This window comes from Schistocerca nitens, chromosome 5 (assembly GCF_023898315.1).
Source record: "Schistocerca nitens isolate TAMUIC-IGC-003100 chromosome 5, iqSchNite1.1, whole genome shotgun sequence".
In the NCBI taxonomy this organism is placed as follows: domain Eukaryota; kingdom Metazoa; phylum Arthropoda; class Insecta; order Orthoptera; family Acrididae; genus Schistocerca; species Schistocerca nitens.
The window spans coordinates 513,474,246-513,618,424 of record NC_064618.1 but is presented as its reverse complement, the minus strand read 5'-3'; the positions used below and the strand labels follow the sequence as shown (position 1 = coordinate 513,618,424).

General features: G+C 43.7%; 1 protein-coding gene and 1 non-coding gene across 2 annotated transcripts; one reads left to right on the top strand and one right to left on the bottom strand.

Annotated features, from left to right (window-relative positions):
* Positions 1-73,205: 73,205 nt before the first annotated feature.
* LOC126260560 (facilitated trehalose transporter Tret1-like) lies at positions 73,206-143,617 on the bottom strand. The gene is made up of 5 exons (XM_049957894.1): positions 143,578-143,617; positions 115,953-116,269; positions 107,596-108,000; positions 98,501-98,827; positions 73,206-73,538 (listed from the first exon to the last, which is right to left on the bottom strand). Exons 1-5 carry the CDS (start codon positions 143,615-143,617, stop codon positions 73,206-73,208), a joined length of 1,422 nt encoding a protein of 473 aa, XP_049813851.1.
* Trnas-cga (transfer RNA serine (anticodon CGA)) lies at positions 99,613-99,687 on the top strand. The gene has a single exon. It is a non-coding gene; the product is annotated as a tRNA-Ser (tRNA).
* Positions 143,618-144,179: the final 562 nt, after the last annotated feature.

The window sequence follows — 144,179 nt, the reverse complement described above, 5'->3', positions numbered from 1 at the left end:
TCCTTTAATACTATTACTATAATTTTCTTCCTCTTTTATTATTTCACAGAAATAACAGAAAAACCTTTAATCTTTTAGAGCAAAAGGAGCGTTGTACTTCATTGCCACGACACTTCTTCAAAATTTTCCACACTAGAATTAGTGCCATTCTGAAACATAACGGATGTCCGGCGACAGTGAGAAATAACTTGATAGACCAGCTTGGGACAAGTCTTGCGCACTGCACGTAAACACTTACCTTAAGCCACGACACGGCAACAGGGATATTATTGTCTCCACAATGCTGTACCAATTCTTATACCATGTATTTGTTGCTCGTTTCCGTCGGCATTGTCATTAATTTCAAATCAAGGCAAATTTTACGAATAAAAACTACTACTTTTTTAAAAAGTTTTATTTAAAAACAAAAAACCTTTGCACTGCTGCTTTGGCTATTTGATATTTTGGTTTTCTTACTCGGGTGTAAGTAAAACCGAGACTAAACAAATACCGAAAAATACCGGTTATTCAGAACAAAATTGCCGGTATCGGTTTTAACTGGGCGGTTTTTTCCTTCCCTATGTCGTATCCTATATTGCCTCGTTAACTGCGGAATCTTCTCATATAGCCCATTCGACTGTTTTAATTTCCTCCCTAACTTTCCTTGGTCAAAGCCACATCTTAACTACACATAGAACTACCCCGTCCACCAATTCTTTTCGTAGTTTTCTGCCTGATATTGTTATCCCATACTATCCCGTGTAAAGCTTTAGCTGTCTGTTCTCCCTTGTTGTTCTGAAACAACATCTCTGTCACAAGGAGCAGAGTTATCTATTCTTGTTCCCATATATTTGTAGTTCCTGGAGGATTTTATTAATGCGTCCTGTCCCACACACAGACGCACGGTCTCTGTACGGATTTATTCCCAAACAACGCTTGCTAAACTCCTCTTTAAGCTTTCTCCGAATGTATTCCGTATACTGCTCATCTTGGGAGAACATTACCTAGTGATCCGCAAATAAAAAGGGAGTGCGTAGTATCGTCAACAATATTGCCATGACAGTATTTTCTGTACCAATCATTCAGCGCTTGTTCCAAATAAACGCTAAACAGAATAAATGACATTCCGCAGTTTGTTTTAGACCTTTGCCAACGAAACTACTTCGGGTAAACTTGTTTTCCATTTTAATTATCACTTCTGTGTTCCTCTGTAACTTCCTGGCCAGGTTAATCCACTTTTACACTGCTGGCCACCGTAAATGCAACACCAAGAAAGACAAGAGGTAGCACAACAAAATTTATTTTGTAGATAACATGTTGACCAAGTATCAAATGATTGCGTTTACAGACGTCTGTGACATGTGGTTCCTGCCAGAATCAGTAGCCAGAGTAGCCGCCATTGTTGGAGATCACCGCTGCCACATGTCTCGGCATTGAGTCAAAGAGACGTTGGATGTGTTCCTGGGGCACAGCAGCCAAAGCAGCTTCCACACGTTGCCAAAGATCATCTGGTGTGGCAGCTGGGGATGTAATCTGGGTCACTCGTTGAGCAACCATGGACCACATGTTTCTTATCGGCGAAAGATCCGGAGAGCGAGCCGGCCAGGGAAGCACTTCAATCTGGTTATTGACGAAGAACCTTTCGACAATGCGTGCCACGTGTGGTCGCGCATTATCCTGTTGAAATATGGCTGTGGCCGAGCCCTGAAGGTAAGGAAGGACAACTGGCTCCAGCACCTGGGATATGTAGCGCCGGCTATTTAAAGTACCGGCAATGAGTACTAGAGGCGTGCGAGAGTAATATCCAATACCGCCCCATACCATAATACCCGGTGCAAGACCAGTGTGGCGGTGCATAATGCAGCTGTCCAGCATCCTCTCTCCACGTTGTCTCCACACTCGAATCCGACCATCGTGGTGCTGCAGACAGAAGCGTGCCTCGTCAGTAAAGACAACGTCATTCCATTCTGCCGTCCACATCCGTCTGTCATCACACCATTGGCGACCGAGACGTCTGTGGTTCTGCGTCAATGGTAGACGAAGCAATGGACGTCTTGCGGACAGACCACTCTGCTGTAAACGGCGTCGAATGGTACGCGCAGACACTGGATGATGCGTTACAAACGCAATGTGCTGTGCTATGGTTCGGGATGTCACTGAGCGATCCGTCACTGCCATGCGCACAATTTGCCTATCAGCACGTGCAGTGGTGCACCGAGGTGAATGCGATCGACCACGTCGGTCCGTCGTACCCTCCTACATCCAACGGTCACATATCCGCATTACAGTTGTTTGGTTTCGTCCAACACGACTAGCGATTTCTCTATATGATAATCCACAATCTCGGTAAGCCACTATCCTTCCTCTGTCGAACTCGGATACTTGATCAAACGATGTTCGCTGTTGTCTACGAGGCATAACTGATCGTCTTGTGAAACAACCACAAGGTAAACACACGTGCCGAACGTACACTCGTCGAAATCGCCAAGCCTTAAATGGCGCTATGAGGTGGCGCCACAGGCGCGCGTGATGTGCGTCTGCGCTGAAATTCTAATCAGTTGCATATCTCATCGCTGCAAACCCATGGTGTAAATTTCACTTGTTCGGATGCTTCCTTCAGGGTGTTGCATTTACGATGGCCAGCAGTGTATCTAGCATTAAACATTCTCACTGCTTCCCATAATTTTAGGGACATTGTCTCACGCTTTTGTAGGTCCACAATGGTTTTGTATACGCTTCCATTTTGATTTCTGCATTTCTCCAGTAACTATCGGATATAGTGACAGTTATTAAGAAGTGATAGTCCTTGCCTAAAATCTTTTGCTCTTCACTTAAAAACGACACGTTCTTTACTATTTCCTTACCCAAAGTAATGAAGAAAATTCGAGCTTCTACTAGGATAACACTTATTCATCTATAATTTGTGGAAACCCTCTTGACAAATTTTTTATAAATAGAGGAGATAGGAGATTCATGACAAATTCCAATCCACATGTGGATCTTCTCCTTATATATATATTATATAAACTTCCTCCATACTCCAGAAGTTCCATTCGCATATTTCGAAGTGCTGTGGCTGTATATACATTAGCTTTGAAAACCCCTTCTTTCACATCCTCCTCCGTTTTTTTGTATTGGTTTCTTCTAAAATGTTAGTTTCTTCTTCATCTTTGTAGTCCAACCTATTTTTCTGCAAGGACGTTCAGTAATGTCCTAGCCATCCTTAAGCAGGAACTTTTTTATAATGTCCTCATACTCGTCTTTATTTCTCATTTTTAATAACCTTCCATGCCTCAGGAGACTTATTACACCTTCATGGCCCACCTATTTTCCCGCACAGCGTATCCCAGTGTTCATACCTCTCCACACTGACATTTATTTTAACGAATTTTCAGGTTTTGATACATGTATCTTGATTCTGACGTCTTGTCATTTAACCATTTCACTTTTTTTCTTCCTGAATCATGTGTTCCAACTCACTGGAAAACTCTTCTACATATCTGTTCTTTTTATCCTATCTGAGGGCTTCTCTAGTTGCTTACAAAACACTTTTGTTCAGATGTTCCTACGTAATTGTGGAATCTTCCTTCCTTTCCATGTGAAGCTTATTCTGGAGCTTATTTTGATGTAGCATTTTGAAGCTATATTTTCTAAAATATTCTGTCTTAAAAAATCACTTCCTTATACTCCGTAAGTTCATCCTCCTTTGGCCGTACCTTGTTGTAGCATATTTTACTCACTACCATGTGGTGATTGCTGATCCACCCTGGTTGTCTACCTACTCTTACATCTGTCAGAAGTGTCTTCCTTTTCTTCCTCAACAACATCAAATCTGTAGTCGATTTATTTCTCGTAGGCTCTTCCCACGTGAGTTTATGAATATCTTTTCGCTGGAACACAGTGTTTGCTGCAGAACACTCTTCTTTCCGTTGCCGTTTGCTAATCTTTCTCCAAAAGGATCTAAAGTTGCTTCTCCAGATGTTTCCATTCTGTTGTTCAAGCGCCGGCCGAAGTGGCCGTGCGGTTAAAGGCGCTGCAGTCTGGAACCGCAGGACCGCTACGGTCGCAGGTTCGAATCCTGCCTCGGGCATGGATGTTTGTGATGTCCTTAGGTTAGTTAGGTTTAACTAGTTCTAAGTTCTAGGGGACTAATGACCTCAGCAGTTGAGTCCCATAGTGCTCAGAGCCATTTGTTGTTCAAGCCACAAAAAGCTATCATTTCTTCTCGCTCATTTACTACTCTCAAATTATCAAAAATGAATTCCATTTCTCCATTAAGCGAATTTTCGTTTAGTGCACGAATTTCAAGGATAGTTCTGATTATTTACATTTAATTCCACTTTTATTATCCTCTCGATGTTCTGTATTAATTATATATCTCATCCAGTTATTGTGTACTAGTTTTGATATTCCTACTCTATAATGTTGCGACTTTGGTACCCCACTTCAAATACGGTAATAGCTCCCCAGAACCTCTTCTCTGAAGTCCTTCTTCTTTGTTTCAGTTATAATTATGACATCCGGCTGTAACTGACTTACTTCAATTCGTCTGCATTGATCTTAGACCTTTAATATCCCAAGTACAGATGGAAACAATTGTCGTTTTGCATAGCGAAAGTCATCTTCTGTTAATCTTTCCTATCTGAAGCCTGTGCTTGGTACTGAAGGCAAGCATGTCTTTTTCCAAAAAATGGGGTGCACGTCAATCGCTCCATTCCCCATCCATGTGGCCCAGGTTATCTTTCAGTTTATTTATTTATTTATTTTTGTTTCAGTGGTTTCTTCTCTTAGACTGACTGTATTTTTGGACTTTGAAGTTCAACCTATTGACAGTTTTGATCCGCCACGAGTATTTGATTTCCTTGGTACCACTCTTACCTGAGAGGTATTCATGGTCAACCGGGAAGGAGCCCGATGGGAAACTAGCAAACCCATACAGCTTACAAAAGGTTTTTGTGGATTATTTGGGCCCCTTTCCTCGCACAAAAAATGTTAACGGATATATTTATATTTGTCGTTGAAGATGCATTTTCTTCTTTTTTGTGACATATAACCACTAAAGGGATGACAGCCTAACTAACGATTCAACATTTGGCTAATGTTTCTCTCTCTCTCTCTCTTTGAGCCTCCCAGGTTTTGTGTCTAGAAAGTTAAGATTTTGTGCTTTGGAAACACGATATATCACGTCACCACCATTCCCTGCTACCCACAGCCTCACTTCGCAGAACTGGTTAATTGCAATCTTAAATCCAAACCGGTTCTTTTACATGTTCACCATCAAAGTAAGTCCATAGAGTGGTTGAATTTCGGCCGTACGTCATCCAGCGACATTGGAGGCGTCCAAAACACAATACTCACCTTGCACATCAGAGAGAGGCTGGAAAGTATGTCCAGGTAGGTGTCCTACCGCGTGCATGTCGGAGAAATCGTCTTTATTAATAGTTTCTGGGCACAAAGTAAAAGTGATAAGAAAATCTTCGATAAATTACAGTTATGGTTTGTTGGATCTTGCAAGATTGCTAACGTTTTCACCCCATTTAGCCCCGTGGTTAGAAAACTGCTTATCAATAAAACAAATCATGTTCATGTAACTCAGTTTAAATCTGGTCATTGTAAAAAGCATTGTAAGACAATGGAGTTACCTTATCAAGTTTTCTCTCTCCCCATGTTTTTAAGTGGTGGGTGGGGCAGGGGTGTTGCGGGAACCATTGTATCTTTGCCTGTCGTAACCTATCAAAGAGTGCTAGAGTGCGTGGCAAACCCCGCCTGCACAACTTAAGAGTGTTTTGTGTAGGATATCAGTCTGTGTGTGTCCCTCAGTTAATGGCTTGAAGTGAAACCGGTAGCAAGACTGTTAGCACCGGTGACTCAGGCGCTTCGCTGGAGATTACACTGAAGAGCCAAAGAAACTGCCACACTTGCCTAATATCGTGTAGAGCTCCCGCGAGCTCGCAGAAGTGTCGCAACACGTCGTGGCATGGATTCGACTAATGTCTGAAGTAATACTGGAGGGAGCTGACACCATGAATCCTCCAGGGCTGTCCATAAATCCGTAAGAGTACGAGGGGGTGAAGATCTCTTCTGAACAGCACGTTGCAAGGCATCCCAGATATGCTCAATAATGTTAATGTCTGGAGAGTTTGGTGGCCAGCGGAAGTGTTGAAACTCAGAAGAGTGTCCCTGGAGCCATTTTTTAGAAATACTGGATGTGTGGCGTGTCGCATTGTCCTGCTGGAATTTCCCAAGTCCCTCGGAATGCACAATGGACATAAACGGTGCGGATGATCAGAAGGGATGCTTACGTACGTGTCACCTGTCAGAGTCGTACCTAGACGTATCAGTGGTCCCATGACACTCAAACTGCACACGCCCCACAGCATTACAGAGCCTCCACCAACTTGAACAGTCCACTACTGACATGCAGGATCCATGGATTCATGAGATTGTCTCTATACCCCTACACGTCCATCGACTCGACACAATTTGAAACGAGACTCGTCCGACCGGGCAACATGTTTCTAGTTAATAACAGTCCAATGTCAGTGTTGACAGGCCTAGGAGAGGCGTAAAACTTTGTGTCGTGCGGTCATCAAGTGTACACAAGTGGGCCTTCGGCTCCGAAAGCCCATATCGATGATGTTTCGTTGATAGTTCGCACGCTGACACTTATTGATGGCCCAGCATTGAAATCTGCTGCAATTTGCGGAAAGCTTGCACTTCTGTCGCGTTGAACGATTCTCTTCAGTCGTCGTTGGTCCCGTTCTTGTAGGATCTTTTTTCCGACCGCAGCGATGTCGGAGATGTGATGTTTCGCCGGATTCCTGAATTCACGGTACACTCGTGAAATGATCGTACGGGAAAATCCCCATTTCATCGCTACCTCGCAGTGTTGCGTCCCATCGCTCGTGCGCCAACTATAACATCACGTTCAAATTCACTTAAATCTTGATAATCTAGCATTGTAGCAGCAGTTACCGATCTAACAACTGCGCCAGACACTTGTTGTCATATATAGTCGTTGCCGATCGCATCGCCGTATTATGCATGTTTACATATCTCTGTATTTGAATACGCATTCCTGTACCAGTTTCTTTGGCGGGTCCGCAACTCGTGGTCGTGCGGTAGCGTTCTCGCTTCCCACGCCCGGGTTCCCGGTTTCGATTCCCGGCGGGGTCAGGGATTTTCTCTGCCTCGTGATGACTGGGTGTTGTGTGATGTCCTTAGGTTAGGTTTAAGCAGTTCTAAGTTCTAGGGGACTGATGACCATAGATGTTAGGTCCCATAGTGCTCAGAGCCATTTGAACCATTTTTTTTTTTTTTTCTTTGGCGGTTCAGTGTACTTCATCCTGTTGTACGTGATATCCTTGTCTGCCTTCGTTCAACTTGAAGCACAGAGGTTCGATGCTTCCAGCTTCCAGGCTGTTGGAGATGCACTGAGACGCACTGAGTACACTGCATATGAAGGGACTGATGCATGACCATTTTGTTCAGCGGTCGATTCGGACATGAAAAGATGTTGGCATGTGGCACCGGCACAGACGGTACTCACCTCGACCGTTGGCTGAGATTCTGACTTGAGTCCGCGCAGAGTGCTTCAGATGGCTTGGTTGTCAACGGAACATTCGCTGCAAGGGGCCAGCGTTGAGATCACGCGTTGCGTACACGCCGGCAGCTGCAGCAGAGCACGAGCGGAGATGTGTGGCCGTTGTCAAGGGAAGTGTATGTGGCAGATCGCTGAAGTCTGTTGGTGGTGGGCTTGTGACCGTGGCACTGGGTTTGATGCTGAGTCGTGATAGAGGGCATCATCCGGCTCCGATTACATCTTGCCTGTGGAACTACGGTGAGCATTTCCGAACTGTACAAAACAGTTCCTTGGTTTTCGCCCAGCATCCGTAACCTTGTTCTGTGTGTAAGACTTAAAGGTCTACTTTGAAGAGGGGGGGGGGGGAGAGGGAGGACAGCATGAAGGCTAGTAAGTGTCTGTCTACCCACGCTTCCTTTAACTGTTGTAATTCTGAAAGCGACTGTGTTGACTGGGACTTTATGTGTTAAACGCAGTTGTGCACAGATTGTCATTCGTTCAGATCGTCTTTTGGCAATCGTGTGACTTAATTTATGCTGTATCTAATTGCATTTCTCTGCCTGTTATAGTGTCCAATGTGATTTGGCCATGTGCTGATATTACCTTGTACAGTGTGCTGAGGCATTAGCAGCTGCGAAAATTACATCAAAACGGCGCCCTTCGCTGTGTGTAAGCTGATTGAAAGTATGGCGTGCCCTGAATGACCAAAGCTGGGTAACTGTATGAAAAGCGCATATGCCTTTTCTTCAGGTTGTTCGATATTATTAAGTCTGTTGTTCATTTTTCAAAGAGAATTCAGGGACTTGTGTTTAACCATGTTGCTATTTGTTTTCCCTTGCTTATTCACAGCCGTGTTCTTGAAGAAGTGTGACTTTAAATGTTTTTGGACTCCCTTGATTTACTACAGCCGTTCGTTTTGAAGAGAGTCTGAAAGTTTTAGTTTAACGTTAATAGCAATTATTCTTCCATCGGTTATCATGGTCTTTTCCTCATAACATAAATTGTACCTGAGCATTTCCTGATTTGTCCAACAGACAGTTTTTCCCGGACTTTGTTGCTTAAAGGAAACTTCAGTCTCAAGTCCCTTAAACTGTTGTGTGTTCGGCATTGGCCAGTCAGAGCCGTTTTACTTAAGTTTAATTCACTTAGCTGTTGGACAGTAACTGCAGCTTGCTTAGTACTATCTTACCTTTCCTTTTAACTGTTGTTATTGGTCAGTCACGGCCGTCCTTGTTTATTGAAAATTTTCAAATTCAAATGTTGATACGGCCAGTTGGACACGGTCGTGCTCTCAGTAGATTACGCTTTATATTGTTAAATTCATTTAGTATTGGCCGCTTGGTTAATACTATGTTATATTTCATTCTCAATTTTATGTTAGCTGCTTTTACTGGTCAGTCAGGTCTGTCCTTGCTTAATGAAAGCCCGTCCGGTTGGCCGTGCGGTCTAACCTCACTACTTTCCTGGCGGGAAGGAGCGCCTGGTCCCCGGCACGAATCCGACCGGCGCTTTGTGTCGAGGTCCGGTGAACCGGCCAGTCTGTGGATGGTTTTTAGGCGGTTTTCCATCTGCCTCTGCGAATGCAGGCTGGTTCCCCTTATTCCGCCTCAGTTACACTATGTTGGCGATTGCTGCGCAAACAAGTTCTCCACGTACGCGTACACCACCATTACTCTACCACGCAAACATAGGGGTAACACTCGTCTGGTGTGAAACGTTCCCTGGGGGTCCACTCACAATAACCCTGGGTTCGGTGTGGAGCGGAGGAGGGGTGAAGTGAACTGCGGTAGTCGTCGTGCGGTTGTGGACCACTGCGGCTGCGGCGGGGACGGAGCCTCTCCGTCGTTTCTAGGTCCCCCGTTAACATACAATACGATACAATACTTATTGAAAAATTTGCATATTTGTGTAGTGATACATCCAGCTAGTCACGGCCACTCTCTCAGAAAAAAATACGTCTTGTATTCTGCTGAAATTACGGCCCTGTTTAACATTATGTGCTCCGGCCGTATACCGAAGAAATTCGTGTCATTAATGATTCAGACTGTTGCTCTCATTAGGGTGAATGAGATTTTTGTGTTTTGTAACTAACTCAATTTGTTGAATCAGGTTTGGGTCGGCCGTGGTCATTCTGCCTAGTATAACTACCTTAAATTTGTCTTGTTCACTTTACTGTTGGCCAGCCATGGCCATTTGGACATAAGAAAAATTTTAATGAAAATAATTTGGAATTTCTGTGTGGAAATCCAGTTGAGATTGCTCTCTGAAATTAAGGGATTTAAATCCTTGTTAAGAAAAGTGTAATTGTTCTGAATCTGCTCAGACAAATTTAATGTAAGTAGAGATTCAATTGAAACTCTTTATATTTTCTAACAGTGATTATGCTTTCTTTTTTAAAAAAAAGAAGGGGAAATATTTTAATTATGTGTTTGTAATGCTCACGTAGCAATGTGTACTCTTTGCTGCCATGTTAAAATAAATTTTGAGAAGAGCTCAGTGGCTTACTTCTGAGGGACCAGAGTGTTCAACCAAACCAACTATGAAGTTAAGTGCGACCTCCCCCTCCTCGAAGCGTTTCACAGACCTCCGCTTGACTGTACCGTAGTCTAAAGTGTTGGGCTAGTGGCAGACCGATGGCAACTGTACAGAACGTCCATGGTGCGAGGTTGATTTGGTAACGTAGGACACTATTCTTTAGTTCTATTTGTCAGGTAATGCCCTACAGACAGAACAACCCTTCTGCTACTCCACTATTAAACTACGTGCAATGGAGATCTGACACTATGCAAGCAATATTTGACCTTAATGCTGAGAGTGAAGTGGACGTAATGTAATAGATTCTTAACTAATTTAAGTACCTCCCACATAAATTAATTTAAAAAAGATTACAAGTCTGATTTCTATTGATATTAAAGGTGTCCAGTAGCATTACACATATTTGTTGTCGGAAAGAGAAGGGTGAAGTTCGATGAGCAAACATAAACTCAAGGTATACAAAAAGTTCTGCGGTGTAGCTGACAAGGACGGGAATTGGTGGAGTCCCTACCATGGTTCACACTTAGAATGCGGATAACGACGCCACGTGACTGTAATTCACTACATACTAATGCGCCGTATATATGTGGAGCTACAACGGCTGCTGTTTGCAAAGGCGAGTGCTACACTCGGTGAGCAATTCACCTCCAATATTCCTATCAAGCTGGAACAGCGCAGTGCTTAGCATGCACCATCTGCAAAACGGTGAACAGCATGCCACAACAGTAACTAGACAGTCGTACTGCAGCCATCACTGCGTGATACAGGACCTGGAACTGTAACTCCAAACCAGACACGAAACTGGGGTGCCATGTGAACCAAGGCTCTTGGTCAGAAAATTTGCTCAAATCTGCCTAATAGCAACAAACCGAAATTCACCAGAGTTATCTCGAACCTAAGACCTGATGTATGGTGGGACCTTGCGGCTACCACATGACACTTAACACCGTCGTCTGATTATAAGCCTTACACCCAAATTCTGATCACGACTGTCCTCAGTGTCTGCCTTCCACCTACCCCTCTCTTCCATAGCCTGATGTCGACTGTCCACTTAGAACTCCACTGTTGCACGTGGATCTCCTTCAAAAAGCACAATCCTCAAGCGGCAGGACGTGTGCTTTTTTTTCCGCCAAAAGCATACGAGTGTTGGAACTTTAATGACGGCAACTATTTATTTACAGCTCGTACTAAATAGATACGTGTTTCAAAGTTTTACTTGCCTTCAAAGTAGTCACCAGCATAGTGTATAACCCGTTGCCAGCGATGTGGAAGTCCAAATTTACTCTCAGCAGTGCAAGTTGTGTTGACAGTTCGAGCGGCGCCGTCTATTGCCTGACGAATTTGTAGCAATTCTGAAGCGAATGCCGTGAAGTGCTTCCTTCAGTTTAGAAATCGAGTTGAGTTTACGAGGGCTTAAGTCAGGGGAGTGCAGTAGGTGGTATAGCACTCAGCAGCCCCATCATTCAAACAAATCAGTAACAGCTTGCACTGTACATGCTTGAGCATTCTTCAGCAAAATGATGGTCAGGTCCTGCAGAAAGTGTCATCACTTCTATCTCTATGCTGTTCATTTTGGGAACGCAACCTACGACCAGCCTAGAGACAGAAGTGATGACACTTTCTGCGGGACCTGGCCATCATTTTGCTGGACAATGCTCAAGTACGTACAGTGCAAGCTGTTACTGATGGGTCTGCTAAGTGCTGTACCACCTACTGCACTCCTCTGACTCAAGTCCTCGTGAGTTCAACTCGATTTCTAAACTGAAGGAAACACTTCACCACATTCGCTTCAGAACTGCTACAAATTCGTCGGGCAATAGCGCCGCTCAAATTGTCAACACAACTGGCACTGCTAAGAGTATCCTACCACTTCCACATAGCTGGTAACTGGTTATGCACAACGCTGGTGACTACTTCGAAGGTCAGCAAAACCTTGAAACACGTATCTATTTTGTACGAGCTGTAAACAAATAGTTGCCACTATTAAAGTTCCAACCCTCGTATTTTTAATATCTAACACATGCCTCGATGTCACATTCAGCTTACCAGTGACGACACAGATTCATCATTCACGTGGGACCACTGGCGTAGGATCTAATATTGTCCTTCAAACAAATGCAGTAGACCTTACAACGCGAGTATGGCAGACGTGAAGTTGCGCCGACACATAACGGCGTCTGTAGAGAAAATTTTTCTTTCACAAGCCAATATGGCGTTCTCAGAAAGGTCTGTGGAATAATCATTGTAAGGGCTACCTGCGAAAGCTGAGGCACGCCGTCTTCTCTGCAGTGACCAACTATGTACGCAATATGTCGATGTACTCCGGCGAAGGAGCCATAAAAAAACTGAGGTGGTAGCCTTTTCACAGAAAAGTCCAGTATCCCGATAAACGAATGTCCCTTGAGAACACTGGCGACCCCCCCCCCCCCCTGCCGCAGGGGGAAGCGTGACCACGACCCCTCGCCCGTCCTTCGCATCCTCTAAATTGCCAGCAACAATTTGGATGTTCTGCTGTCTACGCCGGTGGCAGCTGCTGCGCCCAACAGCAGCCGCAGACGTCCATGAGGAAGACCCGTTTCCAACACGCGCAATTCCTTCACCTCAAAATATTGCATGCAGAATTACATTACAACGAAAACCAAGCCTAATCACTCTCAGTCCTCTAAATAGTTCACTGAATTGCTCACTATAGCTCATTAACATGGATAATCTGCATATGAGTGCCCTAATCTGCATATGGTCTGCAATTGTGATCAATTAGATGAAAGAGAAGCAATCCCAAATGACTCGCTACCTTTCAGCTGCACGTGAAAAGCTGGCAATTGTATACTTCATTGACTGCACCATGAGTGGAATACCGACGAAAATTTAATCCAGTAAGAAACATTGTGTCGTTCCAGTTCTGTCAGCCGTCTGTCGTGTTTTCCATTATCATGGCTATGGCTCTCCTGCTAGAATGTTAAAAAATTTGTATGTTATATTACGAATGGTTTTGCGGGGATTATATTTACATATTATAAGCTGGGGTTCCGTCACTGTTTACTGCCATTGGGTTTAGAGAAGTATACGTATTTGGACCCATGTGCATTCACATAAGGTTGTTTGCTATAACGACTCTGTTTGAGGTATCAGCATTTATTATTATACTTAATCTCTTTGGAGAATACCGTTTTTCAAATAGAATATCTGTAACGTTAACAGTTCATTTCTTTAATATTATCAGCTTTTATGGATTCATAAATTGTTACTCAGAATTCTGATTGTCTGTTTTCATATCCTGTATTGTGTATGTTTTATCTCCTTCCGTGTTTTATGAGGGATTGTCAAACGTAGACAGTTTAATTCCAAAGGAAAATTGTTTTGTTTGATTTTATCATCTTACCGGGTATTGTCCACATCGAGGTTATTGTAAATTGGACGCATTAACGCACATTTTATAAATTCTTTTAAAGCCTGTGAAGCACATGATTCTTATTCTTATTTACTTGTATAAGGCCTGATGGCAATAAACTTGTGTGAATTCTTTTTTCTGTAAAGATTAAAGCACCGACCTCAAGTTAAATAAAATAATTTCGGTCTTTTGGGTAGATAAATTCTTACTGGCAGCTTCCATTCCCAGCTCCTTGTTCCCTACCTTACCTTCCTCCCCATCGCTACCTTCTCCCTCAGTCTCGCCTTGTAAGCTACTTCCATCTAACTCTGTCTCTTCTACTTCCTTAATTATTGTCTTTAACGTTCCTCTTCCTTTGTTTCGCCTTTTTATATCCAATAACCCTCTAATTTTTCCAAATATCTATTGATCCTTTAACCTCTTTTGGCGAAGAGATTATCTCTTCTGATTGCTTCCTCTAATATCCTCATTGATTTTCTACGCTCTCATCCTTCCATTATTTTCTCTGGGTATTTTTTAACATAGTAATTCTATTCCATTGAACAAGTTGATGCTACTCCATTACTCGTGCTCTAAATGACACTTTATTGTCGCAGTTTTTTCCCCTAACATTCTTTCCCTTTCCTTCTCATGAATCCTCCACCTCATGTTCCTCATACTCTAATACCTTGAATTAAGTTAAGGTTTTTTGACGTCATAGCAAATTCAGTGATTTCAAGGGTTTCTGCTGATTCCTCTTCTTCTACTAAACTCAGAAAATTCTATGTCAAGCGACCTACTTACCCCACTTTCCTGTACGCATCACATCTTGTTCCTCTCACATGTTTCATAAATTCCCACAGAATGTTTCTCTGTACAGATCATGCATGAGATCCACTTCCTCTATTGGCTGATTTTAATAGTAACTATTTTACATAAGTTCTTACAGTATTCTCCTATTTTTTCTGTCGTATTACTTCTTTATTCAGTATATTCTCTAAATTCTCTTCCCAATTACATGGCAATACTATTATTCCTAAAACGTCTCACGAACTCTTCAGAGGCTTTACATCCTTCTCACGCTTTGACGCTTCACCCTCTTGTGACTGCAATCGTCAGGCATCCATCTCTTACATTCGTCTATAAACATGACTGGGTGTACACTTCCCTCTAGATCAAACTTGCGAACTATACCTGCTATGTTATTGCACTATTCTTTCCAGTTCACTGGCACATTCCTTCTAGAAATATTTATTTTCAATTTTATCCATTTCATTCTTATCCCTTCCATTTCTGTTTCAGTTTTATTTTATACTGAATTGAAAACATGAGTTAGCTTTCCTAATCCTGCTCCTAACTCTCCAAAATCTTTCTCGCGTTCTTCCTTGATATTCCCTGTCTTCTTTCAGACTGCATATTTTCACTTCTCATGGCAAGTTTGAAGCTCATTGATAACTTGTTTCTCTTGAATACTGATTTTCTCTTTTGCTTTGTTAATTGTTGCAGTCAGGCAAGTCATTGCTGTATCTAGCTCCTTGGTCTGGCTCTCGTGTACAACTTTTGTCCCTCCACACATTACTCTTGATAAGCATCCAAAATTTGCATTCTTTAGTTAATTTCCTTTTTATGTCCCTTATTATATAGCCGTTAGTGACTTTTGCTGAGCATCCAGTTCTGAATTTATTTTTCCTCTCAGTAAATCATTGTTAGACTTTACTACTGACTTCACTATTTCATTATTCCACTTAATATCTTCTGTTGTAGGCTCCATATTGGTACCCACATCAATTACTATTTCTCTTAAGGGGCTCCGGAACGCCCTATACTTGCAATGTTAAAATAACGCTTATAAATTACATCTTTCCTCACAAAGAATTTGAGGTAGGAAGTTGAACTTTTTACAGATTATTTATTGGAATATGGGCTTCAACGTAACACAGGGATTTTACAAAATTTAAGTTCAGTTATTAAAGATGATTTTTTTTCAATTGTAATGAAAATTCACAACATTTTTTTGCAATTTTTTATTTATATATTCAAAAATATACAGTTTTTTGGAAAAAGGCTGTGTTAAATTATGCAGAAGGTACTGTGTAACATTTACTGAAAGTTTGAAACAAATATGTTTGGAAGATCCTTAGAAAACATGTAATTAGTATGAGAAAATAAAAGTTTTGGGAATCGAGCGACAAAGATTGGATTAACTTTTTAGTGCATTCCAGGTCCATAGGATGGATTATCTTCATCCTCTGCAAACTCCTCCTCCAGCTTCCTCTTGTTCCTCCTCCTGTTTACTCTTGCTTGTATTTCTAGACTCTTTACAGCCCTGTCTGCAGCCCGAAGGCGTTCCTTGTCTAAAGCAAGCATCACTCGTACCATGTTAGAACCTATCTTCATTCCCATATTTCTAAATACCTTGCACCTTACAATGTTGCCATCATTGAAAGTCGCAACAGCATCATACACACCAAAGTGAAGTGTTTCTATTCCAACAAATACAGTCTTGGGGATTCTCGACCATATAACACTATTTACACTTTCATTGGGGTTTTGAGTTTTTCCGTGAATACACTTTTTCAACAGTTCAGGTGCTGCTAAGTCTCTGAAAATAGGTTTTATCACCTCCATTATTGCATGAGGCAGACTATGCTTATGAGTGTACACTTCACCAGTTAGCAATCCTTTGTTATATTTACACCAACTGTCTTCTTCTTTGGGACACAAGCTATGTTGGGGATTTTCATCGGTTGAAGAAGTATGAAAAAAAAGAGCCCAAACAGCCTTCTTCATTTCGTCGACACTTTGTGTATTTTGCCTAATAGCCATTCCACTGTCAGTTAACCTTCCCTTCCCATCCAACCCTTTACCATCACTGAGTTTTTGTTTTTGTACGAAGCTTTCAGTCGCCAAAGTCTTGTTCCCATTCGCTTCTGTACGTGTCCAATACACTCAAATTTCTGCACTACAACATCATCACCATAGGGCTTCAGTCCTTGAACATGTTTGAAACTTTTAGAATCACCGTCACCAAGGTAATTAACATATAGCACTTTATCACACGCCTCAGAACGCTGGAATATACTGGCAACACCAGCCACTTCCATTCCTCCACTACTGCCACTATAGTTAGCATTGCAATTATTTTCATGTGTACCTTTATATTACTGCTACATCTAAAACTTTCCCTGTATAAATACTGGTGGCAGATACTACACCATGAAGAGATGTGTGTCCCCGTTTATGCCAGGTGCCATCGAACGCTGCAGTCAAATCTCTGTTACCATTATTTTCCATTACTGCCTCTTCCACAACGTTCTTCATAGATTCTATACAGACATCTTCTACTTTAGACCCTATTAATTTATTATAGGTCGTAAACTTGGTTGGGGGATTTGGAAGATTCATGAATTCATGATGCCACAGAAAATTGCACCTGCAGTAGCACCCTTACCAACTGAACGCAAGGAATAAACAAATCTAATGTTGTGTTCGTAGATTTTGCTACCATTTTCTTCAGTTGCAGTTACTGCAACACTGTTCCAAAAGGTGGTCATGTATGAACACTTATCACATTTCAGTTGTATTTCACTAGAAAGTCCTACGTGCTTTATTATGGAGAGTTCCAGACCAACTTCACTACAATGAATACATCTTACACAGTTTGAAAAAATTCCTTTGAGAACCGACATATCAAATATTTCATTCACATCCGATTCGCCCATAAAACATTCATAGTTTTCACTCATTGAACCAAGCTTCTTCTGTGAAGTATTTTCTTTCCCACTTTGACTGCAGGTGTACTTGAGAGGTTAGGTTCGCTCACTTGGTTATCGTCTTTATTGTTTACAGTAATAACACATACCTTTGGCTTTCCAACATTTCTCCTTTTCTTAAAAGCCTTCAGAGGATTTCTAATAACTTTACTTTTACTCATTATTATACTTCAACAAAACAGAGACTCAAGAAACAGAATTAATTACGAATATTTTCGAGATAACGACAGAGTAAATAAACATGAAACAATCGACAATCACACCAGCGATATATATTGAACCATCACAGGTTAGCCACAACACATACTTTATCTCACATCACTAAAATGTACCTGATGAACACGGATGTTAATAATAACACCATTTGACAGCAGTTTAACAGCGCCACAGTGGGTCACGCCCATGTAGAACACATTTCAAAAAATATTTAAAAATAGTTGTAGTCTTCGGAATTGAATAAATTATATATCTATTAAAAGGTAATAGTCTGAAGATTCAGAAAACGCAAAAAAGTAAAAATTGAACTTTTCATGATTTTGAGCCTTTCTGGAGCCCCTTAACAGCTTTAAAATATTATTGATTTTGGTTATTGTCCTTCTAATGAATGTACACATAATCCGTTTGAATCTTCACTGTCCCCTCATCCAGGTCATCCAACTGGTATTTTTTATTTTTCTCTTTCATCTTTCTCTTAAACACGTCTGTCTGACTCATATTCCTCATTTCCTCAACCTGTGTTTTTACCGGTGTTGGCCACTCACTGCCAGCGCCTGCTGATCGATCAGCAGTGTCTATATATTCATCCTGCTCTCTGTTTTCTTCCTAGTTGGTTCTCTGACATTTTGACTTCAATTTTTTTCATTTCGTTCACTATTTTTGAACAACAACTCTGCAGTTTCAAGCTACAAACGCTTGACTATTTTGTGACCCAATATTGAAAACATCGTCCCATTTGCGACACTTTGACTGGCTTGTTTGATTAAACTATCTTACTGTCGTTGCCGCTACTTGCAACAGTCTCATCTACTTACATATTCACTTTGCTGTTGTTTCAAAGACGCCACTAACACATTGAGGTTCCCTCGTAGTTGTTAATTCTAACAATTATTTCTACACTTCGTCGTTGGTTCTTCCCATTTACACTGATTACTTTATTACTGTTTCGTCACCAGCTACATGTGGAAAGTAAGTTGCAGCCTCTTCGTTTCACTGTGTAACGGATTCCGTGTGTCAGAATAACAGTCACCCTACCCACGTTGGGCTCGGTCTCGGCAAGTCCCTGGGAACCACTCTCGCTTTCAAAGAAAGCTGACAGCTAGCCGTCAACCGATCCCAAAATAAGTCTGCTTACCCACAGTAAAAAGATTTATTTTTTAAGTTTGTAAGTTTGAAATTTACTACTTTTATTAAAGGCGATTAACAGAACACATACACGTCCCAACACAGTCGCTCTGCCTTCAGATTGTAACCTCTTAAAAGCGTACACATACTTGGAATGCCATCAAGGCCCAAAAGTCAACTGACATTGCAGAAAATTACACAACACCACAATACTTGATCATTTTAAAACATCCAAAGAACTTAGAATTTCAGATTTTACTACTCATTTTTAAATTATGAAATATCAATAAACATTGTTACAAACTTCTCCTCACTCATGGACACAAGACAGTGACTGTTCTTCACAACATCGACTAACTCTAAACTCCGTCTGAACAAGTTAGAAGGCCCTACGGTACTGACCGACTGTCGTATCTTCCTCTGCCGATAGGCGTAACTGGATGCAGATATGGAGAGGCAAGTAGTCAGCACACCACTCTCCTGGCCATTGTCAGTTTTAATGACCATCATAAGAACTGAGTGCACCCAGTTTGTCAACAGCACTTGGCAGATTGAACAGTCACCCATTCAAGTTCTAGCCAAGCCCAACAGCGCTCAACTCTGGTGATCTGACGGAAACCAGTGTTACCACTGCGGCAAGCCTATTGATTCACAACATCGACAATATGTCGAAATTACACGAGTTCCTTACTTGATTTCTTCACTCTTAATTGTCGTAGAGATCCTTCCAAAGCGTTTCCTGGAAATGTAGTCTATGGAATAGTGGGGGGTACTGGGAACTGTCACGAGTCATTTGCATTTGAAATTTGCTTTTTTCATTTTCTATCTGCTCTCCCAAGAAAGTCACAAAATTACTGGCCAGAGCAATTACTGCTTATTCTATGTATAGTGTAAATAGATCCTTTGGTAGGCTTTAACCTTGCCGTATTCCCTCCTCAATTAGTGGCTCTTTCATATCCTTCGATTGTTCAAGGATTTTTCCTTTCTGTATTTTATCGTTTATAACTTAAGATTCCCAAGAGTGTATTCTATTATTCCAGTTGATTGGATAAGTGATGAAGAAATACTGAGTTGAACTGTAGAGAAAATCAATGTATGGCACAATTTGCACAAATGAAGGGGTCGATTCAAAGTATGCATCGTGAGGCGTTATAGACTAGTCAATTTGGAATTGGTGGGATGAACGTGTGGGGAGATGGTGAAAGGTAAAAATTATGGATGGAGTCTAAGGCTGCACTTTAATAAGCAAGTTCAGATGGATGTAGACCTGCAAGGCTGAAAAACAATGAATTCAATTTTTTTTAAAGCTCTTAAACCTACATTTTCAGTCTTCATGTCCACATATTTATTTCTCAACGTGATCACTCTGGAAACAAAATTTCTTCCATTGAGAGACCAAGCTGCTGATACTGTCACTGTTTGATTTCGGTGACAGAACCACGTCACCTCTGCATGGACTGCCTCACCATAATCAAAGTGAGGTCTCAAAGGTATTCTTTAAGTTTTGGAAACACTCCGTTCTCTGGGGTGTCACACACATCGAGGGTTTTGTTCCTTTATTGTAATTTCATGCCCCTTCCCCTTATGGTCAAGGGAGGGCTGGCAGCGGCACAGTCCGCCGCTCTTGAGCCGAGTGGCTTTACAAAAAATGTATAAAGGGAACTCATACACATAAAGGGGGATATAAAAACACAGTAAACGGAGATAATGGAAGTTAAAATATACACTAGCACGGAGACATTCACTAGGACAGTTAAAAAGTCGACATATAGTTAAAATAACACAGCTGGCAATTCGGGGGCACTTAAAATACACTGGAGTCAAATACAAGTTAAACGCTGGGCACAGCATACAAAACACGCAGAGTGAAAGACACTTAAAAAACCATTGTAAACACAGGAGCACACATGAAGAAGAATGAAAACCGCTGGTATGGACCTGCTGAGGGGCAGGAGGCCTGAGAGGGGGGAGAAATAAAGGAGGAAGGTGCAGTGAGGTGTGGGGGCTGGGGAGGGGGGGGGAGGAAGAGGAAAAAAGGGGACAGGGGGCGCACAAAGAGGCAGAAGACAGGCGAGGTGGGAGATGAAGAGGGAAGATAAGGCTGGAGGGAGCACAGAGACACAGAAGGGGGCACAGGAAAAGGAGGGGGAGTGTAGGAGGAAGGAAAACCGCTCAATGGAAGGGAATGGGTGGAGGAAAGCCCTGGGGAGTAGGAGAGGGGAAGGTGGGGCTAGAGTTGGTAGGAGGGGTATATGTCAGGTAAAAACTCATCATCTGGGAGGAGTAGGTGCTGGAAGTTGCGTTGGGAAAGGAGGTGGAGAGTGTAGAGATGGAGAGAGTGTGGGACACAACGGTAAAAGTGCAGCAACTGGCTGGGGGTGGAGAGGAAGGGGGACACAAGGGGGTGGAAGGGATCGAGTCGGCCGATGATGTACAGGATGCAGATGTGTTTGCGGAAAAGAAAAAGGTGGGGGAAGGGGATGAGGTCATAAAGGATGTGCATGGGGGATGGAAGGCGGATACTGAAGACGAGGCTGAGTGCATTGCGTTTGAGGATTTGGAGGGCATTATAGAATCTGAGAAAGGCAGAAATCCAAGTGACATTGGCATAACAAAGGATGAGGCAGATCAAGGATTTGTAGGTGTGAAGGATGGTGGAAGGTAGCAGTCCCTATGCCCAACCAGACTCCAGTTTCAGGTGGTGGATTCTATTGTGGGCTTTGTGTTGGATCGTAAGGAGATGGAGAGTCCACGTAAGGTGACAGTCAAGGGTGAGGTCAAGATATATTAGGGTATGAGTGAGGTGGATACGACGACCATAAATGGTTGGATATAAATCACGGAGACAGTAGAAGTGGGTGGTGTACATTGACATTAGCACTATCATTTCCTTCATTACAAGCATGAACAGCCCAAAGTCGCACATTACTGGTATCAACACAATCATCACCATGCACACCTTTCATTCGTCTATGGATTTCAATTGGAGGTGCGTTTAATGCAGTCAGGAACTTGATTTAAGCTTGTTGTTTCTCACGCATTGGCATAGATACGTTACACACCACCAGAGCCCTCTAGCGGCTGAGGATTGTAATTTTCGACAGCGAAGCGAGAATGTCGAACGAGTAATGTGCATGACATGTAATATCTCACCTGACATTGAGAACAGAATAAAAAATTCGGAGGCATTATTTTCCAGGACGCACACGTAGGCTGCAGTGTTTTTGCAGAGACGAAGAGACTTGCATAGGACAGACTAGTATAGACAGCTGCATCAAACCAGTCTTGGACTGGTCACGTACATACATACATTAATCCTCGTTCCATAGATCATGAATACGACATTTCCTAATGATGTGGAACGTGTCACTTTTAACAAAAGTTTTCATTAGATAATTTTTTTTTTTTACAGTTACTACTTCATATCTAAGAATTCATCTATTGAGCAGAAGGAGCTGACATTCAGAAATTCTTTTAATTTGCATTTAAATGTTGGTTGGGTATCTGTCAGACTTTTGATACTATTTGGCGAACGACCAAAGATTTTTGTGGCAGCATAGTTCACACCTTTCTGTGCCAAAGTGAGATTTAGGTTGAAGGGTCTCAGGTAACTACAGAGAGTGCACCTGTCTTCAAATGTGTAGGACAAACACAGGAATATAGATCTAGAAACAATTGGTACTGTAGTTGTAGACTGTCATGGCTGTGTCGTGAAAGAACCAGAGCTCCAAGCGCTAATAGAAAGTAAGGTAGCACATGTAGTTATAGGTACAGAAAGCTGGCTAAAACCGGAAATAAGTACAGCAGCATTTTTTTTACAGAGGACCTAACCATGTTTAGAAAAGACAGACGAAATACAGCTGGTGGTGGAGTGTTTATTGCTTTCAGAATAATTTACCTTGTTGTGAAGTTGAAGTAGTTCCTTTGAGTTAGTATGGGCAGAGGTTATGCTTGACGACCGAAATAAATTAATATTGGTTCCTTTTACCGACTCCTGACTCAGATGATACAGCTGCTGAAAATTTCAAAGAAAAGTTGATCTTATTTCGAATAGGTACCCCACTCATACGTTTATATTTGGTGATGATTTTAATCTACCTTCAATATGTTGGAAAAAATATTTGTTTAAAGCCGGCGCTCGGCATAAAACGACGTCCGAAATTGTACTTGAAGTGTAAATGGTTGCCAAAAATACCTGACCTCTTATCAACAAATAATCATGAGCAAATAGCATCATGACAGATACTGAGATTAGTGACCACCTGGTTGTTGTAGCAAGACTGAATACCTCAACATCCAAACGCACTAAAAATATCCGCAAAGTGCATCTGTTTGAAAATAGATAAAAATTCGCTTGATGCCTTCCTAAGAGACAGTCTCCACCACTTCCAATCTGACTACGTAAGCTTAGACAGATGTTGTTTGAATTCAAAGAAATAACAACGACGGCAGTTGAGAAATATATACCAAAAGAATTAATAAGAGATGGCAGTTAACTCCATTGTAAACAAAACAGGTCAGAACACTCTTGTAGAAGCAACAAAAAGAACATGTAAAATTTAAAAGAACGCACACTGAGCAAGATTGGTGAAGTTTTTCAGAAGTTCTAAATTTAGTACGAACTTCAAAGTGAGATGCTTTTAATAGTTTACGCAACGAAACTCTGTCTCGAAATCTGGTAGAAAACCCAAGGAGATTCTGCTCGTATTTAAAGTACACCAGTAATAAAACGCAATCAATTCCTTCACTCCACGATAACAATGGTGACGTCACTGTTGACAGTGTCACTAAAGCAGAGTTACCAAACACGTTTTTCCGAAACTTTTTCACCAACGAAGAAGAAGTAAACATTCCAGAATTTGAATCTAGAACAACTGCCAACATTAATAACTTGGAAGCAGATATCCTCGGTGTAGCTAAGCAACTTAAATCATTTAATAAAGGCACGGTCTGTAGTCTACATCGTACTCCAGTCCCGTTCCTTCCAGAGAATCCCGATACAAAAGATCCTTACTTCGCACTCATATGCAGTTGCTGGCTGATCGGAAGATCTATAGCTAAAGATTAGAAAGTTGCACAAGTCACACCAGTACCCAAGAAAGGAAATGCGAGTAGTTCGCCGAATTACAGACCCATATCACTAACGTCGATTTGAAGAAGAATTTTGGATCATGTACTGTATTCCAACATTTCGTATACTTCGAAGAAAACGATTTATTGAGAAATAGTCAGTACCGATTCAAAAAATATCGTTCTTGTGAAAAACAACTACGTCCTCATTCTCACTAAGTAATGAGTGCTATCAACAGAGGATGTCAAATTGATTCCATATTTTTAAATTTCCAGATTTTGACACGGTTCCTCACAAGCGACTTCTAATCAAATGCGTGTCTAGGCGCGCAGTCCGGAACCGTGCGACTGCTACGGTCGCAGGTTCGAATCCTGCCTCGGGCATGGATGTGTGGGCTGTCCTTAGGTTAGTTAGGTTTAAGTAGTTCTAAGTTCTAGGGGACTGATGACCACAGTAGTTAAGTCCCATAGTGCTCAGAGCCATTTGAACCAAATGCGTCTCTATGGAGTATCGCCTCAGTTGTGTGACTGGATTCGTGAGTTCCTGTCAGAAAGGTCACATTTCACAGTAATTGACGGAAAGAGATCGAGTAAAATAGAAGTAACATCTGGCGCTCCCCAAGGAAGTGTTATAGGCCCTCTGCTGTTCTTGAGCTACATGAACGACGTAGGAGACAATCTGAGCAGCCATCTCAGACTCTATGCAGATGACGCAGTCATTTACCGTCTTGTAAAGTCATCACATGATCGAAACCAATTTCACAAAGATTTAGACAAGGTATCTGTACAGCGCAATTGACTATTAATAATGAAAAGTGTGAAGTCATCCACATGAATACTAAAAGAAATGGGCTAAATTTCAGTTACAAGACAAATCACACAAATCTAGAGGCTGTAAATTGAACTACATACGTATGGGTTACAATTACGAATAACTTAAACGATCATATACATAATGTTGTGGATAAAGCAAATTAAAGACTACGATTTACTGGCAGAACACTTAGAAAGTACAACAGGTGTCCTAAAGAGACTGCTTGCACTATGGTTTTCCTACCTCTTCTAAAGTATAGCTGTGAGGTGTGGGATCCGAATCAGAATCAGAATGGACCGACGGCGGAAATCGAAAAAGTTGAAAGAAGGGCAGCAGTTTTGTACTATCGCGCAATATGGGAGAGAATGCTGTGAACATGATATGTGAACTGGGATGTGAATCATTAAAACAAAGACGTTTTCCGTTGCAGCAGGACCTTCTCGCGAAATTTCGATCACCAACTTTCCCCCCAACTGCGAAAATATTCTGGTTGGCGCCCACCTACATAGAGAGAAAATTATCATCATGATAAAGAGAAATCGGAACTCGCACAAAAAGATTTAAATGCTCGTTTTCCCGCTCGCGTTTCGAGTGTGGAACGGTAGAGAAATGACTTCAAAGGTGGTTCGATGATCCCTCTGCCAGGCACTTAATTGTGGATTGCAGAGTAATCATGTAGATGTAGACGTAGATGAAGTTGTACCAGTTCTTTTTACCCTTGTGTAGATCGAGTTAGAGTTCTACAATCATGACTTGTTAAACTGAAGGGTCGTTGATGCTCACAGCTATCATCACTTTCTCGTTTACGTATCGTATTATTTACTGCGAAAAAATAAATGTGCCACCCGTGTGGCTACATGCAGTGTTACAGTTTTTAATCTTCACTGGTTTATTAAACGGTCTTTTTCGCTAAAGTATCCTTTATGCTCTCTGAGGTGTTTACAACTAAGCGAGATCAAGTGCTCAAGGCAAGCGGCACTCATACGCTAATCTTCGCGACTGCTTGCACGGGCCCTGACCTGCCCTAGCTTGCGCCCCTCATCGCCAGAGTACGCTCTGGCTGACACCGGCGACGTGGTGTGACGTCACGCTGCACTGGTTACTCAGTCCCGCTCTGTCTGCGAGGCGTGACGCGGGGCGGCGGCGCCTTTGATCTGGGCGCCGTGTGGCGGCATGCAAGGGGAGGGATCCACGCTGAAAGCCTCTGCCTTCCCAAGTGAGCACGTGCACGCTCCGTGAATGCTACGCAGCGTCTTTGTGAAGAGCGAAATGTGGCAGAGAATGTTTAAGTTGAGTTACAACGCTAACCGGAACACTACCACAATAGTCGTGAGCCTTGTTTAGTTTAACTTAGTTTCATTTATCCTTTTGCGTGTTCCATAGAAACAAACAGTAGGAAAAGCAGATGCCAGACTGAAACCACTGGAAGAAACATAAGAAAATGTAATTTATCCTTGAAATAAATACACTACTGGCCATTAAAATTGCTACACCAAGAAGAAATGCAGATGATAAACGGGGATTTATTGGACAAATATATTATACTAGAACTGACATGAGATTACATTTTCACGCAATTTGGGTGCATAGATCCTGAGAAATCAGTAGAACAATTACCTCTGGCCGTAATAACGGCCCTGATACGCCTGGGCATTGAGTCGAACAGAGCTTGGATGGCGTGTACAGGTATACCTGGCCATGCAGCTTCAACACGATACCACAGTTCATCAAAAATAGTGACTGGCGTATTGTGACGAGCCAGTTGCTCAGCCACCATCGACCAGACCTTTTCAGTTGGTGAGAGTTCTTGAGAATGTGCTGGCCAGGGCAGCAGTCGAACATTTTCCACAAAGGCCCGTACACGACCTGTAATATGCGGTCGTGCATTTTCCTGCTGAAATGTAGGGTTTCGCAGGGATCGAATGAAGGGTAGATCCACAGGTCGTACCACATCTGAAATGTAACGTCCACTGTTCAAAGTGCCGTCAATGCGAGCATGAGGTGACCGAGACGTGTAACCAATGGCACCCCATACCATCACGTCGGGTGATACGCCAGTATAGCGATGACGAATACACGCTTCCAATGTGCGTTCACCACGATGTCGCCAAACACGGATGCGACCATCATGATGCTGTAAACAAAACCTGGATTCATCCGAAAAAATGACGTTTTGCCATTCGTGCACCCAGGTTCGTCGTTGAGTACACCATCGCAGGCGCTCCTGTCTGTGGTGCAGCGTCAAGGGTAACCGCAGCCATGGTCTCCGAGCTGATACTCTATGCTGCTGCAAACGTCGTCGAACTGTTCGTGCAGATGGTTGTTGTCTTGCAAACGTCCCAATCTGACTCAGGGATCGAGACGTGGCTGCACGATCCGTTACAGCCATGCGGTTAAGATGCCTGTCATTTGGACTGCTAGTGATACGAGGCCGTTGGGATCCAGCACGGCATTCCGTATTACCCTCCTGAACCCACTGACTCCATATTCTGCTAACAGTCATTGGATCTCGACCAACGCGAGCAGCAATGTCGCGATACGATAAACCGCAATCGCGATAGGCTACAATCCGACCTTTATCAAAGTCGGAAACGTGATGGTACGTATTTGTCCTCCTTACACGAGGTGTCACAACGTTTCACCAGGTAACGCTGGTAAACTGCTGTTTGTGTATGAGAAATCGGTTGGAAACTTTCCTAACGTCAGCACGTTGTAGGTGTCGCCACCGGCGCCAACCTTGTGTGAGTGCTGTGAAAAGCTAATCATTTGCATATAAGAGCATCTTCTTCCTGTCGTTTAAATGTCGCGTCTGTAGCACATCTTCTTGGTGTAGCAATTTTAATGGCAATTAGTGTAGCTTATTCGACCGATTCGTGAATATTGCTTATCTGTGTGGGACTCCTATCAGGTGAGATTAACAGAAGAGATCCAAAGAGGAGCGTCGCTTTTCGTCACGGAATCGTTTAAGCGGCACGAGGGAGTCACGGAGATGCTCAACACTTGCCAGTGGATTTTAAGCGGGACGTCCTGTATCACTGTGGAGTGTTGCAATTGTAATTCCCAGAGTGTAGATTCCAGGAAAAGCAGCGCAACGTATTGCTTCTTGCCACATATGATTCGTGAGGTGACCAAGACGAGAAAATCAGAGAAATCTGACCTAACGCGGAGGATTACAGACAATCTTTCTTCTCATGCGCCATTCTCGAACGAAACAGACAAGGGGGACAAGGGGAGGGAAGGAACGTAGTGGTGCCCATAAAGCGACTTTCGGAATGTAGATGTCATCAGCGCCCGTACATGTTCCCATTCTTTCCAGTTCTAAACTCGCCACTTCTCGAATGATAATGATGATGAGATAATGAGCACAACACAAACACCCAGTCCCCGAGCGGAGAAGATCCCCGAGCAAGACGGGAATCGAACCAGGGACCCCGCGATCCAGAGGTAGCAATGCTAGCCACAAGGCCACGAACGAGACATCTCGCTGCACTATTAACGTCCCAACACATTCCCAAATACAATACACATCTCAGTGAAAATATAACTATATGCTGACAGTTTATGTGATTGGTTTGTATGTTAATACGCGCTTAAGTTCAATAATTGAAATTCATTTTCCTTTTATCAACTGAGAAATTCGTGCACAGCACGAGCAGTCAAGCAGAAATGATTTCTATTTGTTCATAAGGCTGTTTTCACTACCTATAATTTCCTTTGTTTCACCATGGATGTAGTCAGATATTTCTCGGCTACATAAGCATGCCCCCGTTTGTCCCTGGCTTGGCTCCTTTAGTCATTTACTGTTTTCTATAACGCCAGTATTTCATAGTGTTCCGGGACAGAAGAGATGTTCCCCAAATAAATAAGAACTCATTTACGTAATTTTTTTATCCGAAATAGGAGATCGCACTGTGAGGCAATAATTTAAGCTTTTTGACTACCTCTCCTTCTCTGCACCATTCTGTACAAGACTAAAGTTGGACAAAAAAATTTTTTGTCCTATTATAAGCACGACCAGTGCTGAGTAAAAATATGCTTAAGAGATTTAGCGTATTGTGTTGCTGTTGTTGTTGGTAGGCCTACTGAACTTTTTTTGTTGTTGCTTACATGAAGAATCGTTAAAAAAGGTTCCCATGAACTGAATATCTTGTCTCAAAGTGCGCAGTTGACCCGCAATATTATTTCACGTGCCACTGATGAATTGAAGTATGATAAGCAAGTTAATGTTCTCGATGGTTTCAACACCAAAAACAGTAACACGCCCAGCGCAAACTATAAAATTTACGTCAAATAATGGGTACTTGTCATTTCGTAATGATGTGTAGCACGGTGCCACCATACTGCAAGGGACAGGGAGGGAAGATGGCGTTGGACGATGTTGCACTTCCAGTGTGGCAATTGGGTGACGTGGCTTGCCGTCAGCCATGTACGACAAGGCTATGGGCTGAGTTAGGCAGCAATATATGAAGTGAAACAGGATATCTTGGGAGCTGATTGGTCAAAAGGCAAGGCAACAGATGCCTTCCTTGTCTCACAGCTTGAAGAACAGAGCTGACAAGTTAGTCAAGGGGGGGAGTATAGTTAGCGTTTTGCATATTTGCAGTCTGTTACTGTGAGGTCACGTATATGCATATTACGTGTATTCTGTGTAATCTCCCCACAGCTGCAGAGTGGGATATTAATATGCAACGAATGAAGTGGAAAGTGACGGCATTACGGGATAATTAGATAACTATACGGCTTCCCTTCTTAAATCATTGTGAGCTCTTTTCTGACAAAATAAGTTGGGGATTCCCTCCACAATTCACCATTGGTGCTGTACTTCCGCGGCCAGATCTCACCAGCCCATGACCATCGCTTCCTCTGCAGCGAAAGGGACATCATCTGAAAGAAACAGGTTACTGAATTTTGATCAACAAACGCGAGATGTAACGGACGTACATATCTCCAACGACGACCTTACCGTGTGCACTTGTTCTAGTAGAAGTATAGGTTGACACCAGATTTGGTAGTAAACTTAGGTGCGTCAAAAAATCTACAATTTAAATTCATATCAACATTCACCCCCCCCCCCCCCCACCCCCCACCCCACCATGTTCCATGGACCTCGCCAAAGTAGTGTGGCTTACGTACCTCAACGGCTCAGATAGGCATAACATAGTTGCAACCCACTTTGGATGGATATCTGTGTGACGGTCAGACTAACCCGTGATTCCTGAAGAGGGGCAGCAGCCTTTTCAATAGTTGTAGGGGCAACAATCTGGGCAATTGACTGGTTTGACATCGTAGGATGAGCAAAGACAGCATTGCTGTAGTAAGAGGAAACTACAGCCGTTACATCTCCTGAGAACATGTAGGTCTACTAAATGGCTTAATGAAGATGGCATCCTCTTAGGTAAAATATACAAGAGGAAATAGTAACCCATTCGCATCTTTGGGTGGACCCTACTCAGGGGAATGTCTCCACAAAGGAAAACGAAATTGGCATTCTACAGATCAGTCCCTTAATCTGGTAGGTAGATTAGAGTATTTAAAAAGAGGAATGGACAGGTTGAAGTTAGATATAATGGAAATTAGTGAAGTGCAGTGGTAGGAAGAAGAGGACTTCTGGACAGATCAGTGCAGAGTTAACAACGCAAAGTCGGAGTAATGGAGGAGTAGGCCTAACAATGAATAAGAAAACATGAATGCAGTTAAGGTATTATTAACAGTGTAGTGAACGCTTTATTATAGCCAAAATGGATACGAAGCCAACATCCACTACAGTAGTGCAATTTATTTTATAACTATTTCTGCAGATAATGCAGACACGAAGCTAACATCCACTGAGGTAGACAGGTTTATTTGCAAGATATTTCTGCAGATAATGCAGATTAAAAGAATATATGATGAGTCAGAGAAAAATATTCATACAGTTAATGGAGACGAAAAATTAATTGCGAATGGGGACAGAAATTCGATAGCAGGAAAAGAAAGAAAAACATTAGGAGAATATGGACTGGCGAAATGTATGAATGTGGAAGTTGCCTGGCAGAATTTTGCACAGAGCATAATTTGCTTATCGCTAACTCTTGGTTTAAGAATCATGAAAGAAGGCTGTGTACGAAGAAGATACCTGAGCACTCTAGAAGGTTTCAGACAGATTATATAACGGTAAGACACCTTTCGAATCCATATTTTAAATTGTAAATCGTTACCAGGGACAAATACAGACTCTATAATTTATTCACATCAAATGAATTTTCAATTTAGAATGACTATCATCAGCTCTAGAATGGATCGACGCCAATGAAAATTTTTGCCCGACCGGGACTCGAACCCGGATTTCCAGCTTATCGCGAACGGTCGCCTTACCATTTGGCTATCCGTGCACGACTCACGGCCACGCCCAGACTTTCATATGTCGTCAACCATGAATGCATGCTCAAAGGAGCTTTGCATCTTAATCAGTATAACACAGGCACTGCAATATCGTACTGAACCGTACTATAAGTAATTGGCCATGAACTGCAGATTAAAACTGAAGAAGTGATAAAAAGGTGTTAATCTATGGAGACGGGACCTGGTTAAATTGAATGAACCAGACTATGATGAGATTACGTAACATCGCTCTGAAACAAAGAAAAGGAATACAATGTGTCATAAACTGACAGCTTTGAGAGCCGAAACCGTGATGGCAGCAGAGCGTCACATACGTTAAGAGACATGACCTACTACAAATGTATGGATAATGTAAGATACTGAATTTGATTGACGATAGGGAAAAATATGTAAACGCATCAAATAAGCAGGCGAAAAGGAGTACAGGTGTCTAAAAAATGAAGCTGACAGGAAATGCAAAATGGCTGAGCGGGAATGCCTAGAGGACAAATGCAAATGACTAGCCGGCCGCGGTGGTCTCGCGGTTCTAGGCGCACAGTCCGGAAGCGTGCGACTGCTACGGTCGCAGGTTCGAATCCTGCCTCGGGCATGGATGTGTGTGATGTCCTTAGGTTAGTTAGGTTTAAGTAGTTCTAAGTTCTAGGGGAGTGATGACCACAGCAGTTGAGTCCCATAGTGCTCAGAGCCATTTGAACCATTTTTGGCAAATGACGAGGAAAAAGAGGCATGCTACATACAGAAAAACTGAAGTTACCTTTGGCTGGCTCTGAGCACTATGGGACTCAACTGCTGAGGTCATTAGTCCCCTAGAACTTAGAACTAGTTAAACCTAACTAACCTAAGGACATCACAAACAACCATGCCCGAGGCAGGATTCGAACCTGCGACCGTAGCGGTAGTTACCTTTGAAGACAAGAGAAGCAGCGGTTAGATTATCACAAGCTCAGATGGCAAAGAGGGCGAACCAGTGCTAAGCAAAGAAAGCTGGAAGTTGGAAGGAATATATCGAGAGCCTGTTTAGTGGAATTGGACATGAAGATAAAGTTAAGAAAGAGAAAAAGAATCAGGCGAAGATGAGACAGCATGCTGCGAGAAGTATTTGACAAAACACTGCCTGACTCAAGTGGAAACAAGGTTCCTGGAGCTTACGATGTTCACACGGAATTATTGACATAATTGGAAGTTGTTAATTGCGCTCCGGCTAGGCATATCTGCTTAATAACTGGCACTGAACTTTCTTTTAGAGTTCTTTTTGATATCTGATGATAGCATCTACCGCAACAGTGTACTAAATAAAGAAATTTATTAATCATTCTAGAATGTTTTATTCATAAAAGGTCTTTGGGAGAGTGATTCATGACAGAACTGTTGCACCTGGTTGCAAGATATATGAGATAGGAGAAATATCACTAGACTTCAAGAAGGTTATCATAAAACCATTTCGAAAGAAGACGGAAGCGGACAAGTCTGAATACTGCCGAACCATCAGTTTAATAAGGCGTATGTATAGGATATTCGACAGCCTGCGAGTATTTTAGGACTGTTATACAAAATTTTATTCTGAATTTCTTCGTATGCGTTCCAACAAAGCTGTGAGTGTGAGTCCCCACCGTGTTTATGTGCCTACTCAAACCGTGGCATCAGCATCACCCCAACGTTTCTGGCACATTATTGACAAACACAGCGATACACATATGTAGGCCGCCAATAGGAGACGTGAGAAAGAAGTCACGTGTTGAATGCTAGCCGTGCCTAGAATGCAGAGCGCAGTATAGTATTTTTGTAGCACTTCCGCCTCCCGACAAAGCAGATGTTGTATGCTGTCTGGACCTGTCTCTCGCGGCCTTCAGCTAACTCAATCACCTTCTTTCCCTCTTCTTATTCCCTTACTAGCTGACAGACCAGGCATAGCCGGGTATTCATTTCGCCAATTTTGTCTTGGAAAAGAACTGCGAACTGTGTTTGAAGTGAAGTATCTAAAATACTACACAACTGGTCATTAAAATTGCTACACCAAGAAGAAATGCAGATGATATACGGGTATTCATTCGACAAATATATTATACTAGAACTGACATTTGATTACATTTTCACGCAGTTTGGGTGCATAGATCCTGAGAAATCAGTACCCAGAACAACCACCTCTGGCCGTTATAACGGCCTTGATACGCCTGGTCATTGAGTCAAACAGAGCTTGGAATGCATGTACAGATACAGCTACCCATGCAGCTTCAACACGATACCACAGTTCATCAAGAATAGTGACTGGCGTATTGTGATGAGCCAGTTGCTCAGCCACCATTGACCAGACCTTTTCAGTTGGTGCTAGGCTAGGGCAGCAGTCGAACATTTTCTGTATCCACAAAGGCCCGTACACGACCTGTAACATGCGGTCGTGCATTATCCTGCTGAAATGTAGGGTTTCGCAGGGATCGAATGAATGGTAGAGCCACGGGTCGTAACACATCTGAAATGTAACGTCCACTGCTCAATGTGCCGTCAATGCGAACAAGAGGTGACCGAGACGTGTAATCAATGGCACCCCATACCATCACGACGGGTGATACGCCAGTATGGCGATGACGAATACGCGCTTCCAACGTGCGTTCACCACGATGTCGCCATAAACGGATGCGACCATCTTGATGCTGTAAACAGAACCTAGATTCGGCCTTTATCACAGTCGGAAACGTGATGGTACCCAATTCTCCTTACACAAGTCATCACAACAACGGTTCACCAGGCAACGTCGGTCAACTGCTGTTTGTGTATGAGAAATCGGTTGGAAACTTTCCTCATGTCAGCACGTTGTAGGTGTCGTCACCGGCGCCAACCTTGTGTGAATGCTCTGAAAAGCTAATCATTTGCATATCAGAGCATCTCCTTCCTGTCGGCTAAATTTCGCGTCTGTAGCACGTCATCTTCGTGGTGTAGTAATTTTAATGGCCAGTAGTGTATTTCCATGTATTCGTGAAAATACCTCTGAAATAATCAAACAGTCGCAGGGAGGAATATGCATAACGTACAAATATGTAAGTATAATACCGAAATTAGAAGTATGATCCGGACAGTTTTTGTACGGTGGGGGCAGCTGCTTTGTGTGTCTACAACGGGATTTGTAACTGTCTCTATTTCAACGCCTCTCCATCGCTCTATAGACGGCAACTGACTTCGCCTACAGCTGTTTGCACTTCACAGTTGAAAGCTGTCAGAAGCGCTCATGAATTACCTTCATTTGATTCGACTATATGTGAGTCTTAGCAGTACAGAAGAAATGTATTAAAACTTCATGGAGGATGCGGCATTTTCTCGCGTATTTCGGAGTTTATAACGCCATATATCTTGAATTATGTGTCTTACAATGATGTATTTGTGTAGGTAGCGGCATAGGTGGTCACAGTCTGAGTTAAACGTCAAACATGATAATACAGTTTTCCATGACTCTCAGTGCTTATGACATCATACCTCCTGAACTGCGTGTGGCACCATGATATAATTTTGTATGTCCATTTAGTGACGTACGTAGATACTGTCTGCGAAATTTATTGCAGGTCCAATTGAGAGGGTTGTCCAGAAAGTAATGCACCGCATTTTTTTCTCAGCCGAAAGCAATGCTACGAATGCGAAACGTTACGTATGTATTATTTGAAGTCTCCTGAGTGAGCGCGCCAAATTTCCGTCACTTTCGACAGATAATGTATCTGCAGGACAGTTTCAAACGGCGTCTGTAGGTGATGTACATTACAAGCAACGTGCCGTCATTGAATTTCTCACTGCAGAGAAAAAAACTGAGGGGAATATTCACATATTCGCAAAGTCTGTGGAGCATCTGCTGTCGACAGAAGTTCAGTCGTTGGCCACGGAGGGTGAGGACGCAGAAGGCGGTTCGGCGGAGCTCCACGATTTGCAGCAGTCGGGGAGACCATCCACGGCTGTCAGACATGACATTTTGCAGCGAGCTGATGTTGAAACTCGCGAGGACAGATTAAAGGATGCCATTCGTGGAAGACATTTTGAGGACAATGAGGAGGTGATTCACAAAATGAAACACTGGATCCGCCACCAAAACAAGGATTGGTACCGACAGGGCATACACTCCCTTGTTTCGCGCTGGAGGAAGGCCATAGAACGGGATGGAGATTACACGAAAAAATAGGGTCTGTAGATAAAACACCATTATTTTATGTGTGTAATTCTCATTATGTTCAATAAGGAATTGTTGATGAAAAAAATGTGGTGCATTACTTTCTGGGCAATGCTCGTGGTAGCACAGGAGTAATGTATCTAAACGTCTTGCAGCTCATTGTCTATGACGTCATATCTCCTGAACTATAGGTAGGTGGTTCTTATACCCACAGTGCTTGCTGGATGACAGTAACGGATATGTGTTTGCTTGAAATGGCTCCAATGATTTAGGAGGAGATGTGGAACATATGCACACACATCCACACAAACACACACATACATATATTCTGCTATCTCCAAGACTGACATACAGCCTCGCAGTCCAGTCTGGACTAGCTCTTATATGCTTCCATGCCCAGACTGTAGCACAATTTATCTGTTCAGTCCACCTGTTCTTATTAGAAGCTCCTCTTATCGGATGCCCACTTTCTTATCCATCCCGCCACCTGTACAAAATCGTCCATAGGGATGCTGCAAAATTTTGGTGCTGTGTCATCGGTGAAAAGTACGTTGCCATGCCACTGTTATTGCCTCGCAACAGGTGCTGCAGTATGCCAGCCCTGCTGACTAGAGCCTGCCACGTTCGCACATTCCTTTACTGCAGTGGGGGCAAAGTCCAGCACCCAACACCGTAATGACAAGCCAGCCCATCGCAGGTACTGTCGACAATGCTCTTCACATTTCCCTGGTGTGCGATTCTCACTGTGAGTTCAAAACACTAGGGAGCGACACGGTGTGACATCCACATGTGCGTGGTGCGCGAGCCATTAACTGCCGTGATGGTCTGGGTGTATGAGCCCAGTGTATGTAGTCGGCGTGGACTGCTACCGCCGAACGGAGCCACCCCACTTGTCGAGCTGTAGCCTGGCCTTCCGGCCAAGCTGCGTGCCTACTGATTGCTGTGGCTCAGTCGCCATGACATGCTGCCAACCTGCTGCCCAGCTCTGATCACGGCACCGAGCTGCCCGCTGCCGGTCATACTATGGACCACCTGTCAGCCAACATCCTGACATCCTTGCTGCTGTGGTACTGCCTCACCACAACCTGCAGTCATCTGGCCCACCTGCAGTTGCCCTGCCTGAGGGTTCTGAGATCAACGCCAGGGTCAGGCCATAACTGACCGGCATTGGAGCCCCTCGTGGTATCTGTAACAAATAGCGTGTGTATGCGTAGTTGTCAAATGTCTCCATAATGGAATTCTCACTCCTAAAACTGATTAAAACAACCCTGCCACTGACTACGTAATCCTAGAAATGTCCATAAAACGAAGTGTCGTCTTGTGGTTTTACTTCAGTTTAGCACACCAAACCAATCATTCCTATCGGAATGTTACTAGAATTAATCACAATTTGGATGCCGTAAATGATATATTCTCAAAAAAATCATGTAGAGTTAAAATCTTTGTATAAATATGATGTGCACAATGTCGTATTCTATCCTAAATGTAAATTCGAGATTGGCAGAACATATGCCTGGCATTTTTTAGACTGTGCTCTCCTTTATTAGACGGACACAAAGTTGTCTGATATTGATTAGTGATGGCACTTTCAGAAAATGCTCAGTTGACAAGCAAATTGTTGTGAGTGTTTCCCTATCCATCGACCTGGAGTGCACATGTCGTCTATTGAAGTGTGGACAGCGATTCTACTGCACCAGTGAACTGCTCGTAGGGAATTGGCCGCTGTGCAGATGATGTCAGAGGTGTACCCGCAGTCCTCCGCCTACACAGTGTATGCAGTATGCCATCTGCAAACTCCTAGGGCTGAAATTATCTCAGCACAAGACACAACCTAAGTCAAGATTTATGTTTGCTCACTAGCCAGGAACCGAAATTTAACTTAAGTATTCTTCTATACAGAGGCACTTCATTGTGTGTCAGACTCCACAGAGAGGTGAACAACTCTCACTCGCGTAAACAGAATAACAACTCTGTTAACAGAGAAACGACTTCACGCTCTCCTTGTGTCGAAAGCAATGCTTCTCAAAATCTGCCAGATTCTCGGCTGTTCCTTTCGCCAGCGAAATCTCTAGGTCGATCCCCAGACACAAGTGTCTTCCATCGGTCACCACAGGGAAGTGCCTTCAATCGAACCCCGCAGGGAAGTCTCTTTGCACGCTATGCACCCGTTCCCTCCTGGACACGTGGTGTCTACATTTGTGCTCAGGAGATACATCCCAGCAGCAGGCGAAGAGTTCTCGGACTTCCAGCCGTGTGGAGGTGTCTTCAAACTGCGACGTTTCGACGACTGACATACTCATCATCTTCTGGCGAAGTGCCGAGACTTTGCGGATGCCGGTCCCTTTATACCTGCGGTGTGCCCCCCACCACCTGGCCGCGAGAGGCTGGGTCCAGAGGAGCCGGCGGGCGGGATGGAGGGGGAACCGGGTGCGCCGTTCGTGTCTCCGTCAGAGCATTCTGATCGCGTCTCGTGAGCTGGACGGTTCTTGTTGCGTTCCTGGCGTATTGCGGCTAATGCTGGATTCCAGGCCGCGCTCAGTTGATAGCCTTCGTCCCTGTTCACAAGATTCTCGTGGACCCGTATTTCTATTGATTCTTTAATGACGCTATCCCAATAGCTCCCGACTCGGCACAGCACTCTGGTGTTTTCGAAATCAAAGGTGTGGTTTTCTTTGATGCTATGTTCAGCTATAGCAGATTTCTCTATCTGTCCAAGTCAAGCATGCCTGATGTGTTCCTCGCACCTTGTAGAGATGCAGCGCTGCGTTTGACCAATGTACTGCACACCACATTCGCAGGCAATGCTGTATATACCAGGTGTGTTTAGTTTGAGTGGGTCTTTAGCTGAGCCCAGCAGCTCTTTCGTCTTCGGCGGTGGTCGGAAGACGGTATTTATGTTTGATTTTCTTAATAGCCTCCCGATTTTGGCTGATGTGGGCCCCAAATATGGAAGAAAGGCGAGTCTCTTGTTAACTTCCTCTTCCTCTTCCTGAAATTTGTCAGCCTGTCTCCTCTTGAAGGCCTTGCCAATCTGTGTTTCACTGTACCCGTTTTTCCGAAATACCTCTCTTAGATGGTGTAATTCGTCTGAGAGGCTTTCTTTGTCACAAATGACGTGCGCCCTATGTACCAAGGTGGTCAGTACTGAATGGCGTTGCGCCGGATGGTGGCAGCTGGTTGCATGGAGGTACAGGTCTGTGTGCGTCTTTTTCTATATACTGAATGGCCCAGCGTGCCATCCGCTTTCTTCCTGATCAGTATGTCCAGGCATGGAATACAGCCATTCTCTTCTACTTCCATCGTGAAGGTAATATTCTTATGTATGCCGTTTAGGTGGTCCATAAACTCCTCCAGTGCCTGCCTGTCACGCTGCCAAATCACGAAAGTGTCGTCCACATAGCGGAAGAAGTGCCTGGGTTTACGGTGAGCACTTCGAGCCTGAAACAGTGAAGCTCTTTGAATATGCACTTACGACCACCTACTTCCACTGCAATGGAGAGCATTATGAACAAGTGGATGGAGTGGCCATGGGATCTCCCCTTGCTCCAGGTATCGCGAATTTTTATATGGAGCACTTTGAGGAGGTGGCACTACAAACTGCTCACCGTAAACCCAGGCACTTCTTCCGCTATGTGGACGACACTTTCGTGATTTGGCAGCATGACAGGCAGGCACTGGAGGAGTTTATGGACCACCTAAACGGCATACATAAGAATATTACCTTCACGATGGAAGTAGAAGAGAATGGCTGTATTCCATTCCTGGACATACTGATCAGGAAGAAAGCGGATGGCACGCTGGGCCATTCAGTATATAGAAAAAAGACGCACACAGACCTGTACCTCCATGCAACCAGCTGCCACCATCCGGCGCAACGCCAGTCAGTACTGACCACCTTGGTACATAGGGCGCACGTCATTTGTGACAAAGAAAGCCTCTCAGACGAATTACACCACCTAAGAGAGGTATTTCGGAAAAACGGGTACAGTGAAACACAGATTGGCAAGGCCTTCAAGAGGAGACAGGCTGACAAATTTCAGGAAGAGGAAGAGGAAGTTAACAAGAGACTCGCCTTTCTTCCATATTTGGGGCCCACATCAGCCAAAATCGGGAGGCTATTAAGAAAATCAAACATAAATACCGTCTTCCGACCACCGCCGAAGACGAAAGAGCTGCTGGGCTCAGCTAAAGACCCACTCAAACTAAACACACCTGGTATATACAGCATTGCCTGCGAATGTGGTGTGCAGTACATTGGTCAAACGCAGCGCTGCATCTCTACAAGGTGCGAGGAACACATCAGGCATGCTTGACTTGGACAGATAGAGAAATCTGCTATAGCTGAACATAGCATCAAAGAAAACCACACCTTTGATTTCGAAAACACCAGAGTGCTGTGCCGAGCCGGGAGCTATTGGGATAGCGTCATTAAAGAATCAATAGAAATACGGGTCCACGAGAATCTTGTGAACAGGGACGAAGGCTATCAACTGAGCGCGGCCTGGAATCCAGCATTAGCCGCAATACGCCAGGAACGCAACAAGAACCGTCCAGCTCACGAGACGCGATCAGAATGCTCTGACGGAGACACGAACGGCGCACCCGCTTCCCCCTCCATCCCGCCCGCCGATTCCTCTGGACCCAGCCTCCCGCAGCCAGGTGGTGGGGGGCACACCGCAGCTATAAAGGGACTGGCATCCGCAAAGTCTCGGCACTTCGCCAGAAGATGATGAGTATGTCACTCGTCGAAACGTCGCAGTTTGAAGACACCGCCACACGGCTGGAAGCCCGAGAACTCTTCGCCAGCTGTATACGCCGGGAAAGCATACATTCACATCCCAGCAGCTGTTACAAAAACATTATCTCCCGGTACAAGGGTCATGAATATACGAGCCAATCACCTAAAGCTCATACTCCTTTCAAAAGACTTTCTAGGTTTCTATTTCCCCTCCTACATTCTTAAGCACTCCACCAACCAAATACTCGTCTCTGCTTTTCACTGGAAAGCGTGCCCCACTGATTCCTGGGAGAAGATTCCTTGGAAGTCAGCTCGCAACCATTGTTTGTGACCCCGCACATTCCTTCCCACTAAAAGGATGTCTTTTTGCCTTGTTCTCCCCCAGAAGCCCTATCGCCGGGTACACTATTCTGAATTTTTTTTCTTTCCACGAGAGTGCAGCCTCCTCCTGCATTGTTCGCGCTTTGGGCGTTCAGCGTCTTCCAGCCCTGTAAACCGCCGCCTCTGCTCTCTCTCATAGCAATAAATGTCTTCCACTGCAGAACACAACAGCTCTCTTCTCGGCCCCCCTATAGCCGATAGCAGCTTCTGAGGAACGCGTAGCGCACATCGTGCCCTCTATCTCTGCCTCATTTCTCTTTGAGAAGTTTACCTGGATCTACTTTCTATTAAATTTGTGTGTTCTGTCCCTACGTTGTTACGTTAACTATAGCGTTTCGTATCAAAATCTGTTTTGTCTTAGCGAATCTCTATTGCGTTATCAAGCCACATAATGGGTTCCAAAGTCAGAGGTTAACGGATTCTGAATTTTGTGTCTTATTGCAACTACACATGGTGTGGGTTCCTGTGGTCATGTCTTAGTTCATGAACCACGGGCAACGTATGAGTGGCCAAGTAAGTGGTCCCGACAGCCGGGATACCAGTTACTTTGGAATAAGGCTGGCCATCTCGGACATATTCTGAGTCGTGGTCGCCTTTGTGCTCATACGGCAAAGACTACCAAATCCACCGGTTAGTCCCTCAACCATTAGGGGTAAAACTCAGTGGGACTCTGTGCAAGTAAGGCTAGCAACCTGCTTCCCTTGTACTTTAAATACACTCCTGGAAATGGAAAAAAGAACACATTGACACCGGTGTGTCAGACCCACCATATTTGCTCCGGACACTGCGAGAGGGCTGTACAAGCAATGATCACACGCACGCCACAGCGGACACACCAGGAACCGCGGTGTTGGCCGTCGAATGGCGCTAGCTGCGCAGCATTTGTGCACCGCCGCCGTCAGTGTCAGCCAGTTTGCCGTGGCATACGGAGCTCCATCGCAGTCTTTAACGCTGGTAGCATGCCGCGACAGCGTGGACGTGAACCGTATGTGCAGTTGACGGACTTTGAGCGAGGGCGTATAGTGGGCATGCGGGAGGCCGGGTGGACGTACCGCCGAATTGCTCAACACGTGGGGCGTGAGGTCTCCACAGTACATCGATGTTGTCGCCAGTGGTCGGCGGAACGTGCACGTGCCCGTCGACCTGGGACCGGACCGCAGCGACGCACGGATGCACGCCAAGACCGTAGGATCCTACGCAGTGCCGTAGGGGACCGCACCGTCACTTCCCAGCAAATTAGGGACACTGTTGCTCCTGGGGTATCGGCGAGGACCATTCGCAACCGTCTCCATGAAGCTGGGCTACGGTCCCGCACACCGTTAGGCCGTCTTCCGCTCACGCCCCAACATCGTGCAGCCCGCCTCCAGTGGTGTCGCGACAGGCGTGAATGGAGGGACGAATGGAGACGTGTCGTCTTCAGCGATGAGAGTCGCTTCTGCCTTGGTGCCAATGATGGTCGTATGCGCTTTTGGCGCCGTGCAGGTGAGCGCCACAATCAGGACTGCATACGACCGAGGCACACAGGGCCAACACCCGGCATCATGGTGTGGGGAGCGATCTCCTACACTGGCCGTACACCACTGGTGATCGTCGAGGGGACACTGAATAGTGCACGGTACATCCAAACCGTCATCGAACCCATCGTTCTACCATTCCTAGACCGGCAAGGGAACTTGCTGTTCCAACAGGACAATGCACGTCCGCATGTATCCCGTGCCACCCAACGTGCTCTAGAAGGTGTAAGTCAACTACCCTGGCCAGCAAGATCTCCGGATCTGTCCCCCATTGAGCATGTTTCGGACTGGATGAAGCGTCGTCTCACGCGGTCTGCACGTCCAGCACGAACGCTGGTCCAACTGAGGCGCCAGGTGGAAATGGCATGGCAAGCCGTTCCACAGGACTACATCCAGCATCTCTACGATCGTCTCCATGGGAGAATAGCAGCCTGCATTGCTGCGAAAGGTGGATATACACTGTACTAGTGCCGACATTGTGCATGCTCTGTTGCCTGTGTATATGTGCCTGTGGTTCTGTCAGTGTGATCATGTATCTGACCCCAGGAATGTGTCAATAAAGTTTCCCCTTCCTGGGACAATGAATTCACGGTGTTCTTATTTCAATTTCCAGGAGTGTATGATGCTGGCAACAATCAGAGCAAAATGCCTCGGACCTTTGGAGGTGACGGAGTCCCACCTCTAACTGACAAACCAGGGACTCCTAAGATACGACTTGGCAAACAAATGGTAATGAGATGGGGAGCTATTAATATCAATGGGAGTTACTTTGGGAAGAAGGTAGAGCTGGCAGAGGCTGCAAGTAAGATGGGGCTGGACGTTTTAGCTGTTAGTGACATTCGGGTAAGGGGTGAGAAAGAAGAGGAAGTGGGAAAATACAAGGTCTACCTGTCAGGAGTCAAAGCAGGAATAGCACAATGGGGTGTAGGGCTTTACATCAGGAAAGAAATCGAACCCAGTGTAGTTGCAATAAGGTATGTAAACGAACGAATGATGTGGATAGATTTGACAGTGTCTAGCAAGAAAATTAGGATTGTGTCAGTATATTCGCATTGTGAAGGGACAGATCAAGATAAGATGGATAGTTTTTATGAGGCACTCAGTGATGTAGTTGTTAGAGTAAAGGACAAGGACAGTGTTCTGCTCATGGGTGATTTTAATGCCAGGATTGGAAATCGAACAGAAGGGTTTGAAAAGGTTATGGGTAAATTTGGAGAGGATATGGAGGCCAACAGTATCGGGAAACAACTCTTGGATTTCTGTGCCAGTATGGGCTTAGTAATCACAAACTCCTTTTTTAAACATAAGAACATTCACCGGTATACTTGGGAAGGGAGGGGAACCAGATCTGTTATTGACTATATAATAACAGATCAGGAATTCAGGAAGGCTGTGAGGGACACACGTGTATTCAGGGGATTCTTTGATGACACTGATCATTATTTAATCTGCAGTGAAATTGGGATTGTGAGGCCGAAAGTGCAGGTGGTCAGGTCCATATGTAGGAGGATAAGAGTGGAGAAACTTCAGGATAAGGAATTCAGGCACAATTACATAACAGTGATCTCAGAAAGGTACCAGTTAGTTGAATGTAGTCAATTACAGTCATTGGAAAAGGAATGGACAAGGTACAGGGACACAGTACTAGAAGTGGCTAAAGAATGTCTTGGAACAGTAGTGTGTAAAAGTAGGATGAAGCAAACAGCTTGGTGGAATGACACAGTCAAGGCAGCCTGTAAAAGGAAAAAGAAGGCGTATCAAAAATGGCTACATACTAGAACTCAGGTAGACAGAGAAAGTTATGTTGAAGAAAGAAACAAAGCCAAACAGATAATTGCAGCAGCCAAGAAGAAATCTTGGGAAGACTTTGGAAACAGGTTGGAGACTATGGGTCAAGCTGCTGGAAAACCATTCTGGAGTGTAATTAGCAGTCTTCGAAAGGGAGGTAAGAAGGAAATGAAAAGTATTTTGGACAGGTCAGGAAAACTGCTGGTGAATCCTGTGGATTCCTTGGGCAGATGGAGGGAATATTTTGAAGAGTTGCTCAATGTAGGTGAAAATACGATCAGTAATGTTTCAGATTTCGAGGTACAATGGGATAGGAATGACGATGGAAATAGGATCACATTTTAGAAAGTGGAGAAAATGGTCAATAGACTGCAGTGCAATAAAGCAGCTGGGGTGGATGAAATTAAGTCGGAACTCATCAAATACAGTGAAATGTCAGGTCTTAAATGGCAACTCAGGATAATTGAAATGGCCTGGGGGTCGAGACAGGTTCCATCAGACTGGACAAAAGCAGTAATCGCACCAATATTTAAACATGGAAATAGAAAAGATTGTAACAGCTACAGAGGTATCTCTTTAATCAGCGTTGTGGGTAAAATCTTCTCAGGTATTGTTGAAAGGAAAGTGCGAGTATTAGTTGAGGACCAATTGGATGAAATCAGTGTGGGTTTAGGCCTCTTAGAGGTTGTCACGACCAGATCTTTAGCTTACGGCAAATAATGGAGAAGTGTTATGAGTGGAAAAGGGCATTGTATCTATGCTTTATAGATCTAGAAAAGGCATATGACCGGGTTCCTACGAGATTATGGAATAGGAGGCAAACTTTTGCAAGCAATTAAAGGTCTTTACATGGATAGTCAGGCAGCAGTTAGATTTGACGGTAAATTGAGTTCATGGTTCAGAGTAGTTTCAGGGGTAAGACAAGGCTGCAACCTGTCTCCACTGTTGTTCATATTATTTATGGATCATATGCTGAAAACAATAGACTGGCTGGGTGAGATTAAGATATGTGAACACAAAATAAGCAGTCTTGCATATGCGGATGACTTAGTTGTGATGGCAGATTCGATTGAAAGTTTGCAAAGTAATATTTCAGAGCTAGATCAGAAATGTAAGGACTATCGTATGAAGATTAGCATCTCCAAAACGAAAGTAATGTCAGTGGGAAAGAAATATAAACGGATTGAATGCCAAATAGGAGGAACAAAGTTAGAACAGGTGGACGGTTTCAAGTACTTAGGATGCATATTCTCACAGGATGGCAACATAGTCAAAGAACTGGAAGCGAGGTGTCGCAAAGCTAATGCAGTGAGCGCTCAGCTACGATCTACTCTCTTCTGCAAGAAGGAAGTCAGTACCAAGACCAAGTTATATGTGCACCGTTCAATCTTTCGACCAACTTTGTTGTATGGGAGCGAAAGCTGGGTGGATTCAGGTTACCTTATCAACAAGGTTAAGGTTACGGATATGAAAGTAGCTAGGATGATTGCAGGTACTAGTAGATGGGAACAATGGCAGGAGGGTGTCCACAATGAGGAAATAAAAGAAAAACTGGGAATGAACTCTATAGATGTAGCAGTCAGGGCGAACAGGCTTAGATGGTGGGGTCATGTTACACGCATGGGAGAAGCAAGGTTACCCAAGAGACTCATGGGTTCAGCAGTAGAGGGTAGGAGGAGTCGGGGCAGACCAAGGAGAAGGTACCTGGATTCGGTTAAGAATGATTTTGAAGTAATAGGTTTAACATCAGAAGAGGCACCAATGTTAGCACTGAATAGGGGATCATGGAGGAATTTTATAAGGGGGCTATGCTCCAGACTGAACGCTGAAAGGCATAATCAGTCTTAAATGATGATGATGATGATGCAACTACACACGGAATCGTAAATTTTGTGCATTATGTTTCCTTATTTCTGTCATCTGCAGCCACAAATCGATGCAATATCTATGGTTCTCAGTCAGAATTAAGCTTTCTTATGGTTTGTTTTGCCTGTTAAGATAACTACTCTTAGTCATCTTGTAAACTGAACATTTTCCTGTGATGTTATTGTGCCTTAACTAATGATTATTATGGTTTTCGAGTACACTTGTACCAAATGCTGTCAGTGATTGGTTTTTTCTTGTCATATCACAGATCTTTCAATTCATATGCAAGATGACTATCGGAAAATAACCTTGTCTTACTTTTATCAAGTGTGGCTTGCATCACGCAGCTAATATGTGTTACTGACTTGAAGCAATCCACCTTGAAGGTCATTTTAGCTGCAGGATCGCCTCCCCAGCGAGAAGACCACCAGGCGTGCGCCACCTCCCCTCTCTCCCACCTCGCACATCTTTTCCTTACCTCACCTTACGAGCTAACATCCCATAAATGTTCGGGCACACATGCCGTTCCTCTTCGTCGAAATGTCTTGGCTCAAACTCGTCTAGAGGTTGAACCGCACGTGTCGCATTACACGCCCTAAATTAGACACTTGAGACCCTTTGGTTAAATTGTCTGGCTGATGACAAATTTGCGAAATACGCAGTTAATATAACATACAATAACCGTAATAATAATGTCGGGAACTAAATTAATGACCCATAAATGATGTAGGCCACATAATTCCGATTTGGTTAGAATAATGTTTACTCAGAAAGAAACTAATAGCGAAAGTGGTCGTATTTACAGTTTCTGTGAATATCCATCTGATAGAGTTCGATCATTCACGATCTCATAGCGAATTACAAGTCCACTACTCCACCTCGTTAACTATGCGAAAAGTTAGAGTTCACACCAGGCGCGAGGTTGCTCACCGCTCAATGTCCCGCGATACCACAATTTTCTAAGTCGTTTCACTTACTAGCTGCCTAAAGACCGACTGTGCGCTTTCGTCCCTATATCCGAACTGTCCCCTTTGTTGTCTCGAGCCGTACTGTCCACTTTGATGTCTCCAGCCAAACTGCTTGTCCCCGGCCGCGTTTTCCCCAGCGCCGAACCTCCTCGCTCAACTGACTAGTGCAGTTCCCTTTCCTGAAGCCGCCCATCTGATTGACTACAGCTTATTCTACATTATTTTACACTTTAACATATTTAAATAATCAAAGCGTGACCACTTTCACGTTCTAAATAAGGTAAAAATAATATCCATTACATAATAAACATTAAATTCTTAAACATAAAACCAATACAATGTCCTTCTTAGCTTTGAATGCCACGGCCAGTAGCCTTGCACCAATGTGCTTTCTGATAAATAAATAAAGAACAAAAGTAACTATTATGCACTAAACTTTACAACAAATATTCTATTACGTAATGATTCAATAAGGTGACATGCTGTCATCGTTCAATGTGTTTTTTGTGGAGGAAATGATCTGATGCTTAACTGAAAATACTGATAATTTAAATTTACTATATCTTTGAAACAAATAAAGTTAGAGAGTTGATATTTACATTTGTCATTTTAATGACACGCTTCTAAATGAAATGTCGATCGTTAAGATCGACTAAATCGTTCAGATTTTAGGATTAAGGTCTTTGTTACAAGACTTTTGAATTTCACTTTAGCTATAAATCCTGAACTATAATAGATATGATCAATATTCAAGTTTTATTAGGATCACCATGAAAATTTATGAAGGATGGCAGATTAAAATTACTGTGGCTTGATTCCCTGCATTACTACAGAATTAAATAGTTTTCATAAATGTTTCCCTTTATGGCCGATCTTAGGTCCACCATATTTCACACTGTTGCGTATCCCTGGCCACAAAAGGCTTCTACTGGGTTTCCCTATGACGTCGGTTCTCGTCTGTCGCACTCGCGCACTACAGCGCTTAGGCCGCAATAGACAATAGACGCCTATGAGTTTTCCCATCTCGTGGTGAATCTGGCCCTTTGTGGCACGCGGTTCTGGACGACAGGGTTCGCTTCACAATTCCAGAAGGGTGCTCTTTCGATTAAATGAAAGCGCTATGCTAGTTAACTCACAACCTTACACCTCCCCCTACCTTCCACACTAGTGCCTCACCACTCACTACTTCCTCACCCTTTTGAGGCTGCGTCTCGCACCTCCGCTCCTCCCCCCCCCCCCCCCCCATTTCCCACAGTTTGAACAGCCATCGCACTTTTTCTCTCTCTCTGATGCTCATCGCATGTGGCTGCCTGCTGTCGGTTTGACACCTTTCTAAATGCTGTACGAATATCCGCACCACACTTAGCCGTGTTCTCAACGTAACACTTTAATGCTGTGTGGAAAACTAGATACATTCTTTCTCTTCCTCTCCATGAAGCTTAGAAATTTAAGTAATGAATAATGTATTAGTGTATGGTACCACAGTACGTACGTACGTTTGTAAAGGACAGTTGCCACAGTTCCATGGAAAAACACATATAAAGCATTTTGAACTTGTATGCTGCTTATTGGTCCGCCTCCGTAGCTGCCAAGGGGACCATCAGACCAGTTCTTCACGGGTATGTTGTACAGGGATCTGTCCTGAGTATCTGGCTAGCGGGACTGGATGTGACGGTCCCCTAGCTTCCGAGAAAAGCGATGTCGAAGTTTTATGTGTACCTCTTATACCCGTAACATTAACACTGGAGTGATCAAAGCGAGTATACCGCAGGGGCTAGGGTTCAAGGCTACCATGCTGACGGTACGCATTCTAACCTTGCGCACATACTTCCTCTTTTATTTCCTTTTTCTTCAATTTCATCGTACAGAATATCATTAAACAGTATAAGCCACGCAAAATCAATCAAACATACGGCAGTCATTTTCGCCGCAGTAGATTCCTTAATAAACCAACAATCATTACAGCAAGCTTTCTTCAAATGGGTATTCCGTTTGTCACAGAATAGATAACACAATCGTATTATTCGCTGTGCTGGAATTGAATTCAGGATGCTGTTTTCCGTAGAAGCAATCGAAAGACAAATTCGCGTATCACAACGCACATTTAATAAAAGCTACTGCCTTGCAGGCAAACGGATTTTCCAGAAGCGATACCGAAAAACACAGTTATTTTAGTTTGAAAAAGATTGCTATTTCTTCTATCAACTTCGATACGAACCACACTTATTTGATTACTCTTGGGAAAACGGTGCACTACACTGATGCAGAATTAAAGAATGTATTTTTATGGAATCTTCTTTCGAAGCAATTTCTCTATTAGTCTTAAGCAAGTCGGCACCATTTTGAATTTTTTCGTGAAAATTTTAGCCGGGCCCTTAAAAGAAACACCACAAGGTTGGCAAAGTTGGATACATTTGCGTGGGATAATTCTTAAGGTTGCAGGTGCTTACTTTTCTGCCATCTACAAAGATTTGGCTGTAAAGTGTCTGATCAGTCTGCCTTCGCACAAATCAATAACCTAAAGAAATTTTTCTTGGCCCACGTACGGGAGAATGCCTGATTCTAAAACTCTACAAACAGTTTTGTAAATTTCCCTGATTCCGTACAGGACACAATTACATTATTCACTTTATTAGTCAGCTCTTATTTGATCAATCCCAAAAAATTTTCCTGGTGGTTCTTGCACGCATTAGAAAACTCAAGGAAATATCTTTCATGACACAGTTATAGTATATTGTGCTATGAAGGAATGATTAATCCTGTTCAGATCTGTTTTCGCTCCCTGTCCCACAAAGAATCTATTGTAACTCGACTCGTACAAACAGCCGGTTTGATTGCTATTAATTACAGAATTGAGGTCAAAATTGGGGATGAGTACTTTAGTCGGTATATGGAATCCATCCTCAGCTGCTACTACTTCATCCATCGTTGAGAACTCTTTGGAGCTGTACAAATTTGAAATGTTAACTACGAACCACAAACGAAATACACATTTAAAGGAAGTGCACTGTAATGACTGATTTATTAATGAAATAGCTACGGTGAAAATGGCTATTTTTAAATATATTTGCGTAACATATACTGTTTAATCCCCCCGCCCCCAATGAACCATGCACCTTGCCGTTGGCGGGGAGACCTGCGTGCTTCAGCGATACAGATAGCCGTACCGTAGGTGCAACCACAACGAAGGGGTATCTGTTGAGGGGCCAGACAAACGTGTGGTTCTTGAAGAGAGGCAGCAGTCTTTCCAGTAATTGCAGGGGCAACAGTCTCGCTGACTTACTGATTTGGCCTTGTAACATTAACCAAAACAGCCTTGCTGTGCTGGTACTACGAACGGCTGAAAGCAAGGAGAAACTAAAGCCGTAATTTTTCCCGAGGACATGCAGTTCTACTGTATCATTAAATGATGATGACATCCTCCTGGTTAAGGCATTCCGAAGGTAAAATAGTCCCCCATTGGGATCTCCGGGCGGAGACTACTCAAGAGGACGTCGGCATCAGTAGAAACAAAACTGGCGTTCTACAGATCGGAGCGTGGAATGTCAGAACCCTGAATCGGGCAGGTAGGTTAGAAAATTTTAAAAGGGAAATGGATAGGTTACAGCTAGATACAGCGGGAATTAGTGAAGTTCGGTGGCAGGAGGAACAGGGCTTATCGTCAGGTGAACACAGGATTATAAATACGTATATGCCCGCTCCCGATAGCTGAGTGGTCAGCGCGACAGGATGTCAATCCTAAGGGCCTGGGTTCGATTCCCGGCTGGGTCGGAGATTTTCTCCGCTTAGCGACTGGTTGTTGTCTTGTCCTAATCATCATCATTTCATCCCCATCGACGCCAAGTCGCCGAAGTGGCGTCAAATCGAAAGAATTGGACCCGGCGAACGGTATATCCGACAAGAGACCCTAGTCACACGACATAATACGTATATAAAATCAAATAGGGGTAATGCACGAGTAGGTTTAATAATGAATATAAAAGTAGGAATGCGGATAAGCGACTATAGTGAACGCATTACTGTAGCCAAGACAGACACGAAACCTACACCCACCACAGTAGTACAATTTCATATGCCAACTAGCACCGCAGATGAGGAGGAGATAGGGAGAGAGAGGAAATGTATGATGAGATGAAAGAAATTTGATAGTTAAGATAGACGAAAATTTAATATTCATGGAGGACTAGAATTCGATAGTAGGAAAAGGAAGAGAAGGAAAATTATAAGGTGAATACGGACTGGGAGAAAGCAATGAAAGAAGAAGCCACCTGGTAGAATTTTACACAGAGCATAATTTAATCATAGCCAGCCAGCACTTGGTTTAAGAAGTATGAAAGAAGGTTGTATACGTGGAAGAGATCTGGAGACACTGGAAGGTTTCAGACTTATATTGGTAAGACAGAGATTTAGGAGCCATTTTTTAAATTGTAAGACATATCCAGAGGCAGATGTGGAGTGTGAACACAATTTATTGGTTATGAACTGCAGATTAAAACTGAATAAACTGCAAAAAGGCAGGAATTTAAGAAGATAGGACTTAGCTAAACCGAAAGAACCAGAGGTTCTAGAGAGCTTCAGAGGGAGCATTAGGGAACGACTGACAAGAGCAGGGTAAAGGAATGCAGTAGAAGAAGAATGGGTAGCTTTGAGAGATGAAATAGTAAAGGCAGTAGAGGATTAAGTAGGTAAAAAGCCGAGGGCTAGTAGAAATCCTTGGGTAATACAATAGATATCGAATTTATTCGATAAAAGGAGAAAATATAAACATGCAATAAATGAAGCAGGCGAAAGGGAATAAAACGACTAAAAAATGAAATCGAGAAGCTGTGCGGCTGATCCCGGCGGAGGTTCGAGTCTTCCCTCGGGCATGGGTGGGTGTGTTTGTCCTTAGGATAATTTAGGTTAAGTAGTGTGTAAGCTTAGGGACTGATGACCTTTGCAGTTAAGTCCCGTAAGATTTCACACGCATTTGAACATTTTTTTGAAATCGAGAAGAAGTGCAAAATGGCTTAGAAGGAATTACTAGAAGACAAATGTAAGGATGTAGAAGCATACAGCACTAGGGGTAAGATAGATGCTGTCTACAGGAAAATTAAAGAGACCTTTGGAGAAAAGAGAACCACCTCTGTGAATGTCAAGAGCTCAGATGGAAAACCAGTCCTAAGCAAAGAAAAGAAAGCAGAAAGGTGGAAGAAGTGTATGGAGAGTCTATACAAGGGAGACGTACTTGAGGGTAATATTATGGAAATGGAAGAGGACGTAGATGAGGATGAGAAGGGAGATATAATACTGCGTGAAGAATTTGACAAATAACTGAAAGACTTAACTTAAAACAAGGCCCTAGGAGTAGACAACATTCCGTCAGGGATACCGAGAGACTTGGGAGAGCCAGCCATGTCAAATCTTTTTCGTCTGGTGAGCAAGATGTGTGACACACATAATTCCAGTTCCAAAGTAAGCAAGCGCTGACAGGTGTGAAAATTACCGAACTATCAGTTTCATAAGTCGCGGCTGCAAAATACTAGCACGAATCCTTTACAGAAGGTTGGAAAAACTGGTACAAGCCGACCTCGCGGAAGATCGGTTTGGATTCTGGAGAAATGTAGGAACACGCGATGCATACTGCCCTGCTGTTTCTCTTAGAAGATAGGTTAGGGAAAGGCAAACCTACGTTTATAGTGTTTGTAGACTTAGAGAAAGCTGTTGACAGCGTTGACTGGAAAACTCTCTTTAAAATTCTAAAGGGGGCACGGGTAAAACACAGGGAGCGAAAGGCTATTTACAATTTGTACAGAAACCAGATGGCAATAAAAAGAGTATAGGGGCATGAAAGGGAAGCAGTGGTTGGGAAGGGAGTACAACAGGTTTGTAGCCTATCCCTGTTGTTATTAAATCTGTATATTAAGCAGCCAGTAAAGAAAACAAAAGAAAAAATTAGAATAGGATTTAAAGTCCAGGTAGAAGAAATAAAAACTTTGAGGTTTGCCGATGACATTGTAATACTATGAGAGACAGCAAAGAACTTGGAAGAAAAGTTGAACAGAATGACCAGTGACATGAAAAAGGTATATAAGATTAACAGCAACAAAAGCAAAACTATGATAATGGAGTGTAGTCTAATTAAATCAGGCGATACTGAGGGAATTAGATGAGGAAATGAAACACTTAAAATTAGTAGATGAGTTTTGCTATTTGGGGAGCAAAATAACTGATGATGGTCGCAGTAGAGAGGATATAAAATGTAGATTGCCAACGGAAAGGAAAGTGTTTCTGAAGAAGAGGAATTTGTTAACATCGAGTATAGATAACTGTCAGGAAGTCCTTTCTGAAAGTATTTCTAAGGAGTGCAGCCATAAATGGAAGCGAAAAATGAACGATAAATAGTTTAAACAAGAAGAGAATAGAAGCATTTGAAATGTGGTGCTACAGAAGAATGCCGAAGATTAGATGGGTCACGTATGTAATGGGGAGGCATTGAATAGAATTGGGGAGAAGAGAAATTTGTGGTACAACCTGACTAGAAGAAGGGATCGGTTGGTAGGACACGTTCTGAGACATCAAGGGATCACCAGTTTAATACTGGACGGAAGCGTGGGAGTAAAAATCGTAGAAGGAGACCAAGGGATGAATGCACTAAGCTGATTCAGAAGGCTGTAGGTTGCAGTAGTTACTTGGAGATGAAGAGGTTTGCGCAGAGGGAGTAGCATGAAGAGTTGCATCAAACCAGTGTTTGGACTGAAGACCACAACAACAACATACTGTTTAATTACAATACGTACGATAAAATTAGAAATAATGGAAGTACAGGGGCTGGATTTGAACGCGTACCGTCAGTTTGGTAGCTGTGAACCTCAATCCCTGCGCTGCGCTCGCGTGGTGACCACATAGTTAATGTTTCGAATATGAGAGATACGCATAAACGTTCGACGTCGATACTCTCGGAAACCAGGGGCTGTCACATTAAATGGCGCTAGAGAGGCAGTCAGAGCAAGTCCATCTACAACATACCGATGACTTATCGAAATCCGTGAATAACACGTCTGATGGTCGCTTTGCGACTGGTGGTCGGCCTTTGGTGGCGGTGGTGAGCATGTGCTGTACGCTGCTGTCTGCCGCGCTCCCTCGGCAAGTCAGATCACCTGTTACAGCTGATTTATTTGAGGTTGTACACGTCAGGGTGGTAGTAGGTGGGCATCCGAGATTGTTTTTCCTAAACGTAAAATCATAAATGCCAGCATTCAGGGAAAAAGTTGGTTTTATTCCCAAGGACGACCACTAAGGGATGTAATGTTCATGGAAACTGGCGACGGACGCGATGTGAACCGCGTATGGTACGGAAAGAGCATTTCGTTCTCAATAGGAAGGACTGGTGGACACGCCCAGTGGGTAAGGAAGCTGGCAGGGAAGAGAGAGCTCCGTTGTTGCGACCGCTACTTGGCCGACTCTCTTGCGTACCTCGCGTGACGGCACCCGATCCTCCCATTGGCGGATTTGTGGCAACAAGTTGGCATCTCTCCCTCAGCAATACCGTGGTGGTGTCCTTATCTCAGCGTAGTAGCGCTGTATTGCGGAGTCGTTTACGCAAGTGCTCACGCCACTGCCAGAGGCTAAGTCAAAATGATGGAAGTAGAATACAAATCATTTTTACCCGTTATCATGTACAAGATCTTTCATGGATTTATATTAGAATAAAAGATGTGTCACCCTAACAGGAGACATTCACTGAAATTTGTGTTTCACCACACCGTTCAGAGACCGAATTCGTTTGAAATCGAGACATGGCTTGAGAAAACTGTGAAAATTTCTTTCGATGGTATTTTAGGTATCCATCTGTTGACTGTGAGCAGTATGGCGTACGTAAAGGTTAAAAACATCGAACTGTGTATGAAAGTTGCGGAATCCTGTGGTAGAGCATTTAAGTGTAAGTATCATAAAGGCAATATTAGTGAAATTTGTATCACGGTTGCAGGGCTTGCAATTAGAACTGCTCGTATCTTTTAGTTGCCTTTCAAAGTCACTACTGAACAGATAACTTCCGTGAGAGCTCCCTATGGGAGAGTAATCAGTTATTATGCAAAAAAGTGGTCTCCCGCTCACAAGTTCCCTGTTGGGAATGTAATTAGGTAACTGTGAGTTGATTTACACTAGCACATACCTTCACGTATCAGTGTTTACGGTTATCGTGCTACTGTAGTATATGATGGGCAGCCAAGAACCAGCACCTTACGGCGCTAGCAGTGTTTACAATGGCGAGCGGCCCAGCTACCGGCTGGCGAAGCTGTGAGGCCGGCGACTATGTCAACACTGCCTTTAACCCACGCAGTGGCAGCCACCGGACAAAGCCCTGTGCCTCAAGCCCCTAAAGTTGCCCGGAATGAACCTACTCTTGACACTCAGTTAATAGTGGAAGTCAGCAACCAGCGACTCGATAGTGACGACACAACCGAAGCGTCAAGAGAAAGAACCGAATACAATTGTCCATTCAGAGCGAACTCCATAACCAATAGTCGTTCGTCAGACTGAATAGACCGCAGAAGAAAAGAAGACATGCGATGCTACACCTAATGAAGAACAAGACAGCCCACAAGAGATAAATGTTGCAACCGGAAAGGCTGAAACACTTACTAGAGACACTCCTCCAAGATAACGTAAAAAAAGGAGATTGTCTCATAAGGGTCCTGAGCAACTAGCACCGATATTGCGAGAGAAAACAAAGAAAATCGGAAATAAGCTATCTGAGAAAATACTTGGAAATTTGGTTTTTAGTGTGCACGCATCTGATTCAGTGCAAGCAGAAACAAGTCTACCATGCCACATGTCCCTGGATCATTTGTCATACAAAAAATCACAGCCGGGAGCCACCCACGACACAGAGGAAGTTTTTCCTAAAAGGGGATAAGCAGAAAACTACCCATCCAAAATCAACCTTCACAATAATTGGGAGGATGACTCGGAGGAAATTCAGGAACAGCGCAGATCCCTGCTCGACAAGAAGATAATTGGAGCAAAATAGAAAAAAACTTTGCCGGAACAGATATGTGGACACCACTTCCTACGACGAATGTTAAAGATGACAATGACTAGAAAACCATGAACGCAGTACAAACATACAAATCGCCACGTTGAACGTTAATAGGACCCAGTCCTCATACCTAAAACATTTGCAAGAATTCCTGTGTGCTGCCGACGATGATATGCTACTGTCAGGACCTACGGGAGGTAACAGGCATTCGATTAGACAAAATAAGTGAGTATAACGCCATGAGCAACGCCGGAGGTGGAGTAGAGCTGGGAACCGCCTTTCTCACGAAAGAAGACACTAACGTCACACAAATAGGAGAGTAACTGCGGCGACGCCCGCATCATCAACGTTTTCGCCCATTAACAGGCGCACCAGAGCGGAATGTTTTAAAAGCGAGATCATTCTTTTTTCCCTCTTTTTTGGCAATCATCAAGACCACGTAATCTTAGCCGGTGACTTTAATGTTGTTCTCAGCCCAAACGATCAGAATATGAATTTCAATAAATCTAACTGGAATGTATTGTCCACCAATTAGAACTGACCGATAAGTGGGAAGATACCCACGGCGCAGCGCTCGGCTTTGCACGCTGTGCCACGCATGCACCCGGTAGGCTAGACAAGTTCTACTTATCAGTCGATTTAAAAGCCAAGTCCTCCAGTCTGAACTGTCGTCCACTAGTTCCTCTGATCATGCTGTCTACATCGCCACAGTCAATTTGAAAGAAATAAGAGACTTACCGAGCCAGGGGCATATGGAAACTGAACATCCCACATTTACAAAATGAGGATGTCGCGTGGCGTTTATTAATGTGGCAAAGAATTCGAAAGCAGATTGCCATTACACGATTCCATTACAGCTTGGTGGGTGCATTGTGCGAAACCCAAGATGCGAAAAATGTTAATTGAACATTCACGACGGAAAAGTTTTTGGTACTAAAAGACGACTGAGTTTAACGGCCTAAGAGATTTATATACCCAGGATGCTCGAGTAATAGAGAATTACCCAAGTATTCAGAAAATCAAAGTGAAAATCCTAGCTGGCTCTGAAGCGGCAGCAATCATAAAGTTGTAAAATATGGGCGAGAATGGAGTGTCATAAGGGGGAGAACCAACAATCCAGGATCTTCGTAAATCCCCGTTACAAAATTCTAGGACTTGTAGAGGGGATTGAGTACATAATATTTTGAATAGGAACCCATGTTTCCGTTCTATGACGGTTACAGCTCAGATGTTTTACTCATCCACTTCTGCTTCAGCAATTGAATTGGCGTGACTCGGTAAAATTATTTGGAAATAATTTCTTTGTATTATCACTTAAACATTATGTGTTTACATTATTCCAAAACAAAAAGATCCCAGCATACTGTACGTACAGAACTTAATTAAGCGTTTGATAGAGTAAATAAATGCAAAATGTGCTTAAGTGATAAATGAATGACTCGTTATGTTTGCTTTCAGTTGTTACCGTATAATTGTACTGCGTCACGCCTAATCCCGCTCCTCATGCAGAAGTGGATGAGTTAAACATCTGAGTTGAAACTGTTGTAAAACGTAAGTGGTACATTTCTGGACATGGATTCCTACTCAAAACATTATGTACTCAGTTCCATCAAAAAGACCTAGAAATTTGTAACCGGAATTTTCGAATACACTGTATATTATCATGACAGGCATGAGAGTAAGAGAGGGTACAGCAAAATACTGACAGAAATTAAGCTAACAGATGGAAAAATTCTTACAAAAGAAAACGAAATTAAGGACGCAGTTCAGAACTACATCTCAGAACTAATGTCCAACAAACCTACTGACGACTATGTGCGACAAGATCTTATGTGGAAAGTAGAAGGCAGAATTATCGTAGAGGAAACAAAAAACTTCGTAGATGCGATAGAGGAGACCGAGCTGAAAGGTGTTGTAGCACACAGTCCAAAAAACATATCGCCAGGATGTGATGGCATCCCAGTAGAATTCTACCAAGTGTTTCGGCCACATATGAAGAGCAAATTGCTATACGTGTTTAGTGAATTGCTGAACGGACACGTCGACGTTCCTAAAGAATTTCCAGAAAGGATAATAATTGTAATCCCAAAAAACTCAGTGAACTAAAAACCTACGGCCAGTCAGGCCACTCAACAGTGGTTACAAGATTATTGTCCAAGTTTTAGCAAGAATTATAAAAATGGGAATGAGTTCCATCAGTGCTTAGCACCATACACGTGTAAGCAAAGAGCTAAATGCCCTACGGACTACATGCAAGTATAGAGACATAATATCAGTTGTAGAAGTCTGTCGTATAAGAAGTGCACTAGTATCATTAGAAATCGAGAAGGCGTTTAATAGAGTAAATCATCAGTATCTTCTCAAAAACGTTGAAGACGTGGAATTCCCGCCAATAAACATGCGGATACTTCAGCAAATGTTAAGAAACAGTACGGCACGAATAATGATAAACGGACAGCCAAGTAAAGTTATTGAGATGCACATACGTACGAGAAGGTTTCCCCTTGTCAATGGCCCTACTCGCAAGAGCAATAGAGCCTCTGCTTCCGACACACACAACAGCTACAAGGACTGCAGATAAATGGCAGCATGCAACGCGTATGCAGACGACGTAGTCTTCCTAGTCATGAATGAAGACGAAGTGGCGCACGCACTCCATATTGCCAACAGATACGAAATTGTATCTGGTGCTCCGTTAAATAAAAGGAAATTCGGCATCTTGAAAGTAGGCAGAGGGATACGCTCACACGCTCGGAGACACCTAACAGAAGTATCCTATCAGCGATGTTCGGGTACTGAATTCAAGAGCAACATGCAGCTCACTATTACTGTTAACTACAAATAACTACTAACGAGTATACGACCATCTGTACAAGCAAACACTTTGAGTCAGCTTCACGAAATTCAAAAAAATCGCCCTTTTCAGTCTATGGTTAACCTCCAAACTACATTGCAGAAGCTTTACCTATACACTTAGAAACAGCCAAAATACTGATATCTGGGATAGGGAACTTTGTGAGCCAACGTAACATTTTCAAAGTTCGACACACTAATGCTCATTACAGGAAATGGAGGGTTCACTCTCACCAGTGTCAACATAAAGTTACGAAACTTATACGTCTGCAAAATGTACAGGTTGTGAAAACAATCGCCAAACAGCTCAACTGCCCAGTTGATGAATGAAATAGTTTCTGTTAGCGTACTACCATCGAGAGATGTACGGCACATCTCTAATGCTCTTAATCCTTTAAAAAAAATTTATTTGAATATAGTCACAGTTTATCGAGAATACCAGAGCAGAGGATGGCAACTGGTGAAGGACATCTACACCGAACTGACGGAAAACGAGGAAATAAATTTAGTCTAACAAAAACATCGCACTATGTCTGGCCAGCAAATAGGAAAAACATCCACGACCGCAACTTAACCTCCATCGTGAAACCACCATGATATTCATCAGTCAACAGAAAAATATCGACTAACTCTAAACTGCGTGCTATACATTGAGCAATTTTGACAGTGCGCAACTGAAGGGAATGTGGAACACAATCTTAGAAAAAGTAATTTACAGGCAGCTTCTCAGCCATCTGACCACAAATAACATATTATCAAGAACACAGTTTGGATTTCTGAAGGGTTCTGATATCGAGAAGGCTATTTACACCTACAGTGAAAATGTACTTAATTCATTAAATAACAGGTTACAAGCAGCAGGTATTTTCTGTGATTTGTCAAAGGCATTTGATTGTGTGAACCACAACATCCTTTTAAGTAAATTAGAATTCTATGGTGTCACGGGCAGTGCTGCAAAATGGTTCAAGTCATACCTCACTAACAGGAAACAAAGGGTGTCAGTGCAAGGGACTAGTGAATTAAGTCATCAGTCATCATCAGAATGGGAAGAAATTACATGTGGTGTCCCACAAGGATCCATCTTAGGGCCATTGCTTTTTCTTGTGTACATTAATGATCTCTCATCAGTTACACTGCCAGAAGCAGAGTACGTTTTGTTTGCAGATGACACAAGTATTGCAATAAATAGTATGTCGAGTGTAGTTCTAGAAAGATTTGCTAATGATATTTTCATGGATATTAATAAATGGTTTAAAGCCAACTCACTGACATTAAACTTCGAAAAGACTCACTATATGCAATGCAGAACCTGTAAGAGGTTTCCACCCAGCATATGCATAAAGTATGAAGAAGAGCAGATAGAAGAGGTTGACTGTCTTAAATTCCTGGGATTACAACTTGATAATAAATTCAGTTGGTAGGAGCACACCACAGAACTGCAGAAACGCCTTAACAAACCTGTATTTGCAATTCGAGTGTCAGCAGACATAGGCGACATAAAAATGAAAAATCTTGCATACTTTGCCTTCTTTCATTCCATAATGTCATATGGCATAATATTTTGGGGTAACTCTTCAAGTCAAACAAAAGTTTTCAGAGTCCAAAAGTGTGTAATACGTATTATTTGTGGAGTAAATTCATGGACGTCCTGTAGAAACCTCTTCAAAGAACTGGGTATAGTAACTACTGCCTCTCAGCATATTTACTCCTTAATGAAATTTGTCCTAAATAACATATCTCTTTTTCCAACAAACAGCTCAGTTCATACATACAATACCAGGAACAAATATGATCTGCACAAGGACTTAAAAGCACTTAGTTTAGTTAAAAAATGAGTACACTACTCAGGAACACTCATCTTCAATAATTTGCCAGCAAACATAAAAAATTTAGTTACAAATAAAGATCAGTTTAAAAGGAGCCTGAAAGACTTACTAGTGGCCAACTCCTCCTACTCCATTGACGAATTTTTTAATAGAAACAAATGATGTAATGTATATATTCATACTATTAGTATTGTTATGTCAGCTTTAAAAGAAATTGACATGTTCCACATCCACGAGGATCTCCTCAGCACGGATCTATGGAACGAAAAATTAAACTAATCTAATCAATTTCGAGACCCGAACATTGTAGAAAGAGACTGATATCGAGGAGGATGGCTGATGGTGTGGGCAGGGATTACGTTGACCACTCTAACACCTCTTCATGGAACTGTACGGCTGACTCGGAAAGGTTTAACTGCTGTCAGGTATTGTGACGAGGTCTTGGGACCTCTTGTACGGCGGTTGAGAGGCGCTGTGCGCCCAGACATAGTACTGGTGGACGATAGTGCTCGACATCATAGAGAACGAGTGGCTGGTGTTTTCTTGGAAATGGAAGATACCGCACACATGGCGTGACCTGCTCGTTCTCCCGATTTGAATCCCATAAGTCCTGCCTGGGATGCACGAGCGAGACGGGTTGCATCACGTTAACATTCACCAACTCCGCAGTAAGAAGGGGCATTATTGCCTCTACATGACAATTATGACGTTAGTCTCAGCATACTCCGTCATTCTCAGGCCTGTATAGCCGTAGTGCTGCTCACACCACATAGTGAGCACATTAACCAGTTGTTGCAATGTGTGTGAAAATCTGTTAAGTAGGAAAAAACGAAGGACATTTTTGTCTACTCTTATGCATGTTGTATTTGTTTACGTTCTGTATTCTTTACATAGTTTCTACTTTGCTATCACCTGTTTACACTGTTTGTGGTGAAATAAACGCAGCCGTGCAAAATTTCCGTTTGTTGCTTTAATTTGGACACCAGTGTATTATGGTTCATAGTTCCAGAAATGTTGCCGGCCGAAGTGGCCGTGCGGTTAAAGGCGCTGCAGTCTGGAACCGCAAGACCACTACGGTCGCAGGTTCGAATCCTGCCTCGGGCATGGATGTTTGTGATGTCCTTAGGTTAGTTAGGTTTAACTAGTTCTAAGTTCTAGGGGACTAATGACCTCAGCAGTTGAGTCCCATAGTGCTCAGAGCCATTTGAACCATTTGAATCCAGAAATGTTATAGTCTACTGCAGCTTTAATCGCTTCAAGAAACATGAGATTGAATGATGCTCGTTTAAATCATGTGGGTAACGTCTCTATGAGTAAAACTTATCATTTTTGTTATCAATGTGTTACAAATACGAGCGCTTTAGTTTACTTGCGGCTGTTAATAAACTGTACAGGAAGAGGGCGGCATGGCTTTTACTTCCGTTTATTTCATTTTTTCTTGAGGAAAGTCAAAATGACTTGGCAGTACAGATATATTTTGTTCAAATGAAAAATAATAAATGTATAGTGCTACTATACTCCATAAATCATAATGGCTTGCATTATGCGACAATTGGTGAATGTGTGTAAAATGACAGCGCCCACAGTTATTAAATGAGTCAATCACTTAATGCTTTATATACGGCTGTGGCTCAATTTCACATTAAGAACATTAAGTGTACCTGCGTTCTCTTTCCCTTTTCCATTTTATACGACAGTGCATTTACTTCTTCCACTTTAATGCAGCAAGACTAGTATCTTTACAGGAAAAACTACACACTCCCAAAATACGTTTACACTTTTGAATACTGATTACTATAAACTTCTCTAATGTACTTTTATACAATAATAATTATTTCGCTTTCTTACTGAAAGCAAAAATCCATTTACTAAAACTTCAATCACGTTTACAGATAGATCTAGATATTACTTAAGAAAATATTTTCGTGTTTCCATATATTCCATGAACTTTGCCATCATAGCAGGATGTGATTACATAAGCTATTTTTACTGGGACATAACGTAATTTTCACGTGGAAGTAAGTTTAACAGATCTCCAGTAGCTTGGTATATCGGCATTCGCCTCTGCCAGCTCCAAGGGAAACGTGACTTATGAAAGGTATTAATTCGTTCGTGTTTCGGTCTCTGATTAAAGACATAATTAAACAGATGTTTCATTCGTCTCTTCCTCTTTCTCATTGAATACTGAAAGAAAACAGCTGCCCAAAAAATACTGAAATGTGTGTACAGAATTTTCTACTTTTGTGTACTCTACTTACAGCGAAGTTATTGCTGATAAGGAGTAATGAGCGTAGACAAACAGCAATGCTCCATGTGGTATGAGAGAGACACATTAAAAAGAGAAAACATTACGGTCGAATAGAGTGAAATATTATAATGGTCTCGTAGATTGCATACATTGCAGAAGCAGTTTGCAAACTGCCAGGTATTATGAGCGATTAGCTGCTGGTACAAATCCGCTGATAGCCTCACGTTATTCGGCGCCACGCAGTAACGTCCCCGATCAAAGGAAAGCCACTTCATTTCCAGGAACTGGAGATGTCAAACAGGTACGATGGAGAGCGTTTGTGGAAACATGAAGTTTCTTTTCTGTTTCTTTGGTTACTAATGAGTAGAACTGTAAAAATTGTGATGTACTGGGTCACGCCTAATAAATTACCTGTAAATGTGGTCGTGTTACCAACTTGTTTCCATACGGTTACAGCATGGAAACGGTACGTTTCTGGATATGGGTTCCAATTCAAAATAGTATTTAGTCATCTCCTCTACAATTTCTAGAAGTTTGTAACGAGAATTTCAGAGCTCTCTGCATATCCATTGTACTTACCACTTGTAGGCTATCTATTTTAAGACAACAAGTCCTGCTTATTGTTTTATACTGCTAACTTCATCTGCTTCTTTTCCCTTGCCACGAAACGTTAAAAACACTACCTAACCTTCGTCCTAGTGTGTTTTATCCGGTTCAGACCTAGCACATTACCTTGTAGCGGCCGGAGGTGTAACCTCTACTGTGGCGGACTAAACGCCTATGCGAAGGTCAGGAAGCAACGCCGCCTACTTCGACGTGACGTGGACTGAGAGAAGTGGTGGTGAATGGAAGCGGACGGCGAACCAGTAGCAAGATATGCCTGGTTGACTTAAACTTTTATGCATGTTAGGTACAGATGTGTGGTCGTTGTTAGAGGGGAGGCCACCGACCCCGCGATGACGTAGTGAGCAGGGTTGTTTGCTGTCTAGGCTGCTGGACTATCCTGGACCATGAAATACAGGACAGGTAAAGAAAGCACATAAACCTTAGCCCCCAACATGGTCGACTTCGAAGGATACTGCCCGCTCTTGACGAAGATTAGCATCGATAGAAGCCTTCAGGACCATTTCACAGTGATAGAGACTAGACTGCCCCCAATCCCCGCTCGAACAGGTATCCCACAAGAGAAATAGCCCCCGTAGGAAGTAGTCACCCAGAAGAAGAGTCAGCGGTCCAAAGGCACCTCTATACGGTCATCTGTACACGCACCATAGCACAGGTGGTTGCCTGCTGCCAATAGAGATGAAGTCCATGGTTGATGACTGGATATTCATCAGATACCGCAACAGACTCTGCCTCGAAGTTCACAGATGGAGATGACAGTGGTTGGTATCACGTACACACCACGATACCATTCTGTACAGAGAAAGTCAGCGAGCATCTGAGAACAACTGAGTACATCCGAGAGTGATGGCCTGATTTTGAGGAATATTCATGAGAGTGTTGGCCAGTCCTTCAACAAAAGCGGCACCCCCATCCTGTAAAAGACAACAGATCGTAGCGCCCAGGTGTCGCCATTGGGTGGAAAGGACTTCATTCGTTCTGCTCTTCTTGTTTAGCATATCGTGAAGGGGTAATATTGCCCACCTTCGAGCTTCAGAGGTGCTGGGCTGGCTAGCTTCTTCCTCTTTGTCAGCTTTCTGGATGAAGGTGCTTGCGATCTGAAAACATTATCTTACTTCACAGTTCGTCGTCACCACGATAACATCGTTTTGCTACACTGGCGCCAGACGTTTCGAAGCCCCAGACCAGGAAGTGGCGCAACACCCTGCATTCTAAAACATGTGTGGCTTATTTGTCATGAACGTAATTATCTAAAAGCTTCTAGTGTACACCGCGCTTACAGGACTGTCGCTTGATAACAGACAATGCTACAGTACATGTTACAATGTAAAGTTATTTTTAATGACTGTTCAATTACGTGATAGACGTTCTAGGTAGTAAAGTTTAGTAAAAGGTGGTGAAAGCATAGTATCACATGGCCAGATAAAAATGTGTATTTTTTATGGAGTGATTGAAATGCAATTTCAGCCTCTTTATACATTACCATATGAACGTTCTCTGAACATTTCGCGTTTACAGATATGCTTGAAGTCATGTTCAAACCATAGTCTGCAAAACGCTATGGCGTTACTTTCTGCCTCTCAATCAGTTATTCACTGGGAAAGTTTTTCAAAGGGGCGACATTAATTAGTACTTACCAAGATATATGACGTTGCATAACTCAGCAGTTGCGGCGCGGACCTAACGCACATTGATGTCGGATAATGTCTATAGATAGCGCCATAAAGTGCAGCTCATTGAAACTTCTCTTGGTTTAATTGAAACATTACTTTATTACGATCCAGCATTAGAATGTTTCCTCATAACTGGGACTGCTTCAGGCCTTTGAGTAAGCTTGCAGGGGAATCATTGCTCGAAGCAGTAACCGATCAGACCCAAGCGATTCTAACAATAAAATGTCACGTTCAGCAAGGGAAATGATCGCATAAAATATCAATGAGGAGTTTCCCTATTGTCAGCAATTAACGAAGAACACAGATAGTGTTCGGCCATCCACTCCGAACGTTCCGATGCCAGCCTCTTCTGTTTTCCATTGAAACACATTTAAAATACAATATACTTGAAGCGCCAAAGAAACTGGTAGAGACACGCGTATTCAAATACAGAGATATGTAAACAGGCAGGAAACGGTGCTGCGGTCGGCAACGCCTACATAAGACAACAAGACCCTGGCGCAGTCGTTAGAGCTGTTGCTGCTGCTACAATGGCAGGTTATCAAGATTTAAGAGAGTTTTAAAGTGGTGTTATAGTCGGCGCACGAACGATGGGGCACAGCATCTCTGAGGTAGCAACGAAGTGGGTATTTTCCCGTACGACCTTCTCACGAGTGTACCGTGAATATCAGGAATCCGGTAAACACCAGAACTCCGACATCTCCGCATTCGGAAAAAGATCCTGCAAGAATGGGATCAACGGTGACTGAAGAGAATCGTTCAACTTGGTAAAAGTGCAACCCTCCCGCAAGTTGCTGCAGATTTCGATGCTGGGCCATCAACAAGTGTCAGCGTGAGAACCATTCAACGAAACATCATCGATATGGATTTTCGGAGCTGAAGGCACACTCGTGTACCCTTGATAACTGCACTACACAAAGCTTTACGCCTCGCCTGGGCCCGTCAATACCGACATTGGATTGTTGATGACTGGAAACATGTTGCCTGGTCGGACTATACTGTTTTCCAGACGTACATTCTCAGAAATTTCTTCCTCAAATTAAGGCCGATATTTGATATTAGTAGACTTCTCTTGGCTAGGAATGCTCTTTTTGCCATTGCTAGTCTGCTTTTGATGTCCTTCTTGCTCCGTTCGTCAATGGTTATTTTACTGCCTAGGTAGCAGAATTCCTTAACTTCATCTACTTCGTGACCATCAATCCTGATGTTAAATTTCTCGCTGTTCTCATTTGTGCTACTTCTCATTACCTTTGCCTTTCTTTGATTTACTCTCAATCCAGTGTACTCATTAGATTGTTCATTCCATTCAGGAGATCATGTAATTCTTCTTCACTTACCCTCAGGATATCAATGTCATTAGCCAATCGTATCATTGATATCATTCCACCTTGAATTTTAATTCCACTCCTGAACCTTTCTTTTATTTCCATCATTCCTTCGATGTACAGATTTAACAGTAGGGACGAAAGGCTACATTCTTGTCTTACACGGTTTTTAATGCGACCACTTCGTTCATGTTCGTCCACTCTTATTATCGTCACTGCCTGTTGTACAAATTGTATATGCCCCGTCTCTCCCCATAGCTTACCCCTATTTTTTTTCAGAATTTCGAACGTCTTGGACCATTTTACATTGTCGAACGCGCTTTCCAGGTATACAAATCCTATGAACGTGTCTTGATTTTTCACTAGTCTTGCTTCCATTATAACCGCAACGTCATAATTGCCTCTTTCGTGCCTTTACCTTTCCTAAAGCCAAACTGATCGTCATCTAACGCATCCAAAATTTTCTTTTCCATTTTTCTGTATATTATACTTGCCATCAACTTGGATGCATGAGCTGTTAAGCTAATTATGCAATAATTCTCGCACTTGTCAGCTCTTGCCGTCTTCGGAATTGTGTAAATGATGCTTTTCCGAAAGTCAGATGGTATGTCGCCAGACTCAAACATTCTACACGCCAACTTGATTTGTCGTTTTGTTGCTCTTTTAAATTCTGATTCTAATACTGGATCCCGTATCTCTTCCAAATCGACTCCTGTTTCTTCTTCTATCACATCAGACAAATATTCCCCCTCATAGAGGCTTTCAATGTATTCTTTCCACCTATCCCCTCTCTCCACCGCATTTAACAGTGGAATTCCCGTTGCACTCTTAATGTTATCACCCTTGATTTTAATGTCACCGAAGGGTGTTTTGACTTTCCTGTATGCTGAATCTGTCCTTCCGACAATTTCTTTTTCGATGTCTTCACATTTTTCCTGCAACCATTTCGTCTTAGCTTCCTTGCACTTCCTATTTATTTCATTCGTCAGAGACTTGTATTGCTCTATTCCTGAGTTTCCCGGAAAATTTTTGTACTTCCCCCTTTCACCGATCAAATGAAGTACTTCTTCTGTTACCCATGGTTTCTTAGGAGTTACCTTCTTGGTATCTATGTTTTCCTCCCCGACTTCTGTGATGGCCCTTTTTAGAGATATCCATTCCCCTTCAGCTGTACTGTCTACTGAGCTATTCCTTCCTGATGTACCTATAGTCTTAGAGAACTTCAACCGTATCTCGTCATTACTTAGTACTTCCGTATCCCACTTCTTTGCGTATTGATTCTTCCTGACTAATGTCTTAAGCTTCAGGCTACTCTTCATCACTACTATATTGTGATCTGAGTCTATGTCTGGTCCTGGGTACACCTTACAACCCAGTATTTGATTTCGGAATCTCTGTCTGACCGTGATGTAATCTAACTGAAATCTTCCCATATCACCCAGATTTTTCCAAGTACTTGTGATAATTGAACAGAGTATTCGCTATTACTAGCTGAAACTTGTTACGGAACTCAATTAGTCTTTCTCCTCTCTCATTCCTTTTCCCAAGCCCATATTCTCCTGTAACCTTTTCTTCTACTCCTTCCCCTACGACTGAATTCCAGTCTCCCACGACTATTAGATTTTCATATCCCTTTGCGTACTGTATTACCCTTTCGAAATCCTCATACACTTTCTCTATCTCTTCATCTTTAGCTTGCGACGTCAGCTTGTATACATGAAATATCGTTGTCGGTGTTGGTTTGCTTTCGATTCTGATAAGAACAACCCTATCACTGAACTCCTTTCCCGAAAGTCAGATGGTATGTCGCCAGACTCAAACATTGTACACACAGCTTGAACTGTCGTTTTGTTGCCACTTCCCCCAATGATTTTACAAATTATGATGAAGTGTTATATATCCCTCCGACCTCATTTGATCTTAAGTCCTCCAAAGCTATTTTAAATTCGATCCAAGCTTTAACTTCAAAAACAACTGACGACTTATTCCTTTCATAATACGTCGTTTCCAGTAAGAAAAACGTGGTCGATAAGAAACACACTCTCTGCCCTAGCTTCCTATTCATAACGAATCCTACTCCTGTTACACCATTTTCTGCTGCTGTTGATATTACCCTATACTCATCTGACCAGAAATCCTGGTCATCTTTCCACTTCACTTCACTGACCCCAACTATATCTAGATTGAGTCTTTGCATTTATCTTTCCAGATTTTCTAATTTCCCTACCACGTTCAAGCTTCTGACATTCCACGCCCCGACTCGTAGAACGTTATCCTTCCGTTGATTATTCAGTCTTTTCTCATCATAACCTCCCCCTTGCCAGTCCCCTCCCGGAGATCCGAATGGGGGACTATTCCGGAATATTTTGCCAATGGAGAGATCATCATGACACTTCTTCAATTACAGGCCACATGTCCTGTGGATACACGTTACGTGTCTTTAATGCAGTGGTTTCCATTGCCTTCTGCATCCTCAAGCCGTTGATCAGTGCTGATTCTTCCGCCCTTAGGGGAAATTTCCCACCCCTAGGACAAGAGAGTACCCTGACCCTCTGTCCTCTCCTCCGCTCTCTTTGACAAGGCAGTTGGCAGAATGAGGGTGACTTCTTAGGCCGGAAGTCTTCGGCCACCAATGCTTATTATTAATCAAAATTTAAGCAGCGGCGGGATTCGAACCCGGCACCGAAGACCATTCTGACGGCCTCGAGAAATTCCAACAGGACGATGCGACACCCCAAACGTTCAGAATTGCTACACAGTGGCTCCAGGAAAACACTTCTGAGTTTAAACACACCCGCTGCTCACCAAACTCCCCAGACATGAACATTACTGAGCATATCTGAGATGCCTTGCAACGAGCTATTCAAAAGTGATCTCCAATCCGTCTTACTCTTACAAATTTATGGACAGGTCTGCAGGATTCATGGTGTCAGCCCCCTCCAGAACTACTTTAGACATTACTCGAGGGTCATTGCCACGTCATGTTGCGGGACTTCGAATGGTTCAAATGGCTCTGAGCACTATGGGACTTAACATCCGAGGTCATCAGCCCCTAGAACTTAGAACTACTTAAACCTAACTAACTTAAGGACATCACACACATCCATGCCCGAGGCAGGATTCGAACCTGCGACCGTAGCAGTCGCGCGGTTCCGAACTGAAGCGCCTAGAACCGCTCGGCCACCGCTGCCAGCCTGCGGCACTTCTCACGTTCGTGGGGGCCCTACACCAGTTTCTTTGGCTCTTCAGTGTATGTCGAGTACATTATACGAAAACAGGATTGTTAAATAATGAACTCAACTAATTATACTGAAATAGATAATTATTAAGCCAGAAGAATTACAATCAATTCGACTTGCATCTATTCTGCACAAGTTACCATCTACGAAAGACAAAATGGGAGTGCAAAGATAAGTTAAGTCGTGTCTTTTCCTGGGCGACGTTGCTCTAACTTATGTAACAGTTCTGGAAGATTCTCCCGGTGTCAATGTTCATTGGATTTACAGAAGTGTACACTGGTTTATAGATAATGACACATTTTATCAGATATATTTAGTGTCACATTACCCACCTTTTCTAATGAATCATTACGGACTTCACTTACATAATAAGGATAAAAGAAAACACTTCATAACACCAAATCCAGGTTAGGACCTACCAATAAACCTTGAGCCACTTTGGTCAGTATCTAGCCACTATATTAACCCAGGAAACTGCAAAACTTTTTGGCGTTACTGTGTATTATTTTGCATTTTCTCATGAACGTTTTAATTTTTCAGTCAATGCTTTTGCTCTTGACATGATGTTATATCTAGACATCTACAGAATCAACGGATTATGTGATTAATTACCACTTTCCGAGCTTTAACCTCAAAAACAACTGACGACGTATTCCTTTTGTAATACGTCGTTTCCAATAAGAAAAGAATGTGGTCGATAAGCAATGTTTCTTTAAGCCATAAATGTTGGTTTTATTTCGTACAATAGAAATGTAGATTTACAGACTAGGGGAACTAAGACAAGCAGTGCTACAATTGCAATACGCTGACCTTTTTTGAAACATACAAATCTACAAAATGACAAATTTGTGTCAAGCAGATACGTGGAGTTGTAACAACAACTGTACATATGAAAATTTTTCTTCTGAATTTCGATAAATTACTGTAATCAATATTCTGAATCCATTTCTTTTCTTGTTATGTTATTATGTTAAAGAAACTGTAAACACATTTCGATGTAAAATTTAATATTTATGTTAAATTTCAAGTAATGTTATAATTGAAGTGAAGTTTAAATAATGTTGGGAATATTGTAAGATGTGAAAGTTGTAATTGTACGCCTGGTCCATACGTAGGCAATGTATTAGGATATGTGAACTGTAAAACCTGGGGTGAATACCCTATCTGTAGGGGAGCGGTAAAAGGTGGATGGCAGGCGAGCGCGGGAAAATGCACACGGGCGCGGCATGGCATAACGGGCTCAACAGTCAGTCGGAGTTGGGCACCGGTCTGAGGAACACGTTCCGGATCGAGGAGGCTATCCTGGAAAAAGTGGTTTCATTTGAGCCTCGGATGTGCCGTTTCCGACAACTATACAGCATGGCTATATCCAATAGGCACTGAATTGAAAAGGATTACAACGCCAAGAAGAAACAAAGTGCCGATACAGCAAGAGCCATAGCTGTGATTGTATGTGTGCTGTGCGCCTCGCCATCTCGCTGCCCGCCAACTGCCGCATCGACTTGCACAGGTCAATTCTTTACAAGTGTATCCGTATGGACCAGTGTTGGACCAGTGTTAAATTTGTTCCTAACTGTTCAATAATAACTTGACTTTTACCAGAATTGCCCTATCAATTAATGATCCTAATCACTAACCTGGACAGGGTCCTTCCCGCATGTTGTGCAATCCGAGTGTCCCGAAATGAAGATTCAAAATTCATGTTAATAAGAATTACGTGCAGAACTATCTATGCTAGAAAGATATTCAAAGAGCTTTGTTGTTAATGAGTATTTTGGTAAATAATAGACCTGACCAAATTTGAAGATGATGTTGAAAGTGGTTTAGTAATGAAGCTTAATTAATCAGAGACAAAAATAATGGTAGTTAAATGAGGAATTAATAAGACAAAAAGAATAGTAACTCATATTTTGTAAATCTTGAGTACTTAATGCTTTCAATAGTTAATAGTTTCAACACAGTGACCATAACAGTTTCAGGGTCCCCCCTCCCCCCTTCAATCTTTTCTTTTCTATTCATTTAAATGCTAAAGTGCACGGCACTGATTTGACCTGCAAAGTTAAAGTCAATAGAAAACCTAAATTTATCAGTGTTTTTTCCTTATTAAGATTGTATGTGTGTTTCAAAAGTGCTATTTCTAGGGCAACCTATGCCCGATTTCAGTTGGATCAATAGACAAAATGCAGTGTGTAGTAATCATTGTAGTGTAATGTTGTGTATTTGCAGCTTGTCCAAATCAGTACAGAAAGGGAAAATACTAGTTTAGTAGATTTTTCTGGTTCTAAAGTTTTCCATATAATGCAGTATTACTACGTGTGGTTATGTTTGTACGTACATCCACTTGTACAAGGAAAAAACTCACGTAATGCCTAATTAGGCTGGCGACCGTATTATTAATAATTGGTGGCATCTGCTGCGTAGGTTTCTTGTCCGTATTAACGTGTAGTTGCACTTTATACTAGCTTGACGTATCATTGTTGTTACTGACTGGGTATAAGTCCGATTTTGCTTCCATTCAGGTACACGCGGTCATCATATTTAATAAAATCCTTTCTTATAAGGTGAAGCCCGTCAACTTATCATAGTACAGGCTTTAGATAGTTAACGTACGCAAGAGCGGAGACGTTACAGAGTGTTTTTAGGTAAGTATCGTTTTTAAACATGGTCGCAGCAGCGCTGTACTCGTGAATAAGCGCAATCGTATAATGAATATTTGCTTCTATTGCCTGCCTACAGATGTCATTGCGGAAGCATTCGTTTTTGCGCTTTGAACCCTCAGAAGGCATCCGGTGTACCTTGGCGTAAATATACCAGAAGGAATAGGGTTAAATTTGTAACGTATTCTAAGCCGGAGCAAAGTGTAGATATAACGAAAGTTAAGTCTTGGACTGATGTTGAGAAAGAGTGTAAAGTTAAAAACAGGCTGTTTCAAGGGACAAATCCATTTTATATTGGTCTACAAATTGCTGGTGATGAGCCTGAAAGGAATGATAATGTACAGAGTGAAGTTAAAAATGTTACATTTATTGTAAGAAATAGAGTTTATATGACTTTTGTAAGAGGAAAGGTAATGTTCTGAATAAAAGTATTTGTTTACAGCTAATGTCTGCGTTGGAGTTTTTTTATGCCAACTGGGACCATATTCGTAATTACCCGGACGACCTACGCCTCGCCTAACTTGTTCCTAATAGTCAACAGTGGATTGATGAGCTTGCTATTACCTTTTATAGCAACAAGATTAATTATTCAGCAGCTGTTTCAGTGTTAGAATATCTGTGGTATTATAAGCCTAATTTGGAACAATTGGTGCATCAGTTTAGGGACGCTTATAGAGAGTATGTATTTATGCCAAATGGTATAAGGTGTGCAAACAGGTATTTTGATTTTATGCAGGACCGTTATATGCCCTTGTGGTACCTCAATAAAATAAAACCTCAAACGAATGCGTTTGTGTTTACATCTGTCTAGACTTGTTTAAAACATCTTAGTTGACTGCAAATTCCCCCCTGTGTGAAGAAATGCGCGCAATGAGTCGTTTTGTCTGTGCGAAAAATACGTTGAGGGAGCAGTTGAAATTCATCGACATTTTACTGGAGAAATCACTACGAACCCTGGAATATTAATAAAATGGCCTAGGGAATTTAAAGATGGCTGTGCCATATATTCTTCATGAAGTACGAAGTGGGTGAACGGGGTATTGACACGAAAGTTACAGAAAATAGGTGCTTTAGGATTTCGTTTTTACCTCAAGAGCTTGCTAACGTTTCAAGAAATTCTTTATGAAATTCCGTAACGGCGACTACTATGACGCCAAAAATGCAATTTATCCTGGGTTGGTCAATCAGGTGGCAGATTTCCATGAGAATAGAATTCATGAATTCGTTTTGATGAGTAGCTTAATATTTACGAAAATTGTTCTGTATATTCAGATACTGCTTTCGTGTAACAATAAAATCGTTTTTAAATATTCACTTCCGGTTTCTATAAAAAAAATACGAAACTTACGTCAGAAACACGCCCCATATAAAAGAGTCTTAATCTCGACGAAAGGTACACACACACGCATGTATTTTTTCGACGCATTAGTGTGTTCGAGCTTTCAGATTAATCAGATCACAGAGATATACGAGTACTTTTCAGAGTCGTCCGAGTTATGGAGGGACCGGTTTCTCGCAGGCTTTCGATTCAGTACCCACTAACTTGTCCCTCATTTCGGCACCGATGTCTTCCAGTGTACGGCCCTTTGTCTCAGGAATGAAAAAGAACGTGAACACGAAGTCCCCAAAGGCGCACGCGCCGAAGAACCAGAAGGGGATGTAGGTGCCGAGCGCCGTGGAGACCACCTGGAAGAGCTTGATGCAGGCGAAGGTGAGCAGCGACGTCCAGACGGCCACCACTGAGTTGGCGAGACCGCGGATCGGGGCAGGCACCACCTCGCTCACCACAGTCCACACCAGCGCGTTCGCCCCCACGTTGTAAGTCACCTGCACAAGAAAACAACCAGTCTCACTGCACTTACAGCCGCTCTAATATCGGCATTGCGTGCACGCTAGCCGAATACCACAATGTAACGCTTGACTGGCTACTAAATGTCTCGAGAGCACACGTTTTAGTATAAAAGGAGGCGGGGAGCACTGTGTTGTCAGTACAGAAACAGTAACAATGTAATGGATCGGTCAGGAGTATTTCGTGATTTCGAAAGTGGACTAGCCATTGGCACATGAGTAACAAATCCATCACACCTATTTCAGCAGTTTTAAAGCTGCCCAAATTGAAGGTTCTACATCTACATCTATATATATACTCCACTAGCCACCAAGCGGTGTGTGGCAGAGGGCACAATTCGCGCCAATGTCATATCCCCCCCCCCCACTGTTCCGCTTGCGGGTCGCGCGAGGGAAAAACGACTATCTGAACGCTTCAGTACGTACTCTAATTTCCCTTACCTTTGAATGGTGGTCATTGCGCGATTTGAAAGTTGGTGGTAATAATACATGTTCTACATCCTCGGTGAAGATCGGATTTCGGTATTTAGCTAGCAGCACCTTACGTTTAGCGCGCGGTCTATCAGCAAGTGTGTCCCACTTCAAGCTTTGTATGAGATTTGTAACGCTCCCGCGATGGCTAAATGTACAAGTCACGAATCTTGCCGCTCTTCTTTGGACCTTCTCAGTCTCTTGAATCAGACCCAACTGGGAAGGGTCCCAGTCCCAGACGAACAGTACTCTAAGACTGGACGAACTAACGTATTGTAAGCTATTTCCTTTGTTGAAGGACTGCATCGCTTCAGAATTCTACCAATAAACCGCAATCTAGAGTTTGCCTTACCCGTTGCTTGTGTAATCTGATCATTCCATTTGAGATCATTTCGAATAGTCACGCTCTGATATTTGACTGATGTTACCGCTTCCAAAGACTGGGCATTTATTTTGTACTCGTACATAATGGGGATTTTCGCCTTGTTATATACTGTAGGTTACACTTATTAATATTGAGAGATAACTGCCAGTCATTACACCACGCAATTATTTTCTGCAAATCCTCATTGATTTGTTCACAACGGTTGGCGATATTGTTGTGACGTGGGAATGCAAAGTAACAACTACAGGTAAACGAAGATTATGTAGACTTCATGTACTGACAGGGACCGTCGTGCATTGTGGAGGGCGGGGGTAAAATAACCGCTTGTTATCAGAGGAGGGAGTTCCAGCAATCCACCTAGTCCTGTGTGTAGGGAGTTAAAAATAATGAGGGCAGTGATCGAGCATCTCGTCATAAGTCACACGTTTAAGCAGTCAGTGTTAATCAAAGCTTGAGATGATGTAAAGAGAGACGCTACTGGACAGAGGATGACAGGAAACGAGTAATCTGGTGAATTACAGCATGCCCTTTGGCAGACCAATGGAAGGACTTGCGTTTGGTGAAAGCCTGGAACACTTTCCTGCCATCAGGATTGTATCAGTAATGAAGAACAGAGAAAGTGATGTTACTGTATGGAGGGGGTTTTCGGGGTCAGGGTGTGATCCCCTTATTACGCTTCAGAAAGTGCTAAATTCGGAATGATATGAATGCATTGAACGATAATGTGCACTGCGTACAATAGCGGAACAGTTCGGAGACGCTCACAGTTTGTACCAGCATCACTGTGCACCCTGATGTAAAGCAACATCTGTGGACAATAACATTCCTGAAATGAGCTGCTCCCGACATGAGCCCAGTTGACAACCTTACTACCACTGGGATGAGTTAGAACGTCAACTTCGCTCCAGACCCCAGCGTCCAACATCACTACCTTCTCTGTTTTCGGCCCTTGAGGAAGTACGGGCTGCCATTCCTCCACAGACATTCACAGACCTAATCGAAAGTCTCCCCAGCAAAGCTGAAACTATCACACAAGATAAGGGTGGACATAGCCCATATTAATGTCCACTAACAGCAATTCGGACAATTTGGATCACACTGTGTTTGAGCCAGGAAATGAAGAATAGGGAATGAGTTTACAGCAGACTGGAAGATTGCTCAAGTCACACCAATACCCAAAAAGGGAAGTAGGAGTAATGCGCTGACTTACAGGCCTATATCACTAACGTCGATTTGCAGTAGCATTTTAGAACATATACTGTATTCGAACATTATGAAGTATCTCGAAGAAAACGATTTATCGACATACAGTCAGCACGGATTCAGAAAATATCGTTCTTGTGAAACACAACTAGCTCTTTATACTCATGAAGTAATAAGTGCTATCGGCAGGGGATGTCAAATTGATTCCATATTTTTAGATTTCGAGAAGACTTTCGACACCGTTCCTCAATCAAACTGCGTGCCTACGGAGTATCGCCTCAGTTGTGCAACTGGATTCGTGATTTCCTGTTAGAAAGGTCACAGTTCGTAGTAATAGACGGAAAGTCATTGAGTAAAACAGAAGGAATATCCGGCGTTCCCCAAGGAAATGTTATAGGCACTCTATTGTTCCTTATCTATATTAACGACGTAGGAGACAAGTAGCAATCTTAGATTGTTTGCAGATGATGCTGTCATTTACCGTCTTGTAAAGTCATCAGATGATCAAAACGACTTGCCAAATTATTTAGATAAGATATCTGTATGGTGCGAAAAGTGGCAATTGACCCTGAATAAAGATAAGTGCGAAGTTATTCGTATGAGTAGAGGCAAAGATGGAAAAATGGGCCCCCGCTGATATTATGGGCCCCCTACATATTTGGAAGTACAGGCCACGAATTCTAGCGGAGAGCACATGAAATACTAGAACTAGTTGCCAAACTTCACTGTAGAGTGCGCAGACGTAGTAGCTGTCATGGTTTGTGAGTAGTTGTGCTATGAATTTTTTCACTGTCATCAAAAGTTTGAAAGGTTAGTGTTTACTTGAATAAAACTCAAATTTCTGACACGTTATTAGTAAAACTAAGGTAAGTTACGTATTTGGCTTGTTGTTGGGATGCCGTTGTACATAAACTATCGTCGGTTGCGAGCCAAACTAACGGTAGGCAAAATCGTTTTTCCCAAGATGGCGAGGGTGGATATATGAGCCCCTTTTGCTGCTGGTATTATGGGCCCCGTAAAATCAATCAGATTTTATGGGGCCATTTACAAATATTGCTACTCTTTATGTTTCAGATACCTCGAACACATCTTGTACCCCAAAAAAATCAAAAAAATGGCTCTGAGCACTATGGGACTCAACTGCTGTGGTTATCAGTCCCCTAGAACTTAGAACTACTTAAACCTAACTAACCTAAGGACATCACACACATCCATGCCCGAGGCAGGATTCGAACCTGCGACCGTAGCAGTCCCACGGTTCCGGACTGCGCGCCTAGAACCGCGAGACCACCGCGGCCGGCCCCAAAAAAATCAAAACGGCAATCGTGGGACAAAGGAAATATGGCAAATGCTATTGTAGCTATTAAAGAGAAAAAAAATGAAGTTGAAAAAAGCGGTTAAAGTGTACTCTGTCCCACGTTCTACGCTCCGAAGGCTTTCACGAATCGGTAAACCAGTAGAAGAAATAGTTATTAAATTGGGCCGTCCACCGCTTTTACTACAGGGACTTGAGGACGAACTGGTTAAATATCTTCTCATTATGGAATCCAAATTCTACGGCCTTACCAGGAATGACATCAGGCGCATGGCCTGCCAGCTTTGCACCAGAAATAAAATCCCTCATCCACTTGTAAAGGGCGAAGTTGCTGGTCGAGCTTGGTTTGATCATTTAATGTCACGGCACAAAAATATTCTGTCTATTTTGAAGCCATCCGCAACTTCGATTTCACGTGCTAATGGGTTTGATAAACAAGCTGTCGATAATTTCTTCAATTTACTTGAAGCTGCGTTCAGCAACTACAAATATCCTGCGGACAGAGTTTTTAATGTAGACGAGTCAGGCATTAGTGTCGTTCAAAGCAAAATTTCTTGTGCATCGGCCTGAGGGGAAAAAGGCAAGTTGGTGCATTATCTGCAGCTGAAAGGGGATCACTTGTAACGCGTGTTTTCTGCATGAGCGCGTCTGGTACTTTCGTCCCACCAATGCTAATTTTCCCCAGGAAAAATATGACGGATACACTGATGAAAAGGGCTCCGTCTGGCTCTATAGGAAGGTGTCATCCCTCTGGTTGGATTCAGAGCAACCTTTTCACTGATTGGTTAATCCATTTTATCTCTAAAACAAAGCCATCAAAAGATGATCCTATTTTACTTATTTTAGATGGCCACCATACCCACACAAAGAATATTGACGTAATTGACATAGCTCGTGAACACCACGTTACAATAGTTATCTTGTTCCGCACGCTACTCACAAATTGCAACCACTAGATAGGAGCTTCATGGGACCCCTTAAGAGTCATTATAGTGACTACATAAGGCAATGTTTGCTGCACAACAATAGGCCTCTTGGACCATACGATATTACTGAGCTACTTGGGAATGCATTCCTGAAATGCCAAACAGCTGAAATAGCCATTTCAGGGTTCAGAGTCACAGGAATTTTTCCTGTGAATCGCAAGTGTTTAATGATATTGACTTTGCTCCCGCTGAAGATATTGACGTTCAAAGTCTGACTGTAGATGCTCTGAAAGCCAGTAAGTGGCAAACTCCTAAGGACAAGCCTTCAAGTGAATCAGCTCAATGCATTCATCCTGGCCCATCATCGGCATTAACTACACTATCTACAAGAGACTCTGCAGAAGCTGGGCCATCAGGATGCTCTTCCCAAAAACGTTTTGGTCGTGTTTCTCCCCAAGACGTATTGCCGATACCAAGACCAAAAAGAAAATTGATAAACAAAGGCCCTAAACCCATTACTTGTGCTGTTGTAACTTCTTCTCCTTATAAACGTGCACTAGAAGAGGCAGAAGAAAAGAAAACTAAGAACACTAAGAAGAAACAAGACGGAAAAGAAAAGAGCAGTACAATGAAGAACGGTGCCAATGAAAAGCAACCAAATTCTAGAACAAGTAGGAGAAATAAGTTGGTGTATGAACATGAATCAGATGAAGAAGGTGAAGAGGCAAGTGTAGGTTTTGATTTGGGGGAATGCCTCCCAGACATGGAAGTTGGTGTTTCTGTCCCTGATGCTGACGACGCTGCATGTCTAATTTGTGAAGGGTTTTTTCCAAAGGTCACAAAAGGCGAACTTTGGGTCCAGTGTATAGCCTGTGAGATGTGGGCTCACAATGAATGCGCTGGATGCGAAAAAGATGCTTATGTGTGTGACTATTGTAAATACACTCCTGGAAATTGAAATAAGAACACCGTGAATTCATTGTCCCAGGAAGGGGAAACTTTTTTGACACATTCCTGGGGTCAGATACATCACATGATCACACTGACAGAACCACAGGCACATAGACACAGGCAACAGAGCATGCACAATGTCGGCACTAGTACAGTGTATATCCACCTTTCGCAGCAATGCAGGCTGCTATTCTCCCATGGAGACGATCGTAGAGATGCTGGATGTAGTCCTGTGGAACGGCTTGCCATGCCATTTCCACCTGGCGCCTCAGTTGGACCAGCGTTCGTGCTGGACGTGCAGACCGCGTGAGACGACGCTTCATCCAGTCCCAAACATGCTCAATGGGGGACAGAGCCGGAGATCTTGCTGGCCAGGGTAGTTGACTTACACCTTCTAGAGCACGTTGGGTGGCACGGGATACATGCGGACGTGCATTGTCCTGTTGGAACAGCAAGTTCCCTTGCCGGTCTAGGAATGGTAGAACGATGGGTTCGATGACGGTTTGGATGTACCGTGCACTATTCAGTGTCCCCTCGACGATCACCAGTGGTGTACGGCGAGTGTAGGAGATCGCTCCCCACACCATGATGCCGGGTGTTGGCCCTGTGTGCCTCGGTCGTATGCAGTCCTGATTGTGGCGCTCACCTGCACGGCGCCAAACACGCATACGACCATCATTGGCACCAAGGCAGAAGCGACTCTCATCGCTGAAGACGACACGTCTCCATTCGTCCCTCCATTCACGCCTGTCGCGACACCACTGGAGGCGGGCTGCACGATGTTGGGGCGTGAGAGGAAGACGGCCTAACGGTGTGCGGGACCGTAGCCCAGCTTCATGGAGACGGTTGCGAATGGTCCTCGCCGATACCCCAGGAGCAACAGTGTCCCTAATTTTCTGGGAAGTGGCGGTGCGGTCCCCTACGGCACTGCGTAGGATCCTACGGTCGTGGCGTGCATCCGTGCGTCGCTGCGGTCCGGTCCCAGGTCGACGGGCACGTGCACCTTCCGCCGACCACTGGCGACAACATCGATGTACTGTGGAGACCTCACGCCCCACGTGTTGAGCAATTCGGCGGTACGTCCACCCGGACTCCCGCATGCCCACTATACGCCCTCGCTCAAAGTCCGTCAACTGCACATACGGTTCACGTCCACGCTGTCGCGGCATGCTACCAGTGTTAAAGACTGCGATGGAGCTCCGTATGCCACGGCAAACTGGCTGACACTGACGGCGGCGGTGCACAAATGCTGCGCAGCTAGCGCCATTCGACGGCCAACACCGCGGGTCCTGGTGTGTCCGCTGTGCCGTGCGTGTGATCATTGCTTGTACAGCCCTCTCGCAGTGTCCGGAGCAAGTATGGTGGGTCTGACACACCGGTGTCAATGTGTTCTTTTTTCCATTTCCAGGAGTGTAGATTAGGCGTAGGCTGTGAAAATCATCCCACCAGTAGACTAATTAACAATGTTCAGAGTGAATCTTTCATTCATTATAGACAAAAATTAAATAAAATTATTTTTTTTTCAAATTCTTGTTTCTTTTTATGTCTGTAGTATACAGAGAAGTTGCAGCATTAGAAAATTGTAGCGAAATGCAGGAAGATCTGCAGCGGATAGGCACTTGGTGCAGGGAGTGGCAACTGTCCCTTAACATAGACAAATGTAATGTATTGCGAATACATAGAAAGAAGGATCCTTTATTGTATGATTATATGATAGCGGAACAAACACTGGTAGCAGTTACTTCTGTAAAATATCTGGGAGTATGCATGCGGAAGGATTGGAAGTGGAATGATCATATAAAATTAATTGTTGGTAAGGCGGGTACCAGGTTCAGATTCATTGGGAGAGTCCTTAGAAAATGTAGTCCATCAACAAAGGAGGTGGCTTACAAAACACACGTTCAACCTATACTTGAGTATTGCTCATCAGTGTGGGATCCGTACCAGATCGGGTTGACGGGAGAGATAGAGAAGATCCAAAGAAGAGCGGCGCGTTTCGTCACAGGGTTATTTGGTAACCGTGATAGCGTTACGGAAGTGTTTAATAAACTCAAGTGGCAGACTCTGCAAGAGAGGCGCTCTGCCTCACGGTGTAGCTTGCTCGCCAGGTTTCGAGAGGGTGCGTTTCTGGATGAGGTATCAAATATATTGCTTCCCCCTACTTATACCTCCCGAGGAGATCACGAATGTAAAATTAGAGAGATTAGAGCGCGCACGGAGGCTTTCAGACAGTCGTTCTTCCCGCGAACCATACGCGACTGGAACAGGAAAGAGAGGTAATGACAGTGGCACGTAAAGTGCCCTCCGCCACACACCGTTGGGTGACTTGCGGAGTATAAATGTAGATGTAGATGTAGGTGGGACTGACGGATGACATCGAAAAAGTACAAAGAAGGGCAGCTCGTTTTGTATTATCGCGAAATAGGGGAGATAGTGCCACAGACATGATACGTGAATTGGAGTGGTAATCATTAAAACAAAGGCGTTTTTCAAAGCGACGGGATCTTCTCATGAAATTTCAATCACCAGTTTTCTCCTCCGATTGTGAAAACATTCTGTTTGCACCCACCTACATAGGTAGAAATGATCATGCCAGGCGCTTTATTGAGAATAGCAGAGTAATTACGTAGATGTAGATGTTACTACATCTAAATATACCAATTTCCAAAACTGTATACGGTTGGTAAGTTCGTTACATCGTGAAAGTAGTTTGTATTAGGCGGTTCACTGAGCACTTCAAGAAAAATTTGTTTACCTCGGATCTTCATAAGCTGTTCCGTTGTCCGATTATATCTCCCAGCTGTAGGCTGCAACTTATAATCTGTATAAACTGAACACTGACAATAAGTGTGGTGACTGATACAGTTATTACTGTGCCAACATAAATTCTCACACGCCATTTACTTTGATAACCGTAGTTAGAGATCGCGAAGTCAGAGTAAATATTCACTATCTACTATGTGACTCTCATGTTATATTAACGTTATTTCAACTTCAATTGTATAGGTAAATTCCTTATTTTATACTAAAGGACCAATAAAACAAAATGGGTTACGAGTACCGCCCTATCGTAGCTAACATCAGACTCTTTCGGTATCGGAAGTCGTTTTTCTATAACAGTAACAGTTCTCCAGGCTGTTTTAACGGATTGTATAATTTCTTGAACGTATAATTCAAACATGTTCATACTATGATTATTCACATCCTTATTTCAGAGAATACAGACCTAGACTGACTAACGAATATTATTGCAAGTTTCGTAATTGCCCGGGCAAACCGTAATTCGTTGATGATCGGTAATCTTCTTCGACTTTCGTAGCTTTAACGTCATTCTGTTGCTTATTTTGTGGCTTTCTTAATAAAATTATACCGCGCATAAGAAAGTAACTTTTTGAACTCCCGGTTCAAGAAGGAATGCGCAAATGCCGAAAGGTAAAAGTTATTAGAGACTTGTGCGTCAGTGAAAACATCAATGCGCGAAGCATACAACTTCCACCACCATACCTTAGCAAAAAATCCTGCTGAGAACACGAGAAAATTCTGGTCCTAAGTGGATCTAAGGCTTCAATCCAGTCACTCGATCATTCTGGTGTAGCAATAGAAGACAGTAAAAGGAAAGCTGAACTTTTAAATTTCTCGTTTAAGATATCATTCACGCTTGAAGATAGTACAGACATACCGTTGTTTGACCGTCGCACAGACTCCCATATGGTGGACATAGTAATAAGCATACCTTGAGTAAGGAAGCAACTGAAAAAGCTGAAGTCGCCAGGTCCGGAAGGAATCCTATCTCGGTTTTACAGAGCGTACTCTAAGACATTGCCCCGTATTTAGCTTGATTTTTTCGTGTAACTCTCGCACAGCGCAAAGCCCCAAGCAACTGGAAAAAAGTTGGGTGTAAGTTAGGACCCGCAAAATTACAGACCATTATCCTCAACATCGGTTTCCTGCAGAATCGTTGAACGTATTGTCACTTCGAATAAAGCCAGTTTCCTTGAGAAAGAAAAGCTTCTGTCAACACATCACAACGGTTTTAGAAAGCATTGTTCGTGCGAATCTCAACTTGGCGTTTTCTCACATGATGTCCTGCGAACCACGGATGGCGGGCAACAGGCAGGTTCCACATTCCTAGATTTCCCTGATGCGCGAGTGGCTTGATGCCTTCTTAAGTAATAGAACCCAGTGCTTGCCCTCGACGGCGAGAGTCCTTCAGCGACATCAGGAGTACCCCAGCGAAGTATGATAGTACCAATTTTGTTCTCTATAAACATAAATGATCTGACGGACAGGGTGTCAGAAATCTGCTGCTGTTTGGTGACGATGCTGAAGTGTACCGGAAGATATCTTGGCTGAGTGAATACAGGAGGATACAAGATGACAATCCCGTAATGTTCAAATACAGTTTTAGCCGTGGGCCATTTGACACACTCACGATTAAATATATAGGCGTAACGTTGCAAATCGATACAAGATGGAACTAGCATGTAAGGATTGTAGTAGGGAGGGCGAATAATCGACTTCGGTTTATTGGGAGAATTTTAGAAAAGTTGGTTCATTTGTAAAGGAGGCTGCGCATAGGGCACTAGTGCGACCTATTTTTGAGTACTGCTGGACTGTTTTGGATCAGATCGGATTAAAGGAAGACATCGAAGCGATTCAGAGGCGGGCTGCTAGATTTATTACCTGGCGGTTCCATCAAGACGGAGATGCTTCGTGATATCAAATGGGACTCCCTGGATGTAAAATTTGTGTTCTCTTCACGGAACGCTACTTACAAAATTTAGGAAGCCAGTATTTGACCGACTGCAAAACGATTCTACTGCGGCCAACATACATTGCGTGCAAAGACCACAAAGATAATAGAAATTAAGGCTTGGACAGAGGCATATAGATAGTCGTTTCTCTCCCGCTCTGTTTACGAATGGAACAGGAAAGGAAATGGCTACCACCGTACTGAGTCTTGCCGAGTATATTTGTAGAATTAGATGCAGAATAAAGCTTCCAATATGGTCGGCATAGTTTTTTATTCATTTGTTTCATGAATAATTTATATTTTAAGTTGCCAATATTGTTGCCTATTTTTGTATGAGAATCTGCGTTGCCTGTTGTAACCTACGGATATCATCTCGCACTAGCTCAAGCTTTCCCACTCTCCTATAATACGTGTCATGTGACCTATCGTCATGGAGTGAGGAACTCTATCTATTGCTTCTTACTAGCACTGCCTTACACAAACTGAGAACTTGCAATATTGCATAAACAAGTTCTGGTTAGGAGATGTAATGTGAAGTATCCATACCTATCCACGATGTAACAAATAGTACCGACATACTTAAGTGGACTGTAGAAGGTGTGTTGAGGAACCTAGTGAGGATGGGAACTCATGGCTGGAGACGTCACCCTCGAAGCTAGAGAACATCCACTTTATAAGGTCTAATTCTTGCGGCTACGTCTCGCCTTCGATAACAGACATGTTTTCCCACTGTTTACAATGTTGTTGCGACGGGCGTGTTGAGTCCAACGTCATCCAACGTTCTCATTGTTGTCAGCTGGGTGGTCCGACAGCGAACAAACTACCGTCTGCTCCTGAAGAGACACTAATCCCGTAGCGTCGATGCTCTGAAGTGCTGTTGGGTGACGCTTCCTGTTTTCTGTTTGTTCCTGAAGACAGCCTCACTGGCCCTTGTATTTTTCGATATTATTTCGTTACACTATATACAGTCACACAACCTCCCCGAAATTGCCGCAATATTGCGAATCCTTGGGCACAACACAAACGAGCTGAGGAACATCTGCTTTCACGTTGGAGTAACCAAAAGTAACCGCTTTCGAGTAAGTATTATGAATTAATTTTGTTGAGTTACGGCTGAATAAAAATTAATGCAGAAGTTGACATGACACTTCACACTTTCCCGGTGGATGCGCTGAATATACAGTTCTATTGTGTGCCACGGATCATGTTAGATAAATCTCGCAAAATTTCATCTAGCCTGATGCCAGACATCTTCAAATGGTTACTGTTGGCGACTGCTGACAAATAGCAACACAGACTTCATCATTACATCATCTTGACATAGTCTGTATTTATAACGACTTTCCTTCTCTAGCAAAAAGCATATGGGCTACGGAGCACCAGATACTGGACGCACAATGTATGGAAGACATATTACTTGGAGACCTCGGATAGCTTTCAGGTGAGACTCCTTACTCCCATTGGCTTCTCTGACCTTCTGAAGTGTGCGGCTCGCAGCTGATGGTATGTATTGTCTATGTGTATGTATGTGTGTGTGTGGGGGGGGGGGGTGTTAGAGATAAAAGGAAAATGGGGTATTGTTCTCTTTCTTTACTCGTAAGAAGGACTGCATACTCTGGGTCATGACCCTTCTATGATGGTGGTTTCTACACGTTTTTGTTGGTCATTGAGGAGCCTCGATTATAGCCCGTGACACCCGAATCCGGTGTCGAGGTTGTTGGGTAACAGGTCTGCCGTAGTGTCAAGTTCTTGACGAAAATCCTTCGTCCGAGCCCACTGAGGGGCTATGAGAATGAGTCAGCGATTTTGCAACACCTGTAACTGTGTTGCTCGTGGTGCCCCAGGAGGAGCACCCATATAACAAGGAGGGCAGGACCGTTGCTTGGTGTAGCTTAAGTTTTCTACTAACAAACGTACGAGAGCTGCCAGGAAGAGGGCACAAATAGCATATCAGACGCCACATATCAGCCTTTTTAGCGTTGGCATGTTCCTTGAAGAATAATACTTTATCAATTATGACTTCCAAATAACAGTCGTGACCACTCCAAGGGAACGGAACGCTGTTTATAATCAAGTTGTCACGAAGGTCAGATCGTCGGCTGGTGAAGAGAATTGCCCTCGTCTTCTCTACATTAAGTTTTATACGATGTGCCGTTGCTCATTGTTCTGTGATGTTCAGTTGCCGCTGTAGGCGCCAAATTACCACGGTGACCGTCGACTACTTGTTAATAACGCGGTGTCATCCGCGAACTGCGCGAGGATAATCTGCGGGAGCACCGGCATTACATTCACGTTCAGTGCTAGCCACTGCGCCACCTCGCTCAGTGTTGGAGTAAATGAGAGTATTCGTCGTGGTGCCGAGAGTGAATTTCGGTCGTTGGCAATGGTCTTCTCAAGATAGTCAGGGGTAGATACCTCAGACACAGGGCAGCCATTATTGTTGAGAAATGCCTTGTAGTGGTATAATTGATGGTCGTTCTTGCTGGTGAACGTACCTGTTCCATTGCTTTGGTTTGTTCACCAATCACTGGGTGATGATCAGAAGTCAAATCATTTATGGTCTTCAGCTGGGCGTCGAGTCATACGTTTCTGAGTATAGCATGTCTAGGACGTCGGGCTACTAGTGTGAATTTTAGGGGTTATGTGTGGGGACGTCTGGACCGAATGTTATGGCATCCAGGCGTTCCTCCAGAACTTGTGGTCTGTTCACCCTCGGGTTGTTTCTCTGGGAGTTCCAAGAGAGATGCTTCAGTTTAGACATCCACATAATAGGGTCTTGTAATAGAGATCGAAAAGGGTAAGCAGATCCTTTTCTTAGAATGTTCGCTGCTGGCTAAGTTATGCTGCAAACAGGCTGATGTTGCCTCCAGTGATGTTAGTTGAGACAGGTCTGATGGAGTATGTGTGATGGGACGTCGGAGAAAGATAGCCGTTCCGCCCCCATGACCATTAGCCCGATCCGTCCGATGTCCAGTAATGTTCTTCAATCTGTGTTTTTGCGTAGGCAGAAGATTTGTTTCTCTGAGAAGAAGTATAGCGACCTTGAATCTCGTGATAAAACCCTCCAGTTCTGACTTTCTAGGCAACATTCCATTGGCGTTATGGATACAAGATGTGAGGTCATCTCTCCGTGATGGCCTAGGACCATTTGCACAGGTAAAGAGTTTCTTGGTGCCGTTGAAGAGAGCGAGTGGTTTGGGAAGAATATCTGGTATAGCTTTGAACTGCTGAAACGTTTCTTGAGTGATGTCGGAGATGATCTTCTGTTAGAGTGTTGCCAGGAAGCCCGTGATAGTTGAGAATATCTCCTTGAACTCTGAAAAGTCGCAGATGTAGAGCCGACGGTCAGTTGTTGGGTGCTAGTTGTGGCTGTCGAGCGTGAAGTGGATGTCGTCCTCGTCGGCAGTGCGGGGGATTCCCTGGCGCTGTTGACCTATGGTTGAGCAGGAGTAGTGGCTGGTTGTTGATTTCAGAGTTGTGCTGACTGGTTTTGTGCCGTGTATATCCATAGTGCTTGTGTGAAAGTGGGGCATCCTTTCCATGTGGCGGGATGTCCACCTTCACAATTGACGCAATTTAGTTCTAGGTCTTCATCCTTTGGCAGTTTTTCGAAGGCGGTGCTCTGTACATTTCACGCACCTCGCTGGCAAGTTGCATTAGTTAGCTGTATGAAAGCAACTCTGCCAGCTTTTACATTGTGATGGCCCTTCCTTTGTCCTATACGCTTTAGCCTTGGTGTCGATCCAGTGTTTGATATCATAAACGAATTCACTGGTTGGCCCAGCCAGCAGTGTGGAGCTATAAACTGTTTATGGAATTAGTTTAGCGGTGTTTTCGTCACGTGATTTGAATTGATGCAGTGATGCACTCTGAAATCCAATGGCATTGAGTTCTTTTTCCAGTTCCTCCCTTGGTATATCAGATGATAAGTATTTGACTACAACTTTAAGTGCCTTCTCCGTAGGTGGTTGGTGTCTATATAAGCGGATCATCGCTTCCCAGAAGAAACGAAGTCCTATTCGTTGATCAGTCAGCGTTTCAAAGTCGTATTTTATATTTTCGCCCTTATATGTGGCTTTAATTGGGCCGGGCACATGTTTCTCCAATTCAGCTTTCATTTATAGTTATTTTCCCGTAATTGGTGGTATTATAGCCGGTGGACTGTGACGTCCTGCGATGTGCTAGGTGCGATGGCAGAACATTCTTTTTCATATCCAGGTGCTGGTGTGACATCCATTTGTTCGCCCTCTTGTTGGAGGGGTCAACTGGTCTGAAGTCGGGAGTGATAGTTGTCTCTTTGCGGTGTCGGTAAGTTACTGAGAATTCTTTCGTTCCTTTTCGTCTCTATTGCGGCAGAAGAGTTGAAAGTCGCCTTCTCTTCGTGTTCTGGCTGCTGGTAAACATCCTAATCGGATTTTTACACCTATTCTTGTGCTTTTTTCTGTCATCAGTTGCTGTCTACGTCACGATCAGGTGTTATCTGACCGCGTCTGAAGGCTATTCTCGTGCAAATTGGTCCATACTTCGTCTATCTTCATTGGTGATTGTTTGGTCACAGTCCACTTCTCTGCGTGCGATGTTGACAGAGGGTGTAAGTTCCTAATGCAAAGATCCTGCCGGCGGAGCTGTTCCTCGTCCCTGACCTCGGCCTTTGCCTTGTAGGACGAGAGCGTAGCGGTCGGACCAGGGCCTGGGTCCTCCGTTGTTTCCGTCCTTAGGACCCCTGAATGTGCCGTCTCCGAAGCAGTGATCATCTACTCTGCTGTCCTTAAACCATATCCGATGTCGTCATACAAGACAGTCATGCCGCCGTTGCCTGGATCGTTATATTCGGATGTCCTTCCTCCATCGTCATACAAACCTGGCAAGACGCAATCAATACCTTCAATGGGTTATAACAGTGGTGATGTTATTGATGGCAGTGCCACTAAAGTAAAGTTACTAAATACACTTTTCCGAAATTCTTTCACAAAAGAGGACGAAGAAAATATCTAGAATTCGAATCAGGAACAACTGCCAACATAAGCAACTTAGATTCCCTCGATGTAGCAAAGCGGCGTAAAACACTTAAGAAAGGTAAGGATTTCGGTCCAGATTGTACACCAGTCAGGTTACGTTTGGAATATGCTGATACAGTAGCTCCATACTTAGCATCAAAATGGTTCAAATGGCTCTGAGCACTATGAGACTTAACATCTGCGGTCATCAATCCCCTAGAACTGAGAACTACTTAAACCTAACTAACCTAAGGACCTCACACACATCCATGCCCGAAGCAGGATTCGAACCTGCGACCGTAGCAGTCGTGCGGTTCCGGACTGAAGTGCCTAGAACCGCTCGGCCACCGCGGCCGGCTCTTAGCATCACATACATCCGCTCGCTAGAAGAATATCAGTACCCAGATACTGGAAAGTTGCACAAGTCACACCAATACCCAAGAAAGGAAATAGTAGTAATCCACTGAATTACAAACCCATATCACTAAAGTAGATTTTCGTAGGATTTTGGAAAATATACTGTGCTTAAACATCATGAATCACTTCGAAGTAAACGATTTACTGACAAATAGCCAACACAGATTCAGAAAATATCATTCTTGTGAAACACAAGTATCTCTTTATTCTTACGAAGTAATGAGTGCAATCGACAGTGGACGTCAAATTCGTTCCATATTTTTAGATTTCCAGAAGGTTTTTGACACCGTTCCTCACGAGTTACTTTTAATTATATTGCGTGCCTATGGAGTATCGTGTCAGTTGTGCTACTGAATTCGTGAGTTCCTTTCATAACGGTCACAGTTCGTAGTAACTGACGGAAAGTCATCGAGTAAAACAGAAGTAATATCTGGTGTTCCCAAGAAAGTGTTATAAGCCCTCTGTTGTTCCTGAACTACATAAACGATTTAGGAGATAATCTGATCAGTCCTCTTAGATTATTTGTAGTTGATGCTGTCATTTACGGTCCCGTAAAACCATCAGATGATCAAAAAAATGCAAAATGATTTAGCCAAAACAACTGTACGATGCGAAAAGTGAAAATTGATTCTAAATAATGGTTCAAATGGTTCAAATGGCTCTGAGCACTATGCGACTTAACTTCTGAGGTCATCAGTCGCCTAGAACTTAGAACTAATTAAACCTAACTAACCTAAGGACATCACACACATCCATGCCCGAGGCAGGATTCGAACCTGCGACCGTAGCGGTCGCTCGGCTCCAGACTGTAGCGCCTAGAACCGCACGGCCACTCCGACCGGCTCTAAATAATGAGAAGCGTGTAGTCATCCACATGCGCAGTGAAAAGAATCCGCTGATTTTCAGTTACATGGTAAATCACACAAATCTAAAGGCTGTAAGCTCAACTAAATAGAGATTACAGTTACGAATAACTTAAACTGGAGCGAAAACTTAAATAGTATTGTGGGGAAAGCAAAACGAAACCTGCTATATATTGGCAGAACACTTACAAAATGTAACAGTTTTACTAAAGAGACTGCCTGAACTACGCTCGTCCGCTCTCTTCTGAAGTATTGCTATGCTGTGTGGGATACGCAACAAATAGCGTTGACGGAGGACAAAGTTCAAGGAGGCGAGGGAGTCCCAAGGATGATCACAAGGTTGTGATAACAACTACGACAACTGGTCATACAAAGAATGTTAAGAAAGGTAGGAAGAAATGTTTGCTTATTAACAGTGACTGGATACAAATTTCAGAGATTCTGAGTAGTCAGCATCAAACTTCCAGTGATGAGGACGAAGATGTGCAGAAAAAATGAAAAAAAAATTCAAGGGTATCGTGCAGTATGTGCTATACAAGTACGTTCCGAGTAAGGTCTTCAGGGATGGGTTTAATAGCCGTTTTAGAAAGCTACTATATAAACAACGAGAACTCCATCTTAGATTCAAGAGAAGTAAAAAACAAACTGACAAACAAAAGCTGAACGAAGTGGAAACGAGCGTAAGGAGACCAATGAGTGAGGCGTTCAATGACTTTGAAAGTTAAACTTTGTCAAACGATCTGAGTAAAAACTCTATGATGTTTTGGTCACATGTAAAATCAGTAAGGGGGGTAAAATCATCTATTCATTCACTCAGTGACCATAGTGGCATCAAAACGGAAGATAACAGAGGGAAGGCCGAAATACCGAATTCGGTATTCTGAAACTGTTTCACCGCGAAAGATAGTAGCACGGTTACTCTTTTCAATCGTCGTACGAACGTCGAAATGACAGCTATTGAGATAACCGATCGCGAAATGGAAAAAACGATTGCAATCGCTAAGTAGTGGAAAGGCGTCAGAACCAGATGAGATATATATAACATTTTACAATTTTTATGCGAAAAAACTTAGTCCCCTTGTAGCAGCAATTTATCGTAGATCGCTTGAGCAACATAGGTACCTAGCGACTGGAAGAAAGCGCAGGTCATCCCTTTTTTAAGAAGGGTCGAAGAACAGATGCACATAATTATAGATCTACGTTGTTGACGATAATATGTTGCAGAATTATGGAACATGTTTTATGCTCGATAATTATGACGTTTTTGGAGAATGAAAATCTCCTTTATGAAAACAACATGGATCCCGCAAACAGAGATCCTGCGTAACTCAGCTCGCTCTGTTCCTCCATGAGATCCACAGCGCAGTGGACAACGGCGCTCAGGTTGATGCCGTGTTCCTTGGCTTCAGGGAGGCATCTGACACCGTCCCGCACTGCCATAGTGAAAAAATATGAGCTTATCAATAATCGGAGGAGATTTGCTACTCAATTCAGGACATCCTTGCAGATAGAAGTCAACAAGTCGCTCTTAACAGACCAAATCGATAGATGCAAAAGTAATTTCACGGATACCTCAAGGAAGGAGACCGTTACCGCTTACAATATGCATAAATGATCTAGTAGAAAGCGTCGGATGCTCTTTAAGGCTGCTCGCAGATGATGGGGTTGTTTGTGAAAAAATAGCAACGCCAGAAGACAGTAACGATTTGCAGAATCACCTCCAGAGAACTGATGAATGGTGCAGGCTATGGCAGTTGATCCTGAATGCAAATAAATCTAACATATTGCGCATACCCAGGAAAAGAAATACACTAATGTACAGATACACAATTGATGACAAACCGCTGGAAACCGTATCTACCGTAAAATACCTAGGAGTAGCTATGGAATGACCACATAAGACAAGTAGTGGGAAAAGCAGATGCCAGACTCAGATTCATGGGAAGAATCTTTACAAAATGTAGCTCATCCACGAAGGAACTGGCGTATACGGCACTCGTCCGACCAATTCTTGAGGATTGTTCATCTATCTGGGTTCTACCAAGTAGGACTGATAGAAGAGAGAGAGAGAGAGAGAGAAGATCGGACGAAGCGCGGCGCGTTTCGTCACGGGATCGTTTAGCCAACACGAAACGCGCTGTGCATCACAGAGAGATTCACCATTGAAATTTTGGCAGAGCACTTTTCGGGAAGAGTCGAAACATATTACCTCCCCTCACGTACGTTTCGCACAATGACCTCGACGACAAAATTCGAAAAATTAGAGTCAATACAGAAGCTTACCGACAATCATTATTCCCACGCACTATTCGCGAGTTGAAGAGGGTTGGAGGACTCATTTCTTCAAAAGCATCCTCCGTCACACGCCATTAGGAGGCTGGTGGAGTACGATGTAGATGTAAATATGATACACGAATTGGGGTGTCAGTCATTAAAGTTCAAATGTCTCTGAGCATTATGGGACTTAACATCCGAGGTCATCAGTCCCTTAGAACTAGTTAAACCTAAGTGACCTAAGGACATCACAATCATCCATGCCCGAGGCAGGATTCGAACCTGCGATCGTAGCGAGTCATTAAAGCAAAGGCGCTTTTCGCTGCGGCAGGACCTTCTCATGAAATTTCAAACTTTCTCCTCGTAGTGTGAACATATTTCGTTGGCGACCAACTACGTATGGAGAAATGACCCTCATAATAAAATAAGAGAAGTCAGCGTTAGCACGGAAAGAATTAAGCGCTCGTTTTTTCTTCGTGAAGTTCCAGAGTGGAACAGTAGAGAAGTAGATTAAAGATGGTCCGATGAAACCCCTGACAGGTACTTAATTGTGAACTGCAGAGTGTTATGATGACGACGAACGAACCGTCGCCAATGTGAATGACTGGTGGCCAGTGCTAAATAGAAACATACAAATCTCTTCTTTTCATATACAACAGGTTTGTCAGTGAATTCGATAAGGATGTGGCTGCATGGTTTGGGTCTTCAACGACTAAAATAATTAGAAGTCGTTGATAAAAAATAATATATTGCACTTAACTGGTGGTACAGAAGTCTTCGTAGTCAGGAGGAATATAATTACAAACAGAGAGCAATGCAGGCATCACATAGGCCATACTTTATCTAAACGCCTTGTTAGAGGTTGCTTCTTATCAGCTGAAGGCCATACTACTTTCCTACTTGACATCCCGAGCAAAAGTGGCCGAGCGCACGCTAGAAACTTGTTGCAAGCCGAGGAGTGGCGCTAGTCTCGACTCGCGGGTCCAGTGGTACTAAATAGTACGGACCGCGGTAGATATCTGCAACCCCTAACCAGTGTGGTATCTAACGTTGATACCACACAGAGTACTCATGTAGATGTGGACACAGATGAAGAGGTAGAAACGGAGTGGCCGACGGGGCCGCCGAAGGAGCAATCACCGCCGGACGGCGATCGCCTCACGCCTGCGCTGCCGAGGCGGCTGCCTCGCGGAACACCTCTTTCATGCCGCGCATTCGTGCCCGCTGTGATAGTTACTTGTTAGATTAGATTAGATTAGATTAGATTTTCGTTCCATAAATCCGTGCTGAGGAGATCCTCGTGGATGTGGAACATGTCAATTTTTTTAAGCTGAAATAACAATACTAATAGTATAAATACGATACAATACATCATTTGTTTCTATTAAAAAATTCGTCAATGGAGTGGAAGGAGTTGGCCACTAGTAAGTCTTTCAGGCTCCTTTTAAACTGATCTTTATTTGTAACTAAATTTTTTATGTTTGCTAGCAAATTATTGAAGATGAGTGTTCCTGAATAGTGGACCCCTTTTTGAACTAAAGTAAGTACTTTTAAGTCCTTGTGCAGATCATTTTTGTTCCTGGTGTTGTATGTATGAACTGAGCTATTTGTTGGAAAAAGAAATATATTATTTAGGACAAATTTCATTAAGGAGTAAATATACTGAGAGGCAGTAGTTACTATACCCAGTTCTTTGAAGAGGTTTCTACAGGACGTCCGTGAATTTACTCCACAAATAATACGTATTACACGCTTTTGGACTCTGAAAACTTTTGTTTGACTTGAAGAGTTACCGCAAAATATTATACCATACGACATTATGGAATGAAAGTAGGCAAAGTATGCAAGCTTTTTCATTTTTATCTCGCCTATGTCTGCTAACACTCGAATTGCAAATAGAGATATGTTAAGGCGTTTCTGCAGTTCTGTGGTGTGCTCCTCCCAACTGAATTTATTATCAGGTTGTAATCCCAGGAATTTAAGACAACCTCTTCTATCTGCTCTTCTTCATACTTAATGCATATGCTGGGTGGAAACCTCTTACAGGTTCTCAATTGCATATAGTGAGTCTTTTCGAAGTTTAATGTCAGTGAGTTGGCTTTAAACCATTTATTAATATCCATGAAAATATCATTAGCAGATCTTTCTAGAACTACACTCGACATACTATTTATTGCAATACTTCTGTCATCTGCAATCAATGACCTGTAACCACTCAATCTGTCTGCCACAGCAGTACATTTCTGAATGGAAGCAACAAGGTATGTCTGGATGTCTCGTGCAAACTCTAAGTGCAGTGGGAGAATAGGAATGCTAGGCTACTAAAGTCGTTTTCAGAGACCTCGTGGCCAGCTCACAAAGGCACTATGCATAATTTGCATCTGTTGCAACGACTGGGCGTGTCGATTTTCCTCGTAGTATAGACACTGTCTTATGATAGAGAAATGGGCGCAATGAAGCGACTTCGTTCTGGATTATGTTGCTAGCTTGCACATTTACACTGCATTTACGCTAAAGTAAATCACGTGACCCTTCAGCCAATGGAGGATTAGGTTTTCGTGTATTACACGATACATTTTGCAGGCGTATTTGGAGAGGGGAATCTTAAAGTCGTTCCAACTTTCAAACTGTTTGAAACACGTGGTAATCAAAATCCATTTATAATTTGTCAGCCGCGGTATTGATACCGCGGCTGACTAATTAGAGATACGTGACTTATCTCACTAGTCTTTGTTTCATGCATCTTTCCTCGTTCCATCCCTCCACAGGTGTTCAAGCAAGAGCAACATCATCGAACCGTACCCAAAAATGGCTCTGAGCACTACGGGACTTAACTTCTGAGGTCATCAGTCCCCTAGAACTTAAACTACTTAAACCTAACCAACCTATGGACATCACACACATCCATGCCCGAGGCAGGATTAGAACCTGCGCCGCAGCGCTCGCAAGGTTCCGGAATCTAGCGCCTAGAACCACTCGGCCACTCCGGCCGGCGACCGCACCCATTTTATGGTATTCAAATCTGGGGTGAAGTAGCCTGCCTTAAGCAGTGATTACAAATAGCAAGAATTTAAGCTATACAGTTGTTTGTGTCGACATATGACAGCGGAGACGGAGTTATCGAGATGACTTCTGCTACCACACAATTTCAGGAGTCTTCAGGTTATTAGGCAGACTGCAGCACAGATGGCAAAAACGTTTGCAATGCATAAACTGTATATTCGAGGTACAATTTCGTTACGTATACCGTTAGTAGATGCATGAGGGCGACTGTTACGATTCTAATTTCAATTTTGTCTTGTTTAACTTGATTAACCCTCTCTACTTTTTTAAAATTTTGTTCCGCTTTTCGATAGGCCTCGCCACTCCGAAACTTTAATCGTCTTAGGGAGAAACGATGAAATCTTATGAGACTTAACTGATAAGGTCATGAGTCCCTAAGCTTACACACTACTTAACCCAAATTATCCTAAGGACAAACACACACATCCATGCCCGAGGGAGGACTCGAACCTCCGCCGGGACCAGCCGCACAGCCCATGACTGTAGCGCCTTAGAACGCTCGGATAATCCCGCGCGGCTTAAGGAGAAACGTTTACTTACGAGGGGCATTCATTAAGTAAAGTAAGATATTTTTTACTCGACCAGTTTCGGTTGAAAAATATGGAATTTTTTGTGTAACAGCATGGAATATTCCTGCTTCAGCACCCGTACATTCATAAATTTCCGATACACATACGCTTCATCTTGTGGCCTGTAACGGAGGTGTGTTCCAAGCACAGAGATGTCATTAAGATTCCTTTGACGAAAAACCACACATCGCAGATATTCATAGGTGCTTGCAGAATGTCTACAGATAACTGGCAGTAAACAAAATCACGGCGAGTCGTTGGGCAAGGCATCTATCATCATCGTAACAAAGTCGCGCAAACGTGTCCGATCTCTCGTGTGCCGGCCATCCGCACATAGCTGTGACTCCGACAATGGTGGAACGTGCGGACACTCATTTGAGATGATAGACGGATCACAATCAAACATCTCGCTGCTCAACTGGACGTCTCTGTAAAAAGTTTGTAGCGCTGACACACTCGTCCACCACTTAGGGTAATCGAAGGTGTATGGCCACTGGGTTCCTCGTCGCCAGACAAAACACCTTAAAGAGCAACGAAGGACCATCTTAGTGAAATTTCTTGCGCGTTACGAGGAAATTTTTTGTCCAACCTTGTCAAGGCGATGGGTTCATCCCTTCGAACCGGAACCAGAATAGTAATCCATGGAGTGGCGCCACACCACCTCTCCTCCGAGGGAAAAGTTCAGAGCCACACCCCCAGTCACCTACAGTCATGGCGACTATCCTCTGGGATTCTGAAGGGGTTATTCTGTTCGATGTCCTCCCTCGGGGTGCACCGTTCAACTCTGAAGTGTATTCTGCTGTCCTCAGGAAACTGAAGAAACGACTTCAGTGTGTTCGTCGTCACAAAAATGCAAACGAACTTCTTCATGACAACCCAAAGCCTCACACAAGTCTATGCGTCAGATAGGAGCTCGCAAATCTTCAAAGAATTTTTCTTCCACATCGACCCTACAGGCAGCATTTCGCACGTTCCGAGTTCCATATGGCTCAATGAAGGATGTACTCTGCTGGAAGCATTACGTGGGTGATGAGGACGTTATTGACGCCGCGAGACGTTGGCTCCGACGTCGACCAGTAAAGTGGTACCAAGTTTCGTAAAGTCGCCTCATTTAACGGAGATTGTGTGTGAGGCATAGCGCCGTATACCGATCCTGCCTTGGAGGCGGTTAAGTGGGAGATGTGTCTCAGAGCTGGATAGTGACAGATGGTGACGCGAGACTGGACGCGCACGTAGTTTATGTATCAGCCGATAGAGGACAATATTGGATAGGGGACTGATTTAGTTTTGATTGTGCCCACTGGAGTGCACTAAAGTAATAGAATGTTTTTCATAAACTGTTCTAGTATTTTCATAAAGTGTTATTATGTCTTTTTGTGTACGTAAAATGTTATAAATGTGTTTTAGCAGTATCAATGATGCGTGGCTGTGGTTTAAAGTTAATATGAAGATAATTGTTTAACGAGTTATGTAGTGGGATTTAGTGTGGGAACATTTCGAAGAAGTATGGATGTGGACAAAGGGGATTTTTGTAGAATAGATTTGTAAAGTAAGTTTATGGTAAAGGGAATGTTAATTCACGTATAAATAACAATAGTAAATAACTTTATGCATAAACAAAACTTCAGCATATTACATAATTACGTCGGTAAAAAGTGTAGTCGTTAGGTTTACTATTTTGCGATTGGCTTATTGATGAAAAGCGCGGACTGACGCGGGAGAATATTGTTTTGCTATTGGCTGTTGACTAAACTGACCAATGGTAAAGCAATATTCTTTGCACGCCTTTCTCTGTTGGTACAGAAGACTTAGAGTATTCTAGAGAGTAGTCGGAGCCTAGCCATGAAACAGTGCGGACGTGTGTAGTAGTAGTTCCGATGGAAATGATAAGTTGCCGGATCTAGCAGTGTTTCATACATCAAAAGTGTTGTAAGGTGATGGCATAATTATTCCGATGGGTGTGTAGAAATTTCGGAATTTTTAAGTGAATTTTGTGACGAGAAAAGGCATATATTCCGCGTAGCGTATTGAGCAGGTTGGTGCCTAAAAACTGTGACTGCATTAGGTACCGACAGACTTAATATTTGGCGCGCATTCTCAACCAAAAACAATACGTATTTTTGTAGCTATTACGTTTTCGGGAAATGCATCACCATAAACTTGCTAACGTGAGTGAAAGGAATTGTGAGTGACTGTGTTAAGACTAACACGGGCTTGGCTGTGATACTTGTTGACCTAAGTTTCAGAATATATTAATTAAGGACAAAATTTCCAACCTTTCATTTTGTGTGAAAACTTTCTCCCAAAACGTAGATTAGTGACTTTAATTGCAGCCTGGTTCACGTCGAAGTACAGTAGGTTTTGCTCGGCTTTCCTACTGATGATATGCTGAGACAATGTTCACAGGTAGGTGCAGGTTCGTCGTAAAGGGACCGAAAGAACCGCGCCACCGCATGTGGACAAAAGCAATAAAGTTGTCAAAAGAATAATATGCTGCATTGGAATCCTGTATCAATATGATACCATAAAAAATGTGTTGCATTACTTGAATGCTCTTGGTACGAGTGAGTGAGACTCCATATAAACTGGGGTAACATTTCAGGCCATAAAACCAGTGTCAGAATTTTTTATGAACTCCCAGGTAAAAAATAAAGGAGGGTAGGCTATCAAATCTTTTATGCTTTGGGGGAGAGGTACGTCGCCACTCCATTGTCAGATTTTTCGCTTTGAGATGGTAAAGCTACTCCTACTTACGTAGAAGCAGATGAGGGCGGTGAGCGGCAGCCAGCCCAGGGAGTCGTTGACGTCAGTGGAGGCGTGCTCCCTGAGGTAGAAGTAGGCGCCCTCGGCGACCAAGGAGGCGGACGACACGAGGAAGGACACGAGCAGCAGCGGACGCCGCCCCAGCCGGTCCACCAGCAGAGACGCCGCCAGCGACGACACCGTCTGGATGCAGTTGACGATGATGGTCGACACGTCCGAGTCTATGGAGCTGCCGCTCCACAGGAAGATCTGCGTCGCGTTCACAGCCAGGGTGGCGCTGCCGCAGAAGATGTTCAGCCCAGACAGCACGAGAACCACCTGTTGTCAACAGGAAGCTTCTGAAGCGACAAGGGGGAAACAAAGAGGTCAGATGGAATAAAGAGAGTACCGTCCTTTTAAAGATACGCACTGTGGTCAGAAGTATTTGGTATCATGCGACTAAGTACACTAGATAACACATCACCACCCGCAGCTGATAATAAATCGCTCTGCATAATAATATAACTTGTTAACAACTCGGTGTAAATCAATTTAAGTGCAGGAGCATGTTGCCAGAGGTCTTCCAATCGTACACAGAAATCTGGATATCTCATGGCGTGAGGTCAACGTGACTAAAGCGCCAAATGGGGCTGGTCCAGTAACACGACAAGGGGGATGAAACGGTAAAAGATAGTGTGTGTCAATCAGCGAGGAGTTACGGAGCAATGTTGTGGTGTTCTTCATTACAACATGGCCTGGAGACAACATTTGGACGAGTTCCGGCCAGGAAGAATCACATGGATATAGAATGAAATTTTCACTCTAAAGCGGAGTGTGCGCCGATATTAAACTTCCTGGCAGATTAAAACTGTGAGCCGGACTGACTCGAACTCGGGACCTTTGCCTTTCGCGGGCAAGTGCTCTACCAACTGAGCTACCCAAGCACGACTGAAAATTTCATTCTAGAAACATCCCCCAGGCTGTGGCTAAGCCATGTCTCCGCAATATCCTTTCTTTCAGGAGTGCTAGTTCTGCAAGGTTCGCAGGAGAGCTTCTGTAAAGTTTGGAAGGTAGGAGACGAGGTACTGGCAGAAGTAAAGCTGTGAGGACGGGGCGTGAGTCGTGCTTGGGTAGCTCAGTTGGTAGAGCACTTGCCCGCGAAAGGCAAAGGTCCCGAGTTCGAGTCTCGGTCCGGCGCACAGTTTTAATCTGCCAGGAAATTTCAATCACCTGGATATTGGAAGAATCACGACGTATGACACATGTAGCCCAGGAGTTTGGTATTGGACATAGCATTGTTCAACGTGCATGTGGAGCAATCCAAACCACAGAAACTGCAGCCGGAAGGAGACGAGATGGTCGACCACGATCAACTACAGCGCCACATGAAGCTACACTGTGCAACATCCAAGAAGCGATCAACGTCAAACAGCGGATGCAGTTGCAGCCACAGGAAACACTCGAATCTCACGCTCCACACAGGCATGGCGACTGCGTGGTGTGGTCTCTTTGCAAGACAATGAGTTCATTGTGTTTCGTTGACACTCGCACATGGCCCAGTGTAGGGACTGGACCAGCGAGGAGTAGTTTAGCTTGCTTTGCTCGCTGAGTAGTGATTATCGACGTAGCCTCATACTGCGATAGATGGAAACACGTGATGTAACCAAGGAAAATTGTCGAACACGGTCGTTTCGGTGATCCGTGTATTACGGTGCGGAGAGGCATAATTTTGCATTCATGTTCTGACCTCTATATCTTCGAATACCAGTCACCATTACTGTGACACTGTACTCCTTCACCACTGAGTCTTTTCAGGGGTGCATTCTGCTCTGACTTCACTTTTATGAGTGACAACGTGCGACCGCATCGAACTGCGGAGGAGCTCTTGGAACGAGTGGGAAAAGTATTCTCATAGTTTTTTTAGCAAACTGCAGTGATTTGACTCCAAATGTTCTTTCATTTCATTAAGAATTACACTTTCAGTAGTTAGGAGTTTAGAATAAAATGACACACTGGGGTCGCTCTCCATTTCCAACAGTAGAACAAGTAAAACTGAAATTCAAGTAACTGCCGTCATATTTTCTAACTTTCTTCTGTTCATATCTTTAGAACTGCACCATAGATTTAAAATATCATGTCGCATACTTGTATTTAAATTTTTGTCCAATATGACAGAGAAAAACATATCACAGGAGACTGACAACAATTATAAACATCTGTATTCGACAAATACACTCCTGGAAATGGAAAAAAGAACACATTGACACCGGTGTGTCAGACCCACCATACTTGCTCCGGACACTACGAGAGGGCTGTACAAGCAATGATCACACGCACGGCACAGCGGACACACCAGGAACCGCGGTGTTGGCCGTCGAATGGCGCTAGCTGCGCAGCATTTGTGCACCGCCGCCGTCAGTGTCAGCCAGTTTGCCGTGGCATACGGAGCTCCATCGCAGTCTTTAACACTGGTAGCATGCCGCGACAGCGTGGACGTGAACCGTATGTGCAGTTGACGGACTTTGAGCGAGGGCGTATAGTGGGCATGCGGGAGGCCGGGTGGACGTACCGCCGAATTGCTCAACACGTGGGGCGTGAGGTCTCCACAGTACATCGATGTTGTCGACAGTGGTCGGCGGAAGGTGCACGTGCCCGTCGACCTGGGACCGGACCGCAGCGACGCACGGATGCACACCAAGACCGTAGGATCCTACGCAGTACCGTAGGGGACCGCACCGCCACTTCCCAGCAAATTAGGGACACTGTTGCTCCTGGGGTATCGGCGAGGACCATTCGCAACCGTCTCCATGAAGCTGGGCTACGGTCCCGCACACCGTTAGGCCGTCTTCCGCTCACGCCCCAACATCGTGCAGCCCGCCTCCAGTGGTGTCGCGACAGGCGTGAATGGAGGGACGAATGGAGACGTGTCGTCTTCAGCGATGAGAGTCGCTTCTGCCTTGGTGCCAATGATGGTCGTATGCGTGTTTGGCGCCGTGCAGGTGAGCTCCACAATCAGGACTGCATACGACCGAGGCACACAGGGCCAACACCCGGCATCATGGTGTGGGGAGCGATCTCCTACACTGGCCGTACACCACTGGTGATCGTCGAGGGGACACTGAATAGTGCACGGTACATCCAAACCGTCATCGAACCCATCGTTCTACCATTCTTAGACCGGCAAGGGAACTTGCTGTTCCAACAGGACAATGCACGTCCGCATGTATCCCGTGCCACCCAACGTGCTCTAGAAGGTGTAAGTCAACTACCCTGGCCAGCAAGATCTCCGGATCTGTCCCCCATTGAGCATGTTTGGGACTGGATGAAGCGTCGTCTCACGCGGTCTGCACGTCCAGCACGAACGCTGGTCCAACTGAGGCGCCAGGTGGAAATGGCATTGCAAGCCGTTCCACAGGACTACATCCAACATCTCTACGATCGTCTCCATGGGAGAATAGCAGCCTGCATTGCTGCGAAAGGTGGATATACACTGTACTAGTGCCGACATTGTGCATGCTCTGTTGCCTGTGTCTATGTGCCTGTGGTTCTGTCAGTGTGATCATGTGATGTATCTGACCCCAGGAATGTGTCAATAAAGTTTCCCCTTCCTGGGACAATGAATTCACGGTGTTCTTATTTCAATTTCCAGGAGTGTATAACATTCGAACTGACTGTTATTGAGAAGAAACAAATGAGTCATGTAGTACGATTCGACTGACGTGTACCAAATTTCCATAGTAACAACACTTAATTGTCGGCCCTCTAGATATCACTAACAGCGTACACGTTGTTCCTTTGATCAGAAAGCAAATAAAGCAAATGATTATTTTCACGGAGCCACCACGAGCAATAGCCCTAGACGCTCCATAGGGGTACTCCATACATTCCATTCGTCGATTTTATCCAGTTAAAAATAACACACTGAGGTTTATTTCTTAGAAATCACTCAATACAGTCACAAATATTGTTCGATACGCTTTAAAATCGTACTTTGCTCACGACATAATAATGCGGAACTGCATCGCAGGCCTTCTTGAAGTCACGAAATACGATATCGACCTGGGCACCTTGCCTACGGCACTCTGTATTTCAACGATGAACAGAGTGAGCTGTTTCGCACAGTCTCTGTTTACCGAATACATTACATTGTCATGCTACTGAGACGTCATAATGCGTGAACATAGAACACGTTCCATAATTCTACAGCGGACTGGGATAAAAAAAATATGCCTATAATTATGGTCATCTGTTCGGTGTTCCATCTTGAAAACAGGAATGACCTGTGCTTTCTTCCCAATCGCTTACTATTCTTGTTGCTCCAGCGACCTGCGATAAACTATGACTAGAGGGTGAGGAAATTCTTTCGCATAATCTCTCACAGGTAGCTCAATCGGTCTTCCCAGTTTCTACCGTGTGATCACTTACTCAATGTCAGTGTTTAAACACATGAATATATGGTTCAAAATGGTTCAAATAGCTCTGAGCACTAGGGGACTTAACTTCTAAAGTCATCAGTCCCCTAGAACTTAGAACTACTTACACCTAACTAACCTAAGGACATCACACACATCCATGCCCGAGGCAGGATTCGAACCTGCGACCGTAGCGGTCCAATCATACGAGGGGGTATGAATTGCAATGTCGCACATTTTTCAAGAGGGACAGCTTTCTCTAAATTACTACGATTTTTTATACGCAGACCAGGAATCAACAAAATCAAGTTATTTTGACCGCTATTGGCCACAGGAAGTGCTCGTACCATAGTTGTAGTTGTTACACTCAGCTTCCCACTTCTGCCTGCTGCGACCTAAATATGCCCTGCTGCCCTTGCAAGATCACGCACACGAGAAAGACTCGTAGGTAGCTGAGCACCTCCGTCTTCTCGCAGCACAGTAAATAACTTTCCAGCCAATTTACCATGCGGATTAGCAGTCGGCATAATATTATGAGTTAAGGCATTGATGTTAATTGGTACCTCTCATTTACAGAGTTCCTTTCCTATGCGTTTCCTCTTAAATCCCAACTGGTCAGAGTTGAAAACAAATTACTTATTGAACAATGGGATAAGTTTATTTATCTCATCTACAAATTTTCGGGTCGATTCCACAATTTTCTGTACATCGTCAAGCTGATACTTCGTTTGAAATTTCGTTGTCTTACATCTTCGAATTTTGCAGCACTGAAACTATGCTTCTCTTGAAGTCACTGTAATCTACGTCGCGAGCAGATTTCTGTGCCTAACGCAGTCACTATCTTGCACGCCATGTAAATTGTATCGAGCGTCCGTGAAACGCGCAAATACAAGTTTTTGTATCAAGTGGGTCTTGTCCTGCCTTGAATACCTGTAGTTTTTCTTATGCACTGCACGGTCGCATTCCTGCGGACTTGTGAATCTTCAGGTTTTGGCGGCGCAAAGATTGTTCCATTAACTTTCTGGTGTGCAGCCGCAAGAATTCTCCTTCTTCTTCTAATATTTCGGCTGTATAACGTTCAGCCATCATCAGAGTGAGCCACAAGACTGCCGCTCCAGTGCTCGCTTCGTCCCTTTATGCCTTCCATTCTTGGATATTCTGGTTCGGCGCAGAGAGGAGGGCACTTTGGGACATGAAGTATATCGGAAGCCGACGCACACGGAGTTGTAATTACGTGCAAATAGCTGGCACCTTCCTGCCCAGACGATGAGTGTTCTCCGAACTTTGACCCATAGAGCGCATATTATTTCTGACGAAAGCAGTCTGCAAGATGAACTTTCCCACTTAGAAAGAGTGTTTGAAGACAGTGGGTACTCCTCACAGCAAATACAGAAAGCACTGAAAATGAAACAGAAAGAGGCCACAAAGAAAGCAGAAGAAGACGAAGAAACCTTTAAATCGATGGCCTTCCTGCCATATGTGCGTAACCTCTCATCAAAACTAGGAGGGGTTCTGAGCAGACACAAAATAAAAGTGATTTTTCGTCCTCCACCCAAGACAGCTGCACTTGTGGACTCCGTCAAAGATGATTTGAAGCTTCGGAAATCTGGAGTTTACAAAATCCCATGTGAATGTGGCCTTTCTTACATTGGACAAACAACTGTCCAAGAAAGATGCACAGAACACCGGAGGTACACACGAATTTTGCAACCTAACAAGTCGGTAGTGGCACATCATTGTATTGACACTGGTCACAATATGTTGTATGACAATGTCGAAATTCTGGCAACTACATCGTCTTTTTGGGACTCGATAGTGAAGGAGGCAATTGAGATTCGCTTGACGTCGAATTTAGTTAATAGAGATAGTGGTTTCAACCTTGATAAATCATGGAATCCGGCACTTGGTGTAATAAACTCACAAGGACGTCATCACAGTGCAGCTCACAATGATATATCGACATGCCAACACAGATCGACTGCGGAGTCATAGATGTAACTCGCGCATTGTGCGCGTCTCTGCCGCATGCGCAGTTGCGCGGTACACGAGTATAAACGGACGAAGCGAGCACTGGATCGGATATTCTCTCCCCATCAACTTCGTCCGTCTCGTTGCTTCCTTCCTCTCCAATCGTCCTTCCTATGTGACTATCCACAATTCCAACTCCCGTACTTTCTATCCCTCTGCCGGCGTGCCCCAAGGTTCTGTCCTTTCCCCTCTCCTCTATCTCCTGTACACTGCTGATATGCCCAAACCTCCCCCACCAGTTCATCTTCTCCAGTTCGTTGATGACACCGCCTTCCAACCCTTTGTCCTACCCTTCAACGGTCCCAACGTACCCTCCAAACCCACCATGACCAATTCACTGCTTGGTGCAACCAGTGATTCCTCCGTGTCAATCCCTCCAAGACCCAAGCGATCATCATAGGCCGCACCACCCGCTCCTTCCGCCTCCATGATTTCTACCTCACCATTTATGGCCGTCCTATCCACCTCACTCCTACCCTCAAATACCTTGGCCTCACACTCGACCGCCACCTCCCCTGGACTCCCCATCTCCTTACCATCCAAAACAAAGCTCACAACCGCCTCCGCCTCCTAAAACTCCTGTCCGGCTGGACGTGGGGTCTGCATCCTTCCACCATCCTTCACACCTACAAATACTTGATGTGCCCCATCCTCTGTTATGCCAGCATAGCTTGGATTTCCGCCCCTCCTCGGTTCTATAAAGCCCTCCAAATCCTCGAAAGCCATGCGCTCCGCCTCGCCTTCCGCATCCACCTTCCGTCCCGCACTCGCATCCTCTATGACCGCATCCCCTTCCCCCACCTTCTCCTTTTCCTTGAATACATCCACACACTATATATTGTCCGCCGCCTTGATCCCCCTCATCCCCTGGTGTCTACCTTCCTCTCCAACCCCAACCAGTTGCCGCGCCTTTACTGTTGTGTCCCACCCTCCATCCATCTCCACATCCTCCATCTCCTTTCCCATCGCAACTTCCACTGTCTACCCCTCCCGGATGATGAGCTTCGCCCTGACATCTACCCTTCCTACCAACTCTAACCCCATCTTCCTGCCTCCTCCTCAGGGCTCCCTCTCCTCCCCCTCCCTCCTCCTGAGCGGCTTCCCCCTCCTACTCCCCCTCCATCTCTTGTGCCTCCTTTCAGTGTCTCTGCACTCCCTCCTGCCCTGTCTTTCCTCTTCATCTCCCACCCCACGTGTCTCCTGCCTCTTTGTGTACCCACTCATGCCCCTCCTCTCTGCATCCCACCGCATCCCCTACTGCCCCTTGCTCTCCCCTCCTTTTCCATCCTCTCTGCCCTTTCCCTCGGCAGGTCCCGCCTTGCAGTTTTATTCTTCATCATGTGTGCTCTAAGTGGGTTTTAAGTGTGTTGTTCCGGAGTGTTTTTACTACTGTGGCCGACTTTTAACCTGTCCATGTCCATTCAGTGTTTTCTCTGAGTTTTGAAGAATCGCCAACTGTGTTTTTTAACTTTCTGGTGACTTTTTTTTAACTGTCCTCCATGAACGTCTCCGTGTTAGTCTATTTTTTACCTCCATTTTCCCCTATTATTCATTCCCCTGCCCATATGGGGCAGGGGAATGAAATCACAATAAAGAAAAAAAAAACTGGAGCGGCAGTCTTGCAGCTGAACGTTATACATCCGAAATATTAGAAGAAGAAGGAGAATTCTTGTGGGTGCACCCCGAAACTTAATGAAACAGTTCTGCGGACTTATTCGAATCCTATTCATAATCGGTTTTTTTCCCCTATGCTGCGGATGATCTTTCACGTACGTAATTATATTTACTACGCGCTAAGTGGTCACCGGTTGTTCTTTACTGCGTTTCGCTGGAGACGGAATTTATGGCTCCTGGCCTGACACGGATGTTGAATTACATGGCTCGACACCTGTTTCAGTATTGCTTTCACTTGTTAAGCACGTATCATCATCCCTGTACTCCTCGTGTATATTGTGTGTGAAATCTTATGGGACTTAACTGCTCGTGTATATTAGCTGCACAGTCGAGCGTATACGACACGATACAGTCAATGACTCATCTTGCAGAAATGCTGTTATTAATTTACCACTTCTTTCTCACTTTTCGGAATTCCTTGGGTTCACTTCTTGCAAAGTGTCGCCTTCGGCAACTGCTGTTGTACATATAATCAATGTTTGCTTTGTTTATCGTTGCCATTGCTCTGCTTTGTATCAACACCAGTAGTGCTATGACACTGTTATGGGTTACTCGTCGATTAAGCAGTACAGCCATGCTCCATAGCCTTATTCCGTCCTCACCATTAGATACTTCCAGTCCCGCTCCCTGCCAATCCTGCTCTCTATTGTCAAGAAAAATGGTTCAAATGGCTCTGAGCACTATGTGACTAAACATCTGAGGTCATCAGTCCCCTAGAACTTAGAACAAACCGAACTAACCTAAGGACATCACACACATCCATGCCCAAGGCAGGATTCGAACCTGCGACCGTAGCAGTCGCACGGTTCTGGACCGAAGCGCCTAGAATCACTCGGCCACTGCGGCCCGCTCCCTATTGTCATTAGCAGCTGGTATTATGGTTGCACGGTAGACAATATGCGGGGTGTCGAATGCTGTAAACAGTATTATCTTCTTGCGACCCTGCACTCAAGGAGTTCCTTGTGAGAGGCAGTAGGACAGAGCGGTACTCACCAGCAGCGCCCTCCTGGCCGTAGCGCTGCGCCGCAATTCCCGGAAGGCCTCTGCGGTGCCGCTGCCACCCTTTTGGACGCGCTGCTCTGCAGAGCGCAGGATCTGCTGCAGCTCGTCCTCCACCTCTTTGGCGGAGCCCTTCGCGCGCAGCCGCATCAGCGCCTCCGCAGCCTCCTCCGTGCGGCCTTTCGACACCAGGTAGTACGGGCTCTCGGGCATCCACCAGAAGGTCACCACGAACAGCACTGGGAACGCCATCATGAAGTAGCACAGCTCGAAGAAACTGACGTAGGGAGCTACGCAGCTTACGAGGATGCCGCCTGCGCCCATCATGACCATGCAGATGGAGACCATGAGTCCGCGCACGCGAACGTCTGCTATCTCCACCAGGTACTGCGGGCTCACCTGTCAACAAAGAGCACATAACGACTCTGATGGTTTTTTTCTTTATTGTTATTTTGAAACCTTTACAGGAAAAGGTAGGACGGCAGCGATCTATCTATGCCGCTCTTCGGCCATAGAGAACACAGACAGTAAACAGAAAGAAAAACAACCAAACATGATGGATAAAAACGGGAGACAGACATAGTAAAATAAATGAAACCGTTTATGGGCGCACTGTCTGGATAAAAACGTTCATCACTATACACAATGAAGAAGACAGATTTTACACACGTGAACGGAGGAGTACAAATGGAGAGACACTGAAGCACCGACGCGAAGACAAATACGAGCACTGGCGACATCTCTAGCGCACAACGATGCACCGTTCACATGAAAAAGCCGGGGGCCTGCCAGAGGGAAGAGGTGAGGGTAGGAGGGAGAGGGGGAGGGGATTGATGCCAGTGGGAGACGAGAAGGGTGGAGGAGGGGAGAGGGTAGGGGGGATGTGTGGAAGCCCAGGGAGGAGGGGAGGGAAGGAGAGAGGAAGAGAGGAGGGAGATAAGGGAAAGAGGGTGCCCTGGAGGAAAAACACAGGGGGAGGAAGGGGAGGATCAAAGTTGGTAGGAGGGGTGGATGGTGGGGATGAGGGCATCATCAGGGAGGGGGAGTTGGTGGAATCAAGGGTGTGGAGTGTGGAGAGATGGAGAGCAGGTGGGATGTGGGAGTACAGGCGCGGCAGTGGACAGGGGTGGGAAAGGATGCGAGAGACAAGCGGGTGAGGGGGATCAAGTTTGCAGGAGGTGTAAAGGATCTGTATCTGTTCAAGGAAAATGAGGAGGTGTGGGAAGGGAATTAAGTCATAGAGGATCCGTGTGGTGGAGGGGAGGCGGATGCGATTGGCCAGGCGGAGCGCATGGCGTTCCAGGATTTGAAGGGATTTGTAGAAGGTAGGAGGGGTGGCGATCCAGGTGGGATGGGCATAACAGAGGATAGGGCGGATGAGGGATTTGTAGGTGTGGAGGACGATGAGAAGGGTCCAGACCCCATGTGCGGCCAGAAAGGAGCTAGAGGAGGCGGAGTCAGGAGCGTGCCTTGGCTTGGATCGTCGGGAGATGGAGGGTCCAGGGTGACGCCAAGGTACTTGAGGGTGAGAGTGAGGTTGATAGGACGGCCGTAGATAATGAGATAGAAATCGAGGAGACGGAAGGAAGAGGTGGTAACTCTGATGAGTTATTACCTGAACACTACAAGTCATAGCCACAGATCTCAGAAAATGTACAGTATTCAGCTTGGCTATACAGGGGGAGCAAGAAGGAAAGGCACTTGATTTGAGGGGTGATAGTGCTCCAGCGTAAAAGACAAGCGCCGGCACGACGGTCGGGGACGGTGGAGCAGAGAGGGCTGTGAAGAAGACATCAGCCAAGAGTAGGCTGACCGACCCCTCTCTAGGACAGCAGCGGCCTCTTGACATAGAGAACATAAGCGCCGCGCCGCCTGCTCAAAAATGGCTCTGAGCACTATGGGACTCAACTGCTGAGGTCATTAGTCCCCTAGAACTTAGAACTAGTTAAACCTAACTAACCTAAGGACATCACAAACATCCATGCCCGAGGCAGGATTCGAACCTGCGACCGTAGCGGTCTTGCGGTTCCAGACTGCGCCGCCTGCCCGCGGCCCAGTTGAAGACTAGCCGTTCAATGAACTGTACAGCAGCGACTTGGGAACTATATTGTTTCACTTGTATTAGGAGTTGTGTATGCTGAAGAGATTTTCATATTTTGCCTGTAGCCCATTGCTTGCGACACACCATTGTAAATTCTCAAAGTTAAGTATCGACCTTTATCTTACTGTAATAAAAATTGAGTAATACGATTTGCTTTAATAGTTGTCTAGCGATCCGAGAAAATGGGTTTCCTAGGCACCCTATATTTGACGAGTTGGCAGGACACGACAGATGGTATTTATTTCCTATGGACATACGGCCTATTCCGTACGGTTTTCTAGATGGAACACATTGAATGCGCATTGTTATTTATTTTGTGCAGTATTCAAATATTGTCATTGTGTACAACGAGAGGAAGTTGTAACGAACATTTTGATACAGCACACTCGTGGTCTATCAAGTCGGGAAACTACCTCAAACTAGTCTACGTACGCTATACTGCATGCGCGTCGAGCGAGATTTTCAGTATTCAGGTGTTCTCTTCACACAGACTATTAGTCCTAGAGAAAAAACTGAATTTGGCCTTTTTGTAAGATATTTAATTTAAATGTAAACGTAGGCTTCCGCGGCCGTTGTCACACTCAATAAAATTCTTCTGGGTTTGAGGCCGGATTGTCATCTATTAAATTCCTACGTTTCGGCGACTGCTGCAAGGCGCCTTCCTCGTGGTGTATTGCTACATTCTGTTGCGCCTTGCAACAATCGCCGAAACGTGGGAATTTTATATATTTAATTTAGTTTAACTTTATACTGTGACACGTTTTCACTGGAGGGTGCGGATTTCGAGTTATTCGAGAAAAACGTTCAAAAGTTGTGTCAAACGTGTTCTGTCTCGGAAACCATTTTCGGAACGGGGCATATGTTCACATGATGTTTTTTGTTGAGAATCACAGACGCTATGACCTCTCAAAGCCTATACCTTTCCTCTTGACTCACCCTGTATATTTATCAGACGTTTTAGACACCAAAGAGTGACTGTCATGTGAAATTCAGAATGTTGGTGGGTTGAACCTTCCAATACCGGAAGCTGACCAATGACAAAATAATGTTGTTGCGTGTGGAGTCATACGTGTGCAAACACAGATGTGACAATCCGCTGACAATATTTATTTAGCTTTTACATTAACTTTTTGGATCGTACTTTTTAGTGACAAACTCATTTATAGCGTAGTCTGAGATCTAAGTTAGGACGAAAGGTGACAGTTTGGTTATTGAATCCAAAGAAAAATTTCACAACAGTGCGCTGTTTTTTGAAATGAAGACTTTGGTGGGAATTTTATCTGAAATGTAATCTGAGGCCTTGGTTATGTTTCAAGATGACAATTTTGTTGTGAGTTAACGGCCTCAGCGAATATGAATATGAAATCTTGCTTGCGATGAGAGGAATATGTCCTTCATTTTCTGATGTCTTGAGTCAGAGCAAAATCTGGCATCGTGTATGGTCGTTTACAAATAATCCAAACCAGACAAGAGCTGACTTTGATGAACATACATGAAATACGTAATTTTATTTCATTGTGGAGGCTAGCTGCTAACACTGTATATGTAACATATGTCAGTACAGGAAGTACAAATAATAAATACCAAAGCAAAAAGTTGAAGAAAAAAATGTAGGCGCAAACAATGTAGCACATAAAAATCGGCGATGATACGATAGCAGTACCAAGTGATCAACATCAACTACAATAGACAAGTGAATTTAGTTACATCCAAAATTAAGATTAACATTACACACCAGATGGCTTCAAACCCAGTGGTGCTGCATTATGTCCACCAAAGATTTTTTTTTACATTTATAATTACAATGTTCTGTAAGTATTACCAAAGGAACCAAGTAAACTTACATACAAAGGGTCAGTAACATAAAACAAATAAGTTAGAGAAGTAACAGAATAACGGTTAAAGCGCTGTTATATAGGTTACCACAAGCTGAGGGAGAAAACTATTTTCAAAGCATGAAATGTGAATATGTCTCATACAGAAAGTAAAACAAAGTAACAAAGCAGAGAAAAGAATATGATTTCCCTATAACATCGATTCCCTACAACATCAATTCCCTACAACATCAATCAACATATCTGCTTTCGCATAAGCACAGAGATGCGCTTGAGCCTACCAAGTGATGCTGTACACACATTCAAATTCAATTAATATAAAAGGAAAGTTCGTGCTTACATTCGTAGACTTCAAGGAAGCCTATGATTCTGTAGACAGACACACACTGTTCCAAATTTTAGGGGAGATGAGTTTGGATAGAAAATCCGGTGAACTGGTTAAACAGACCCTAAGCAACACAACATCCAAGGTCAAGTTCAGAGGAAAGCTATCGGAGGCCTTTAAGATCAAAACCGGGGAGAGACAGGGAGACGGACTCTCCCCTTTGCTCTGTAATTGTGTCCACGATAAGGTGATCAGAGAGTGGCAACAAGGAATGAAAGGACTCGGTGGAATACGACTGAGGTGTAAGAATAAAGGAGTACAGGTAGATTGTCTGGCATTCGCAGATGACATTGTGATCTTGTTCGAATCACTAGAAGAGGCAATTAACCAAACCACAGAACTGCAGAGATAGGCAGTTAAAGCAGGCCTACAGATTTCTATTGACAAGACACAATATATGACAAACATCACGACAGCTCCTAGATGGACGACACTAGGAGGAGGGAAAATTCAGAAGGTGGAGAGATTGAAATACCTCGGAGAATGGATAGACATTGGACTGACCGAGAAAGAAGCAATGGGAGCACGAACAAACATAATTAACTTAGCATATAAAATATAAACACCTACCGTAAGAAGAATATTTCGATAAATGCAAAATTGAAACAATACCAAACAGTGATCCGCGCTGAAGCTCTAGATGCAGCAGAAACTCTCAACTTAGCAAGAACCGGAGCGATCATGAGGCTAGAACTGATGGAACGAGATTCTCAGGAGAATATTAGGACCTCGAAAACAGAAGAAGGTCAGTTTAGAAACCGAGCCAACCAGGAACTGTATAGCAAGATAGGAAAAAAATTTTGACGTCATCAGGAAAAGAAAGAGCATTTTCTTCGGACGCATTCTCAGAACGGACCAGAGGTATCCAAGATATACAAAGAGATCTGGAAGAAATGAAAATACAGGAACCAGAGATATACAACAGATATATACACACACTTTCGTCCACGCTGTAACTTAGCAGGTAAAGTTTTTTCGTTTTCCCACTATGCGGCATAACTCTTCGATTCCGTGCCTCTTGAATCACCAAATCCTTTGACTAACTTTGTTACGCAAGTAGCCATGACACGAGCACCAACCATTTACTCACGTTCGAATTTACTTAGCTCCGACATAACGCACTCTCAATTATACAGAAAATTGTTCTGACCACGACTGATACTTGCAGCACATTGTGGGCATTGCACACGTGGCACATTCGTGATCAAATACTTGCTGTATCAGAATGGGCACAGAACATTGGTTTGAAACTTAACCCATCTAAAACACAAGCAATCTTAGTCCCTTACAAAAGACTTAGTTCTCGTCAATTCAGAGAATCTCTTCGACGCTTAATACTAAACAGCACAGAAATCTTCGGCAAAGAATTTGGGGATGAGTCTGGATCGTCACTTAAACTGAGCTGAAAACACATCAGTAGTCTGTAAGTATAACGTCATTCATTACAGAAATATAAAAAAAAGTATTTCCTGTCGAACTTAAAAAGAAACTCGCAGAGTCGCTAATACTCCACATTCTTCATTATGACGATTCTATTCTGCAAGGGCTTTCGAATGCGAGCTCACACCGTCTGGAAATGGCGCTTGTGCACGATACATTTGTTATGCACGCTATTTCGACCATATCGCGCCTGCCTGTGATGATTATCATTGCTACGTGCCGATCAGCGTAGAAATTATCATTCCCTGTGTTTGTTGCATCATCTTGTCAGTCATTGCACTCCTTCCTATTTATCTTCAACCCTTCGGCTACTATCTGTACAACACAGCAAACATACCCGTTCGTAACAAAATAAAATCCTCTCTGTAGCACTACACAGCACGGCCATATTCTCTAAGTCATTTTCTGTATGAGGAACCCGACTTTGGAACAATCATCCTCAGAATACTAGAGAAATTAAAATCTTTTCAAATTTCAAAAGACAGTCTTCTTTCACAGTCTCCGTCGGTCCATCAAGAACAGGGGACATCGGCTGGATAAATAATTGTCAATGTCAATGACATTCGCCAACAGCTGTGTAACGTAAGATGTTATTTTATTTTATTTTGAAGGCTACCAGTTTCAGCATTTCACTATGCCATCTTCAGCCGCTCATATGCAACTCTCCAAATAAATGAAAATATCAGTAGAGCCATAAATCTCAGGATGTCGTAAATTCACTCGTTAAATTAGTATTTCATTCGAAGTGAATTGGAGTGGCAATCATTAAAACAAAGGCGTGATGAAATTTCAATCACCAGTTTTCTCCTCCGATTGCGAAAACCTTCTGTTGGCACCCACCTACATAGGGAGAAATGATCATCACGATAACATAAGAGAAATCAGGGCTCGCACAGAAAAATTTAAGTGCTCGTTTTTCCCGCGAGCCGTTCGAGAGTGGAACGGTAGAGAGACAGCTTGAAGATGGTTCATTGAACCCTCTGCTAGGCACTTTATTGTGAATAGCAGAGTAATCACGTAGATGTAGATCTAGAAGTAGATGTAGATGTAGATGTAGAAGTTGATATCAAGTCTTCGATTGAATTCACGACATCCAGAGATTTATGGCTCTTTATGACATTTTCATTTATTTGTAGAATTGCATATGGGCAGCTGAAGGTGGCATAGTGAAATGGTGTAACTGGTAGCCTTCAAAATAAAGTAAAATAACATTTTAAGTTACAAGACTCAGGTGAACTTCATTGACATTGAGAATTCTATCACAATAACTATATCTTATTGAATCTCACTCTCACCAACCCTCCCTCCCCCTCAATTTTTTCGTCCTCTTGTCTATAGAGTTCTATATTGAAATTCTCTTCTTTCCTATCAGCCTTTGTCACCTTCATTTCAATCCCCTCCTCTTTCATTACCCCTTCCACCTGTGCTAATATCAAACAAGGCTTCAAAAGTGCTACGCTGATTCAATATCATTCTTAATGCCACCATTAATTTACTATTTTTATTGTTACGATTGTTATTCGTATTGCAAATAATTACTTTTGTTAATAATGCAAAATGTTATTACTGATTTTTATGTAATAACTAATCGATATCATTCTTAATTCTTCCATTATTTTACCTTCATCATTAATGTTACTATTACGATTATTGCCAATTATTATTTGTATTGTTAATGCAAATTATTATTATTGTAATTACTATCTAACAGCTTTTTGTATGCGTTTTTCCTGGTCAGATGTAAGAGAGTGCCTTAAGACCCCATTCTGGTCAGGATAAGTAAGCAATAAATAAATGAATAAATACAACAGTGGACTCTGCAGGCGTGGCTAGCACCTGTATTTATGTTCAAGAATGCATTTCTCGTGGTGTTTCTATTTTTTGGCTAACCCTTGAAGTAATAATAATGACTATAGCCATGGTCGTATTGGTGGGGACACATGGTAATGATTGTTAAAAAACAAACACGACCAAGGATGTGATCTCTAATTAAATAGTTCTGTTGTCAGAAATTAATTAAATTGTGGTATCAGTTTACCAGAATGGAGCTTACAACCCCCTGACGAAGAAGGCTGCGACAGGGAAATCGTCAACAGAAACATTCTATTTATCACTTGAGCCTTGTCCCGCAGTTACGCAGGGTCAGTCATCGTTAATCGGATTTGGCATGTTAATGGATAAAGGGTGGCCAGATGCCCTTGCTGCCGCCACCCCGTACCCCCTGAGACGGAATTAGTGTACCCGAAGAGTCTGCGTCGAGTGTAATCGATGGAATAGTGCGAATGTGTTAAGATGTCTGCGAGCCGTTTAACTGAGGCAGAAAATGTGAACCACCCCGGTATTCACCTAGCGGGATGTGGAAAACCGCCAAAAAACCACATCCAGGTTGGCCAGCATATCGGCGCTCGTCGTTAATCCGCCGGGCGGATTCGATCCGCGGCCGGCGCGCCTACCCGAGTCGAGGAAGCAGCGCGTTAGCGGTCTCGGCTACCATGGCGGGCCAACAGAAACATATGTTCCATCATTTATAAAACCTCTATTGAAATCTGCTGATAAGCGATAATTGGCCAGAGTTCTTGGGTTAACTCACAGGTATGACGATTCCGTTTCCGAGGCCCACGATGGAGGTGGTGGCCAGCAGCTCGCCAAAGCTGGTGGCGAACCTCTGCCACAGCGGAGCAGCGAAGTAGGGCGCCGCGGCGGCCAGCAGCAGCCGGCGAGGGCCCACCAGCCCCACCAGGGTGCCGCTCAGCAGGTTGGTCGCGATGCCCACCAGCGGCCCCACCGAGCTCACCCACGACGCCTCGTCCGCCGTCAGCACGATGTGCGACGCGTTCTGCTGCAGGCGCGGCATCACCGGCGCGTTCCACGCCGTGAACATGCCAAGCGACATATACGCCAGGGAGCCTGCGAAAGCACCAGAATGCTGGAATTAGAAGCAGGCCTGGACGAGGGGAAAAGAAAGATTTGTGTAGCACCGTAGTCTCGAAGACCCCAAGAGGCTGTTCAGCTATCTAATCTGAAACGGTTTCCGTTCTCCGTGCACAGTGTGTCGTGTCCTGACATAAGTGGGAGAGGGAAAAGAGGGTTGCTGGTCAGTCTGCGCACCCGAGCGGCACAGAGCAGAAGGGGGAAGGACAATTCACAGTGAAGGCATTTGATTGTTTTCTTCTATCTGAGCCAACATTGGTATAGGCATTTACTAGAAATGCAGGTGGTGAGACTCGGTAGGGAACTCTTTGTGGAGACTCTTGGACAAACAGGCTTTTGAAATAGTTGTTTATTCCAGACATGGCTAACTAACATACTGTAGGCTAGCTCTAGAGTTAGAAAAAGCATGAATAACACAACAGAAGCCAGTACAGAAGTCCCAGGAGTAGATGCTAACCAGAGCAGCAAACACTAGCAGCATCTTAAGGCAACAACTTAGTTGCAAAACAAAACACTGTTCACTGAGGCACTCCAAGAGAGAGAGACAGCAGACTTACGCGGAGCTGGACAGAGGCTGGAGTCGACGGACGCGGATTCGGCACCCAGATGTTCTGACTGAGAACTCTGCCAAAATGCGGAATCTAGAGGTTTTAAAGAGTCGCGTGGGGGCACTGTTTTTCCCACTTAAAGCCACCCAGCCAATCCCGTAGGTCTCTTGCAGGTGCCTGCCAATCATGGTTTAGTTAGGTCCCCTCTACTGCTCGTAAAGCGGGGATGTTAATGCAGTTGCACTAAGTAAGTCCGTATTTGGAATCAATATTGCTCAGCTGAAAGCTAAACGTAGCTGCTCTGCCAAATAAGGCTTGCAACATTATTGTTTTACGTCATTTAGCCCCACCCCTCGGGCTCGCCGGAGTAGGGACTGCTAGGTCAACAGTTTTTGGCGTTTTCGCTCTCTTTCTAACCCTCGTGAGTCTACTGACGTTGCTGTTCTCAGGGCTCCATCAAGCTGGCTTTATACACTAGTACGTGCCTGTTGGTTACAAAGTTCTACGGTGACAACCTACTACAGCGCCTAGACGACATAGGAAGTTACATGTTCTCGCTTCCCGCGCCCGGGTTCCCGGGTTCGATTCCCGGCGGGGTCAGGGATTTTCTCTGCCTCGTGATGACTGGGTGTGGTGTGATGTCCTTAGGTTAGTTAGGTTTAAGTAGTTCTAAGTTCTACGGGACTGATGACCATAGTGCTCAGAGCCATTTTTTGAAGTTACATGTTAATTCCTTGAAGAGTAACTAACGCCCTGGGACAGCGTCTGGGGGCGTCTGCATTTTCGCAAGGCTCTCCCCTTACGGTTTACTTCATGTAACAATATCTCTCCTAGTTTCGTCTGCCTTCAGAATCGTCTCTGCTTCCGCGCCTTGGAACGCATGTCCTCCTTTCTCACAGCTTCAAGACAACACTACAGTAGCAAGGAGTAATCAATATATTAGAAGTGGTTACTTCCCACTAGGGATTGAAAAAACTGACAGGTTAAAACCGTTACCGATATGTTAATCCTGAATAACCAGTATTTTTGGGGATTTATTTGCTCTCGCTAATACCAAGTGTTTTTATTTTTTCTAATAACTGTATTAAAAACCCATAAATCAATTAAGCATACAGCAATGCTAATATTTTTAGTTTTCATACGACTAATTCTTATTCGTAAAAATTGCTTTGCCTTGAAATATTGCCTTGTTATAGAAAATGGGAAAAACGATGAGTGCTATTTTAATAAGTGATATACAGAACATAAAATACCGTCTCAGGTGTGCTATCATTTTTATGTTAATAATTGGCAACCAACGCTGTACAATCGCAATAAAGTCATGAGATGTTGAATTGACTCTTTTATTAGAGCATGTTACACATTTCGGGAAGTTTGTGTCAATGGAATATGTTGGACCATGTTGCCAAAAAATAACTACAGCCTTCAGGAAGGCTGGCGTTCGCGTAGGCTTCCATCCAAGGAAGAACTTGGGGGGAATACTACGACATAAGGAATAAGGGAAAACAGATAAGTTTAAGCAATCCGGTGTATACGAAATTAAGTGTACTGGGACATACATTGACCAGACAAGTAGGGATTTGGCCACAAGGTTTAGACAGCATAACTACAGTAATAATAGTGGGCTGGGGTGCCATATGAGGGAGACTGGCCATAAGGTGACCCCGATAGAAGATAGCCTAAGGATTCTGCGTTTAGAACCAAAAGGGAAGATTTTAGATAACCTTTAAGGTCTAGAGATATCCGCGCGTATACAGCACGCTGCCCACCCAGTCCATAATGAACAGGCTTCCGGAGGGAACAACTGGTTTTTTGGCTTGTTTGAACGGATACTGGTTTGAACTTGGTGTCTATTATCCCGTCATGAGAAGTAAGATAGTGTATTTTATAGGAGCTGGTGGTGTCTGTGCACGTACCGTTATGATAGGCTAGGTTTTTTTGCTGAGTGGTTGGCTAGTTTGACGTCATATGGGGAAAGTTAGATGGGCAGATAGGTTGGCATATACGGATTTGTTCACAACCGTACCCTTTGGATGGTCCTTGGTGACACTATGGTTTATGTTATTGATTTTAGTTTTTACAGTTTTAACACATTTAATGTTTTTTTTTTTTTGTTTTTTAAAAAATCTAGAGCTCTCCGGTGTCCGGATAGCATAGGTAAGACTCGGGCAATTGTCGTGCCACTAGTTTATATAAGGAATGTATGACGTATAAGACACGTGTTTTTTGGGATTTTATGAAAATGCTCTTCCTCTTACCATTAAACTTTTTCCATGTGGGAGAGGGGTGTAAGTTGTTGTTTGAAGGCTTCTATTTGGGCAATCATGGCCCATGAGTAACACTTGGCTGTAATTCGATAGGCGTTGGCTTTAACAGATAGCGCCTAAGACGTTCGTGTACGCCAGCCGATCACAGGGTTTTAGTTTATGACGAATAATGTTGGTTATATTTAATTTGGTGGTATTCTTTTAGAGATTTGAGAGGTTGAAAGATTTATTCATGAAGGAACTCCCCCCCCCCCCCCCATATTATTTGTTTTATATTGACATATGGTTTGAGTTGTGCTTAGTGCCACTACTGGCTATAGGCATAGTATGACAATGAAAAAAGTTTTGTTTCTAAAATAAATTTAAAAAATTCTTTAGTGTTAACGTGTTCGTAAGTAATATTCCGATTGCAAGTCGTAATTACACCCTGTTAGATGTTACATGCTGTGTATATTATTATCAAATTACATGTGAACGCATGGAGCACATGACCGTGCAGCGCCCCCCACCGAGGGCGTTTCGCTGCTAGTTGACTTGTTTAGCGTCAGTATAAGCTCTGCTTCAAGACTGCTTGTGTCGCGGTTATATGTTATTCGACACTTTCTTTGAGTTGTCAAGTCTGCACGCCTGGTTGGTTAGGAAGGAGTGGAAGTTTGTGGGATGTAACTCAAATGACCAGATCTCATTTTCTGTAACGTTGAGATGTGTTGAGTATGCTGTTCACTTATATTTTGTACTTTTTTTGTAACAGATATCTGAAGATGGGTGTATCCCGAAACGCATAGCATGTTCTAATAAAAGAGTCAATTGAAAATCCCATCACTTTTTTGCGACTGTACAGCATTGGTTGCCAATTATTAACTATTTTAATAATAATGCCAACAGAAACGAGCAGCAAACACGTGGCATAAAACTGGTACAGCCTACCCGAGACAGTAGCATCTACACTCCTGGAAATTGAAATAAGAACACCGTGAATTCATTGTCCCAGGAAGGGGAAACTTTATTGACACATTCCTGGGGTCAGATACATCACATGATCACACTGACAGAACCACAGGCACATAGACACAGGCAACAGAGCATGCACAATGTCGGCACTAGTACAGTGTATATCCACCTTTCGCAGCAATGCAGGCTGCTATTCTCCCATGGAGACGATCGTAGAGATGCTGGATGTAGTCCTGTGGAACGGCTTGCCATGCCATTTCCACCTGGCGCCTCAGTTGGACCAGCGTTCGTGCTGGACGTGCAGACCGCGTGAGACGACGCTTCATCCAGTCCCAAACATGCTCAATGGGGGACAGATCCGGAGATCTTGCTGGCCAGGGTAGTTGACTTACACCTTCTAGAGCACGTTGGGTGGCACGGGATACATGCGGACGTGCATTGTCCTGTTGGAACAGCAAGTTCCCTTGCCGGTCTAGGAATGGTAGAACGATGGGTTCGATGACGGTTTGGATGTACCGTGCATTATTCAGTGTCCCCTCGACGATCACCAGTGGTATACGGCCAGTGTAGGAGATCGCTCCCCACACCATGATGCCGGGTGTTGGCCCTGTGTGCCTCGGTCGTATGCAGTCCTGATTGTGGCGCTCACCTGCACGGCGCCAAACACGCATACGACCATCATTGGCACCAAGGCAAAAGCGACTCTCATCGCTGAAGACGACACGTCTCCATTCGTCCCTCCATTCACGCCTGTCGCGACACCACTGGAGGCGGGCTGCATGATGTTGGGGCGTGAGCGGAAGACGGCCTAACGGTGTGCGGGACCGTAGCCCAGCTTCATGGAGACGGTTGCGAATGGTCCTCGCCGATACCCCAGGAGCAACAGTGTCCCTAATTTGCTGGGAAGTGGCGGTGCGGTCCCCTACGGCACTGCGTAGGATCCTACGGTCTTGGCGTGCATCCGTGCGTCGCTGCGGTCCGGTCCCAGGTCGACGGGCACGTGCACCTTCCGCCGACCACTGGCGACAACATCGATGTACTGTGGAGACCTCACGCCCCTCGTGTTGAGCAATTCGGCGGTACGTCCACCCGGCCTCCCGCATGCCCACTATACGCCCTCGCTCAAAGTCCGTCAACTGCACATACGGTTCACGTCCACGCTGTCGCGGCATGCTACCAGTGTTAAAGACTGCGATGGAGCTCCGTATGCCACGGCAAACTGGCTGACACTGACGGCGGCGGTGCACAAATGCTGCGCAGCTAGCGCCATTCGACGGCCAACACCGCGGTTCCTGGTGTGTCCGCTGTGCCGTGCGTGTGATCATTGCTTGTACAGCCCTCTCGCAGTGTCCGGAGCAAGTATGGTGGGTCTGACACACCGGTGTCAATGTGTTCTTTTTTCCATTTCCAGGAGTGTATTACCATGTGGCGTGGCTTATTAGATGGTACGTGTGTACATGCAGTGTGCAGGTCCCATCTGGCCTGTATGGTAGTTTCCCATTGTCGTCTGTATTACAGAATGACACCATCCATAGTCTGGAAGTTTTTACGAAGTGTGGTACCAATGAAGTACAGTGCTCCGTTTGCGTTAAAAGATTAAAACGAGATGAGCCACAGTAACGTTGTGACATAATATAGGGGGAAATTTAAGACTTACCAGTTCATTTTTAGTTTGAAATAAAAATAGAAAGCATTTGATCTGATGCCTGTACCTACTTAACATGCCTATATCTGCTTGTAGCCCTCGAAAACGGACAAATTAACTCGAAAAAAGCTTTTTCAACCTTTAGTATTAACTATTTGTAATGTGCAAACAGTGGTATGATCCCCGATTACAACACGATTTTTGAGCAGTGTTTCAAAAAAATAGAATCAATAGGAAAATACTGATGATTTTTTGTTTTAGTCAACCACTTATCACTTTGCAAGAAAAGCAGTGAACAGTGGACAGCGTAAGTTTTCTTTTATTTGTTTGTTTAATATTTTGGTTCTACGTATCTTAAAACTGAGAGACTCAACATTTTTCAATCTTTGTCCGATTCCCATATATAATACAGGAAATAATCGGAACAGAAATCTGAAAATCGGTTATTTCAGAAATCGGTTACTTTGACCGCTTTTAATAGTCCTGTTAAACTGGTGCTGGAAGATACCGACATAACCAAAAACCGCTTGTTTCAGCGATAAGCACCATCCCTACTTCCCACGCGGTGTATGAGAGTTACAGGGTGACAATTATTGAACTATACGAAAAAACCGTAAATTAGTTACAAACTGCTGTGTGTACACACTTTATTCAACATGTAAACGTTACTACAGATATTCAGATTTAGGTTATGACACATTCGATATGCCTGCCATCATTGGAAATGATGTGGCACAGACGATAGCGAAATTCTGTATGACCCGCTGAAATGTCGGAATATCGATGCTCTCGATGGCTGTTTTCAGTTTAGCAATGGTTTTTAAGTTATTGCTGTACACCTTGCCTTTAATGCTGCCCCACAAAAAGGAGTCGCATCTGCTCAGGTCCGGAGAATATGGCGGCCAATCAAGGCCCATGCCAGTGGCCTCTTGGTACCCCATAGCCAGAATGCAGTCCACAAAGCGCTCCTCCAGGACATCAAACACTCTCCTGCTTCGATGGAGTCGATCTCCGTCTTGCGTGAACCACATCTTGTCGAAATCAGGGTCACTTTGAATAATGGGGACGAAATTGTGTTCCAAAACCTTCACGTACCGTTCGGTAGTGGCCGGCCTCTGTGGCCGTGCGGTTCTAGGCGCTACAGTCCGGAACCACGCGGCTGCTACGGTCGCAGGTTCGAATCCGGCCTCGGGCATGGATGTGTGTGATGTCCTTAGGTTAGTTAGGTTTAAGTAGTTCTAAGTTCTAGGGGACTGATGACCTCAGAAGTTAAGTCGCATAGTGCTCAGAGCCATTTGAACCATTTGACTACCATCACTGTCACTTTTTCTCACTTCAAGAGACATTGCGGAGAAGTTTGGATGTTAATCCACTATATCCCTCAAATTCTGATGCTCAAGAACTTCGTACACCACCATCTCTCTTTCCTCCCTGGCAGCGAACATTTTATCCAGAACTGTTTCACTGAAGAAACTCGTACTGCGCTTCCTCCTTCAGATTATCACACGACCGTGTAAATGCATCGCTCAATAGAGGAAAGGTCACGCCACTTGATGGTATACCAGTACTGTTCTACATATCTAATGCCCCTCTTATACCAACAGTGTACCACACACCACTGGAAGTTCGAAGTGTTTCTAGTGACTGGATAAAAGCCTAGGTAATTTCCGTTTACAAGAAGGGTCGACCAACAGGCACGAAACTATATGACTGCATCTCCGCCGTTGGTCTATTGTAGAATTTCGGAAAATATGATATGCTCGCATGCTATGACATTTCTGGAGACCGAAATTCTGTGACGAAATCAACATGGGTACCGAAAACAACGACCTTGCTAACCCAGCTCGCTCTGTTCACCCAGCAGACACAGAAATCACAGATGCAGCGCCCAGGCTCATGCCGTGTACCTTGACTTGCGGAAGGCGTTCCATGCAGTTTCGCACCGCCCCCTAATGAACAGAATATGAGCGTACGGAATATCAGACCAGCCATGTGACTGGATTCAAGACTTTCTTACGAACACAATACAGCATGTTATTCTCAACGGAGATAAATCTTCACGCGTACGTACCCCAAGGGAGAGTTATAGGACCATCAATCTTCATAAAATACACTCCTGGAAATTGAAATAAAAACACCGTGAATTCATTGTCCCAGGAAGGAGAAACTTTATTGACACATTCCTGGGGTCAGATACATCACATGATCACACTGACAGAACCACAGGCACATAGACACAGGCAACAGAGCATGCACAATGTCGGCACTAGTACAGTGTATATCCACCTTTCGCAGCAATGCAGGCTGCTATTCTCCCATGGAGACGATCGTAGAGATGCTGGATGTAGTCCTGTGGAACGGCTTGCCATGCCATTTCCACCTGGCGCCTCAGTTGGACCAGCGTTCGTGCTGGACGTGCAGACCGCGTGAGACGACGCTTCATCCAGTCCCAAACGTGCTCAATGGGGGACAGATCCGGAGATCGTGCTGGCCAGGGTAGTTGACTTACACCTTCTAGAGCACGTTGGGTGGCACGGGATACATGCGGACGTGCATTGTCCTGTTGGAACAGCAAGTTCCCTTGCCGGTCTAGGAATGGTAGAACGATGGGTTCGATGACGGTTTGGATGTACCGTGCACTATTCAGTGTCCCCTCGACGATCACCAGTGGTGTACGGCCAGTGTAGGAGATCGCTCCCCACACCATGATGCCGGGTGTTGGCCCTGTGTGCCCCGGTCGTATGCAGTCCTGATTGTGGCGCTCACCTGCACGGCGCCAAACACGCATACGACCATCATTGGCACCAAGGCAGAAGCGACTCTCATCGCTGAAGACGACACGTCTCCATTCGTCCCTCCATTCACGCCTGTCGCGACACCACTGGAGGCGGGCTGCACGATGTTGGGGCGTGAGCGGAAGACGGCCTAACGGTGTGCGGGACCGTAGCCCAGCTTCATGGAGACGGTTGCGAATGGTCCTCGCCGATACCCCAGGAGCAACAGTGTCCCTAATTTGCTGGGAAGTGGCGGTGCGGTCCCCTACGGCACTGCGTAGGATCCTACGGTCTTGGCGTGCATCCGTGCGTCGCTGCGGTCCGGTCCCAGGTCGACGGGCACGTGCACCTTCCGCCGACCACTGGCGACAACATCGATGTACTGTGGAGACCTCACGCCCCACGTGTTGAGCAATTCGGCGGTACGTCCACCCGGCCTCCCGCATGCCCACTATACGCCCTCGCTCAAAGTCCGTCAACTGCACATACGGTTCACGTCCACGCTGTCGCGGCATGCTACCAGTGTTAAAGACTGCGATGGAGCTCCGTATGCCACGGCAAACTGGCTGACACTGACGGCGGCGGTGCACAAATGCTGCGCAGCTAGCGCCATTCGACGGCCAACACCGCGGTTCCTGGTGTGTCCGCTGTGCCGTGCGTGTGATCATTGCTTGTACAGCCCTCTCGCAGTGTCCGGAGCAAGTATGGTGGGTCTGACACACCGGTGTCAATGTGTTCTTTTTTCCATTTCCAGGAGTGTAAGTACATGACCTAACGTATAGAATAGAGTTCCGTGAGGCTATTCGTGAATGATGCTGTTTCAGTCAAAACGCTAGAAAACTGTACCGAAATGCAGAACGACTTGCCGAGGGTCAACGCCTGGTGCAGGAATTGGCTGTTGACCCTCAAAATAAATTAATGTATTGTAGAGTGCATAAATCGCTAGAAAGACCCAGCATCGTACGATTGCAGAACAGTCGCTGGAAGCAGTCACAACTATGAAATATCTATGACTATGCGTACGGAGCCAAGGGCAAATGCTAGACTGAGATTCAGGAAATGTATTCCACCGACTAAGGAGGTAGTTCACAAAACCCTCGTTCGACCACTACTTGAATATAACAGATGGGAGAGACAGTGGAAATAACGGAGATCCAAAAAAGAGCAGCGTGTTTCGTTACAGGTTCATTTAGTAAGGGCGAAAGCGTCATGGAGATGGACAGCCAACTCCAGTGGCACACTGTGCAACAGAGGCTTTCCACATCAATATTTGGTTTGCTGTTAAAATTCCAAGAGCGCACGATCCGAGAAGAGTCAATTACTGTATTGTTTCACCCTTTGTAAATTTCTAAAATAGCGTCCTTGTTAAATTGGGTTCAGATGAGAAGTATTAATAGTTAACTCCAAATTACTGTTATTTTTATAAGAGTATTTGAAATGACAAAAGTTATTGATTATCTTTTCGTTTCCGCCCCAGAAGAACAGGCAATTGAAGACCTTGGTGCAAAAACGGGATAACTCACATTCTTCAGCAAACACAGAAAACTAATTTTAAAAAATCCATTGTATTTCAAGCTGTTATTTATACAGGTTTGGTAAGGGTCTAAAGGTTACTTTGGAGGCGCAAAAGCAAGAAGTGCACTCTTTTTCCTTCATACAGCATTAAACAAATTGGTTTACAGAAAAAAATGGAGTTATCCCCTGCTTGCACCGAGGTGTTCAGTTGTTTAATTTGTTTAATGAAAAACTTTTAGTTTATTTTGACGCAAGATTAAGTTAGGAAGAAGGCTGAACACTTTCAATTATTATCACAATTGCTAAATTGCTAGTAAGGCTTGTTTAGTAATCAAAACGTCCTCGGTCCCGAGATCGAAATCCACCACCGTTTAACTTTTCATTAATAGTCAGAACTGGCGGCAGAAGACTTCCAGATAAGATGTCACTCTCATTCTGCCAACGGCCTTGTCAAATAGGGCGAAGGAGTGAACAGAGGTTCAGGGTACTCTCTTGTCCGTGGTGTGGGAAACTGCCCCTAAAGGCGGAAGAATCAGCAATGATCAACGGCATAAGGATGTAGAAGGCAATGGAAACCACTGCATTAAAGACACATAACGAGTTTCCACAGACCATGTGGCCTGTAACTAAAAAAGTGTCATAATGATCACTCCATTGGCAAAAGATTCCGGAATAGTCCCCCATTCGGATCTCCAGGAGGGGGACTGGCAAGTTCAGGTGACCATGAGAAAAAGATTCAATAAACGACGAAAATATAACGTTCTACGAGTCGGGGCGTGGAACTTCAGAAGCTTGAACGTGGTAGCGAAGCTAGAGAATCTGAAAATGGAAATGCAAAGGCTCAGTTTAGATATAGTAAGGTTCAGTGAAGTGAAATAGAAAGAAGACAAGGATTTCTGGTGAGATGAGTATAGGGTACAGTCAGGCGAATATAGAATCATATCAACAGTAGCAGGAAATGTTATAATGGGAGTCGGATTCGTTATGAATAGGAAGGTAGGGCAGAGAGTGTGTTACTGTGAACAGTTCAATAATAGTGTTGTTCTCATCAAAATCGGCAGCAAACCAAAACCGACGACTATAGTTCAGGTGTACATGCCGACGTCGCAAGCTGAAGAGATAGAGAAACTACACGAGTATGTTGAAAGGCTAATACAGTACGTAAATGGAGTTGAAAATCTAATAGTCATGGAGGACTGGAATGCGGTTGTAGGGGAAGAAGTAAAAGAACAGTTTACAGGAGAATATGAACGTGGGAAATGGAATGAAAGAGGAGAAAGACTAATTGAGTTCTGCAATAAATTTCAGCTAGTAATAGCGAATACACTGTTCAAGAATCACTGGAGGAGGAAGAGGTGTACTTGGAAAAGGTCGTGTGATACGGGAGGATTTCAGTTAGATTGCATCATGGTCAGACAGAGATTTCGAAATCAGATATTGGATGTTAAGGAGTACCCAGGAGCAGATATAGATTCGGTTCACAATTCTGTTGTGATGAAGAGTAGGCCGAAGTTTAAGAGACTAATAATGAAGAATTAATACGGAAATACTATGGAATAACGAGATACGCTTGAAATTTTCTAAGGCTATAAATACAGCAATAAGGAATAGCTCAGTAGGTAATTCAGTTGAAGACGAATGGACATCTCTAAAAAGGGGAGTCACAGAAGATGGAAAGCAAAATATAGGTTCAAAGAAGGTAACTGCGAAGAAACCATGAGTAACAGAAGAAATACTTCAGTTGATCGATGAAAGAAGGGAGTATAAAATTGTTCGTAAACATTCAGGAATACAGAAATACAAGACGCTTAAGAATGAAATAAATCGGAAGTGCAGGGAAGCTAAGGCGAAATCGCTACATGAAAAATTTGAAGAAATCTAAAAAGAAGGACTGACTCAGCAATGGGAATGTGAAAACAGCCTTCGGTGAATTTAAAAGGCAAGAGTGGTAACATTAAGAGTGCAACGGGAATTTCCATTTTTAAATGTAGAGGAGAGATCGGATAAGAGGAAAGAATACATGATGGAGAAGATTAGTCTGATGTGATAGACGAAGAAACAGGAGTCGATTTAGAAGAGATAGGGGATCCCGGGATTCTGATAGCGAGATTATCGCACAATCAGCTTAACAGCTCATACATCCAAGTTGCTGACGAGATTAACATACAGAGGAATGGAAAAGAAAATGTAGGATGTGTTAGATTACGATCAGTTTGGCTTTAGCAAAGGTAAAGGCGCCAGAGAGGGAATTCTGACGTTGAGGCTGATAATGGAAGCAAGACTAAAGAAACATCTAGAAACGTTCATAGGATTTGTCGACCTGGAGAAAGCGTTCGACAGTGTAAAATGGTTAAGTTGTTCCATATAATGAGTAAAATAGGGCTAAGCTATAGGGAGAGATGGGTAACACACAATATGTATATACATGGTGCTCCATTGATAGTGACCGGGCCAAATATCTCAAGAAATAAGTATCAAACGAGAAAACTACAAAGAACGCAATTCGTCTAGCTTGAAGGGGGAAACCAGATGGCGCTATGTTTGGCCCGCTAGATGGCGCTGCCATAGGTCTAACGGATATCAACTGCGTTTATTTAAATAGGAACCCCCATTTTTATTACATATTCGTGTAGTACGTAAAGAAATATGAATGATTTAGTTGGACCACTTTTTTCGCTTTGTGATAGATGGCGCTGTAATACAAACGTTTAAGTACGTGGTATCACGTAACATTCCGCCAGTTCGGACGGTACTTGCTTCGTGATACATTACCCGCGTTAAAATGGACCGTTTACCAATTACGGTAAAGGTCGATATCGTGTTGATGTATGGCTATTGTGATGAAAATGCCTAACGGGCGTGTGCTATGTATGCTGCTCGGTATCCTGGACGACATCATCCAAGTGTCCGGACCGTTCGCCGGATAGTTACGTTATTTAATGAAACAGGAAGCGTTCAGCCACATGTGAAATGTCAACCACGACCTGCAACAAATGATGATGCCCAACTATGTGTTTTAGCGGCTGTCGCGGCTAATCCGCACATCAGTAGCAGACAAATTGCGCGATAATGGTTGGTTCAAATGGCTCTGAGCACTATGGGACTTAACATCTGTGGTCCTCAGTCCCCTAGAACTTAGAACTACTTAAACCTAACTAACCTAAGTACATCAGACACATCCATGCCCGAGGCAGGATTCGAACCTGCGACCGTAGCGGTCACGCGGTTCCAGACTGAAGCGCCTAGAACCGCACTGCGCGAGAATCGGGAATCTCAAAAACGTCGGTGTTGAAAATGCTACATCAAAATCTATTGCACCCTTACCATATTTCTATGCATCAGGAATTGAATGGCGACGAATTTGAACGTCGTGTACAGTTCTGCCACTGGGCACAAGAGAAATTGCAGGACGATGACAGATTTTTTGCACGCGTTCTATTTAGCGACGAAGCGTCATTCACCAACAGCGGTAACGTAAATCGGCATAATATGCACTATTGGGCAACGGAAAATCCACGATGGCTGCGACAAGTGGAACATCGGCGACCTAGGTGGGTTATTGTATGGTGTGGCATTATGGGAGGAAGGATAATTGGCCCCCATTTTATCGAGGGCAATCTAAATGGTGCAATATATGCTGATGTTACTACAAGACGTTTCAATGCATGACAGGATGGCGATGTGCTTCCAGCATGATGGATGTCCGGCACATAGCTCGAGTGCGGTTGAAGCGGTATTGAATAGCATATTTCATGACAGGTGGATTGGTCGTCGAAGCACCATGGCCCACACGTTCACCGGATATGACGTCCCCGGATTTCTTTCTGATGGGAAAGTTGAAGGATATTTGCTGTCGTGATCCACCGACAACGCCTGACAACATGCGTCAGCGCATTGTTAATGCATGTGCGAACATTACGGAAGGCAAACTACTCGGTGTTAGAGGAATGTCGTTCACGTATTGCCAAATGCAGTGGGTTGATGGACATCATTTTGAGCATTTATTGAATTAATGTGGCATTTACAGGTAATCTCGCTGTAACAGCATGCGTTCTCAGAAATGATAAGTTCACAAAAGTACATGTATCACATTGGAACAAGCTAAATAAAATGTTCAAACGTACCTACGTTCTGTATTTTAATTTAAAAAACCTACGCGTTACCAGCTGTTCGTCTAAAATTGTGAGCCGGATGTTTGTGACTATTACAGCGCCATTTATCACAAAGCGAAAAAAGTGGTCCAACTAAATCATTCATATTTCTTTACGTACTACACGAATATGTAATAAAATTGGGGGTTCCTATTTAAATAAACGAAGTTGATATCAGTTTGACCTATGGCAGCGCAATTTAGCGGGCCAAACATAGCGCCATCTGGTTTCCTGCTTCAAACTAGACAAGTTTCGTTCTTTGTAGTTTTTTCGTTTGACGCTTATTTCGTGAGATATTTGGCCCAGTCACGATCAATAGACCACCCTGTATATGTAGTGAGGGTGTAGAACAGAAACTGGACTAAGCTTTTAGAGAAATGTCACAGTATTATATAAACAACTTCCTTAAGCCAGACCCGTCCAAAACACATGTCAGTGCCTTCTACCTTGGATCCTGGCAAGCGAACCGTAATCGTAACGTCTCTTGGAAGAATAGCACACTGAAGCCTACCGACAAACCATCTTACCTGGCTGTGGCGGTAAAAATATATCTGACATAGAGTTACCATTGTGAAAAGACGCGACAAAAGGTAACTGCCAGAAATAATATTCAGCGGAAACTAGGTAACATATGCCTGCCCAGTACGGTCCAGATCAACCTATGCAAAGAAGGTGGACATATGTCTTAGTAAAACATGTCGATTAACAACGGGATGCATAAAACCTACTTCGCTACCAGTACTATATAGAGCTGCTCGCTTTGCGAATCCCAACTCTCGGGGAACATCACATGAGTTCACAGAGAGTCTCACACAAACTATTGACGATCGGCGTCCCCTTTTTGGCAGTGAGTGTAAACCCGGACGATTCAAATTATGTAAAAGGTTCTTAGCCACGATAATAGAAGAACCATCAGCTGATTACACCAGCACAGGAAGTGCCCAGCGGATTCAGCACAAACTGGAAGACATGGAGGACATTGAACCGAATAAGGACAGGAGTGGCCCAAGTGAAGACAAATATGATTAGATGGGGTATTGGAACCACGGATCATAAGGGTGACTGTGGAGCTGTGCAGGATGTGGAGCATCTGTTAGCCTCCTCAAACTGTCCTGATAGGAGCAACCCCGACGATTTATGGCTGGACACTAAAGAAGCCTTGGACGTGACCCTATACTGGGCTGAAAGATTTTGACCTGGTTTCCGGACACAGAAAAGTAAAGTAAACAATATGTACAAGAGCCAAGAGGGAATAATAAGAGTGGACGACCAAAGCGAAGTGCTGCGATTAAAAAGTGTGTAAGACGGTGATGTAGTCTTTCGTCCCTACTGTTCAATCTGCACATCGAAGATGATGGACATAAAAGGTACTTTGAGGAGTGGGATTAAAATTCAAAGTGAAAGGATAACAATGATACGATTGGTTGATGACATTGCAGTCCTGGATGAAAGTGAAGAAGAATTACATGATTTGCTGGATGGAATGAAGAGTCTAAAAAGTATAGAATATGGATTGAGTAAATCGAAGAAAGACGAAAGTAATCAGAAGTAGAAACTTAACATCGGGATTGATGGTCACGAAGCAGATGAAGTTAAGGAATTCTGCTACCTAGGCAGCAAAATAAACAATGACGGACGGAGCAAGGAGAACCCAAAATTAGACTAGCACTGGCAAAAATGGAATTTCTGGCCAAGAGAAGTGTACTAGTATCAAACATATGCCTTAATTTGAGGAAGAAATTTCTGGGAATGTAGTTTGGAGCTCAGCATTGTATCGTAATGAAACATGGACTGTGGGAAAACTGGAAAATGAGAGAATGGAAGAATCTGACGTGTGGTACTACAGACGAATGTGGAAAATTAGGTGGACTAATAAAGTAAGGAATGAGGAGGTTCTGCGCAGAATCTTAGAGGAAAGGAATATGAGGAAAACACTGACAAGGTGAAGAGACAAGACAGTAGGACATCTGTTAAGACATTGGGGAATAACTTCCATGGTAGTAGAGGCAGCTGCATAGGGCGAAAACTGTAGAAGACAGAGATTGGAATAGATCCTAAATAACTGAAGACGTAGGTTGCGAGTGCTACTCTGGGATGAAGAATTTGGCACAGAAGAGGAATTCGTGGCGGGCCGCATCGAACGAGTTAGAAAACTGATGACTCAAAAAAGAAAAATTAAAAAAGGCTATTTTCTGACTTCTTTTAGTTTAAGCACGTTTAAGACTGATATTGCAAAAAACTGTCTGCAACTACTTATTAATAAGAAACGACTGAAATTATCTTACGAACTATTTGTAATTAAAATAGGTAGTCTAGCTTTTAGAGTCAGTCTTATCTTATCCTAGGGCTTGACAGCCCTCTTCACCGTTGATAGAAGGAATACGCGGGGGCAAATCAATGGTAAAACAATTCGATGGATTAGTGATCTAAATTCTAAACGAGCCCCTTTGGGTAGCAGCACGGTCTGAGGCGCCTTGTCACGATCCGTGCGGCTCCACCGGTAAGAGGTTCGAGTCCTTCCTCGGTTCAAAAAATGGTTCAAATGGCTCTGAGCACTATGGGACTTAACATCTATGGTCATCAGTCCCCTAGAACTTAGAACTACTTAAACCTAACTAACCTAAGGACACCACACAACACCCAGCCATCACGAGGCAGAGAAAATCCCTGACCCCGCCGGGAATCGAACCCGGGAACCCGGGCGTGGGAAGCGAGAACGCTACCGCACGACCACGAGATGCGGGCAGTCCTCCCTCGGGCGTGGTGTGTGTTGTCCATAGCGTAAGTTAGTTAAAGTTAGATTAAGTAGAGTGTAAACCTAGGGACAGATGACCTCATCAGTTTGGTCCCATAGGACCTTACCACAAATTTCCAAAAAATTTCTAAACGTGGTCACATAACCACAATCTTGAAAATAAATTGCTCTGCTAAACATTTTACGGCGAAAATACAGGTACAAAATTTTTAACCTGTTTCTGTTAATAATATGAAAGATTTTAGGAGCACTGCGCGTAGGGGAAAACAAGAAAAGTATGAAAGAGCAGCAAATTTCTGCCATTTACTGTCACGAGCTTCCATTTCAGAGTACAAGTACAGACCCCATTAACCATGAAGTGGGGTATTTAAACACAGTTTCTGAATAATTGAACACATTTCCTCTGTAAATTGACACTTGGAATTTGTTTCCGTTCTCATTCTTTCATGAACAATCATCTAATTGCTTCATTTATAATGCATTAAAAGAGCCAAAAATCTAAAATTACATGTTGTAACGCTTCACTTTTGTTGCGCATTCATTTAAACGTTAGAAATACGTTTGCTAGAGAAAATATTTGAAGGTTGCCAACGTCAAAATATCTGATACGTTTCAATTTCAATTTATCAAAAAAATGGTTCAAATCGCTCTGAGCACTATGGAACTTAACATCTGAGGTCATCAGTTCCCTAGACTTAGAACTACTTAAACCTAACTAACGTAAAGACAGAACAAACGTTCATGCCCGAGGTAGGATTCGAACCTGCGACCGTAGGAGCAGCGCGGTTCTGGACTAAAGCGCCTAGAACCGCTCGGCCTCAAAGACCGGCTTCAATTTATCAAAGTAGACTGAAGAGCCAAAGAAACTGGTACACCTGCCTAATACCGTGTAGGGCCCCCGCAACACAACGTGGCAGGAATAATGTCTGAAGTAGAGCTGGAGGGAACTGACACTATGAATCCTGCAGGGCTCTCCATAAATCCATTAGAGTACGAGGGGGTGGCGATCTCTTCTGAACAGCACGTTGCGAGGCATCGCATTTAAGCTCAGTAATGTTCACGTCTTTGGTTTGGCGGCCAGCGGAAGTGTTTAAACTCATAACAGTGTTCCTGGAGCCACTATGTAGCAGTTCTGGACGTGTGGGGTGTCGCATTGTCCTCTGGAATTGCTCAAGTCCGTTGGAATGTACAATGGACATGAATGGATACAGGTGATAAAGATAGGTTGCTTACGTAAGTGTCACCTGTCAGAGTCGTATATAGACGTATCAGGGGTCCCATATCACTCCAACTGCGTACGCCCCACACCATCACAGAGCCTCCACCAGCTTGAAGAGTCCCCTGCTGACATTCAGGGTCCATGGCTTCATGAGGCTGTCTCCATACCTGTACACGTCCATCCGATCTATACAATTTGAAACGAGACTCGTCCGACCAGGCAACATATTTCAGGTCATCAACAGTCCAATGACGGTGTTGAGGGCCCAGGCGAGGTGTAAAGCTTTATGCCGTGCAGTCATCAAGGGTACACGACTGGGCCTTTGGCTCCCAAGCCGCATATCGATTATTTCCTGATATTCACGGTGCACTCGTGAAATGGTCGTACGGGAAAATCCCTGCTTCATCGCTACCTCGGAGACGCTGTGTCCCATCACTCGTGCGCCGACTATAACACCAAGTTCAAACTCACTTAAATCTTGATAAAGTGACATTGTAGCACCAGTAACCGATCTAACAACTGTTATCTTATGTAGGTGTTGCCGGCCGCAGCGCCGTATTCTGCCTGTTTACATATCTCTGTAGTTGAATGCGCATGCCTATACCCGTTTCTTTGGCGCTTCAGTGTACATAGATAACATAGACGACTTATGCGTATATACCTATGAAAACATACTTTATACTACTTTCTGGAAGATGTTTCTTTACATAATTCAAACGTCGTCAAACGCTTGGATGGCGTCACCGTATCAGTTTCAAACTTCACTTACATTCAAACGTCGTGTAACTGATTCCCTTGACCGATGTGAAATGATACAAAATTATCTGCCAGTGTAATGGTGTCTTTTCATGGCATGCGTACTTTCAGATTTTCAATCACATTAATTTCGAGAACATTAATCTCTAAAAAAATGCACGGTAATCATTATTCCCTACAACTGTTTCCGATGGCGAAAGTAAATTACGAAGTAATACCTTGAGAACTGATAGCTGATGGCTGATAATGATCTGCTGCATCAGCCATTCGATTTACATTGTGAATCGCAGATAGGGCTGGTCACGCGCTACAGATATCTGCAGATGTCATTGGCGAAAGGCTGCTCGCCAGAGATTGGGCAGAAGAACGGCTGCATCGACCATCTTCTCTATAGTCGATACTTACAGACGAAAACAGCTAATGGATGTTTACACCTAACAGCTGAATAAAAGAAAAGTGGCAGTGTCTGGATGTATTGACAATCACTTTAGGCAGCTTTGGACGACTGATGTATTCATTCCCAAGTTTGTTTTCCTATACTGTACCTCATTCTAATTTTACTTTTTATTTTTTGTTTTATTTTGAGTCATCAGTCTTCTGATTGGTTTGAAGGCCCGCCCTCTCCCTAGCCCCCCCCCCCCTTCACCTCAGAATAGTACGTGCACACTATATCCTCAGTTATTTGTTGGATGTGTTCCGATCTCTGTGTCTTCCTCCACAGTGTTTAGCCTCTGCAACTCCGTACAGTACCATGGAAGTTATTCCCTGAAGTCTTTGGTGTCTTAACACGTCTTCTATCAACCTGCGCCTTTTTCTTGGCCGTGTGTCCCATATTTTTCTTTCTTCGCCAATTCTGAGGAGAATCTCCTCATTCGTTGCCTTATAAGTCTACCTAAGTTTCAACATTCTTCCGTAACACCACATCTCCGATGCTTCGATTGTCTTCTATGCCCGTTTTCCTGCAGTCCATTATTCACTACCATGCAAGACTGTGCTCCAAACTAAGTTCTCAGAAATTTCTTCCTCTAATTAACGCCTATGTTTGATACTAGCAGACTTCTCTTGGCCAGGAGTGCCCTCTTTTCCTGTGCTAGTCTACTTTTTATTTCCTCCTTGATTCATTCGTCATGCGTTATTTTGCTTTCAAGGCAATAAAATTCATTGACTCCGTCTACTTTTTGATTACCAACTATGACGTTAAGTGTCTCGCTGTTTTCATTCATGCTGTTTCTAACTGCTTTTTAATTTCTTCTGTGTTTTCAATACATATTCCGTACTCATTAAACTGCTCATTCCTTTCAACAGATCTGCTAATACTTTTTTCAAATACAAAGATGACAACATTGTCATAAGCAAATCTCATTGATATCCTTTCATCATAAACTTTATTCCACTTTTTAAACTTTCTTGTATTTCCGTCATTGCTTTTTCGATGGACAGATTAAGCAATAGGATCGAATAACTGCCCTCCTGTCTTACCACTCTTTTGAATCCGGGCAGTTGCTCCCTCTTGGTTTCTGTACGTATTGTGTATTACTCGTCTACTCCTATTATTGTTCCCAGAATTTCTAAAACCTCCGCCATTTTCCATATCGACAGATCATATGAACGTGTCCCGACTGTTCTTCAGTCTAGCTGCCATTATCAAGCACAACGTCAGGATTGCCTCTCTGGTGCCTTTATATTTCCAAAAGCCAAACTCATCCTCATCTAATAGTTCCTCAATGCTCTCATTCTATTGCATATTATTCTTGTCAATAGCCTGCATGCATGATCTGTTAAGCTTCTTTTGCAATAGTTGTGCGATAGTCCTCGCCGTTATCTACTCCTGCTGTCTTCGAAACTGGGTGGATGGTATTTTCCAGAAAATCTGATGGTAACTTCAATAGTCGTTTGGTTTCCATTGCCCCCATCGATCTATCCATTCTATCTTATTTAATTTCCAGTCTACCAACCGCTTTTAAATTCTAACTCTAATACTTGATCTCCTATCTATTCCATTTCAACTCTAATTTCTTCTTCTAGCACGTCGACTACTTCCCGCCCTCCTCCCTCAGAGAGTCTTTCTGTCTACTCTTTCCAGCTATCCACTACGTCCTCTGCGTTTAACGGAGGAATTCCCATTACGCTTTTAATTTCACCAAAGATTTTTTTGACTTTTTTATATGTTGAGTCAGTCTGTCCAACTACCATTTCTTTTTTCCGTTTCATTTCAGTTTTCTTGCAGGCCTTTCGTATGGCTTTCCTGCTCTTCCCATTTATTTCATTACTAAGTGATGTATATTGCTGTATTCTTGTCTTTTCCTGAATATTTTATATTTCTTTCTTTCGTCTATATACTGAAGTGTTTCGTCTGTTAACCAAGATTTCGTTGCAGTTACCTTCCTGGTATCGATCTCTGTCTGTCTAATACCTGTGATAGCTCTTTCTAGATATGTCCACTCCTCTTCGACTGAACTGCCTACTATGATATTCCTTATCGCAGAATCCAAATCTTCAGCGAGCTTCAAACGCTTCTCATCATTCTTCACTACTTAAGTATCCCACTCCTTCCACACTGATTCTTCACTTATTTTTAACTTCAGTCTACTTTTCATAATTACTAAATTGTGATCTGAATCTATATCTATTCTTGGGTACGCATTATAGTCTAGTACCTGATTTCGGAAATTCAGTCTGACCATGATGTAATCCAGCTGGAATCTTCCCGTAACTCTAGGCCATTTCCAAGTGTACCTCCCCGTCTTGTAATTCTTGAGCAGTTAGCTGCAATCTATTGCAGAACCCAATTAGTCTTTCTCCTCTCTGATTCCTGCCACTCTTCCGTAACTCTTGCTTCTGTTCCTTCACCTAAAACCACATTCCCCATAATTATTAGATTTTCACCTCCCTTTACGTACTGAATTCCCCATATACTTTCTCTGTCTCACCTTCTTCCGCTTGCGACGCTGGCATCTATACCTTAAGTATCGTTGTTGGCGTTGGCCTGCTGTCGAATCTGATGAGAACAATCCTATCACTGAGCTATTCACAACAACTCACTCTTCTCTCTACCTTCCTATTCGTGATGAATCTTATTCCAGTTACACCATTTTCTGCTACTGTTGACATGATTCTATATTCGCCCGACCGTATATCCTTATCTTCTTTCCATTTCACTTCATTGATCCCACTATAGGCAGACTGAACCTTTACTTTTCTGTTTTCAGATTTTCTAGTTTACCAACGCTTTGCCGTGGTGGTAACACCGGTTCCCGTCAGATCACCGAAGTTAAGCGCTGTAGTGATGGGCTCACACTTGGATGGGTGACCATCCGATATGCCGAGCGCTGTTAGCAAGCGGGGTTCACTCAGTCCTTGTGAGGCAAACTGAGAAGCTACTTGATTGAGAAGTAGCGGCTCCGATCTCGGAAACTGACATACGGCCGGGAGAGCGGTGTGCTGACCACATGCCCGTCCATATACGCACCCAGTGACGCCTATGGGCTGAGAATGAGACGGCGGCCGGTCGGTACCGTTGGGCCTTCATAGCGTGTTCGGGAGGAGTTTAGTTTCGTTTTTAGATTTTCCAGTTTCCCCCACAACGTTCAGATGTCCAACATTCCACGCTCCGAGTCGTAGAGTATTGCCCTTTCATTTATTATTCTATCTCTTTGCTCATGGTTTACAGCTTATCAATAAACAGCGATAGATTAGGTCAACAGCTGAGCAAGATGCTGTAGGGTTTTATGATCATTATATGAGCACTCCTTTCGATAGTACACGGTAATTTCTTTATTGAGAAGATCTTTATGAGTGAGTTAGATAGGAGGACTGCATTGCATACAAATCTCCACTCACAGAAATCGCTTTATATGTAGGTCTATATACATGTGAGAGGCCTGACTTACCAGATATTCTTCTTATGGGCCCTGTCTGCAAACAAAATGTTAGTGTCTCACGAATAAAATTGAGGGCGACTTGAGAGGCATGCTGCCTTTTCATTTTAATCAAAACCTCTCAAAGGCGCCATCACTATGACGAGACCCAATAGAAACAACTTCGAATAATATAGTGAGTTACAGTGACGTATCGCTATGTCTCTGTCGTCGTGTTATGTCGTTTCCCAATAGTGGCATTGCGTAATGTGAAAAAAAAAATGAAACTCCGATTCCCGTGAGGCTGTACATTTCGCAGGACTTGAAGAAGACTACTTGGTCAGTCGTCGAAATATTGTGCTAAAAACGGAAACGAGATCTCGACTAAATAAACGGAAGTGCGGCGTTAATCACGCCAAGAAAACGTAAGAGATCACCAAGATTTACTCTGCAGGAAGGAGATGTTCCACAAGGTGGACAAGCTCCGTCAGGAGAAAGTTCGATTTCTCAGTACGCTGATCTTCCTAAAAAAGGTGTCGAGATCAACAAGTTACACCTACGTTCACCAAAATCAAACATCGCGTTAACACACCAGCGGCCAATAGGACAATACGGCGTGAAGATCTGGCGCTAGTACGCAAGAGAATTCGTAACACCCGACGAATCCTAGACGCCAGTTCAAAAGAGAGTCTTCAGTCCCATTTTTACATGTCAGCTACATCCTCTGCAGATCATTCGGAGTGGGTTAACAATATACTCACAAGCATAATAAATGCAGCTGAAATCGTCTGCACTCCAGATATCAAAATTTGATCTCTTGAACGAAAAGGCAAGACACTATCCGGTGAGCTATACAGTAATTATTCTCATTGGCGAACATGAACACGATGATACCGGGAATATCCTTGCTAAAGGGATAAATTTCGTGCCCACGCCAAAGGCGCTACCGCTAGCAGATTACACCGACTCCGTGGAGAATGTTGCAGCTTCGCTCCCGACGAAAGCATCAGTAGAGGTTCACCATGGAACCTACGGAGCACTTACCAAAGTGGCAAAGCTGAAATTCAACATCTCCAAAAAAAACGTGTAGTGCTGAGAAGTCTACGGAAGAGCAAGGAAACTGTAATTCTGCCACCTGTCAAGGTTAACGTTACTGTCCAACTATCGCTTGTGGACTACAACACAAGAATTTTTTTTCTTTTAAATGATGTTGCCAATAGACAGGTAGCTGTCGATCCCACGAATGATATCTAGAGGAATATGATGGCTCTTCTCTTTGAGTCAGACTTGCAATCTAACGTCATTAAGGGTCTCAGAACACGAGCAGCTGTGCCCCCGCGACTATATGGCCCTGCGAAGGTACACAAGGAAGATATTCCTCTAATCCTAAGAGTAAGTGATATGCGTGTACCTATATGCCACCTGGCAGAATACCTGAAACACATCCTCAACTAATATATGGGGAAGCGTGAATACCACATTCGCAATTTTGCTAGCTTTGTACACAACAACAGCTGCGTTTCGTGGAATGGGATATTATGATCACGTTCTATGTACACTCTCTCTTTACAAGTAACCCACATCATAAATTGTCCGAACTAAATCCCGAAAACTTTGCCCATAGTTCCACTGAACGTTTTAGGTTCATTACTGAGTCAACTTACTTTCGGTCCGACAAAAAAATATGAAGAAGCTAATGTGTTAGTCAAGAGAAACCTGGATGGAAGCAGACATCTGTCTCAACGCTTCGATCCACCACCATCCTTCATAAAGAAATTCGGCGCTAAAGATTCTGGACCATCGAGGTGCAACACTTTCCGACAAGGAGAGCCTCGTCGAAAAATTACACGTAAGAATTGTAATCCGAAGGATAGGTAAACTGAGAGGACATTACAGTCGAAATCATGAATGTTCGAGAAAGAGAACAGTCGAGGAAAGGTGCAAGAAATTTCAACAGCACACCCAACCAAAACAAGCAAGCACATCAGCTGTCGCTGAGCATTACCTTGAACATACAATGAGGCAACAGACGTCATGGGATCGTGATATACACATAAACAGATGGCGGTAGTATCGCGTACACAAGATACAAAAGGGCAGTGCATTAGCTTAGCTGTCATTTGTACTCAGGTCATTCATGTGAAAAGCTTTCCGATGTGGTTATGGCCACACGACATGAATTAACGGACGTTGAACGCAGAGACGGGAAGTAACAGACTTTGAACGCGGAATGGTCATTGGAGCTAGATGCATGGGACATTTCATTTCGGAAATCGTTAGAAAATTCAGTATTCAGAGAATACCAAATTTCAGGCATTACTTCTCACCACGGACAACGCAGTGGCCGAGGACCGTCACTAAATGACCAAGAACAGCGGCGTTTGCGTAGAGTTGTCAGTGCTAAAAGAGAAGCACCACTTCGTGAAATACCCGCAGAAATCAGTGTAGGAAGTAATACGCACGTATCCTTTGGGACAGTGCGGCGAAACCTGGCGTTAACGAGCTATGGCTGCAGACGACCGATGCGACTGTCATCGCTAACAGCACAACATCGCCTGCAGCGCCTCTCCTGGGCTCGTTTCGACATCGATTGGACCCTAGACGACTGTAAAACCGTGGCCTGGTCAGATGAGTCCCGATTTCAGTTGGTAAGAGCTGATACTACGATTCGAGTATGGCGCAGACCCTACGAAGCAATGTACCTAAGCCGTCAACAAGGCACTGTGCAACATAGTTTTTCTTCTTAACGGTGTGGACTGAGTATACATGGAATGCACAGATCATTGACTTCAAGTGGTTGTGATCAGCTACTTGAAGACCATTTTCGGCCATTCATGGAATTCATGTTCCTCAACAATGATAGAATTTTTATGGATGACAATGCGTCAAATGGTTCAAATGGTTCTGAGCACTATGGGACTTAACATCTGAGGTCATCAGTCCCCTAGAACTCAGAAATACTTAAACCTAACTAACCTAAGGACATCACACACATCCATGCCCGATGCAGGATTCGAACCTGTGACCGTAGCGGTCGCGCGGTTCCAGACTGAAGCGCCTAGAACCGCTCGGCCACACCGGCCGGCGACAATACGTCATTTCAGCAGGCTACAATTTTTCGCGATTCGTTTGAGAAACATTCCGAACGTTTCGAGCGAACCAATTGGCACCCAGATCGCCCGACGTGAATCCCTCGAACATATGTGGAACATAACCAAGAAGTCAGTTAGTGCACAATATCCTGCACCTGCAACACTTTCGCAGTTGTGGACTATTATAGAGGCAGCATGGCCCAATATTTCTGCAGGTGACTTCCAATGACTTATTGAGTCCATACCACGTCGAGTTGCTGCACTACGCCGAGCAACAGGAGGTCCGACACGATATTAAGGCCGGCCGCGGTGGCTGAGCGGTTCTAGGCGCTTAGTCAATGAACATAAAGAACACAACTGTGTAGCTAATTTTAGAATAACAGGTGGTGGTATGGAAGTTCATGGAGAACAACAAATATTTCATCCCTCTGTAGAAACAAGAGGTATACCAAATATTTGGGCGATGGTGACAGTAAGGCATACAACATGTGGTGAACTCTAAGCCATATGGAGATGCCATTATTAGCAAAATAGAATGTGTAGGCCATGTTCAAAAACGTTTGGGAACATGGCTGAGAAAACTGTTGATATAAGACGAAAAAAATTAGAAGATGGAAAATTGTTGACTGGACAGGGTCAGGTAACTAAAACTGAAATAGAAAACTTGCAGGTATACTATGGGCAGGCAGTTAGGAGAAATAAAGAAAATCTGGAGGCAACGAAGAGAGATGCTTGGGCCATATTTTTCCATAAGTCCTCTACTGATGGTAAGCCATGTCATGGATTGTGTCTATCAGAAGAAAATTCGTGGTGCAAATACAATAGGGCTTAGGCAACTGGAGAATCTAATTCTCACCAGCATTCTCTTCCTGCTGTTGTTATTACAGCAATTAAACCTATTTTCAGAGACTTGGCTCATCCGGACCTAAGGAATTGTCTGCATGGGCAGACACAGAACCCAAATGAATGTTTTAGCAGCATAATTTGGAACCGCCTTCCTAAAACTGTATTTGTAGGCATGCATACAATCAAACTAGGAGTTCATGATGCTGTTATTACATTCAATTTGGGTAATAGTGGAAAGTGTTGGGTACTGAAAAAGCTGGGAATTAATCCTGGTGAAAATATGATCAGTGGGCTGCAACATTGCGATAAAATGAGGATAGCCGATGCAGACAGGTCTGCATCTAATATGGCCAAACATCCAGGAAGGTGAAAAAGAAGCTGTAAGACCTGCTAGAGGCCAAAGAAGGGCAATCATACGCAGCAGGACAGTTTTAATTAACTGTAACCAACAAATTTCAAAAGTTTTTCTTTAAAGTCAATTTCCCGCAAACTAAAATTTTCAGTATATGTGCCCCATTATATCAGAAACTATCATAGACAAATGAATGAAATTTTCAGAGGCTCTGGATAACATTAAAAGCCACCTCTGGTACTACATTCATTAATATTCCTCCATTAGGAAGTTCACAAAAAAAAAAATTCTGCAGAAAAAACTTAATATTTTTTGTTAATAAATTTAAAAAAGTATTTCTTAAAAACCATAAAATGGATAAAGTAGATTTTAGTATACTTGACTCTATTAGCATCATGTAACATACAGTAAAAATATTAAGATCCTGCATCAAATAGTTTTTTTTTCAGAAATGGATCAAATACTTGCCTAAATTAACATGGGTTAGATAGGCAGGGTGTGGTCCCCTTAAGTCTGTCTGTACCTGTATCACAGTTAGGGATGCACACGAACTCACCTGTTAGGGCGGCAACGAGCTGCAGCGGAAAGCGACGCATGTCGTCCTCTGTTATGCGTCTTCGACGGAGTGTGTATTCTCAGCCTTCCTTTCTACCCTGGAGCACTCGGGAATCGCCTCTCAATCCGTGTATCAGTAATCAACATACTTATATACGAAAGCCTGATAAATGCGTGTCAGGTGCGGTCGTAGTTATCTGTGTTTGTCATCTGGAACACTCGCTTGCTCCTGCATGACATAGCAGGCCACTGTAAATACGTCGTCATTCTGACCAAGTCCACAGGCACAAGCGTCTGGAAGGAATGCTTACAGCGCTACGCCGTCATATGTACCGAAGAGCGTTATTCACAGTGATTTTAGACATATAAGTCCGACTTAGAAAAGTAAAAGTGTCCAGTTGCGCTCGTCAGATGAGCTTGCAAACACGGCTCCCTCGCTTTCTCTGATCCTAGGTAAGCTTTTGTCACAAGCCCAAACTTCGGTATTGGATATCTGCCTGCACCTCTTGGCAATGATTATCCATTGAAGTACATGCTACACTGAACATTAAACGTTGCTGACGTGCAACTGGTTCCATAATATATATTTCATACCTATAGAGG

Bases quoted from the DNA above. Each gene is read 5' to 3' on its own strand.
- LOC126260560 (XM_049957894.1), bottom strand. From the start codon at position 143,617: ATGCGTCGCTTTCCGCTGCAGCTCGTTGCCGCCCTAACAG. The intron at 116,270-143,577 runs GTGAGTTCGTGT...GTGCTTTCGCAG, and splicing joins GCTCGTTGCCGCCCTAACAG to GCTCCCTGGCGTATATGTCG. The intron at 98,828-107,595 runs GTGAGTACCGCT...TGTTGACAACAG, and splicing joins CGGCCAGGAGGGCGCTGCTG to GTGGTTCTCGTGCTGTCTGG.